At 42.9% G+C, this 144179-nt stretch overlaps 1 protein-coding gene across 1 annotated transcript; it reads right to left on the reverse strand.

Moving 5' to 3' along the window:
• Positions 1 to 922: 922 nt before the first annotated feature.
• On the reverse strand, positions 923 to 120479 carry PSD4 (pleckstrin and Sec7 domain containing 4). Its single transcript, XM_082256765.1, has 16 exons — positions 120229 to 120479; positions 58659 to 59767; positions 51890 to 51962; positions 39310 to 40363; positions 37161 to 37292; positions 32163 to 32243; positions 29662 to 29774; positions 29520 to 29578; positions 26192 to 26281; positions 22526 to 22569; positions 22224 to 22393; positions 19090 to 19160; positions 16229 to 16374; positions 5862 to 6006; positions 2478 to 2621; positions 923 to 2073 (listed from the first exon to the last, which is right to left on the reverse strand). The coding sequence occupies exons 2-16, from the start codon at positions 59616 to 59618 to the stop codon at positions 1819 to 1821; spliced, it is 3537 nt and encodes a 1178-aa protein (XP_082112891.1). The 5' UTR covers positions 59619 to 59767; positions 120229 to 120479; the 3' UTR covers positions 923 to 1818.
• Between the last annotated feature and the right edge of the window lie 23700 nt (positions 120480 to 144179).

Genomic DNA, 144179 nt, shown 5'->3' on the forward strand with positions numbered 1-144179 from the left:
TAACACTGAAGATTCACTTCAATTATCCAATAATATGCAGATGAAATAAACAATTTGTACATGACTGGATAATTAAAGTGAATCTTTGCTCATTTTTTTGTGTGAACATTCTCAACTCCTTTACTAAATCAGTTTCATTACATCAGCATGACAGCCAGGCAACTAGCACTTCCAGGAGATGTCAGTAAGGGCAGCCTCCATATTGGCTCCTTTAATAAATACTATTTACAAGTTCACAATTTTACTGTTCCAGATTAAAAAAACATGAAGCCACATTGTGGGGTTTAGCCTGAGTAGCCCATGGACATTAAGTAAAGTCCATTGCTAACTAATCATGGAACTTTACTGTGAACTCACAAAGCTTCTCTCTTTTCTACCTTTAAAGGGGTTGTAAACCCTAGTTTTTTTTATTTTTTTAAATACAACGAACAAACAAGCATACTTACCTGCTCTGTGCAATCGTTTTGCACAGAGCAGCCCTGATCCTCTTCTTCTGGGGTGCTCCGCTGGCGCCCCAGGCCCCTCTTCTTCATCAAGTGCCCCACGGAAAGCCACTTTCCCTGGGGGCACCTATGCGGGCTCGCTCCCGAGTCCCACTGCAGCATCCATTGACACAGACAGCGGGACTCGGCCTCGCCCCCCCACTCCTATGTCACTGGATTTGATTGATAGCAGTGGGAGCCAATGGCCCAATAAGGAGAGAGACATCGGCTGGAGCTGCTGCGCTCGTGCACATCACTTGATAGGATCGGGCTCAGGTAAGAAAAAGGGGGGTCTGGGGGGAGCTTCAGCACAGAAGGTTTTCAACCACTTTATTTATACAGAAGCTTTACTTTATATCAAAATGAATTTCTCGTAATTGTTAAACCTTCCTCTGAACGGCATATTTTGGCAACCAACCCGGGACATCAGTGACTTGACTTCTCAGCAAAGTTACCATTATCACTGGGCTTTGTGAGTTCCCAAAAAATTCCAAAGGGGAAGCCTTCCCTGCCAAAAATAAGAATGGAAAAAGCAATACCTGGTAATGTTTCTCCATTATAGCCATGTCCTTTCAGGTGCATGTTGTGTTACATGTCAGTATGCCAATGGATGATAAGGAATATCATATGAACAGACATGTCAGCCACTAGTTCATAATCTCCTGCGTCTTGTTTTACCAAACACTAACATGACAAAGGCCATATATTAAGACAGGAATATTTTTTACAGTGCCTTGTGTATTGTTATACGCCACTGGACATTTTGGAGGATGTGACTGAGAAAGGAACCTGGATTAAGACTTGCTATGAAGAATGTGACATCCTTCAAATACAGGTCAAAGGAAAGATACAATTTATAGACCAAGAGTCTACAGCTGCTTAAAACAGTGCAAGAGTGTCAGCTAGAGGCAAAGTTAAAAACTGCAGGATAACAGCAAGAGATGAAACCAGCTTTTAGATATATACGAAAAGCAATGTCAAACAAGAAATGCTGACCTATGTAAAATGTTGTAGCCTGCATATTCCTAAATGACACAAAGAATCACAAGATTAAGCTCATCTATACTTCATACTTTCTAAGTAACGGAGGAACACTGTTCCTTATTTTAAAACTATGAGTATAGATCAGAATCCCATAGGGTTCTGTTCATTTATTAAAGGAATTTTGAATCCCTTTAAAATAAGGAGAGACCATCCCATACAGTCCTCTGGTGGTGTCTCCCAAGTTCAACAAAAGCAACAAAAATAAGGCACCCGATGGTCCCAATTACACTGCGCCCAGGAAGTACCATGAAAAATTGCTCAGATGTTCTGTCAGGTAACAGACGTCCTCTCCTCACACAAGATTTTTGTTGCGTTTAGGGATAATCCTCCTATACGTGCGCCGCTCTGAGATGTTGCGTTTCACTTTAACCACCACGGGGGAGCTTTCCGGGTTAAGAGAAGGACTTGAGTAGGACCTCTTTAATCCAGTGGTCTCTTCCTGACCACCATCAGGTTCCGTCAGCCGAGACTCAAAAATCTGGAGATCTTCACAGCCGCTTTCCAAACGCACTGCGAGGAGCTTCACGTAAGTTTCGTACCTTAGTTTCTGGAGAGAAGAGGATGAAGTGCAACAAAATTAACTAAAGAGCGTGAAACCTCAAACTGAAATCTCATAAACTGCCCAATTAACCCAAAAGCCTGACATTTGCATGCTCTCCCTGTGCCTACGTGGGCTTCCTCCAGGTACTTCGGTTTTGTCCCACACTCCAAAGACATGCTGGTAGGTTAATTGGCTCCTGTCTACATTGGCCCTACTATGTGTATGTATGAATGTGAGTTGGGGACATTAGATTGTAAGCTCCTTGAGGACAGGGACTGATGTGAATGTACAATATACAGTATATGTAAAGATCTGTGTAAATTGACAACGCTATATAAGTACCTGTAATAAATAAAATAAAAATAAATAACTTCATAGCTATATTGTATAAAGATCTTGTCCCCCCTTACCTCATATCGTAAATACTCCTCTCGCAAATGGTAGTCCTCAGAGTCTCGACTTTTACTCTTTGGGTCTGGAAGATTCCGCTGATGCTCAGTTAGGTCATCTGTAAATCTGTCCATCAAAGACTCATGGGACTGAAGTTGCTCTTCCTATGTAGAGATTATATAATGTTACATGATTAAAGGATAGAACCAGTGCATCCCCGGAAGAAATCTTACTTTCTGATATCTGTTGAATAGTCAGACTCCCTTATTTCCTATCTTTCTTAGGGGTGATGGTGTGGTGTTTGTGTGCAATTTCCTAGTCCCTGACACCTGCTGCGGCCATTACATGGCAGATTTCTCTAAAGACAGTCATAAACTGCTCACATTTCTTCTAGTGCCTGATGAACTGGCCGAAATTCGCTCATTGGGTGGCCATGTCAGCCACCTACCGCCAGCCATCCCTCAGTTGAAGAATCGAAGGAACCATGGAAAACAGCACCTTTATCCATTCAGATGCAGTCTATTTGGTTATTTTCTAAATTTAATAACAGCAGTGGAAGATTCGTCCATCCATGCTGTAAAGCATTAGATTGTCATTGTCATCCTAGGATAGAAAGTACTTTACTGGCAGACAATAAAGGAATAAACAAGGTTAAAAAAAATTACTATGTCCACATCTGGACTGGTAACCTGACATATATTAAATGTTTGTTTTTGGGGTCAGGTCAAGTTTAAGCTCCTTTCTGGTTCCTTCCTAGTCACCATTTCTCATTTTTACCTCCAGGATTCCCCCTCTCTGTCAAGTCGACCTTGTCCCCTGTGATCATCACTTTTTGTTTAAGGCTGGGTACACACGGGCTGAAAATTTAGCCAAAAACTATCAGAAGCTGGTCAGAACACAACAGCATAGCAGGGGATATCGCCACACTAACATCATTTAGTATGGTGATTAGAGGTGCACAGAATAGAAATTTTGGTGCCGAAAGCAAAAATTCTGGATGCACTTGGCCGAAACCAAAAAGGACAGTATTAAATATATATATATATATATATATATATATATATATATATATATATATATATACATATACATATATATATATATATATATATATATATATATATATTTATATATAATTATATTATAATTGACTTTTTAATTAGTATCATGAATTTAAATGAATATTAAATGTGTCGGTTATATCAGCACCTTTAGTGCAAGAAAAGCTAAAAAAAAAAAAAATCATCTCTACAATTCTATGTATGTCTTCACACTGATTCGTTGAGCTTCCTTTGTGGTGTTAAAAATCTTGCTCGCTGCATTTTTGGTCAGAAAAAAACAAAAAAAAAAAACAATCACCAATAAAGCACCTCCACTTTGAAATGCATTGAAATTGCAGCAAGAACGCATCCGTAACGCACCGGTGTTACATTTTTGAGTCATGTGACCTATGAAAAACACACCATAAGCACAGTAAAAACACGGCAAAATTGCGTGCCTTTTCGGCGCCATTATCGGTACCTTTTTCAATATCGGCAAAATGGCAAAAACACAATTTTTACCTGATATGTTTCGGCCTGTCGAAATTTCGGTGCATCTCTAATGGCGATCTCTCTGGGTTATTTTCTTTCAGTCCGCTAGGTTGAATGAAAATCTTTATGTGTACCCAGAATAAGACTGTAAGTAACGCTGAATGGGTCTCCAATTCCTATAGTTATATGCATTTCATAACATGAAACAGCCTCTAAGGAACAGGTATTTCCCTTAAAGGATAAGTTCACCTTCGATTAAAAAAAAAAAGATTATATGCACATCTTTTTGCAGGTAAAAAATGTGCATGTATTATTTTTTTTACTCTGCAGCCTGTAAGGCATAGCACTCATGATCAGAAGATCGCAGGTGCAATGGCAAGATCCTACAGGAACTCGGTACGCACAGGCAGTTACTAAATGGCAGGAAGAATCAATGGATTAGAATGCTCCCACCAGTGTCCTTGCAGTGTATTGAGAACTACAAGCCACTGCCCACCGAGGCTGATGGTAGATGTAGTTCATTCACTCTGTGAATGCTTGACATGGCCATGTGGGCGGAGCCCTGCATGGATGCGCTTTTTTAAAATTCTGACAGCGGGTGTGGGGAGAAGGTCCCCTGCCTGCTGTCACAGGGGGGGGGGGGGGGCAGGAGACAGGAGTTGCAACATATTACATGTTTCACCCTAAATATGGGTGGAACATGTTCCAAAGGTGAACTTATCCTTTACGGTCGCATTACTTTTGTATGACTCAGCAATATTTGAATAATTAAAAAACAAAATCACACTTCAATATAGTTGAAAGCTTTTGTATGGATGTCTCATACCATTGACCATAAATAGCACCCCATAATGTTACTGTATGGGCTCACTTTGGCCTACAGAAGTTTTTTTTATTTAGCGTATGATCTCACTGAGGCTCACCAATGTAAAAAATGTTATAACCACTATACAGGTCCATAGATACACAATCCCTTCTTTATTTCCTATGTTTCAGCTTCTTTGCTCCTCCCCTGATTAAAGTCCAATTTGTAGCCATTACTAACGTTGAGCTCATTTGCCGCCACTCCCTGTTCAGTTAGCGCATCTTGGGGAGACAGTATGTCCTTTAGAGGGCTCCCAGTCAGTTTCCCTTGTTCCACCCTTCTGTCTTTTTAGCCTCATGCACACTGGCATACCTGCATTTAGCTTTTTCCTAGATCACTTTTTCCTGCATTTAGAAGTTCCTGCTTTAAAGCAGGTTTAGACCCGTTTAGTGGCATTTAAATTCTTCAGTTGCATTCAACTTCACAAAATTTACACTAAGCTGACCTTGAATGCAAATTTTTCTTGATTGTTTTAGGAAAGTTTGCTTTGTGGACATGAATGGTCCATTTTTGACACTAGTGTCTGCCTACTGTCCTTGGCTGCTAGCATGCTAGGAGGCAGGTGGTGACTACTGCAAGACAAGGTCATTGGTTTGGTGCAGGTAGCCACCTGCATCCTAACAACCACAGATAATGTGTGATAGGGGTTGTCAGCACCCTAGCAAACAAGAAAAAAAAACTGAGGGAGTAGAACAGATATGCCCCCTTCTCCGTTAATACCTAGTGATAGCACTTATCTTTTGGAAGTGCCTGGCTCCTGAATCAAGCTCTGTCAATCGCAGTATTTGGATATTTGTCTCCTTGCTAGATTGTGGTGTGCTCAGAGATTGATTAACCTGAAAGCGATCAACTCTGATCATTTCCGGGTTCAGAGCTATCAGAATCCCAGCTGAAATGCAGGGCAAACAGCAACCCTGCAAACACACATGTGAATGCAGACTGGACAAAAAGGAAAGTTGAAGACTCTAGGATATGTTTTTAAGCCATGAATATACAAAAACACTTACCAGATCAAGCTTTGTCTGGGTTGAGGGGAGAAAGGGTCGATAAAATTTCCTTTGAGAGCCCACCGCTGCTGCAAAGGGTGGTGAAGAATACATGGCTGCAATTAAATTAATCCGTAAAATCCAGGAAGTCATCTCTTCTGGTGTTCTAAGGATGAGAAATTATAGGATTATTTATCATCTGCCCCAAAAGACATGCTTCACATCTCCCCATGTTACATTTTTACACAATCACAATGCACGCATTACCACAAGACAAGTTAAGTGTGTTGTTGCGATATGGTGCCATTCGTTGTGTTGATGGCATATAAATCACAACCATAATATTACGCACATATGTATTGACTTCAAACAGCAGAGGCAGTGATTTTGTGTAAGCAAACAAAACACTATGTGGGAAATTTATGTCAACTGGAGCAGTCAGACTCCGAAGCATTTGTGCATGGGAACCAATCAGCTTCTATGTTTTATATTCAAAGCTTAACTGAACAGATTGAAGATAGAAGCTGGTTGGTTGGCATGCACAACTGCTCCAGATCCTGTCTGCTCCAGTTCCTACAAATTCCCCTCTATTTAATGTTTGACTTCACTGAGGCTCCCTAACGCCCAGCTGACAGACGTGAACTGCATCACAGTGCACTAACATGCTTTGCAATATGCTGTCAAAAAAACAGTTTTTTACCAGTGCATTGCCATGCATGCTGGTGAGTTGCCACTCACTGTGTTGCAATGCATATCCATGGGCAGGCTCTGTTGGGGTGCCATTTGTAAAGAATAATAGCACATTTAATAGACGTTACCACAAATAGATAGTGGAAATAAAAAGTGTTTGTTATGGTGTGTGGTGATCTAAACCAGAGCTTGGCAAGTGTGCTTTGAATCTAGGAGCCAGCTTAAAAAAGGAGGTTTTTTATGACTGGCAAGGCTTTGTTGTTGGTGACAGAGATGGCGAATCCTGCATTTGCCCATGCAGAGGACTTTGGCCAGGCATCATAGGCTTTGCTTGTCCAGGGCGTCGGGCGGTGGGAGTTGCTTGTGCCCGGTGCCAGTGGTGGATGGGCCAAGGGGAAGCGATTTCTGGTGGCCATGGCGACATGGGGCCTGGGATTTGTCAAGTCCTGATTTAAACAATTATTTGCAATCAATACGAACCTTCAAATCTATGGTTGATCATTCACTAGTCTATGTGTATGGCCAACATAAGCAACCTTACTTTTCTCACAACTGTCTCTCAAAATAAGTGCTGTATCAGGACTAAGGAAAGTCCCACCGACGCTAATAAGCTTATTTCTACGCCAAAGATTCAGATTCCCTAGACAAATCCAGCACTGACATGCGGAGTACCAAAGACTAAAATGCAACAACCACCCTATCTGGCTAATAAGAATTAGGATACAAAGCATAATAATGATTTATTCATAAGCATCTATGCAAAACAATTGCTAAATGCAATGTTGGCTCTCCATGAAATGTGCTGGGCAAAACCGTAGAGCAGGGAATGCATTCCACAGTTCAGTAGAGAATGTAACTCAAGAACCAGCAGGAACAAATATTTTGTTACAGATTGGTGGCCAAATTCATCTGCATGGAACTTCTATGTTTGCCTGGGATACTGGAATTTCTCCAAGAACATCATTTTTAATGGATGTATGAAAAACATTCAATGATATATTTAGTTCCACACTGGGTATGACATCAAACTTTAGGGAGCTCTTGGCTACAAAACTATTTTGCAAGATGTTTTGCTGATTACTATCTAAAAACTGGAAATTTTAAGTTCACAAGACTTGAGCAATAAATAGGGCAGCAGATAATAAGAAGCTTGTTTAGCCATACTCTCAGGGCTTTCTCTGTTCTGTTACAATCATCTCTTGGACCGAAGGGCTCAAATGTAGATAACATTTACCTTTACCAGTAGTGTTAATTTTGGCAGCAAATTTCGATTTAGTTTTAGTCTTAGGACTAAAATGGCATCTTAGTTTTAGTCCCATTTTAGACTTGTGCAAGTGTTTTAGTTTTAGTTGTATTTAGTCGACTAAATCTCCAGTACATTTTAGTCGACTAAAATCGAATGGATGTAGTTAAATTGTAATGCATTATTTAAAGCGTAACTCCACTTCCCCCCCCCCCCCAAAAAAAATAAATAAATAAAAACATTCCCGTCTGGGTGATCTATGTACAATACAAGGATTTTAACAAACTTTGTTGCAGATTCCTACCTTTTGTTATTCTGAAGAAATCATTGTTTGTTCCCCTGTGCTGAGTGGGTCTAATAGGAGTGGTTTCATAATTATCTGTCAGCTGTGGCAGCTACAGAGCTCTAATGAGGAAATCTGCTGGGCCTGCATTCCTTTAGACGTGTTCCTATTGGGAGTGTCTCACCAAAAATGACATTTTTGTTGCAGGGGATGCCAGAAATCTGCCTTGTATCTTAGGCAGACTTCTAGGAAAATTGGCGTGCCAATCACACAAGCAGGAAATGATGTTTCTGGGGTGTGGTCAGTACACATTCTGTGTACAGAACAGCTCCAGGCAGCCATATTGCATTGCGTTTTCAGAAAATTACAACAGCTGCAGATTGAAAGGGAAAGGTAATTTTTAACAACATTCAATCACAATATGATTTGTGTCGCAATTGTATGCGCTATATTGTTTTTCCTTTATTTGCTATTTTTCCCCCATGAAAGTGGAGTTACCCTTTAAGCATTTCTCTACAATTTCCAAACTCATTATATACTACTGCTGGAGTGAAAAATCGAATATGTTATTTATGGTATTAAGGTCTGAACATGCACTACAGACACAGATTGAGTTGTTATATTGAGTCTTTATTTTGTTTTGTCAATAATATTGCTTTTTTGACAAAAGGGTAACAAAAAATTTAAACAAAATACAAAAAAGAAAAAAAACTCTTTGCGTGATCGTGAAGATGCCACCATGCAGTGCACATTTACATGAACTTTAACAGTTCAAGAAACTGAACAGAACACAACAACATTTTAGCAGCTTGGCCGGGTGTCAAGAAGGGCAGCAAAGAGGCCACTATCTTCTTCCAGGAAAAACATCAGGGACAGACTAATGTTCTGCAAAGGGTAGAGGGATTGGACTGCGGATGACTGGAGTAAAGTCATGTTCTCTGATGATTCCCCTTTCTGATTGATTGGGCCATCCGGAAAAAACCTTGTCCAGAGAAGAAAAAGTTGAGCATGAGCTCACTATCGATAAAATATGGGTAAGGCGAGGTCCAAGCCACAAAGGTGGGGCCCCAGCCGTTCCAATAAAAGGGTGGGATGATAAGGAAGGTTACTAACTCGTGAGTTTGGGTTCAAAATGAACAATACATACGGTTAATTATAACATCCATTTTATTAATAAGCAGATAAAAAAAGATTAACACCATTAAAAAGTTTTAGACTGGAGACAATCCTGATCTAACACAGTACATAATGTAACCATTGTAGTCACAACCAGATAGGGATGGGTCTGACACGTTTCTCAATCTAGCTTTTTTTAAAGACCACTTTTGACATCCCAGGTGGACAAGTTACATAGAAATTTGTTTAAGGGAGGCTGTGAACTCCGGACACTGATCGCCCTACCGATGCCACAAGCAGCCCAAGAGAGCCAAATAGAGGAGGCTGTAGCACCTAGATAGACCACAAGGGCCAATTACCAGGGACCAACCACAGGAAGGGGTGTTGAATCCAGTACCCTCGGATCAGTCAATTAAGACTGATATGGAACAGGCAAAACCTTATCAAAAACATCGCCCAGTGCACCACATGGTTCCCATCTTGGTGTCCATGGATGTGCACGATTCTGGGAGGTAGAACAAGGTTCATCCGAGGGGGGAGACAGACATCAGACAGCGGCAATGTTTTTGATACGGTTTTGCCTGTTCCATATCAGTCTTAATTGACTGATCCGATGGTACTGGATTCAACACCCCTTCCTGTGGTTGGTCCCTGGTAATTGGCCCTTGTGGTCTATCTAGGTGCTACAGCCTCCTCTATTTGGCTCTCTTGGGCTGCTTGTGGCATTGGTAGGGCGATCAGTGTCCGGAGTTCACAGCCTCCCTTAAACAAATTTCTATGTAACTTGTCCACCTGGGATGTCAAAAGTGGTCTTTGAAAAAGCTAGATTGTGAAACGCGTCAGTCCCGTCCCTATCTGGTTGTGACTACAATGGTTACATTATGTACTGTGTTAGATCTGGATTGTCTCCAGTCTAAAACTTTTTAATGGTGTTAATCTTTTTTATCTGCTTATTAATAAAATGGATGTTATAATTAACCGTATGTATTGTTCATTTTGAACCCAAACTCACCGAGTTAGTAACCCTCCTTATCATCCCACCCTTTTATTGGAACGGCTGGGGCCCTCCCACCTTTGTGGCTTGGACCTCGCCTAACCCATATTTTATATGTATGCTATACCGGGATTGGAGGGTTATCTAATGAAGTGAATTATCCAACAATTATTCTTTCCTGTAACATGAGCTCACTATCATCAGTCCTGTGTCATGCCAACAGTAAAGCATCCTGAGACTATTCACGTGTGGGGTTGCTTCTCCGCCAAGTGAGTGGGCTCACTAACAATTTTGCCTAAGAACACAGCCATGAATAAAGAATGGTACAAACACATCCTCCGAGAACAACTTCTCTTCCAAGAACACATCCATCCAAGAACAGCTTGGTGATGAACAATGCCTTTCCAACATGATGGAGCACCTTGCCATAAGGCAAAAGTGATAACCAAGTAAGTGGCTTGGGGAACAAAACATGGACATTTTAGGTCCTTGACCAGAAACTCATCAGACCTTAATCCCATTGAGAACTTCTATTGAGTGTTCAATCCTCAAGTGGCGGGTGAGTGAACAAAAAAACCCCCACAAATTGCAAGAATGGGCTGCCACTGGCAGTACCATCAGTCAGGATGTGGCGCAGAAGTTGATTGACAATGACAACATGTCAGGGCGAATTGCAGAGGTCTTTTTAAAAAAGGGTCAACTCAATACTGCAAATATTTGCACAAACTTAATATCATTGTCAATAAAAGCCTTTGACACTTATGAAATGCTTGTAATTCTACTTCAGTATACCATAGTAACATCTGACAAAAAGATCTAAAAACACTAAGGGCTCTTTCACACGGGCGATCTGATCAGATCCGCCTGTCAGTTTTTTAGGCGGATCTGATCGGATCTTCCATGCAGCTCTATGGGGCAGCGGATGTCAGCGGAGACACCTCCGCTGACACCCGCTGCCATCCGGATCCGATCCTGTCCGTGAAATCTGGATGGATGGAAACCCTATTTTATCATCCGTTCAGGTATCGGATCGGATGAGAGCGGACAGGCGGTCCGCTCTCATCCGATCCCCCATAGAGAGCAGCGGGAGCTGTGACACCTCCCTCTCCACACTGCAAGCGGAGACGGAGCTGTCATCCGCCGGCTCAGCGGGGATTGGCGGATCGATCCCCGCTGAGCAGCACGGATCCGCCTACGGAGGCGGACCGTGTGAAAGAGCCCTAAAGCAGCAGACTTTGTGAAAATTTATATTGGTGTCATTTTCAAGCACAGCACCACAGACAGCATTTTGGCCACAGCTGTACATGTACAAGCACAGCACACACAGACAGCATTCTGCACAGGCACTGCCAGTCTGGCACAGCATAATAAACCAATACTTGAGGGGGGTAATGCCTATTTCTACAATAAGAATCAGTTTACAGTCAGTTTATTCCAACAGTTCTAATTCTCAGATACATTCAAAGAAAATGTGCATAGTCTACAATAATGCCATTAGTGTGTGGCTTACCACTTTTTGTCAACTTCTCTCTCCTCTTTCTCTCAGCATTCGCAATGACAATAGAGGTAAATATTATACTAAAAAGATTACTGGGGCAGGACCCCGACGTAAGACTGCCCTTTTTGACCATTACTGATCTATTTTCCTTTTTCATTAGTGTGATATTTACCTCTATTGTCAATGCTAAAAGAGAGGAGTTGATAAAAAGTGGTGGTTGTTATTGTTCCACATACTAACGGGCATTTGTAGCCTGTGCCTATTTCCTATGAATTTAATTGACAATTAAAACTGTTGTTGAACTACTGATTCTATCGCAATAAGCACAACCCACAAGTATTATGCTTCTTATGTTAGAAATAGAAATACGTACCTGGAGAATAAAACACTTCTATTTGTTTCGATTCACTTTAAGGAAAGCACTTCGTGCCAACATGACCCTTGCTCTATTACGCCGGCCTCTAGAGAGGTTACCTGTGACACTGAATACCCTCTCTGCAAGGACTTGAGAAGCTGGCATAGCAAGCAGGTCTAAAGCAAAAGGTTTTAGCCGGTAATAAATAGTGCCACTCTTTGACAGCCAAAAATCTGTTGTGGTGTCCTCCTCAACTTGGTGCAAAAGCTCTTCCTTATATTTTCTGATCTGCTGTTTGGGGAGATTCTCTGCCTGGGTCTTCTGTGGCATTTAAAAAAAAAAACAAAAAACAAAGATTGGCTGCTTAGATGTGGGTGTCGGTGCTTCTTCTACTTCCTGCGATTTTTCAATATTCTCCTGTTGCACATCATCTTCAGACAATTTGTCATGTTGTGTGTGGGGCAATGTGGATTTTCTTACGGCACACTCATCTGTTTTTTTAATCAATTCCTGAATATTCTCATCTGCCACATCAATAAGAGTTTCACAAACAGTAGGCTTGACAAAGCAAGCAGCTGCTGCAAGTGGCGAGAAGGTTTCATCAGTTGGATCTAAAAATTAAGCATAACGCTGGTTCACACTCCCTTTCATTTTCTGTGCAATTGTGGCAAGGTCTTGGTAGCTAGTGTTCTGTTTTCTCATTTCTTTCTACCAGTCACAGATGCCAACATTTCCTGTATACTTTTGTACAGCAGTGGGGATAGGAAATAAGGAGGAGCGACTCAGTCTGAGTCCGACTCGCCTCAGTGAGGCCTGGATGTGGACGGTGAGGAGGCGACATGTAATGCACAGTGCTCTGGACGGTGTGCAGACAGTGAGGAGGCCTGTAATGCTGCACAGTGTTCTGGACAGTGGTCTGAGAGGCCTGTAAGGCTGCCCTGTGCTCTGGATGCCAGTGGTCAGCGGAGGGCTGTAATGTTGCACAGTTCCGGCTGCTGGTCTCAGGTCTGACTTGTGTTGCACAGTGCTTTGGATGCCTGTGGTCAGAGGAGGCCTGTAATGCACAAAGAGTGCTCTAGACAGTGGTTACTTGGAGGGACGGCCTGTAATGCACAGTGCTCTAGATGTTGGTGGTCAGAGGAGGCCTGTAATGCTGCACAATGCTGAATGGTGGTCTCAGGTCAGGTCTGAGGGATGGCCTTTAATGCACAGCGCCCTAGATACTGGTGGTCAGAGGAGGCCTGTAATGCTGCACAGTGCTGGATGGTGGTCTCAGGTCTGAGAGATGGCCTGTAATGCACAGTGCCCTTGATGCTAAAGGTCAGAGGAGCTCTGTTGTAATGCTGCACAGTGAGGGATGGCAGTCTCCGGTCTGAAAGGATGGTGTGTAATGCACAGTGCCCTTGATGCCGGTGGTCAGAGGAGGCCTGTTGTAATGCTGCACAGTGCTGGATGGTGGTCTCAGGTCTGAGGGATGGCCTGAAATGCACAGTGCCCTGGATGCCGATGGTCAGAGGAGGCCGGTTGTAATGCTGCACAGTGCTGGATGGTGGTCTCAGGTCTGAGGGATGGCCTGAAATGCACAGTGCCCTGGATGTCAGTGGTCAGAGAGCAAGCCTGTTGTAATGCTGCACAGTGCTAGATAGTTTTCTTAAGTCTGAAGGATGGCCTGTAATGCACAGTGCCCCGGATGTCGGTGGTCAGAGAGGAGGCCTGTTGTAATGCTGCACAGTGCTGGATGGTTTTCTCAAGTTTGAAGGATGGCCTGTAATGCACAGTGCCCTGGATGTTGGTGGTCAGAGAGGAGGCCTGTTTTAATGCTACACAGTGCTGGATGGTGGTCTCAGGTCTGAAGGATGGCCTGTAATGCACAGTGCCCTGGATGCCAATGCCAGCGGTGTCAAGGATGGTCTGTAATGCACAGTGCCCTGGATGCCACTGCCAGCGGTGTGAAGGGTGGCCTGTAATGCACAGTGCCCTGGATGCCACTGCCAGTGGTGTGAAGGGTGGCCTGTAATGCACACACAGTGGTCTGGACAGATGGTGGTCTGAGAGGAGGCCTCAGGCCTGCTGTAATTTTAACTACACACTCACAGCGGGTGCACTCTGCTCTGGATGTGGGTGGTCGTCTCGTGACTGAGTCAGGACTACGGAGGCCTGGCTGTAACGCACAGTGCTGCTCTGGTCTCTTGCAGTCGTCACGGGGCACACAGTCGCTTGCTTGCTGGGAGCGGAAGCAGGCCTAGCATCGTGAAAACCAGAAGTTGGGTAAACGTCCTTGCTTTAGATTTTCGTTTTGTTTTCGTTCGTTAACGAAAACTGATTTGATTTTCATCATAGTTTTCGTCAGCGGACGAAAATGTGCTGTACTTTAAGTTTAGTTTTCATCACTGTAAAAATGGCACTAACAAAAATTTTGACAAAAACTTTTTCGCTGCTGAAATTAACACTGCTTACCAGTCGCAGTTCATGGTCATAGAGTGCTAAATCTGGTTTTCCCAAAAAAAAAAAAAATCATAGTTCGTATAACCTTAAATCTAAAAAGAAAGAAATTTTACTTTTTGGATATTACATTGTCATATTAAAATAACATTTGAGATCCTTGAGATCGTGGGGGCCAAATGCTTTCTTGCTTCCAAGTGAGCTCTAATTAGTAAAGCCCCTCTTTTCATCCCAAACGCATTGATGGGAATGGAAGAAGGGGGGCTACAGCCATCCTGCAGGTACAAGCTGATCTCTGACACAAAGTGGTAATGCAGTTTATAAGCTTTGTACGGGGGCACCAAGCGCTTTGAATCAAACAACCTCTTCTCCAACAGGAGCTTGTACTCATGATTCTTATGATCATTGTAGCAAGTCCTTTTTCACTACTATGACTGTTATTGATAATCTACACTATAGCTGTCAAGGACAAACTAGCTTCTAGCACTAGGTTTAGTGTTCAAACCCTGTTACACAACAATCTCTGATACTTCTGAGGAGGGGGGACCAAAAAGATCTAGCTGCACTCAAGTCTGCATTGTTGGCCATATGGAAGAGCCAAAGAACTTCCCTTGTAAGCTCTGCAGTGGAAAGCCAGTTAAACACACTAGGGATCGAGGGGTGCTAAATAAGGGGTGTCAAACTCAATTTCATTGTGGACCCCATCCGCGTTATAGTTGCACTTAAAGGACCAGTTGTTTCTGTAATAATATATACATTTATCTAGGGCTTTTATTCTCAAAGAATAGGTGCAGGCCCCCACCACCCCCTCCAAGCCGTATCGAATGAACAGTGGGTGTGACCAAATTGCACTAACAATGGGAGGATCTTAAAGGTGCAATGAATGCCAGGTGTGCGTTGTGTGCACAGTTCAGGAATGTGCTATGTATAGAGTGCAGTTTCAGGGGTGCCTTATGCACAGAGCGCAGTTTTCATGGGTTCACAACGTACAGAGTGCAGGATTGAGGAGTGCGCTACATACAGAGCGCAGGGCTTAGAGGTGCGCTATGCACAGTATGCAGTGTTCAGCACTCCCTCACAGTCGGTCCACATCTCACTTCCATGCTTCCTCGGCTGTAAACCCTGCACCACTCCCTTCCAACCCCCACCTCTGCACACATCTCCCTTCATAGCCCTAAACTCTCCCTCCCTCCCCAAAAGCTTCCTCCCACCTCACCTACCCGGCCCAGCTCTAGCACCTCCCGGCAGTGTAGGCAGCTCCGCCTCTCTCAGTGCAGCTTACCACGTGATGTCCCATCCCACACGGCACATGCATCTCCTTTATCCCTGCCGTGAGTGCAGGGCCAGCAAGGATTTGTGAGAGCAAACCACTCCTTGATAGCACAGAAGGCTTCCGTATTTACAAGTGACAGTAATGAGCGTAAGTGTTCCACCACGTTCCAGCTGAAAAAAAAAAGTCCAGGGTGCCTGGGCTAAATGAAATGGCCTGGTGAGCTGCATTCGGCCCACAGGCCTTCTGTTTGACAAATGTGAGCTACACCCTTAAAGATACTAGTAGGAATTAATAGGTATCTTCTAATAGCCAGACTTTTGCAGTACAACCACTCTTCCTTGCCTGTTCGAGAGCTGTGAAATGACTTTAAGCCCTCTTGGCGAGTTGTTACCTATTTAAAAAATGTGATTATTTTTAGGAAAACTGCTTGAAATATTCAGCGAACGGTGCTTCTAACAGGGATGTTAACATACAATGTGATACATATTACTCACTGAGCCTGGAAGAGAAATACCCTCCAATCAGCAGTCTGCAAACGGAAGACATTGGGTCTCTTTGTGTAGTCACTGGCTCTCTCAGCTAGAGCATGATGGATGCTGATCACCTCCTCAGGAAACTGGAAGTCGGCCCTGTACTCATCCTGCCAAAGGTTTTAAAGGATAAAGAAAAGAGTCATACGGATACAAGCTAAACTCCAGTCTAAAATAATGAAAAGAACATGGAGTACCTCAGTAAAAGATTAAAAAAAAATAGGAATTTTAACTTCTTATCTTGAAGTAGAATACAGGACATGTGACTTGTATTCATAGACCTTGGGTTATATGTTGCTACCTTCACATGACTGGAATTTTGGTAAAAACTTTGCTAAGACCATCCCTAGAGCATACCCATATAACCCCACCCACTCAGTGAAGCTCCAGTTTTTTAGCAAGCAATAGGGAGTGATCAAGATACAGAGGGGAGTGACCTGGGTCATGTACTGTACTCCAACATAAGGAATTTACAGGTAAATCAAAATTCCTATTATCTTTATCATACAGTAACAGGGCTTGTATTTATAGAAAGGTATTGCAATACCTTTTTGTTCCAATTGTATTCTAGCATTGGGATCAACCAATCGAAAAACATGTTAGGTTAACTAATTGATCCGCCCAAATGGGGTGGACCTTATGCCAGAAGCCTTGTGACCTATCATTATTATGTGTATATAAAGCTTAGCCATTTGTACCTTAAATTACCTCTGAGGAAGGGGGGGAACACCCCGAAACACTTAAGCTGTATTTAGAGGTTTACATCTCATCACGGTCTGTATCAGTGAACTACGCCCAGTGGGCTTTCTTGGTGGACTTATTATCATATTTTGTGCCCATTCTTTATCCATATTTGTGAGTCTGATGTACACACGTTTTTAAATAATAGTTTTTCTGCATTTTTTCTTTTCAGTTTCCTTTGAGGTTTCTCCGACCCTGCAGCACAGCAGGACGATGACAATACCAGCTAAGGTCAGTCTCCAGCTATCCAAGTCGCATAAATAACCCCTCAAGCGCAGGAGCATTTATTTTCTTTGTTTAACTTGTATTCATAGACCATGGGCAACAACATTGCAACATAGACCTGCCAATAGGCCCACAAGAAACACAAGGGTTTAAGGAAACCGGAACAATATCTTCAGACAACAGCTGAAGCACCTTGTAGTCGTGGCCTGAATGTTTATCTAGCAGAACTTGTAAAACGTGTGAATAGGGGACCAGGTGGTGGCCCTGCAAATTATGGATACAGAAGCTTTATGCTGAAAAGCTCAGGAAACACCAGCAGATGGGAAAGAAAGGAACCTTTTCCTTAAGTGTGTATGCCCTGGAAATAAGTTGTTTGATCCACCTGGCAGTAGTGGAACAGGAAGTCTTCTATATGGACTTCCAGGTAGAACAAGGGACTTAGTCTGGTGAAAAGAGGCTGCCAAACAGGTTTAAACAGCCCTAACCACATTGAAAAAACACAAGGCAATTTCTTTGTCATGTTTTGGGTCAGGACAAAGGGAAGGAGAGCAATGTCCTCATAGAAAATGAAGGAAGAGACCCCTTTAGGTAAAAAGGAAGGTTTCGGTCTCAAAACCACCTTGTCCTTGTGCAACCAAGAAGGCAACCTTACAGGTGGGCTCTTTCAAAGGAATGTCTCTAATCTGAAGAGCAGAGAGCACAGGAATGAGAAGTGAATGTGACATAGGAGGTTGGATTGGGGGAAGTATATAAGCAGAAAAGTCTTGATAAGGAATTGCGAGGCAAGAGGCTTTTGGAAGATGATAGGTAAGGCAGAAACCTGCCCCATAAGCATACCAGATGCTAGTCAAGACCAGACTGAAGAAAGACCAAAATACCAATGATAGAGTATTTCCTAGAATTAAGCTTTCTGTCCTCACGCTATACAAAGAAGACCTTCCATGTGTGATGGTAAATCTTGTGGAAGTTGAATTTTTCCTTGGTCTGAGTAAAGAAGGAATAACCAGAGATACCCCTGTGCTTTGGGACTTAGTAGTTTTAACAGCCATGTCATTAAAGCCAGTGACTGAGAAGCAGGATGGAACAAAGACCCTTTGCCAGCAAGTCTGGCCTGTTTAGAAGGGGCCAGGGCTCTTTTGCCAGAACTCTGAGTACTATCTTGTGCAGCATTCAAGGGGGATCTTCATCAGAGGGAAGGCATAAACCATTTGTAATTGAGTTCAAGGAATCACCAGAGCATCTATTGTGAAGACTAGCATTTGGTGAGAAGCCACAGCTTGTACCTCATAAAAAGCAGGGGAAAATCCTCCACTGCCTCCACTACAAGATCAATGTTTCTTAATTCTTTCCTTCATAACATTGTCAAGTAAAGAGGTTATGATTTTTGCTTCCTGAACAGGGTCAGAGGCAAAAGAGGATGTATAGCATTTCTAGTCTCTGGAAACCAAAGGTTCTAGATGTGCCAAATGTTTTAAAAGGATTGAGCCAGGAACCATGGTGCCAAGTATCCTAGTAAGCACTTCTTCTGCACCAAGAGGCGAACAGTAAACCACAAGCAGCATTATAGAGCTCAGTGGTATTTGTTTGACACAGTCTAATGCAACATGAACAGAGCTGTAAGACTCTAATTCATCTGACAACATTTTTCAGCTAAGTATACATCAACTGAGGGCATTCTCAACCTTTTCAATTCAAAGGAACCCTTGAAACAAATGTCAGGTCTCGGGGAACTCCTATTAAAATGTATACAATACATTAGTGTGCTTAGTAATGCACTTAGTAAGTTGTAGATATATTAATAAAAAAAAAAAAAAAACTTTGCGCCATTAACACTCAAAACTGCTTGACCTATGGTATACCTTTAAAAAGAAGAGCAGCATCCCCTTCAGCACAGTGTGGAAGGTTTTCCAGCGTCTCTTTCCCCATGGAGCTTCAGTAAAAAGAAAGAGAAGAGTTATAGCCCAGAAATGACCATAAGTCCATCAATAAAAATGGTGAGAAAATTCACAATAATTGAATGTCTACTTTGTTTTCTATGTAAACTAAAGTATGTGGAAGAATAGGAAACAAAGAACGGATGAATCACACTGGTGTGGTATATGTGTATTTAGTCTTGCACATCAGCAGTCTATATCTGATTGATGAAATGCAATTTCTCTCTTTGAAATATTTACCGTATATACTTTTGTGGAGAGACCAAAGAAGAAAACTGTCTTTAAGATGCACATCCAGGAGTCTTTTAAAAATATCAATACTGCCCACTGACACCACCAATTGTGGAAGAGAGTTCCACATCCTTATTGCCCTGACAGTGAAAAACCCCCTAAGCATCTTAAGGTTAAACTGCTCCTTCTCCAATCTCATTGTGTGGCCCCATGTTTTCTAACACTTCCTGAGACTGATTTTTTATTTTTTTTCCCACGCTGGGATCACCATTAAGGTATTTTTAAATCACTATCAAGTCCCCTCTCAAGTGTCTCTTCTATAGCGAGAACCAGTTTAGTGCTTGTAGTCGTTTCTTGTAATTGAGGTCCTTCAGTCCCCTTATTCATTTTGTTGCCCTTCTTTGGACTCTCTCCAGCACATCCCTTCTGAGAACTGGTGACCAGAACTAGATGGAACACTCCAGATGTGGCCTGACCAGAGCTTTATAAAGTGGCAGGATTATAGTTTTATCTCTGGAGTAAATCCCTTTTTATATGCATGCTAATATTCTATAGGCTTTGGTAGCCGCAGCTTGACATTGCATGCTATTGCTCAGTCTGTCTGATACTAGGACAGCCAGATCTTTCTCCATCCTGGATTCCCCCAGAGGTTCTCCCCCAAGTGAGTAGATTGCATTTATGTTTTTAGCCCCCAAATGGATTACTTTACATTTAACCTCATTTGCCATGTAGTTGCCCACCCCATCATTTTATTCAGGTCTTTCTGTAAAATTTCTATATCGTGATTTTTTTTTTTTCGTTAAAGCTTAATTGAACAAGCTGAAGTTAGAACCAGATTGGCTACCATGCACAGCTGCACCAGATTTTGCACTCTTCATTTTTAGTAAATCAACCCCATAGTTTATTAATGCCTGCACAGTACGGCTTCTCAGTACTGTTTTTAGTTTGTGATTACTGCTATAAGTAGTAAAACCGTTTGTGGCCCAAGGGGAAACCAAAAAATTCTAAAACTTCCCCATTTGCTTAGAGGTTTGGTTATTATTATGATGGTGTAAAGTGAGGGATCACTTAAGAGGTATTAGAGACCAGGTGAAAAAAAACCCAAGCAGATGTTTCTTTTTTTTTTCCACCCCAGAAAACAAAAATCAACTATATAACTTCCTCATACGATTATCATTTGGTTTCTGCTAAAAAAAGAAAAAGCAAAGCAAATTATGAACTGCAGATTTTCCCGTGCCCCAAGAGATAAGACTGCTGGACGCTGCAGTGGCCATGACTGCCAATTACAATGGGTGGTTCTGGTCTATATGTTTTACTGTGAACAAATAGACAAAATCTCTTGCGCTCGACAAAGATGTGGCGGAGGTAGGTCTCTAAATCTCCGGGTATAAGCACAGATTTTGCTGCCCTTCTCGGATCAGGGGAAACCCGATAGGAACACTGTGTAAAGAACAAAAGAGAGCACACTGACCTTGTGCATTACCCAAATTGAGTTTATTAAAATAACTTAGGAAGAAATATACTCACAAACATAAAAATGTAAAAAGCATATTGATCCACAATGGACCAAAAGTGACCAGATCCTCAGGACAGTGCCCAGCACGCCGGAGGACCTTCCAAATGTTGACACGTTTGGAGGGGAGATCTCCTATTCTTCAGAGCTCCCCTTGAAAAGCGTCAGCCATTTGGAAGGTTCTTTGGCGTACTGGACACTGTCCTGATGACCTAGTAACTTGGGGTCCATTGTGGATTGATATGCGTTTTACATTTTTATGTTTGTTAGTATATTTCTTCCAAATTTATTTGAATAAACTCCATTTGGGTAATGCACAAGGTTGGTCTGCCCTCTTTTTGTTCTTTACATATATGTTTCACTGTGCACATACACATTAGGGTAATTTGTGTGTACAGATTCCAAATGAAACCCAATTAAGTTAAACATGTGGGTTTGATTGTAACAGAGGAAGGAAATGTAATTATGTTAAGTGTAAAAATATGATAAAAGTGAGCTTTTATATAAGCAACCAACCACAATAAGGTCCGCCATACACGGTTCGAATTTCCTGCTAAACCGACCAAGATTTGAATCAATGGGCAGGCTGAATGTATCAAGTTGATAGATTAATCAGCTTGGGCACAACCAGCCTGATGAATGCGCTTCCGATTATCGCTAGCAGCTGCTAAAGCCACTAGCGATAATCATCTTCTCCCCCGCCTGCATTCTATCCCCCCTCCCCCGTGGCTGCAGGAAAGAAATTGCACCAGCCTAACTTTCAGCTTTCTAAATATACTCTGGCTGTTTTATAGTGCATGGATGTGAAAAATGAATGAAAAACCATCACATCTCCCTCTCTTAAATCCCCCCGCCACCTATTACTAAAAAAAAAAAAAAAAATGACTCTATATATCGCAAATCCAGCTGTCTTCTGACCAGTCAGATAACATCACAGGTCGTTCCTCTTCTTGTCCGGCATCGGTAGTCCTTGCTGCTACACAGAATGGCTTTCCCCAGGTGACAGGTGAGCAATGTTCTGTGAAGCAGAACTGTGAACTCCAAACATCATTCATTCAAATAAAGCAGTAAGTATGTTGGGGTAGTATTGGGGAGAAGGTAAGTATTGCACCTGCTCCCCAGCATTTCCAAAACCCATGTGTTGGGCTTTTCACAAATATAAAAAAATGGGAAGGGGGGGGGGGGGTCAAAATATAATTCAGGACGAGGATCAAAGATTGAAAAAGGTTGTTCCCTGTGAATATTCTGCAGGGGAGCCTTTCAGAAGATGAGACATGCCCCAAAGCAGGTACAAGCACAGAGGGGCTATACTCACTCTTTTTGCCATCGATATCTGCATGTACTTTGCGGCAGAGCATCCCCTGCTTGAAGACTGGGGCCTGGGGGTCTGGTGCTGGTAGGTCCACAAAAGGATTGCTTTTTTTGCGAACAGACAAAAGATTTTCTGGTTTTGCAACAAGGACATTCGCTAGTTTCTCTTCACTCCTGTTAGGAGAATGGCAAGAAGGGCATTATTATAATAAAATGTCAATTGAGGGCAAAAACAGTAAACACATTTTAAAGGAAGTATATCAGAGGGTGAAAAAAAACAAAGACAGGATGCTCAGCTTAACTTACATAGCCCATTCTAGCTTGTCTGAACGGATCGAGTGGTACAGACTCTACAAAAAAAAGGAAAGAGAATAAAGCATCATGTGACTGCCACAATGGTATACTAAAGTGGAACAGTAGCCAAATAGTTGCCGAACTACATATGGTACATATGGTACAGGTAAACATTAGTCCTATTTAAATAGGAGTATTCTCTATTTAGCCTGACTCAGAGATTACAAATCACCTGCATGCCTTTTAAAATTTTCATCTTGATTTTTTAATCTGACTGCCCTACATATCCCAGTCGTTCTTGTTATCCATCTGAACGTCACTTGGGCATTGATCACAGGGGCGTAGTAGAGTGTACACCCATGATAGGGGCGTGTTTGCCCATACAGGGATGCACAGGTGTTCTTTGCATCTTTGAGCAGCAGTCCTATTTATGTAAATTGTGACATAGGGGCTGTACAGACACAGCCACTGCTCCCAATTTGACATCCATGCGGGTACAGAGCACAGTTCTGAATTCAGACAGTGTGCGTTTGGGGCCGTGCATCCACACAACTGTCAAATTGGGAGCAGCAGATGTATCCATGTAGCCACTGCATTCCACTGACATCAATAAGACTACCTGTATGGGGATGCAAGGAACACTGGTGCATCCCCATGCAGGCAAACGCGCCCCTCGCAAGTGTGTACTCTGTAGTACGCCTGTGTGAATAAGGCCTTAAAGTAAATCAGTAGCCAGGCTAGCAACATTAAAGTATTTTAATACTAATATTATAATCTTTACAAAAAAATATTTGCAGAAAATTTGCTTTAAAACACGCTTCACTGACCTCTGTAGCTGCAAGTTCTGTGGAGTACTTCTTTCTCAAACTGAAAAGAAAGTCCATTGCTGAACAGCTTGCAGCACCTGCTGTTTGACATGCTGCCAGGCGAAGCAAGCAGGGCTGGATTTAGCCTGTCTGATGTGGGTGTGCAGTAAAAAATGTCAGGAGGGCAGAGGATGCGAGGTCAACAGTGCAGTGTATGAGTCAGTAGGGCAGTGTACAAGGGGTCAAGCAGGGCAGAGGATAAGGTCGGCAGTTTGTATGACAGTGTACAGAGGCCATTCGTTTGAAGGGCTATGCTCACTGGGTTACCAGGGCAGTGAATAGGGGTTAGCAGGACAGCAGACAAAGGTCAGCAGGGCAGTGTACAGGGGGTCAGCAGGGCAGTGTACAGGGGGTCAGCAGGGCAGTGTACAGGGGGTTAGCAGGGCAGCAAATAGGGGTCAGTAGGGCAGTGTACAGGGGGTCAGCAGGGCAGCAGACACCCCAAATCTTACAGCCGGGAAGTACAGGAGTAGTGAGGAGGTTTAGGTTGAACTGTGCTCTCTCTCTCCTGTCATAACAGCAATCCTTCATACAGCAGATGACAATGGATCGCTCTAACATCGGACTATACACTGCATAATTACCCACCCCATCTCCTCCAAGGACTGCTGTTCTCCAGGGAGATGGAAATGTGGGTAGGGGACAAGTAATCATACAGTGCATAGTCAGATGTTAGAGCAATCCAGTGTCATCTGCTGTATGAAGGATCGCTGTTGTGACAGGAGAGAGAGAGAGCATAGCCCAGCCTGAACCGCTGCCACTTTTCCTGTCCGGAGTTCACTGTTTACCTTAGTTCACTGTGCTGGCTGCTCTCCCTGTCCCTTCCCCGAGTGTGGGTATAGGGAAAGGAGCTCAGCAGGCATCAGCTCAATGTCCCAAGGGGGGCTGGCCTGGGGGAACCAGATTGAAATCTGGGGGGGGGGTGCAGCCCCACCCCTGCACCCCCTAGATCTGGCCATGAAAGGGAGATGAGCTGCAATTTCAAAGCCTCTGTTGTAAACCTAATGAGAATTATTTTAATAGTGCCTATAGCTACAAAGGTCAGTCAAATTTGTTTCAATGCTCTTTTACTGAGTGTTAAGAGTATGTAAATATGAATGTCTATTGCCTGTCTACAGGTTCAAATTAACTACTCCCAGCCCAAGCCCATTCTGGCACTCCTCTCTTACATGTAAAAATCATAATTTTTTTGCTGGAAAATTACTCAGAACCCCTAAACATTAAAAATCTATTTTTTTTTTAGCAGAAACGCTAAAACCACTTTCATGAATTCCAAAACACATATTTAACACTTAAGTTAAATATTTTTGTACAATGTGAAAGATGATGTTACGCTGAGTAAATAGATACCCAACATGTCATGTTTTAAAATTGCGCACACTGGAGGAATGGCGCCAAACTTCGGTACTTAAAAATCTCCATAGTCTACACTTTTTACAGGTTATCAGTTTAGAGTTACAGAGGGGGTCTTGCACTAGAATTATTGCTCCCGCTCTAACGTTCGCTACGATATCTCATTGTGGTTTGAACGCCGTTTACAAATGTGGGTGCGACCTACGTATGCGTTCGCATCTGCATGCGAGCACGATGAGATGGGGGGTGCTTGAATTTTTTTTTTTTAATTGTTTATTTGATTTTTATTTTTATATTTGTACACTTTTCCTTTAAATTTTTTTATTTTGATCACTTTTTTTCCTATTACAAGGAATGTGAATATCCCTTGTAATAGGTATAGGACATTACAGGTCCTCTTTTAGAGAGATATGGGATATACAAGTCTCGACATCTCTCCTCCATGCTGGAAAGCCTGAGATAAAAAACAAAAGAAAAAAAAAAACAATCTCAGGCTTTCCAAAAAAAAAAAAACAAATAAAAAAACATCAGTGTTTACATCTGCTAGCACCGGAAGTGACATCATGATGCCTGCGGCCTCTGAGGGTAATAGAGATGGCCGGGGACCATCTGGTCCACGGTCAGCTCTATGGTAAACGGCCACCGCTGGCTGATTCATTCTGCATGCATTATTACGATATCTCCAATTCAACCTAAGGATGTCATATGACATCCACCTAAGGTTAAGTGGTTAATGTGAGTCTGTGTTCCATAGTGCACTTGAGTAGTGGATAATATGACCTAAGGTTCTATCCAGAAGCACTATAAAAATTTGCTTAAAGCGGAACTCCACCCAAAAGGGGAAGTTCCCCAATCCTCTTGCACAGTTGCTACTTTTGAGGAGCAGTATCCGATTTTGACAGGCACCTGCTTCCCAGTTCTGTTCCGAGCACCGCGGTGCTCGGCAACAGAAGTTCTCCTTCCTATCTTCCCCTGTAGTCCTCTGGGACACTAACGGGTCCCAGAAGACTGCATCCACCATTCACAATGCGCAGTGACTTGGGCATGAGCAGTGGGCAACCAGCTGTGAAGCCCGCAAGCTGTAACAGCCGGGTGCCCATAGTGAAGATGCCAGAAGATGAAGACAGCTGGGCTGAGTGCATCGCTGGACCATGGGACAGGCGAGTGGCTGTTTTTTAAAAAGTCAGCAGCTACACTTTTTGTAGCTGCTGACTTTTTTGTTTTAGACAGGTGGCTGGAACTCCGCTTTAAGATGGATAAAGGTAAAATAAGTAAGGCTGAAGTGTTGCCTGTATGGCATTAAGAGTTCACTGATTGATTTTACTAAATGCATAGATGAGTTCACCAAATTTCACACACTTTGGAAAACAGATTCATAAATAACATTCTTTATTCAAAGAGTTACTATGCTGCCTTCTACTTTTATCTCATTAAGGGAAAGTCATAAACAGACACACACCTTCAGGAGCTCCCGTGGAAAATTGCCACCATCATTCATGCCTTCGAGGTTAATGATGAATTCCTGTGCTGTCATGCTCTTTCCAATGTTCTGTAAAGAATAGGTGCAGTGCATATTATCAATCCAGAGTACCAGGAAAAACTGGCCTACCCAGTGTATTTCTGTGTCACAAATGGTGTTATGAAGGCTCCCCTGCAGAGTGAGACTGTTTCCACTTATGTATCAGCTCATTAACTGCCAATGAAAGTGCTGTCATGAATGCTGAATGCTTAACTGTACCCATAACAAGTTAACTAAAAAATAATGTTTTTTAGCAAGAAACAAACATTCCACATTAATAGATAAGCCGCGAAAATGAGTATGTGCTGTAAATTGCCTTCAGCATTGTTTCAGTTTCTTCTTACAGGAGGCTGCCATTTTGCTGAAGCCCACTGCCCCTGAGTAGCTGTAAATCTTTAGGCTGACGGAAGATTAACCTCTACATTTTAGTCACAGTGCCGAAAAATAAAGCGCAATTGAGCATGTGCAAAGCAGAGTGAGAGAGTGTATTACTGTATTTTAAACAGTATAGGCACTTATTTTTAATGTTTTATATACAGTGCTGTGAAAACGAATGTGCCCCCTCCCGGATATTTTATTTTTTTTCTGTGTATTCAGATCATCAAACACATTTTATTAATTACACAAAGACAACCTGAGTAAATACAAAATGCAGTTTTTAAATGATAATTTCATTTGTTAAGGAGAAAAGCTGTACAAACCTGCCTGGCCCTATGTGAAAAAGTAATTGCCCAACCCCCCCCCCCCCTTTGCTAAATCATGAATTAATGGTGATTAACCAAGTTTTTTGGAAAACTGAGTTAAATTTCACTTGCCACACCCAGGCCTGATTACTACCAGACCTGTTGAATCAAGAAATCCCTTAAATAGAGGCAGTCTGGCAGTGAAGAACGCTAAAAGGTCTAAAAAGTAAAACATCACGCCCCGATCTAAAGGAATTCAAGAACAGATGAGAAGTAATTGACATGTATCAGTCTGAAAAGCGTTACAAAGCCATTTATAAGACTTTGGGACTCCAGCGCACCACGATGAGAGCCAATTTTCCACAAATGGAGAAAACTTGAAACAGTGGTGAACATTCCCAGGAGTGGCTGGCCTAACAAAATTACTCCAAGAGCACGACGACGACTCATCCAGGAGGTCATAAAATAACCCTGGACATCTAAAGAACTGCAGGCCTCACTTGTTCATGATTCAACAATGGAAAGACACTGGGCAAAAATGGCATCCATGGGAGAGTTCCAAGGCGAAAGCCCATGCTGACCAAAAAGGACACAAAGGCTCATCTCACATTTACCAAAAAAAAATCCTAATTATCCCCAAGACTTTTGGGCAAATATTCTGTGGACTGATGAGACAAACATGGAACTTTTTAGAAGGTGTGCGTCCCGTTACATCTGGTGTAAAACAAACACAGCTTTGCAGCTTCAGGACCTGGACGACTTTCCATAACTGATGGAACCATGAATTCTGCGCTCTACCAGAAAATCCTGAAGGATAATATCCGGCCATTAATTTGTGACCTCAAGCTGAAGTGCACTTGGGTTATGCAGCAGGACAATGATCCGAAACACACCAGCAAGTCCACCTCTAAATGGCTCAAAAAAAAAAAAAAACCACACAATTAAGGTTTTGGAGTGGTCTAGTCAAAGTTCAGACCTAAATCCGATCGAGATGCTGTGGCATGACCTTAAACAGGCCGTTCATGCTGGAAAACCCTCCAATGTGGCTGAATTAAAGCAATTCTGCAAAGAAGAGTGGTCCTAAACTTCCTTCACAGAGATGTGAAAGACTCAATGCCAGTTATCGCAAACACTTGATTGCAGGTGTTGCCGTCAAGGGTGGCACAAGCAGTTATTAGGTTTAGGGGCCAATTACTTCTTTACATAGGGGCAGGCAGGTTTGGACAGCTTTTTCCCCTAATAAATGAAATCATCATTTAAAAACTGCATTTTGTATTTACTCGGGTTATCTTTGTGCATTATTAAAATTTCTTTGATGATCTGAACCAGTTAAGTGTTACAAATATGCAAAAAATCAGGAAGGGGGCAAATACTCTTTCACAGCACTGTAGCTAAACCTGCAAAAGGGGCTGGTATGACGTGATTTAGCAGGATTTTGTAATCAGTGTTAGGTTAAAAAACGAGGGGTTTTATGTCCAAAACTTTCTCTGTGTGGATGTGACAAACATCCGCCAAATCTGGGCAAAAACTGACAAGCTTCCTCTACGATGTGTGGCTCCTATATCGTCCGTGCCATAATATGTTTTTGTTTCCGGATTGGGGTATTTCCAGAAAAAACAAAAACAAAAACAAAAAAAACATTATCGCCACTAGGTGTCCGATATAGGAGCTACATACATATATTAGAGACAGTACGGCATTTTCATCCTGATTGAGTGGATGTTTGTCATACATTATATACACAGACCCTTAAAGTACTGCTGATGCTTACTATAGCCTACTAGCAGCTTGTTATTCCCATTAAACTCTGTCTTTAACATCTCCTAATTAGAGCTGAAGGCTGCTATAAAGGCTTTAAAAAAATTGTAAAGTCCCGTAGTTTTTCACCTTAATGCATTCTATGCAATGAATTAGAGTGAAACAGATTCAGTTGGTTTGTTTTCTTGTGATTAGTCCAAGCTCATCACATGGTACAAATGCGCTGTGATTGGCCCTGTCTTTACCATGTGATCACACTGACCAATCACAGCTGGCAACACAATTGTGCACAATGAATGGCATGAAAGGAAGCCATCCATTGTTTACAACTGTCATGTAACCCTGCTGTGATTGGTCACAGTGAGCCAGTACACCGATCAGTCATCGGCTGTGTCTGGTGGACAGAGCCGGTGACAGATCGCACTGCTGCATGGCCCCGTGGCTGCGTGTGTGGGTCCTTCAGAGAGGACATCATTTGACATCCACTCAGAAGGACAAATGTCCCACCCAACCATCAATCTGCTATAGGCAGGGTGGGAAGGTGTTACGAATGTGTGACATGGAGTGAACTGGTGTATTACCTGGTATTATTATTATACAGAATTTATAGAGCGCCAACAGTTTGCGCAGCGCTTTAAGTAACCGGTAGGGTTACTTTGCTAATACAATATATTTTTCTAGTATTTGGCAGGAATAGCTACAATTATTTGACAAGGCCAAAGCAAACGTAATGAGTGCCAGTTAAATGGTTGCGCCAAAAAAAAAAGTATGTAAATCAAGTTCAGCTTAATATAAGTTCTTAAAAATAATAATAAAGTAAACCTTACCTGTCCGTGCAGGTCTGAATTAAGCAGCATGAGGGCGCACGTAAGAGTGTGAACAGAATCTGAAAGAGAACAGAAGCTCTTCAATCTCTAATGATTTCAACATTCAGCCGACACACTAAATTGGGACAGATCTGTCTCTCACCAGCAGAGCTGTAATCGTTGGGGTTGCAACTATGGAAGCGTTTGGAGAAATGGTACAGCACTCGCTCTCGTTCCTGAGTCTCCCCAGTCAATACCAGCTCTTGCATAAGAGATCTGAAATGTTACAAAGAGCAATCAAAACCAAGAAGCCCTATAGAAAGTTTGGAGACCCCTGATATAAGACATAAGTCTTTGTGCTACCACTGAATGCTGAATGCTCCCTTCTCTTTCCACAAGGATTTGTTATTCTTTCTAGAATCTAAAACCTCTTTAAAGCAGTGCTCCACCCAAAAAGGGAAGCTCCACTTGTTTGTCCCCCCCCCTCTGTTGCCACATTTGGGATCTTTCGGGGGGGGGGGTACCTGGTTTTGACAGGTACCCGCTCCCACTTCGAGCTGACTTTGGCGCAGCAAACTCAGCCGGAGGTTTGGCCCCCCTCCTGTTTCCCCTGCCACTGGGCCATTCATGCGCAGAAGGGAACTGGCTGTGAATTTTGGCTTCACTGCTGAGATGGCGGTGGCAGTACCCGAGAGCCGACTGAAAAATTGGCTCAGGTGAAGACACCGCTGGATTCGTGGACAGGTAAGTGTCCTAATATTAAAAGTCAGCAGAGTCAGTATTTGCAGCTGCTCACTTTTACATTTTTCTGAAGGAGCCTGGAGCTCAGCTTTAAGGAAAATAAGGCATAGTACTAGAGCACTGCAATGCTATAGTACCAACCAGCAGTATTTCAGATTATGTCGAATTAATTACACAAATGCATTCATTCATTTATAAACATGCAAATGAAAATGCTGTATATGGTTTACTTCTATAAATTGTACAAGAAAATCAGTTATTTAAAACATAAGGAACTATTTTTAACCACTTGCCTACCGGGCACTTTCACCCCCTTCCTATCCAGGCCAATTTTCAGCATTCAGTGCTCTCACGCTTTGAATGACAATTGCGCGGTCATGCTACACTGTACCCATATGAAATTTTTATCATTTTTTCCACACAAATAGAGCTTTCTTTTGGCGGTATTTAATTTATTACAAAAAAAAAAAAAAAGACAGAAAATCAAAAAAAAAAAAAGTTTTTCTTATTTTCTGCGAGTAAATTTTGAAAATAAATAATTTTTTCTCCTTCACTGATGTGCGCTGATGAGGCGGCACTGATAGGCTGCACTGATGGGCACCGATGAGGTGGCACTTATGGGCACTGATGAGGTACTAATATGCCGCACTGATGAGCACCGATAGGCGGCACTGATGAGCACCGATAGGCGGCACTGATGAGCACCGATAGGCGGCACTGATGAGCACTGATAGGTGGCACTGATGAGCACTGATAGGTGGCACTGCTGGGCACTGAGAGGTGGCACTGAGAGGCGGCACTGACGGGCGGCACTGATGAGCACTGATGGCCAGCATCATCAGTGCCCACACTCAGTGCCCATAGTGCTGCCAGTCAGTGCTCATCAGTGCCTAGATGAGCAGGCACTGATGGGCACTGACTGGCAGCACTATGGGCACTGATTGTGGGCACTGATGGGGGCACTGTGGGAACTTTGTGTATTTTATTTACCTTGTGTAATCAGGGCACTGGTGATCAGTGCCCTGATTACATTCCTCTGTGTCCCCGAACGGCTGATCGACTCTGCTCCTTCCTCACACTGCAGTCTCTGTGTGAGGAAGGAGCGCTGGCGATGAGAGATGATCTCATATGTTTACATATGAGATCATCTCTCATTGCATGGGCCGATCACGTGGTAAATGGCCGCTGTGATTGGCCATTTACCACGATCTGTGATTGGCTGTGTCCAAGGGACACGGCCGACACAGATTTTCCCCCGTGCACGCTCGCGGGAGCGCGCGGGGAGCCTGTCTCTGGGAGGCCGTTTAAAGACGGCCTCACGGATATTCGAGTCCGCGCTGCAGCCGTACTTCGGCTATAGCGCGGATTGGAAGAAGTTAAAAATATGACTATACAAGATGCATAAAGGGGTATAGTGACTACATGCGAAACCACTTGGTATACAATACTTTAAAAAAAAAAAGAAGTACATGCTTTAAGGAGACAAAGTCACTTTTTGCCATGAAAAGCAAAGTGACCCGTCTGCACATGACCCAAACTTTTACCCAGCTCTGCACCCTCACTGCCTCCCTGCTGCAGCATCCTCACCTATCCAAGCTCCAGTCTCAACTGATGTTGGAACTTAGAAAGGGAGGAGACAACATCATGGTACCCCCCATGACAGTGTTTGTCCCCGAGCACGTCACATGCTCCCTTTTACAAAGTAGCCCCCTATCCATTAGCAAGGGCTAGGCAAGTGGCAAGGGAGCATGGCTGGGTAATTATACATGTTTTGGGGTGAGGAGCAATTTTCAGACACAGTTACTTATATGTCTTCAGGAAAGTTGAGAAAATTGGCCTGACCCATCCAAACCACAACAGTTTTTAAGTACTCCACCATCCCTTTCTATTGGATTTTATGCTATGCTTCATTACATCACGTACCTGAGAGCTTCATCCAGGGTCTTCCCTTTAAAGTCAAAGAGAGAAAGGTACTCCTCAGCCACCATGGCACTAAAATCATTGCTACAAAAGATGTCAAGCAAAATAAATAATGAATATAAAAAAAACAATAGGCGCATTCAAGACCAAAACAGCCAAAATAGCTTCTTACACAACACATGGCAATCGACAGCAACTAAATGCAGATATATAGAATATCTGGAACTCATTCTTAAAAGAGAAGTATGGGTTATGTTTTTTTTCCAAAATCACACTTACCTAGGTGAATGCAGCATTGATCGAGAACCAATCGATCAAACACCTCTGTTTTGCCCCCCCCCCCCCCCGAAAGGGGTGGGAGTGACCAGCTCAGGCTCTCAGTGGCTCGATGAGAGGCTGAGCCAGGTGCCGGTCCAGGCCAACTTCATTGTCGCAACATTGCCCCTGCCTTGATCGGCACTGAGACGTCAGCCGACAGTGGGCTTCAACTCGCTGTCTGCTGAAAACAGATCACAGGAGTACAGAATGAACTGCACTCCTGTGATCCACAAGAGAAGTATAGCTAAACAAGCTTTGGCTGTAATTCTCCTTTAAAACCAACTAAAACTAAAAATAATAGTGTGTGGAATTGACATGTAAATGATACCTTGTCAGGCTACAATGTTGCCTGCCATAATACTAAGGTCAGCAGCCTCACTGTTCTGTACTTATTGGGAGGAGGTCCGAGATGTGCTCTCCCAGAATACAGATCTGCTCCTGAAATTAAGGTGCTGATTTTGAAAGGCATAAAGGTTGAGTATAAACGGCTGGGTATTTCCATTTGTATGATGGGCAGGAAGATCCCTTCTTGGTGTCTAGTGAATCACTGCAACACTGATATTATTATTATTATATGGGATTTATATAGAGCTAACAGTTTACACAGCGCTTTACAACTTGAGGGTAGACAGTACAAATACACTTAAAGAGGTTGTAAACCCATAAAAAATTTTTTTTTTTTCAACCTGAAAGAGAAACACATATTGAGCTAGTATGTATCGCATACTAGCTCATTATGAAATACTTACCTTAGAACGAGCCCCCGCCGTGCCGCCCACTTACCTGTATGATGGGCGGCATGTCCAGTCGCCCGTCTTCCAGGATCGCGGCATCCGACCATCTGATTGGCCGGAGTCGCGGTGACGTCACTCCCGCGCACGCGCGCGGGAGCCAACGGTCACTGCACGGGCCTCTGAAGGAACGGCACCAGTGGCCGTTCCTTTAGAGCGCATGCGTGGGAGTGACGTCACCGCTGCTCCGGCCAATCAGAGTGCATGCGCCAGTGACGTCACTGGCTGCATGTAAGGTAAATATCTCCTAAACGGTACATGTTTAGGAGATATTTACAGTACCTATAGGTAAGCCTGATCATAGGCTTACCTATAGGCAAATGTTGCAGAGGAGGGTTTACTTCCTCTTTAATACAGTAGGAATCAGAGGGCCCTGCTCGTTAGAGCTAACAATCTAAGAGGGTGGGTATATCTGCAATGGCTCTCATCAAATTCTATAAACAAGAGTGAATGATCAAGTCAACTTGGATATAAGTTCTAGCATTTTCCTCTGCGATAACAATAACCTCAAAATCCTAGTGGAGCTCATTGTCATCTCATAGAAGTCCAGAAAATGCAGATGGATGAAAAACCACGCTTGCCATGAACAGCTTTACTAGCTGTTAGCAGGTAGTTTCTGGCCTCCCATACACAAATTCAAACCATTAATGGGCAGGCTGAGTATACCAAGTTGATCCATGTTTTAACTTGGTACAACCAGCCTGCAGGATTCGCTAACAGGTAGCGCATACCGTTTAGCCATTACTAATAATCACCGTCCTTCTCCATCCCCCCCCTTGCCAGGAGAAGACAATGGCCCGGCAGGGGGAATTCCCCTGTCAGCACTGTCTATGTTGATGGGATAATCGAGCAAATTGCTTTCCTGCAACCAAATTTGCTCTGTGTGTGGCCGGCCTTAGGTTTCCATCTTTGTATGCTGTAAGAAAAACCACAGGCATGGCTTTAACCACATTTTCACAGAAACCTAATGTATGTCATTTGTAAAATATATTGTGGCTTTGTATTATGTCCCTTCTAATTCAAAGGAAGTAAAGAATTAAGAGAAATATTATACTAATGAAATTGTGCAGAGCTTAACACAGGCAGCTGTTTAGGAGCTATCAGTACTTTGTGTAGATGGTGTATACATTCAGCATCCACAATTTAAATGGCGTTCCATAGGTGACAGAAGTCAGCACACCCAATGTCCAAAATTGCTCTTTAGTTACAACTTCAGTATACAGATGATAGACAAAACATTTTGTGTTTAACAACTTAAGGACCGGAAGGTTTTACCCTCTTAGTTACCAGGCCATTTTTTGCAAAATACGGCACTTGTTACTTTAACTGACAATTGCCCGGTCATGCGACGCTGTACTAGGGCTGGGCGATTTTGCCTAAAAAAAAAATCTTCGATTTTTAAAGAAAAATTTGAGTTTCAATTCCAATTTTCGATTTTTTTTCCAATGCACTTAAAAAATGACTTCAGACATCAGATATAGTGTCAAAAGTGCAACTTTATTGCTATTTTAACTCCTCAAGAGTTAAAATGCGTAGAATCCCAAAACAATAGACTACTAGACATTATACAATAAAAGAAGACGCGGGGGCGTCGCGCTGAGCGGGGAGGGAGGAGACCACCCGAAACCAATGCTAAGGAAAAAGAGGAGGGACCTTGCCTGTCACATGGCCCCATAGAACACAGTTGAAAATGAGGCATATATGCTTTGCATTTTTTTAAATAGGTTTGTAGCGCTACCCCCTTGAGGGCTACTAGTTTTAAAAAAAGGTTCACCTTGTGTCTGCAGCCAGGCGGGTGGCATTCCAGCCCTGCAGCCAAGCAACCAGCATTTGTAACAGTCAACAGCAGTCAGAAAACAGTCAATGTAATTGTTGTTTTTATTTTTATTGGGGGATTTAAACTTTGATGGGATATGGGAAACGTCCAGGTTGCCAATAATCCATTAACTTTATACATTGAGGACCCTGTCTCTTTAGGTAATCCTTAGACTACCCAAGAGAAACCTCTCTTATGTGGCGCTGTCTCTTTAACAGTAAGTCGTCACATACACTGCATCAACTGTATTTCCACTCCTCTTCTCACCCCACAGTCTCTAAATACAGAATCTCACAGTCCTCCTAAAGCAAGGGGTGTAATCCCTCCCGGGATCTCTGGAAACTAGCTGGGCCCTGTGCCTGGCTGCTTCTTTCCCTTTGTCCGCCTATAGAGCTTTAAACTTACAGATGCCCCACTACCTCTGATCCTTGTTTCTAAGGGGAATGGTTGCTCACAGTACAGCTCACTGGGGTGCTTGCGCTTCACTAGCTTTAGGAATGCCAGCAACCAGTACTGACTGTGGCGAAGGAACACACACCTCAACCACACAGCCAGCCAGAGGCAGCACCCCCCTCCACCTGGGGGCCCCCTCCTGGCTCAGCACTCCATCTTTCCACATGACTCCCCAGCAAATGGCAGCCCCAGCAGTATTTCTGTTGTAAACAATATATATACAGCGGCGCCACCTACTAGCCACCGAACTCCCCACCGTCGCGCCTGGATGCGACGTCAGCTGCGGGGCGGGCGGTGCGTATGTACAGGCCGGGGCTGCGGCGCGCTGTGATAGGTACAGACAGTCTCCCCGGCCTGGATGTGATGTCAGCTGCGGGGCGGGCGGTGCGTCTGTACAGGCCGGGGCTGCGGCGCGCTGTGATCACAAAAAACTTGAGTTTAACAAAAAAAAACGTTTCAAACCAAAAAATCGATAAATCGATTAAATCGATTTATCGCCCAGCCCTACGCTGTACCTAAATAAAATTGATGTCTTTTTTCCCACAAATAGACAAGGTTTAGGAGTGTGTCTATGGGAATGTTTGACCATTCTTCCAGAAGCACATTTGTGAGGTCAGGCACTGATGGTGGACGAGAAGGCCTGGCTCGCAGTCTGCACCATAATTCATCCCAAAGGTGTTCTATCGGGTTGAGGTTAGGACTCTGTGCAGGCCAGTCAAGTTCCTCCACCCCAAACTCGCTCATCCATGTCTTAATGGACCTTGCATTGTGCACTGGTCTAAATTCATTTGGTGGAGGGGGATCATGGTGTGGGGTTGTTTTTCAGGGGTTGGGTTTGGCCCCTTAGTTCCAGTGAAGGGAACTCTTAGGGCGTCAGCATACCAAGACATTTTGGACAATTTCATGCTCCCAACTTCGTGGGAACAGTTTGGGGATTGCCCCTTCTGTTCCAATACGACTGCACACCAATGCACAAAGCAAGGTCCATAAAGACATGGGTGAGTGAGTTTTGGGTAGAGGAACTTGACTGGTCTGCACAGAATCCTGCCCTCAACCCGATAGAACACCTTTGGGATGAATCAGAGTGGAGACTGCTAGTATTAACCACTTGAGGTCTGTCCCACGCAGATATACTGCAGCAGGATGGCCCTCCTGCGTAAAACGACATACCTGTACGTTGGCTCGTGCTTTGCAGGGATGATAAACAAAGATTGTCCCCTCTGTACAGAGCTCTGTGTTGATTGTCAGCCTAAAGCAGAAGCAGGCAGCGACATACAGGTACGTTTCTTTGCCTGTACAGGCCACCGGTCCGGAGTACATTGTGGGTAGGCAGTCCGCAATTGGTTAAACTCCAAGAGAGGAGAAACTTCCCATATGGATGACAGTCTGCCATGCATTGCGTTTCTCAGAATGCACCATGTCCTATTACAGATGCATTTGTATTGCAGGCAAAGCAGGTCAAACGCAGCCTTTTGGACCTGACTGCATTACTTTAAATTGTGCTGCATTGGGAAGTAAAAGCCACCATTTGACATCAATGCCCGTGTACACAAGTCCTAATGCTGAGAATTATATATTAGGACAAAATGGTAGAAATGTACTCTTTGCGGACTGAATACTTACTTTTTCTGAATATAAGGGGCAACCTGAGATCTGTCAAAGCCATCCAGGTGGAAGAGCTTCACTGCCAAACACCGAGCCGCCTCCACATCCTGAGCATTGGCCACAGCTTCCACATAGGTCACCTCCTCAGAACTGCCGAGAGAAAATCAGTAACTATCTGACAGGGAGACTTAGAGCAAAATAATAACTCTTTTACTGAATAGATCTCAGTTTCCAACTTTCAGGACACCTCATGCCTTTTTATAAGCATGAAGTTCACACAGGTATTGTGCGCTTCTCACTGGACTAATATAGACGGCTTTACGATTACCTGGAAGGGCTGAAGCTTTGCCTGTAAGAACCCCCCAGGATTCCACCTTGTCAGGAGAGTTTGGACACTGAAGCAGCAGACTCAGGTGGTTATTCCTCTGCTATCTCCCTCTATCACATTGGTTCTCAACTCCTGTCCTCAGAACCCACTAACAGGCCAGATTTTAACCACTTTGCCGCTGCTCACTAGAGCTCTACTGCGGCAAAGTGGCTCTTGTAGGTCTGACGACGTAGACCTACGTCGTCAGACAATCCCCCTCCTCGGCGGCGTGCGCACCGCCGGAGGCTCGCTCCCGCTGTATTCAGTCACAGCGGGAGTCGGGCTGCTGCTCTTCCCCGATCGTCGGGGAATCGAGTCTGAAGGTCCGCCCGCTTGTGTAAACAAAGCGGGCGGATCTCCTAAGTGACAGGCAGGGTCAGATTGCAGGGTTCAGCATAGCTGAACCCTGCGATCTGTGCCTGTGTCACTCAGTCACTTCCCCCCACACGTCAGTAAGCACCAGACATACATTAACCCCTCCCTCTCCAATAAAATTAACCCCTTCCCTGCCAGTGTAATTTTTGCAGTAACAGTGCATATGTATAGCACTGATTACTGCAGTAAAGTCACTGGTACCCCTAAAAGTGTCAAAAATGTCAGTCAAGGGTCCGATCTGTCCACCGCAATGTCGCAGTCCGCAAAAAAAAAAAAAAAAAAAAATCGCAGATCGCCGCCATTACTCGTTTAAAAAAAAAAAAAACACCAAAAATGACATAAATCTTTCCCTTAGTTAGTAAACGCAATAACTTTTGCGCAAACCAATCAAAATACGCTTATTGCGATTTTTTTTACCAAAAATATGTAGCAGAAAACAAATTGGCCTAAAATGATAAACAATTTTGATTTTTACATTTTTTTTTGGGGGGGGGGGGGGGGGATTTCATATAAAAAAATGTGAAAAATATTGTTATTTTTTTAAAATTGTCGCTTTTTTTGTTTATAGCGCAAAAAGTAAAAATCGCACAGGTGATCAAATACCACCAAAATAAAGCTCTATTTATGGAAAAAAAGGACGTAAATTTCGTTTGGGTACGGCGTTGCATGACCGCGCAATTGTCAGTTAAATTCACACAGTGCCGAATCGCAAAAAGTGGCCTGGACGTAAGACGGCAAAATCCTCCGGTGGTAAAGTGGTTAAAGCTAGCCATACATGTTCAACTTTTGTTGTACAATTTTCTGTTAGATTTACCACAAACCACATAATATGAGGTCAAAGCTAAACAACACATTCACTTGTATCCAATTAGCCAGGCCTTTGTACTACATAGTTGAAGGTAAATTTCAAGAAATTTGTACAGAAAATTGTATCATGTATGGCCAGCCTAAGTATTACCTTGGGGAGAGGCAGACTAGAATACTGCAATCACTGAGCAGCAAATGACATCACCTGTGATGTATTTCAGTTATCTTGCAAACCTGGCCTGTTGGTGGGTCCTGAGGACCGGAGTTGAGAACCACTGCTGTATCAGTGGTGCTCTATGTCAGCACATGTGCATGCTAATAAGCTAAACTGCCACTTAGTCCTTACACTACTTGCATTTAAAAAATAAATGAAATGATTACTGTTGGTGGTTGTTTTATATCTGTCTGGAATTTGGGTCATCGGACCATTTAACATTTTCCATTAAGTCACAAAGCAGTATATCTATGCCTCTGATGCTACATATGAGCTACATCATAAATGTATTACTTCCTCACAGAAGATGGAGTGACAAATCCTCTTGTACATGCTTATAAACACATTGAATAATTACACTGCCATATTAGTTATATGTACTGCTCCAATGTTACATAGCTTACCCAGAAGTCTCTAAATCGGTGGACACGTCATCTAAATGCTCTATGACAATCACTGGAGTATCGTGCTGCTGTTTCGAATGTAATGCCTCACTTGCAGTCTCTGATGGTATTCCTTTGCTTCCATGCTCCTTGCCCTGACAACCCTGGCACATGGTATGTTTGCCTTCACCCTGGCATAGGTCAAGCAGGATCCCTTCTCTGGGCAGCTCCTGAAGTGCTGGAGTGCCTTCACCCTGGAATAGATCAAGTAGGATCTCTTCTTTGGACGGATCCCGAGGTGGTGGAGCCCTTTCACCCTGGCACAGGTCAAGCAGGATCTCCTCTCTGGGCAACACTTGCAGTGGTGTATTTCCTTCAACCTGGCACAGGTCAAGCAGGATCTCCTCTCTGGGCAACACTTGCCGTGGTTTATTTTCTTCAACCTGGCACAGGTCAAGCAGGATCTCCTCTCTGGGCAACACTTGCGATGGTGTATTGCCTTCAACCTGGCACAGGTCCAGCAGGATCTCCTCTCTGGGCAACACTTGCCGTGGTGTATTTTCTTCAACCTGGCACATGTCCAGCAGGATCTCCTCTCTGGGCAACACTTGCGATGGTGTATTTTCTTCAACCTGGCACGGGTCAAGCAGGATCCCTTCTCTGGGCCACTCCTGAGGTGGCAGATTGCGCACACCCTGCCATAGGTCAAGCAGAATCTCTTCTCTGCGCTCCTCCTGATGTGGTGGAGTGTCTCCACTCTTGAATTGATTATGCAGGATCTCTCCTCTGGGCCCCTCCAGAGGTGACCGAGTGCCTTTATCCTCCTTTAGGTCCAACAGAATCCCTTCTCTGGGCTCCATCAAAGGTGGTGAAATGCCTTTACCCTTGCATGGGTGAAAGAGCATCTCTTCTCTGGGCTTCTCCCTAGATGGAGAAGTGGATTCCTGGTTACAAGAAGTCGATGAAGCTGGAACTTGGTACTCAGATTCTTCATTTGGTATTAAATATTTTTTCCAGTAGCTTGAATCAGAAAACAGCAAACCTGCATCCTCCAAACGCTCTTCTTTGCAAGGAGCTACCAAATGACAAAAAGGGTCATATTAAAATGCAACTAAAGAGAATGTTCAGTACATTACTAATGGGCAAATATTCTTCTAGGTATTATTGCAGTTTTTTGCTTAAAGCCAAGCCCTGGCTATTTTTTAAAACACCCCCTGGAGGTTTCAAAAGAAAAAAAAAATAACAGATCTGGCTGCAATACTCCCCTTAAATCTGGAGCTGTCCTATAAATACCCTAATCTGGTAGCGGATTGGTTCCTTTGCAGACCTGCACAAGATTTTGCACTCCAGTTTTAGTAAATCACTCTCCATATGTCAGTAGGTAACTGGTCAGAAGACATCATACAAGCTGCAATGGCTTTAGAGGTGAAAATGTGTGGCTAGGGAAGGGGTGTCTACACAACCTGCAGTTAGACTTTAAAATGTATACTTTAGGTTTTGTATAGATTAGGAAGGGGTTAGAACCCCATCAGGGGTTTTATTGCTGTTTGTGTCTCTGCTGGGGAGATTCAACCTGTTTGTCCTGGTGATCAAGAGGGAAAATAATAAAAAATTCAAAAGTTTTCAGTTGTCATTGAATGAGGAATACACAGGGGATTGTCCAATGAGGTAAACTATTGCAGGGCCAGAATCTATGAGGGGATTTCTCCTCATTTTAGATACATTTTCACTCACTTTTGCGTGTGTCTCCAAGACAGGAAGTGAGGGAAAGAAAAAAAAAATTATATATATATATATATATATATATATATATATATATATATATATATATATATACACACATACACACTGTACAACTCTTTGAGGTTGTGAACACTCAATCCCAAGTATCTAAGACCAAAAAGTAACAGCGAGTGATATCCTTTTTCTCCAAAATAATACATCCACTACTAGAGACTCCATTTTTTTTAGGTTAAAAATAACAAACATGTTATACTTACCTCCTCTGTGCAGTTGGTTTTGCACAGATCAGCCCAGATCCTCCTCATCTCGGGTCCCTCGACAGCGCTCCTGGCCCCTCCCTCCTGTCGAGTGCCCCCACAGCAAGCAGCTTGCTATGGGGGCACCCGAGCCGAGCCACAGCAAGCAGCTTGCTATGGGGGCACCCGAGCCGAGCCACAGCAAGCAGCTTGCTATGGGGGCATCTGAGCTGAGCCACAGCTCCCTGTGTGTCCATTCAGACACAGAACCAAAGTTTGGCTCTGCCCCCTTTCTTTCCTCATTGGCTAACTGACTTTGATCGACAGCAGCGGGAGCCAGTGCTGTGTTTTAGCCAATCAGGAGGGAGAGTCCTGGATGGCTGAGGCACTGGTGCACATCACTGGATCGGGATGGTGCTCAGGGCTAGTATTAGGGGGGCCAATGAACATTAAAGGCTTTTTTTTTTTGTATGGAATGCATTAAGATAAGAACAATCTTCTGCCTTTAGAATCACTTTAATGGCCCTGTAATCTATTGTTCTTTAAATCGATTTTTACCGTATTTTCTGCTTGCTTGTAATGTCTTCCGTGAGCTTCCGAACCTCTTTTTTTCCCCCCCGATCGCCGTTTGTTTGGAACGAGTAGTGCACATTAGTTGTGGTCATGTGCACTGCTCTGTACACACTAACAATCCCATAGTCTATAGTCCATCCAGAGATGGTGACTACATTTCTACATACAGTGGGATCATGGAAAAATGAACATACCACCCTTTAACAGGAAAGAAGATCACAGCAAAAAAAAAAATAAAAAAAAATTTGGAGGAGGCAATAGAGAAACAATAAAATATTTTTTTTTTAGTTAAAAATATATACCTGAATAGAATTTTTAAATCAAAGTTTAGTTTCACTCTAAGGGAAAATTTGAAGTAACTGCTGATATGACTATAAAATGGGTGCCTATGTGTTCTTTGATCATTTTATATTATTGCTGTTTGTAGATTAACCACCTCGATAAACAAACACTCAATGACATGTCCCATAATCAGCCCCAAATAAAAGATAGGATCCCAAAAAATATTCTTCCAAATTTTTATGCACATTGTCAAGCATGCAAACAACACACATTCTTGGTGTAATGCTTTTACGGTTCAACATAAAGAATAAAAACATAAGTGAAAATACCGATGTGCAAAAAAAAACAACAGAACACACAAAGCTGTCACCGAGGATTTGCCGATTACTCTTTTTATATACTGTACTGTATATCCCCTTGCAAGAAAGTCCGGGCTGGGCTTTCCTTTTGCAGGGCTGAACTGTGTAGCAATACGAGTTTCACAAAGAAAAAAGCAGCATTTTATTTTTTATTTTAACAGTTACTGCAGCTTCCTGCGGTAAACCTCGTGAGTTTTACCGCAGTAAAACTTCATGTGACACCTTTTTCTAAGTAAAGAGCACTTTTAAAAGAATGTTTTTCATGAACTAGTAAAGACGACTGAAACCTTTACTGGATAAACTTTATATAAGTTTAAGGTCCTGCACAAATAGCGCTTCTACAAACGCCAAAATGACTTTTCTACCAGGGTACTTTTACATTTTTTTTCTTTTTCTTTTTAGAAAATTAAATAAAAAAACCTAAACAATTATATTCTTTCTGAAAGCAGAGGCCCTGCAGAAAAAAATGGTGGCAGTTGCATTTTTTTTTGGCTTGCACAATATTTGCACATATGTTTATCAAATACATATTGTCAAGGAAAAAAATGCACTGCATACCGAATACCATATAATACCCAATTTTTGGTAAAATATAAAAAATTGGGCTGCGTAGAGTATTTAAGATATCAAGCATGTTAGGCCATAGAATTGAGCAGACCTATGAAAATGTGAAAAACTATGGTATCCAAAACTGTCCATAGTCAATGCTTTAAAAGCCTTTACATTTAATTTTAAAGTTAGCCATGAATTATGACCCTAGAATTTGCAGAGATACCTTCATGCACGTTTGCAAGCAATGGTTGTGTTTGTATTCGGGTGTGCACGCGGGCCACAAGGGTGCTTTTTTTTTTTTTATTTGATTTTTATTATTTATGTTGAATCTGTTTTTATTTAATTTAAAGTAATATAAACCATAAAAAAATGAAAACATAAGAGAAACATTCCATGCTCATATAGAAACAGAATATAAAGTATACATCACAATCATAATAACAAGCCCAGTATCACAAAATTATAAGATACAGGTCTCTGAGGCATGGAAGACATTAGTATGGAAACCAAATTTTCTCTTGTTTTCTTTTCAATGAACCAGTAGTGCACAAGATATAGGACATTTAAGAATGTGACATAGAAAATGGAAATGTATAGTGGTACTAGAAATCGGCCGATTACCGGCAACACCGATATATATCGGGTGCCGATATGCACTTTCCCCGATATATCTGTATCGGCGTTTGGATTTGCCGATATTCAGGGAAAGTGCATGTACCGGAGTGATGCCTGCAGCTAGAGGCATCACCCCGATACCGGTGTCTATAGCCGACGGTCGGCTGACAACGGATGCGGCTGAGAAGCCGCTCGGCTGTCAATACAAGGAGTGGGAGGGGACAACCCCCCTTCCTGCCGCCTTCCGCGGCTCGCCCGGGTCTCCCATCCCACCGGGAGACCCGGGCTTCCTACCCCCACCACCGCCGAAGAGAAGACCCAATCAAAGCCGCATTCGGCTCTGATTGGGTCTCCATGTAAAAAACCCGGAAGTGATGTCATGACATCACTTCCGGGTACTCCGCGCCAAATTAAAAAAACTGACAGCATTCAAAACAGCCAAACTTGGCGTTCTGAATGCTTTTTAGTGCCGAGGAAGGGTTTGGGGTCTTTTAGACCCCCCAGATCCCCCCACAAGGAGTACCTAAAATAAAAAAAAATGTTTTAATGTCCGAAAATATCAGCAGATATTGGCCGATACCGATATCCGATGACTAAAATATCGGTATTGGCATTAAAAAAACGATATTGGTCGATCACTGATTTTTATTAATTATAATATACATTTTATTTATTTACTTAAAGTGATTGTAAAGTCTCATTTTTTTTTTCTATAAAAATAACAAATAGTGGTGCACCGAAATTTCGGCCTATCCCATTTCGGCCGAAAATGGGTCAACGATGCCGAAAATGAATGGCCATTAATGCCCGCAGCCTTCACTTCCCTGTCAGGCAGGTATCTCCTCTTTGTTCCTCCGCCGGGCGCTTTAGTCTGAACAGCTACACTGGTTGCTAGGATGGCCAGCCGACTGGCGTCTAGCAACCAGTGACGTCCCGAGGAGAAGACCCAGAATGCAGAGCGGAGGAGGATCTTCCTCGTCCTCCTCCGTGCCTATTCCAGAATGGCTCCACCCACCTTCTCGATTCATGTGCTCTGTGCTGTGGAAGGCTGTGCTGCGGAAGGTAATCTGGCTGCTTGTCTCTCCCCCCCCCCCCCCCGATCTATGTTATCATATCAGTGACAAGTATGCTCATTGGTGTAATTAGCTACATTTTACGATTTCCTGTTAAATAACTTTAATATCAGGGATAATGTGATTATAGAAACAGTATAGTCTTCAACATAAGTTTCCCATGGCTGCAGGACTACGAGTCCCAGCATGTTTTCTCAAGTCACTGGTGACTTGTTTTTTCTGGATATCAATGTGCCACATCTAAATTTTCAACTACTCTCTCTCTCTGACATGGAGGAGGCGGCGTGCGGGAATGTTAATCTCAAGTTTTGGGGGGGGAAAAGTCATTTTTGGTTTTCAGCCAAGGGCATCCTGAATTTTTGGTTTCTGTTTCGGCCCAGAATTTCCATTTCGGTGCATCCCTAATAACAAACATAGTATACTTACCACCTCTGTGCAGTGGATTTGCACAGAGCAGTCCAGATCCTCGGGTCCCTCTTCAGTGCTCCGGGCCCCTCCCTCCTGTTGAGTGCCCCCACAGGAGGCAGCTTGCTATGGGGACATCCTAGCTGCAGCTCCATGTGTTCATTCAGACATGGAGCTGCAGTTCGGCCTGCCCCCTTCTCTTCTCATTGGCTAAATTACTTTGATTGACCACAGCGGGAGCCAATGGCGCCGCTGCTGTGTCTCAGCCAATCAGAAGGGAGAGTTCCAGGCGGCCAAAGCACTCGTGGACATCACTGGATCAAGAGGGGTCTCAGGTAAGCATTAGAGGGGCTGCTGCACATAGAAGGCTTTTTTTTTTCTTAATGCATAGATGTTGCCATACCACAGGCATGTGCAATTTTAAAGTGTGACACGCTTGGTATCTATTTACCCGGCGTAACATCATTTTTTATATTTGATCACAAATTGGGTATATTGTGTTTTTGTTCACTAAAATTGATTAAATTGAATAAAATTTGAAAGTATTTTTTTCTCGATAGATACTGTTTGAGAGATAAAGTGGAAGCGTGAATGGAGATACAGCGATTCCCTTGCAGCAGCGAATGTTATATGAGCACACATGGGGTTTACCATCTTTAATTTACATTCACAATTGGCGGCTTTGGTGAAAGCCTTTTTTTGGTGCAGCTCGGCTCAGATCTGGAGTCACCTTTTCACATATTAATTAAGGTGGACTGTTGCACTTTTTTTTCCACACATTTTTTCCTATAGTGTATGGACTGTATTTCATTAGAAGTTTTATTGGATATTATTGTTTTTTCATTTTATAGGTGTAAAATTTTTTAGATTTATTCATTCACTGGCACAGGGGTTGAAAAGCTCTTGTAATATTTACTTTGTCACCACTGCCAAAAAAGTCTCCTCACATCGGATTACATGGAAACGTAATTATTTTTATCATGCTTGATTAGCGCTGCACTTTCCTTATAAATTCCATTGTATTTTAGGTTATTATCAAGACCTAAAGTGCTGGCTGCTGCATTATACTTATATCTAAGCACAGAGTTGTTCCCCTTTTTACACATTTTTTGAGGTTTGAAAAACCCCTGCGCAAATCTGGGGTGACAGAAAAAATTGCAACACCCACCATTTTATTCTCTAAGGCCTCTGCTTAAAAAATATAACGTTTGAGGGTTCTAAGTAATTTTTCTAGCAAACAAAAATGCAGAATTTTCCATGTAAGAGAAATGTCAGAATTGGCTTGGTTTTTTTAGAAGTGGTTACGATCTGAATAAAAGCTTTATTCATACACAGTGTCTGCATAAAAGCCGTAGCCATTACAGTAAAGGCATTGTGCTTAATTTAAAGCACATGAACAGAACTGTTTCAGGTTTAGCTTGCTTTGGCTTTAGTCACAATTTGATGCTATTTAAGGTTCTCCCAGCTACACATTCATATGTCTGTGAGTCATAGTACATTTAAACATTCCATTGCTTTGAAAAACGTTCCGTGAACCTCTATTACGAGTTATAAAAATATTCATTGTACAAAAAGAATTCGCCCCAGTATGCACATATCAGACCGGAAAAGAAAAAATCATAGTAACTAGAACCATGCTTTATCATGTGAGATAAAAAAAAAATGACTTTACGCCAATCATAAGGTCAGGAGACATGCAACACTGAGATTCTGGAGAAAACCAATGACTGGTGATTGCAGATAGACATTATTTTGACTAGAACTCCAAAAAAAAGGTATTATCTCACTTCTCTGTCTCTTACCGAACGCCGATAGGACTTTGCAAGGGTTTGGTAAATGTAAAGCAAAGAAAATTTTATCGCTTACTGAATATTTTGAGCTGTTACTGCTCACCTACTAGAACTACGTACTCTCTTACTTTTCCGTATCCTATTACCAGTTTGGCTCCAGAGCAATTTATTTTATTTTTCGCATACATGTAAAAATCCTAAATCCTAAAATTTTTGGCAATAAAATTACTTAAACCCCCAAAATATTATATATTTTCTGAAAGCAGAAGCCCTGTAGAATAAAAAGATGATAGTTGCAAATTTTTCTGTCATATAATAGGTATTTGTGCAATTGTTTATTAAAACGCAAATTTTGAGGCAAAAAAATAAATATAATAAAATGCATTTTAGTGCAAAAACACACGGTTATAATACCCTTTTTTGGTTAAAATATAAAAGATGAGGTTGCCTCGAGTAAATAGATACCAAACATTCCATGTCTTAAAATTGCGTGCACCCGTGATATTGGCAAAAGCTATGGTGCCCAAAAATCACCATAGGTGACGCTTTTTAAAGGCTTTTCCAGCTCAACAGTTTTGAGTTAACTAGCAACTTTTCTGCTAGAATTATTGTTCTCACTCTGACGTTCGCGGTGATAGGTCACATGTGTGGTGCGACCACGGTTTACATACGCGTGCATACCCTAGGCTTTTGTTTGCACTTGTGCAGGTGTGCAAGGCAACAAAGGTTATGGCAATTGTTTTTTTTTTTTTATATATATATTTTAACATAATTTTCTTTTTTCAAACTTTTTTTTTTATTTTTACTTGATTGCTATCACAAGGGGATAATTAAACCCTATGTGATAGCATTGGGCAGGTGACAGGTAGGGGTCCCCAATGTCTCCCCTGCCCTTCACACCATCTAACCAAGCACAGACTGGCTTGGTTAGATGTGTCCCCTGGCTGTACTGGTCAGGAAATGGTGCATCTGAAACCGCAGAGGGTGAGATCCCCTGGAACCACGGGATGGGAAGGCCTCATGCACACTGGAAGTTATAAAAAAAAAAAAAACGCCAGTAGCTTTGTAGTGAGTTTTTCAGCTTTTTTTTGCATTGGCGTTTTTGAGCGTTTTCTAGCGTTTTGTGGTGTTAACGTTTTTTGGCGTATGAAGCTAAAAATCATCTCTGCTATTTTAGTAACTCCCACTTTTCCACAATGCAATGCTTGCCAGACAATGCGTGCCAGAATTGCATCGCATGGGTGTTCACACCCATGCAATAAGATGGGTGCGGGGAAAAAAGGGTCCTACAACATTTTGGTGCAAATGTTGTCCCTTTTTTTCCCCACATCAAAATTGCATTGCATGGGTGTGAATATCCATGCAATGCAATTCTGTGAAGCTCACTGCATTTTGCAATCTGTTTCGGGGTGCCATTCATGGAACATTAAGCCCCAGTTCACATCAGGCAGATTTGGCATGCGATTTGACATGTCAAATCGCATGCCAAATCAGAGCCTATTGCCGGCAACGTCACTGTCCGAATTGGTGCAACCCTTACTTTGCCGCGCTGCACCGATTCCCAAAAGTAGTTCCTGCACTATTTTTGGTGACTTCAGGGAGATTTCAATAGACATCTGTGCATGAATTCGTACAGATGTCTGTCAAATCGCCACAGAAGTCGTAGTGACATGCGAGTTTAAAATCGTGTGCGTTCAGTTGAATGATTTCAAACTGGTGCCATTGACAGCAATAGGCTCCGATTTGACATGCGATTCGACATGACAAATCGCCTTCCAAAGCAGCACAATGTCAATGGGGGCTCTGTGTTCCATGAACAATACCCTGAAACAGATTGCAGAATGCCAGAATCGCATCGCATGGGTGTTCACACCCATGTAATGCGATTAGGTGTGGAGAAAAAAGGATCCTACAACATTTTGGTTCAAATGTGATACAATTTGAGCAATACAAAATGTATGGCTCAAATCGCATCGCACAGACATCACATGTGATGTGCACAGGAATGCGGTGCATTTTTGGTGCAAATAACATGCGGTTCAGCATGCACCAGTGTGAACCCAGGCTATGTTCCATGAACGACACCTCGAAACAGAACCCAGGCTTAAAAAAAGCAATGGAATAAAAAAAATGTTGCTTACTGGCGTTTTTTGGCGTTTATCGACGTTAGAGCGTTTTTACAGCTGAAAAATGCCACTCAAAACCCACTCGATTTCGGGGGTTTTTTCCAGCCAGAAAACTGCCCTACCAAAAACTGCTGATGACAGCCTGTGTGCATGGAGACGTAGGATAACATGCTGGGGAGTTTATTGGCTGCAGAAAAAAACATCTGACACCAAAAACAGCCGCTGTAATAACGTTCAGTGTGCAGGAGGCCTTAAGGTTCACTCTTTGGATGTAGGTATTACTACGCACGTCCAAAGAGTTGAACTGGTTAAACAACTATAAGATCTTCCAGGGGTTTAGTAAAAGGAAAGCAATGAATATTTTATAGCCAGTACATATTTTGGGTGTTCACTTTAAAGCTGAACTCCAGGCAAACTGCTAAATACAGAGAAATACATTTATGGGAGCCGGCCAAAAGATCTGTCTATCCAGTCCTGAGATTAACACAGCTCTGGCACCCCTTCTATCAGCAGCACCAGCACAAGTCCTCCTCTGCATCACACACTCATATTTCCTTTAATCCCTTACAGCTCTGCTCAGCTACCTGAAGCAGAGGAAATACCCAGGACTTTTGTAAGGGACTCCCTCTTATGTTAATGGATCCAGCACTGGCATATAGTTGTGGGGAAAAAAAGTGCCTCCTGAAAACTAACAGTGAACTTCCTGGATGTGAGTGTGCCTAGGCACTCGTATGCATTCAGCCCCATAGTTATATATCTGCAGTGTGGGATCTAAGGCAATGCTGCCTCTGACTGATGGACTCACAAGATTTGAAGTAAGATTGGGTGATGTCATTACTGTGCTTTCCTTGTTGGAGCCTCTAACACAGTGATCTAAAAAATGCAGCTCGGGGGCCAGATGCGGCCCTTTGCTTGCTTTTATCTGGCCCCTGGGGCACCATTTCATCCACTGATGCCAACAGTGGGGCACAATTCCTCCCAATGACACCAACAATGGGGCACAATTCCTTCAAATGACACCAACAATGGGGCACAATTCCTTCAAATGACACCAACAATGGGGCACAATTCCTCCAAATGACACCAACGATGGGGCACAATTCCTTCAAATGACACCAACAATGGGGCACAATTCCTCCAAATGACACCAACGATGGGGCACAATTCCTCCAAATGACACCAACAATGGGGCACAATTCCTTCAAATGACACCAACAATGGGGCACAATTCCTCCAAATGACACCAACGATGGGGCACAATTCCTTCAAATGACACCAACAATGGGGCACAATTCCTTCAAATGACACCAACAATGGGGCACAATTCCTCCAAATGACACCAACGATGGGGCACAATTCCTTCAAATGACACCAACAATGGGGCACAATTCCTCCAAATGACACCAACGATGGGGCACAATTCCTTCAAATGACACCAACAATGGGGCACAATTCCTTCAAATGACACCAACAATGGGGCACAATTCCTCCAAATGACACCAACAATGGGGCACAATTCCTTCAAATGACACCAACGATGGGGCACAATTCCTTCAAATGACACCAACAATGGAGCACAATTCCTTTCAATTACACCAATGATGGGTTACAATTTATCCCAATGACACCGACAATGGGGCATAATTACACCCACTGAAACAAACGATAGGGTATTATTTATTGCCACTGAGGTTGGGACCTTTTCTACTCCAAATTTCCACAGTCTGCCGCCCTAAACTGTGAAGAACAGTAAACTGGCCCCATGTTTAGAAAGTTTGGAGACCTCTTCTCTAACACAATGAACCAAAGCCCTGCTTCTACCAAGATGGCGGCCTCTACAGAGAAACACAGTGCAGAACATGGCATGGAAAGTCAGTAATCGTGAAAAATCAGCTGTAGGGAGACCACAGGCAGTAATAGTCACTAGTCCTTTACTCTATTCCTGCCTTTTTTTGTGGGAACAGCTTCCAGAGTTTAGTTCCTCTTTAAAGGCGAAATTCACCTATGGGTGTACTAAGAGTCTTCAGGATCCTGCCATTACACCCACGCTCCAGTGTAAAAATAAATAAAATTAAATAAATGCGCATTTTTTACCTGCAAAAACAGGCACTTTTATTATTTTCTTTTTATAAAAGGTGAACGTATCCTTTAAAGATAACCGGTTGTTCTGTTCTGCATTAACAAACCACAGTTTACTTAAAGCTTAACTCCACTTTTGTTGAGAAAAAAACATTCTCCTGGGTGATCTATGTACATTGCAGGGATTTGAACAAACTTTGTTGCAGATTCCTACCTTTTGTTAGTCTGAAGAAATCATTGTTTGTTCCTCTGTACTGAGTGGGTCAAATGGGAGTGGATTCATAATTATCTATCAGCTGTGCAGCTGCAGAGCACTAATGAGGAAATCTGTTGGGCCTGCATCCCTTTAGACGTGTTCCTATTGGGAGTATCCCACCAAAAATGAAATTTTTGTTGCAGGGGATGCCAGAAATCGGACTTGTATCTTAGTGCAGACTTCTGGGAAAATTGGTGAGCCAATCACACAAGCAGGAAATGATGTTTCTGGGGTGTGGTCAGTATACATTCTGTGTACAGAACAGCTCCAGGTAGCCATATTGCATTGCATTTTCAGAAAATTACAACAGCTGCAGATTGGAAAGGAAAGGTAATCTTTAAAAACATTTCATTACAATATGATTTGTGTCGCAATTGTATACGCTATATTGTTTTTTCTTTATTTGCGTTTTTTTTTATTCCCCACGAAAGTGGAGTTATCCTTTAAAGCTGTAGCATGAGTGGCCAGACATTCAATGGTAACTCAATGGTTATATGGGAATTGATACTCACGGGTGACAGGCATATCACGGACAGAGCTGATCATGGCGGATTGAGTTGGAGGTCCTTCCAGGCACAGGGGATTCTGAATAAAGAGAAAATATGAGTATTAAAATACTATAAATGTTACAAGATAAATGGAACCATCAATGGGCAAACATTGGTGTTATGCGATATCTGGATATGCACATTTATTATCTTTTCATTTTTCTGTGATCCAGAAATTCCTCTATTAAAAAAAGGTATAAATTATGATTTACATATCTTTGAAGCTGGCATGGTTTTGGTGCCAGAAGGGCTGGTCTAAGTATTTTAAAAAACGCTGATCTACTGGGATTTTCACGCACAACCATCTCTTGGGTTTACAGAGAATGGTCCAAAAAAGAGAAAATATCCAGTGAGCGCCAGTTGTGTGGATAAAAATGCCTTGTTGATGTCAGAGAACGGGCAGACTGGTTTCAGATGATAGAAAGGCAACAGTAACTCAAATAACCACTTGTTACAACCAAAGTATGCAGAATACCATCTCTGAATGCACAACACATGGAACCTTGAAGCAGATTGGCTACAGCAGAAGAAGACTACACTGGCTGCCACTCCTGTCAGCTAAGACCAGGAAACTGAGGCTACAATTCACATAGGCTCACCAACATTGGAAAAACATTGCCTGGTCTGGTGAGTCTCGATTTCAGATGTGACATTCAGATGGTAGGGTCAGAGTTTGCCATAAAAACAGGAAAGCATGGATCCATCCTGCCTTGTATCAACAGTTCAGGCTGGTGGTGGTGTAATGGTGTGGGGGGATATTTTCTTGGCAAACTTTGGGCCCCTTAGTACCAATTGAGCATTGTTTAAATTCCACGGCCTACCTGAGAATTATTGTTGACCAGGGCTTTTTTTCTCGGAGAGTAGGTGCAGGAACTCCCCCCTTCTGAGTCGCCCCTTGTCTCCACCCCTACCCACCCCAAGCATATCCATTGGCCACACCCCCTACCCACCTCCCAGTACCACATCTTTTAGAGAACACAGAACCAAGTATCATTCTGTGGTGCTAAGTCATTTGTATGGAACTGGTTAATTCTAACAAGAAAAGCAGCGAAATATATCCCCTGCAGCCAGCAACAATAGATTCCCCCACCACAGAAACAAGAGATCACCCACACAACAATGCCCCCCACTACAAAATACCACCCCAGCAACAATAGATCTACCCCAGAAAAAATAGATCACCCACACAACAACTCCCCCCACTACAAAATACCACCCCAGCAACAATAGATCCACCCCAGCAACAACAGATCCACCCCAGCAACAACAGATCCACCCCAGCAACATTAGATTCTCCAGCAGCAAGCAACAATAGACCTCTCTCTCAACAGTAGATCCCTCCTAGCAACAACTGACTCCCCATCAATATAAGATCCCTCCTAGCAACAACAGTTCCTCCTCCAGCAACGATAGACCCACATGAAAAAAATACTTCCCCACTAGTGACAATAGATCCCCCAGTGGCCATCATCAACAGACCATCCAGCACACCCCAGCACCCCTTGCACCTAAATACATTCAGTGTTTGAGGTGCCGAAACTGCGTTCCCCCTGAAAAAAAGCCCTGTTGCTGACCATGTCCGTCCCTTTATGACTGCAATGTACCCATCTTCTGATGGCTCCTTCCAGCAGGATAATGCCCCATGTCACAAAGCTCAAATCATCTCACCACTGGTTTCCTGAACAGGACAATGAGGTCACTGTACTCCAATGACCTCCACACTCACCACATCTCATCTAATAGAGCACCTTTGGGATGTGGTGAGATCACATCTTGTATGTGCAGCTGACAAATCTGCAGCAAATGCGTGATGCCATCATGTCACTATGGACCAAAATCTCTGAGGAATGTTTCCAACACCTTCTTGAATCTATGCCACGAAGAATTAGACCAGTTCTGAAGGCAAAAGGGATCTAAACCTTTACTAGCAGGGTGTACCTAAAAAAGGATTTGATTGTGTTGAGGTTTTTAACAACCAGATATAAGATACCTACATCCCAGTAGACAATGATATGATCATATGGGACTAGGGCGTCCGAAGAAAGAAGGGAAAAAGAAAAAAGAAAGAACAAAAACTACACCAAGAACTGTAGTAGCCATTTGTTCTTTCTTTTTCCCTTCTTTCTTCGGACGCCCTAGTCCTATATGATCATAGCAAGGTGTACCGAAGAAAGTGGCCGGTGGGTGTATTTTGTGAATTTAGTCCTACAGGACATTGTATACAGACATGAGTCGAAGAGAAATTTGATTCATGTGGGGTGGTCCCCTGAGTGCCACATCCCAAATTGGAATACAAGAACAATGGAGTTCCCCTTGGGGCGGGACTTTTAAGGCACTATATAATATCAAGATACACAATTTATTTGAAAACTTTATTGAAAAAGTAGATAAATACAAAAAGGAAAAATTTGTTAAAATGCTTGGCAAGTTATACAGACATAATGTACACAGTGAATTGCACCACATATGAACCGTGAATACCCGCGGTTCATATGTGGTGCAATTCACTGTGTACATTATGTTTGTATAACTTGCCAAGCATTTTAACAAATTTTTCCTTTTTGTATTTATCTACTTTTTCAATAAAGTTTTCAAATAAATTGTGTATCTTGATATTATATAGTGCCTTAAAAGTCCCGCCCCAAGGGGAACTCCATTGTTCTTGTATACAGACATGCATCAGTATACACAAGCTTACATAGGTGTCTTGCTGATCACAGCTCATTTCCGATCATTCTCAGTTTATGAAACAGAGATGATCGGGGGAGAACATGTTCTCCGCTGATCATCTCTTCACACGGGAATCTGTCATTGCCTGACACAGAAACAGCCAGGCTATGAAGCTGCGATCTCCACACTTCACTGGCGATCTGGGTCAGAATTCACACTCCCGGGTTCACCAGCCTGGAGCTTGTGAATCGGGGAGTGAAGACAGAATCGGGGGAGAACTGAGGGGTAAAAAGGAAGATTATCGACTTCCTTCTTCCTCGTTCAGACCCCCCAACACAGTAATCATGTCCCCCTGCCATATTTATGTATATATTATATACATGCATGTATATATATATATATATATATATATATATACACACACATACATGTAGATATATATTTAATATACATGTAGATATATATTTAATATATATATATATATATATATATATATATATATATATATATATATATATATATATATATATATAAAATGTATGCGTGTGTGTATTCAGTGTATATATATATATATATATATATATATATATATATATATATTTATGTAAGGGGACTATTATGTATTACCATTAGTGGGGATCAGCAGTGATAATTTATCACTGCTTATTAAAAGAGCGCCAGTGATTTTCATAGTGCGGTAATCTCGCTTTGTCTCACGAGATTACAGGCGCCCCATTCACTTGTATAGAGATCTCGGCCGTTCGCCGAGGAAACACTTCTCCTCTGATCACCCTGGGAGAACTGAAGTTCTCCACATCATAAAAAGGGTGCCAGAGGAGATAATTTTCCCCAGAGAACTGCAGAGAAAAAAAATTCACCCTTTCATAAACGTACACCATAGTGCTCTTAGACTCCTAAATGAATGCACAACACAGATCTGGTATCTGGGCTGTCACCAGGAACTTGAGAACTTGTTAGCTACTTATCTTTCAGACAATCCAAGAGAAATGTATCCTTGGCCTAAAGTTCCCTGGTCTGCCCTTGCTACCATCTCTCTGAGCTTCAGAACATAGGAAACAGCCAGTACCCCTCCCTCCTCCAATCATGGGGTAAAGCTCAGGAGATAAGCCCAATTAACTTGCAGCAGAAGCCAAGTCGTGATAATAGCCACATCGGTGAGAAAAGAGCCAGACGTAATGTCAAGTCACATGCAGATGGCAGGTGTAGCAACTTGGCATTTGCCCAAGTTATACCTTTGGGTGACCTTAATGCTTACAAAATAAACATCTCCAAATGTCACATATGTGTTTTCGCCATACTTCTCTTTTATGGTCCATTCACATTTGGCAATTTGGAATCACCAGCAGAATCGCTGGAATTCTCCCTGCGATTCCAAATCGTTGCAACGTGTGACGCACATTTGGATGCCATTCATTCCTAATGGCACCCCAAACATGGTGCGATATTACTGCGATTGTTGCACAATAGAATCATGTGGAAATCTCTGCAAAACAGGCCTTTAATGACCTCAGCTCTCTTCATGACCAGGCTATTTTTTTGCATTGTAGCACTGCACTAATTTAACAGGCAATTGTGCGGTCATGCAACGCTGTCCCCAAACAAAATTTATATCATTTTTTTTACACAAATAGAGCTTTCTGTTGGTGGTATTTGATCACCACTGGGTTTTTTTATAAATAAAAAAAAATACTGAAAATTTTGAAAAAAAAAAAAAATTTTTACTTTCTGCTTTTAAAAATATCCAAACAAAAACGTAAAAAAAAAAAAAAAAATCTAATTTCGTCATAAATTTGGGCCAAAATGTATTCTGCTACATGGCTTTGGTAAAAAAAAATCTCAATAAGTGTATACTGATTGGTCTGCGTGAAAGTTATAGCATCTACCAACTATGGAATATATACTTGAATTTTTTCTTTTTTTAATACTAGTAATGGCGGTGATCAGCGACTTGCGATAGCGTGGCGGGCAATCTGACACTAAAGCCTGGTACACAAGAACAGTTTTTTTTTTTTTCGTTCAACCCCAGCGGGCTGAACAAAAGAGCTCGGGGGGGGGGGATCCTGTACTAACAATTCCATGTGATTTTCACCCCGCTGACCTATTTTGTTCTGACAGGAGTGGTGATATTTAATCACCACTGTTTTTTTTTTTTTTTTGCTAAACAAACAAAAAAAGACCGAAAATTTTGGAAAAAAAAAAAGTTCATAGTTTGTTGTAAAATGTTGCAAACAGGTAATTTTTCTCCTTCCCTGATGTGCATTGATGAGGCTGCACTGATGGGCTGCGGTGTTGGGCACTTATAGGTGGCACTGATGGGCACCACTGATGGGCACTGATAGGTTGCAATTAGGGATGCACCGAAATGAAATTCTTGGCCGAAGCCGAATAATAATGAAATGCTTGGCCGAAGGCCGAATACCGAACGCGGTGTTTCGCATTTTTTCCATTTATTTTGCCAATTTTTAGGGGGCACGGTGATGGGCACATTTTATGTTAGGGGGCACTCTGATGGGCAAAACAAAACATTTCAATCAGCGTTGCTCTTAACATAAAATATGCCCATTAGCGTGCCCCTTAACATAAAATATGCCCATCAGAGTGCCCCTTAACATAAAATATGCTCATCAGCATGTCCCTTAGCATAAAATAAGGGGCACGCTGATGGCCACATTTTATGTCAAGGGAGCACTCTGTTGGGCACATTTTTTTTCTTTTTTTTTTTTAAGGGGCACTTTATAGGGCACTCTAATGAGCATGGCAACATATGGCAAAATATGCCAGTCTGCACACTAATGCTTGTGCAGCTACCGTATTCTCCCCCAAATGTGCTCCACATACCTGAACTGCAGCCAGGCCGGAGCCAAAAGCCGCGAACAGGGGAGCGGGGCGTGCACATAGTGTCACGCTCGCTGGACCGAGTGTGAAGGAGCGGCAGTCAGAAGCAGGGGGCGGGACGCGCGCGTGACGTCACACCCCCTACTCGCGGCCGGACAGGACACCGGCGGCGTGTGAGCAGGGAGTCGGGAGCCGCAATGAGGAAGGGGACTGAAGGACTCCTAGGTAGCGGGCTCGCGGTCCGGGCGGAAGCATCGCGCGGGCCGCCATTTAGTGACCGCCGCTGACATTGTTCGGCACAAATTTATTCGGCCTTTTTACTTATTCGGCCGAACACCGAAAGTGCTATTTTTTCTATTTTTGGCCGAATAATGTTCGCTTGCCGAACATTCGGTGCATCCCTAGTTGCAATGATAGGTGGCACTTGTAGGCATTGATGAGGAGGCACTAATGAGGCTGCACTGATGGGCACTGAGGGGTGGCACTGATAGGCAGAACTGATGGGCATTCATAGGTGGCACTGATAGACAGCACTGATAGGTGACACTGATGATGAGGCACTAATGGGCACTGATTGGCAGTACTGATAGACACTAGTAGGTGGTACTGGTAAGCACCAATTAGTAGCACTGTTGGGACTGCTGTCCCTGTAACAGGAGCCAGTTATCAGCTTTCTTCTTCTCTCCTCACGGAGAGAAAAGCCGATAACCGGCTTGTGTTTACATCCTGTGATAAGCTATCATTGGCTGACAGCTGATCACATGGTAAAGGGCTGCTGTGATTGGCCCTTTACCCCGAACTGTGATCAGCCAAGTCCAAAGGACTCAGCGATCACAGGGCATGCCACAGGGAGCGCGCCGGCAGCATGATCACAGGAGGACATCCAGACATCCATGAATTCACTCCTGGCATTTTTTGGAGTCCCCCTGGCAGAATACAAAGTCACAGCGGGGGAGATCGCTGCACCAACATTGCTTGTGTTGGTTCAGGGATTTATGGGGTGGTTTTTTTTTTCATTCAGCCTGCTTGGTTGAACTTAAAAAAAACTAGCAGTGTGTGCCAGGCTCAACAAAGCCCCGGAGAGAAGTAAAAACCCAACAGAGATTCTAATTATTCCCTGCTCTATCCAAAAACTAAATGAAACATAACGTTGGCTGGACAAACACTTTACTTTAGATTAAAGTCAGTATTCAAGTGTGTCACTTACCATATTGTCTGAAACGGGCCATCCAGTGGTCCTTGTACTAGAGAGCATAGACCTCTTCTCCTCCCACTCATCTTCATATATCTGGAGTTCCTCCAGAGATTCCTCCCGTAATATCGGATGCCATACAGCCATTCCCGTACCAAAGTATTTACTATCCGATGCATTTGGTTTTAGCAGCTGGCTTCCCTCATTCACTATACTGTCCATGGAAGTTGATTCACGTTGGCTGGTCAGTTCAGTAATGGAATTCTGTACATTATAGTCCATGTTAGGTGGCACTTTTGAGTTCTTAAATAAAGGGTTATTGCAAAACAAGCTCTCATCTTCTACTTCCAATTCGGAGTAAGCAGTATCATCGCTCTCTTGGTCCTCATCCACACACTGAGGTTCTGGATCCCTTACAAGCTCCTCAATGCAAGACTGACTTCTTTCAGGCTCCAGAGTGGAAGGTGGGCTCATCTTTAGCCCCATAGGCACGTTCATCTTAAGCCTCATTTCCCTGGTTTTCTGATTGGTCTCCGTAATATCAATCTGATCCTGGAGATCCATAACACAAAGCTGAACCTGAAGTAAACTGGCTAAGAAAACATCCTGAGCAGAGGTGGTCTTTGATGTGCTACTGACCTGGGTCCTCATATTGGTGGCTTTATGATGAAAATCAGAGACCCTCTGGACCTCGGAATAGGCACTGCTTGCATAACAGTCCTCAACATTCGTACCTGGAGTATTGACTTCCTTCTGCCCTCCCTGATCATTTTCATTTATTACAGACCTCTCAGTTCTGGATGGACCTGGGGGCAAGCAGTTCTCATTAAAAGATGGAATATGATTAAAGTGCGTTGAAGGTACAGAGGCTTCATGTCCCTGCCACGCTCTAGAAAATGTTTTATCTTCTACCTCCGAGTGAACATAATAAATAGGTAACAGGTCATCATCCACAGAGAGCTGCTGCTTTTCCATTTCACCCGTTTCATTTGTCTCGGTGCTTCTCCTGACTGGCACAGAAAACAGATGGGGATCCTAAAGATCTCTTCTCTGGAACTTCATGTTTCTAAACAGCAAGCGAGGCTGGCACGCCAGAAAGCGAACATTCTGCGTTAACATCTGCCCTGGATAGAAAGCAAACAGAACAGAAGAGTTAATGGTTAATCTAAGCATTCTAAACCTTTACATGCCAGTTCACTCCAGGAAAATAGGTGAATACCCGATACCAGGGGTATGCAAACTGTGGCCCTCCAGATGTTGCAGAACTACAAGTACCATGAGGCATAGCAAGACTCGACAGCCACAAGCATGACAACCAGAGGCAGAGACATGATTGGACTTGTAGTTTTGCAACATCTGGAGGGCCACAGTTTCAGTTTGCATATCCCTGCGCCTATACCAATAGATCAGGTGTTAATTATGTACTTAACCAGTTCTGGACCAGAAGGATTTGCCCCTTAATGACCAGGCCATTTTTTGCGATTTGGCACTGCGTTAATTTAACGGAAAAATTGAGCATTCGTGCGACACTGTACTAAAATAAAACTGATGTTATTTTTTTTACCACAAATAGAGCGTTCTTTTGGTGGTGTTTGATCACCTGTGCAATTTTTATTTTTTGCGCTATAAACAAAAAAAGAGCGACAATTCTGAAAAAAATAAAATAAATTTTTTTTCACATTCTGCTATAGAACATTCCCAATAAAAAAAAAAAAAAATTAAAAATCTAAATTTTTCATCCTCTTAGGCCAATTTGTTGTCTGCTACATATACAAAAAAAAAAAAATTGCAATAAGCATATTTTGATTGGTTTGCGCAAAAGTTATTGCGTCTACAAACTAGGGGAAAGATTTGTCATTTTTATTTTTTTTTTTTTTTTACTAGTAATGTCGGTGGTCTGCGATTTTTAGCGGGACTGCAACATTGCTGTGGACAGACCGGACCCCTAACTGACATTTTTGACACTTTTGGGGGGACCATGCAACACTGTACACAAATAAAATTTAGAGCTTTCTTTTGGTGGTATTTTATCCCCACTGGGTATATTTTTTATTATAAGCTCTAACTAGCAGGGTCCTCAGATTCCTGTATTGAATTGTACTGTAACTGTACTGTCTGCCCTCATGTTGTAAAGTGCTGTGCAAACTGTCGGCGCTATACATATTCTGTATAATAATAATGATATAAACAAAAAAAGACTGAAAAAAAAAAAAATATATATATATATATATATATATATATATATTCTACTTTGTTATTAAACATATGCAATAAAAAAAAAATATCAAACGTCTTTATAAATTTAGACCAAAAAATATTCGAAAACGTCTTTAGTAAAAAGAAAAAAAAATCCCAATAAGTGCCCCCCATAACAAGCAGTTTGCTCTGGGGGCACTCAACAAGAGGGAGGGGCCAGGAGTGGCAAAGAGGGACCCAAGAAGAGGAGGATCTGGGCTGCTCTGTGCAAAACCTCTGTACAGAGGAGGGAAATATGACAAAAAAAAAAACAAAAAACGAGACTTTAGTATCACTTTACGTAACAGAAAGCCTAGAGTTAGGTTTTAAACAAAATAATAAAGAACATGGCATCCCTGCACAATGCAATAAAATAATTTTCAGGAAAACTCTTGAAGTGAAAGTGGAAACTTGTGGTGTCCCTTACATTAGTCAGTGTGGAAGTGACCCCTTTGGTGGTTAGTGGAATATTTCCTACTTGCATTGGCGGTCAGTGTAAGTGGGAAATCAATTCACTATTGCTCACTCCTCAAGGAGTGACTAGTGGTCCCAGAAGAGAGCCCTGGTTCAGAAAGGCTGGCCTAAGGATCACATATATACACGTGATCCTGCACTTCTGCCCGCAGGGGGCATGCGCAGGCTGCTTCTGTTGTGATAATTCACCCCAGAAGCCAATCTGCGTGCCCCGGGACTAGACGTCCTCCGACACCCAGCGATCGTTAGTAAAACACAGAGAACTGAGATATTCCTATGTAATCAAGGCTTATCTCAGGTTTGACAGAGGGGAAGGGACCGATCCTGTGTCTCTACAAAGCAAGGACTAGAATTTATCCCTTCCCCTAGTGAAAGCAGCACACAAAAACACTGGCTAGGCGCACAGTTAACACTTTGAAAGCACTATAGTTATTGTCTGACATTCCGCTGCAATATAGCAGTCACGATATAAGTCGCTGATCGCCACCACTACTCGTAAAAAAAAAAAGTTCCATAAATATAGCCCATAGTTTGTAGATGCTATATTAACATTTACATAAACCAATCAATATACGCTTATTGGGATTTTTTTTTTTTACCAAAAACATGTAGCAGAATACATATTGGCCTAAATTTAGAAGAAGTTTGATTTTTGTACCATTTTTTTATTGCCTTGTTTTATAGCAGAAAGTAAAAAACATTGTTTTTTTTTTTTCAAAATTGTTGGTAATTTTTAGTTTATAGCGCAAAAAAACCCCAAAAAAAACAAAACAAAAAACAAAACAAAAAAAACCCGTAGTGGTGCTTAACCACTTAAGCCCCGGAAGATTTTACCCCCATTCCGACCAGGGGGTATTTTGCGATTCGGCACTGCGTGACTTTAACGGACAATGGCGCGGTCATGCGTCGCTGTACCTAAACGAATTTGGCGTCCTTTTTTTCCCACAAGCAGAGCTTTCTTTTGGTGGTATTTGATCACCTGTGCGATTTTTTGATCACGCGCTATAAACAAAAAAAGAGCGTCAATTTTGCAAAAATAGCAATATTTTTCAAATTTTTTTATATGAAATTCCCCCCCAAAAAAATGTAAACATCAAAATTTTTTAACATTTTCGGCCAATTTGTTTTATGCTACCTATGTTTGGTAAAAAAATCGCAAAAAGCGTATTTTGATTGGTTTGCGCAAAAGTTATCACGTTTACTAACAAAGGGAAAGATTTTTGTCATTTTTTTTTTTAATGCGTAATGGCGGCGATCTGCGATTTTTTTTGCGGTACTGCGACATTGCGGCGGACAGATCGGACCCTTGACTGACATTTTTGACACTTTTGGGGTTACCAGTGACATTTCTACAGTAATCAGTGCTATATATATGCACTGTTACTGTAAAAATACACTGGTAGTGAAGGGGTTAACTTTATTTGGGAGGGAGGGGCTGTGTGTGTCCCTAGGGGCGTGCTTTCTACTGTGATTGGCTGTGGCTTAAGCTGTAAGGACACTGATCAACGGATCTACATAGTAGATCCATGTGATCAGTGTCTTTACAGCGAGGAGAATGACAGGCAGCTTGTTTACACAAGCTGCCTGACATTCTCCCTCTCCCCCGCCGATCGCCGAGTGGCCGGCGGACATCGGGTCCGCTGGTCACACGCGCGGGGGGGTCCGTGACCACGCGGGAGCGGGGGCGCGCGCTCGCTCCCTAGACCCTCACAAGCAAGCAACGTAGCCCTACGTTAGTTTGCCTGTGAGGGGCTGACCGCCGACGTAGATAGTCGTGCGGCGGTCAGCAAGTGGTTAAATAGCGCCAAAATAAAGCTCTATTAATGGGGAATAAAATTACAAATTTTATTTGGGTACATTGTCGCACGACCGTGCAATTGTCAATTAAAGTAACACAGTGCCGTATCGCAAAAAAAATTACCTAGTCATGAAGGGGAGGGGGGGAGGGGGGTAAATCTTCTAGAGGTCAAGTGGTTTAAACACCCAACTAGACAAGAACGGTAAAAAGATAAAATACAGGATAAAAGAATGAGAGCAGAGTTATGATTTACTGTACCCATGTACATAACGGTTCCCAAACGCTCTGTAATCTAGATTTGACACATAACCTGCACTTTGTAATTACACCTATTTAGGGGTAATTTAGAAGAGAGAAGAGGACAGACACACTGTGACATAAAGAGTGACTTTACAATCCTAAACAAAGGGCTTTCATGTTACTAAGTTAGGAAAGCTCTCAAAGCCAGGATGTTGTTGTCAGAGGGTCTGCACAAAGCAAGCTGCAACTTGGCATACACCCAGGGAAGCAAAGAGTCTTATCCGGTTAGTAAGCATGTAGATGTGTACAGTTATCGGCAGTTCTTCTACATTCATGTCATGACATCTGGTCCATTGAGATATTTAATGGCTCACAACTGCTGTGTAACCGCTCTTCTGTAGGCAACAAGCTCTGACTGTGACACGAGGGGGACAAATAGAATCCTCAGCCTGAACAAAATGAACCTCAAGATATAAACCACACTTGTATAAGTTACACAAGTTCAGAATTAAGACTTGCCCAGTGTTTCTCAACTCCAGTCCTCAGGGCACACTAACAGGCCAGGTTTGCAAGAAAACTGAAATACATCCCAGGTGATATCATTTGCTACTCAGTGATTGCAGTACTCTAGTCTGCATCTCCCCAAGGTAATACTTAAATTCTGGCCTGTTAAGCCTAGTACACACGCAACGATTATCGGCCGACCGATCGTCCGTCTTTTGTCCAGAGTGGTGTTTTGTTGGTTGGAATGTGCCTAGACTGCACACGAATTTTCTCGCCCGACAAAAATCTACTTCAGAAGTGATGTCATGTGTTGGTTTGCTTTCTTTGTATTCTTTCTTCTCTGAGCATGCCCAGTCTTGCTCATAAGATTTTTCCCTGTCGAAATCTGTACTGACTGCACGAAAATCGGCCATGTTTTGACGGCGGACAAAAATTTTATAGCCTGCACACCAGATTTTTTTCGGCCGAAAAGTCGGAGTCGGTTGTCGGAAGCATCATCCTAACAAGCCGAATATCGGCAGATCGGTCGTCGGATGAAAATTCCCTGACGATTTTCGACGCGTGTGTACGGGGCTTAAGTGTGTCCTGATGACCGGAGTTGAAAAACACTGAACTAGCCTTACATGGGTTGAATTTTCTTTGAACGTCTGTACAGAAACTCTGAAAATCCGTTCACAGCATGCCAAAGTATCATCAGTGACTTTAGAACACCCTTAAAAATTTCGTCCAACCTGCCATGCCATTGGTTCAAATTTTAATATTCGATTTTGAGATGCATGGAAGTGGTGTACTTTTTATGCCGTTGACCCCCATCACATACCATATACAACTTCAATTCCATAAAAGTCGAGTTGCTGTGGAAAACCTTCATAAAAACAGAATGCTATCATAAACCCATATTTTATTCACAATAAAAAACATATCAAATGTTTAACCTAAGAAAAAATACAATTTTAAGAAATAAATAAGGCAATTTTAAAAATTGATAGCAGCAACAGGTCTCAGAAAAGTTGGGACAGGGTCAGGTTTACCACGGTGTAGCATTCCCTCTTCTTTTAGCAACACACTCTAATTGTCTGGGAACGGAGGGGATCGGTTGCTGGAGTTTTTGGAGATGAAGGTTTTCCCATTCGTGTCTGAGCATATGATGTTCTAAAACCTGGAAATATCTTTCATTGTTGATGGTGCCTTTCCAGATATATTAGCTGCCTATTCAATACGCACTAATGTACCCCAATAACATCAGAGATGTGGGCTTTTGAACTTAGCGCTAACAAGCCAGAAGGTCGCTCTATTCTTTAGTCCAGAGGATGTAGTGCTATGGTTGCCAAAAAGAATGCCAAAATTTGATTTGTCTGACCACAGAACAGTTTTCCAGTTTGCAACAGACCATTTAACCACTTGCCTTCTGTGCACTTAAACCCCCTTCCCATCCAGACCAATTTTTAGCTTTCAGCGCTCTCGCACTTTGACTGACAATTGTGCGGTCATGCAACACTGTACCCATATGAAATTTTTATCATTTTTTTCACACTCATAGAGCTTTCTTTTGGTGGTATGTAATCACCTCTGGGTTTTTTATTTTTTACAAAAAAAAAGAAAAAAGACAGAAAATTTTGAAAAAAAAAAGTTTTTCTTATTTTCTGCGAGTAAATTTTGAAAATAAATAAATTTTTCTCCTTCACTGATGTGCGCTGATGAGGCGGCACTGATGGGCACTGATAGGCTGCACTGATAGGCACTGATTAGGTGGCACTTATGGGCACTGATAGGCTGCACTGATAGGCACTGATTAGGTGGCACTTATGGGCACTGATGAGGTGGCACTTATGGGCACTGATGAGGAGGGTACTAATATGCCGCACTGATGAGCACTGATAGGCGGCACTGATGAGCACTGATAGGCGGCACTGATGAGCACTGATAGGCGGCACTGCTGGGCACTGAGAGGTGGCACTGCTGGGCACTGAGAGGTGGCACTGCTGGGCACTGAGAGGCGGCACTGACGGGCGGCACTGATAGGCGGCACTGGCGGATGGCACTGATGGGGGGGCACTGTAGACGGGCACTGTGGGCAATTTGTGTATGTGTTTTACCTCTTGTAATCAGGGCACTGGTGATCGGTGCCCTGATTACATTTCTTCTGTGTCCCCGGCGCTGTGAGGCTCCCCCTCCTTCCTCACACTGCAGGCTCCGTGTGAGGAAGGAGCGCCGGCGATGAGAGATGATCTCATATGTTTACATATGAGATCATCTCTCATTGGACGGTTCGATCACGTGGTGAATGGCCGCTGTGATTGGCCATTCACCACGATCTGTGATCGGCTGTGTCCAAGGGACACGGCCGACACAGATTTTCCCCGATGCGCGCTCTTGGGAGCGCGCGGGGAGACTGCTTCTGGGAGGCCGTTTAAAAACGGCCTCCCGAAAATTCGAGTCCGTGCTGCAGCCGTATATAGGCTATAGCGCGGACCAGAAGCAGTTAAAATAAGTTTTGGCCTAGATAAGATGGCAGCGTTTCTGGATCATGTTCAGATATGGCTTTTTCTTTGCATGATAGAGCTTTAGGCCCCTTTCACACTTGTGCGACCTAAAAGTCACACGATTTGGCTGCAAATTTTGACTTGACTTGAAGCAATGCCTGTGTAATCTTGAGGTCTATGGACCGCAAAATGCATCAAAATCAGACTAAAGTAGTGCAGGGACTACTCTGAAGTCACTGCTACTTGAGGTCGCATAGATATGAATGGTACTCATTGGAAATCATGGAGTATGACTTATGTGACTTTACAGTACCAATTCGCAGGACAAGTCGCACAAGTGTGAAAGGGGCCTTAACTTGCATTTTTGGAAGGCATAGACAGTGTTTATTGGAAGTATTCCAGAGTCCAGGCAGTGATGTCCATCACAGAATCATGCCTGTTTTTAATGCAGTTCCATCTAAGGGCCAGAAGATCACGGCATCCAGTATTGTTTTTTTTTTCCGGCCTTGTCTCTTGCGCACAGAGATTTCTCCAGATTCTCTGAATCTTTTGATATTATGTACTGTAGATGATGATATATTTAAAGTCTTTGCAATTTTAGGTTGAGGGAACCTCTGCCCACCTTTACATCTGAGACACTCTTAGGCAGGCCATACACTATACAATTTTCTTGTTCAACTTTCCTTTAGATTTACCAAAACCATGTAATATAGAGTCAGACCTAAACACTTTCAATTTGTATGCAATCAGGCAGGCCCTTGCACTACATAGTTTAAGGTAAATCTAAAGGAAATTGAATAAGAAAATTGTATAGTGTATGGCCAGCCTTACTCTCTAAAATGCTCTTTTTATACCCAATCATGTTACTGACCTGTTGCCAATTACCCTAATTAGTAGCAAAATGTTCTTCCAGCTCTTCCTTGTTAGTACCACTTACTTTTCCACTTTTTTGTTGCCCTGACACAATTTTTTTGAGACGTGTTGCTGCCATTAGTTTAAAAAATGACCCTATTTTTTCCTTAAAATGGATCATTTTCTCAGTTTAAACATTTGATATGTTTTCTACTGGGAATAAAATATGGGTTTATGTGATTTTCAAATCATTGGATTCTGTTTTTAGGTAGATTTCACACAACATCCCAACTTTTTTGGAATTGGGATTGTATAAAACCAACAAATATTTCTAACAGACAACGATAGTTCTACTTCAAAGTTAAACTTTACACATTAATAGAAGTATGATTTTTCCCAAATAGAAACCGTAATCATAGTTAGAATTTAGTTCAGGGATCTCCAAACTACGGCCCTCCAGCTGTTGGGGAACTACACGTCCCATGAGGCATTGTAAAACTCTGACATTCCCAGACATGACTAGGTATGATGGGAATTGTAGTTCCTGAACAACCGAAGGGCCATAGTTTGGAGACCCCTGATTTAGTTTATTCAGATACACAAGAAAAATGTTTCATCTGTCGCCTTTAGATTATTTGTCCTCATAAAGCTTTAGAAAATATTTCTTTAAACAAAAAATTCCAACCATGGGTTTGTGAATTTCACAGGTTTTGAGATAATTTACTATCAGCTATTTATTGGGAGAGGCCGACAATTATAAGCTTTAGGAGGATCACTGAACAGGAGGTCAGCTGCATGGGGAAATTGTCTCTCCCCACAATCACACCCTTATCTCAGTTATTTTCAGGTCCAATATCCTCCTGAAACCTTTTCATATACTCATGTTATTCATGACTGCAGTTGTTCCCGAAACTATTCTAAGATCCTGAGATGAGCTTTAGCAGTATATGCTTGGTAATCATATTAATTCCTGTGGAGCAGTTATTTGGAGCTGATAGAAATAAGCATAACAGGGCCACTTTATTGTGATATCTGCGGTCATAAAAACCTTAGATCTCACACTTACACTTAAAGCAAAAAAAAAAAGTCTTTTGCACTTAAGGGCTCTTTCACACGGTCCAACTCCGTAGGCGGATCCGTGTTGGTCAGCGGTGTTCGATCCGCGATCCCCGCTAAGCCGGCGGATGGCAGCTCCGTCTCCGCTTGCAGAGCGAAGAGGGAGGTGTCTAAGCCCCCGCTGCTCTCTATGGGGGATCGGATGAGAGCGGACCGCCTGTCCGCTCTCATCAGATCCGATCCGATTACTGAACGGATGGAAAAATAGGGTTTCCATCCGTCCAGATTTCACGCACAGGATCGGATGCGGATGGCAGCGGGTGTCAGCGGAGGTGTCTCTGCTGACATCCGCTGCCCCATAGAGCTGCATGGAGGATCCGATCAGATCCGCCTAAAAAACTGACAGGCGGATCTGATCGGATCGCTGTGTGAAAGAGCCCTAAGAGATGAAAAAATCATCCCTTTAAGGCCAAAATGCAGATGTGACGTCAGACATCGCTCCGTTCCTCCAAGGCCATAGAGCCGAATGGGGGCTATTTATCAGAATACATTCCCAGAGAACTGTGCAGGGACTAGGGGCAGTTGACTTCCATGACACTCTGGGAGATGCATCCATATATGCAGCTCAGCCAAAAATATTTCTAACCTGCTTCAAAATGGATTTGAGAGATTCAAGGTCATTATATGCACCACATCCCAAGTTCGATAAACATTTTTTTGAAAAGACACATAACGGCACTTTTTAGGTGCTCAAAGACAAAAAAAGTTTTAAACATTATGTCTACTCTAAAATCTAATTTTATTTCAAATAATCGAAGTTAAAAATCTCATATGGTTAAAACCATTATAACAAATTCATACGGTCACTGAACAGAGATTTTCCCTCAACATGTTGGTGGCTTCTTCAGGAGACTTATAAATCCTTGTACATAATATCACTATGAATCAATAGAAACAGTGTACCTTCATTGAATATGGACCTTTGACAGTCTACAAGACCAAACTAAATTAGCACAATTAGAGCAACCCCTGACCCATAAGGAAGCCAACATCTATTGCACACAGCAGTTACAGCATCTTTGTTCACTGTCAGTAGGCATTGCACATAAATGCAATATTCTAACACTTTAGAAAACCACTTTAGAGTACATTCAGAGACAATTGGTGCTACCTAGCCAAAAAATGAGCTCAAAATGGTATTGCTCAATTTATGGACCAGAGTGGCGCCCTGGGCGTCCGTATGGCCACCCACTCTGCAGAAAGTCCAATTCATCCATTAAAAACAACAAATCAACTCCCATATAATCACATCTAAAAAATCCAAGAAAAATCTATCAGAGAATCCTTACAATTAATTAATAAAGAACATCTTAATTTTTTTTTGGAAGTAATTGCAAGTTTTCTAAAAGAACAAATATTGTCAATAATATCTTGAAACAACCCCCCCCCCCCTTTCAAAAAAGTAGATGAGTAATTCCTACGTTTAGGGTTCAGCTAGTTACTGAGAAAAAAAAATGTAAAAAGGGAAAATTGTATTGATCTTGATGTTATACAGGAAATTCAAAGAAAAGGTTTGAAGCCAAGAGCTTCATTAAATCCTGGATATTTTGTAGCAGATAGATTAAATATCCATTTGATCTCTCTTTGTAAGAGTATTATGTCCACATCGCCTCCTCTTATTTTTAGGGATGTGCTCCAAGGCGAAAAATGTTATCTTGGTGACATCAAACTTGTGATATCAACTTATATGACAACTCATTGGGCTCTCAAATTTCTTACTAGAGACCAGTCTGACGTGGTCCCTAATTCTATGAAAGAATGGCCTCTTTGTTTTACCCATGTAGAACATGCCACACTCACACTCCATGCAATATACAACGCCAATGGATTGACAAGTTGCAATAAAATGTGGTTTATACATTCTGCCATTAGGCAACATAATTTGCTGTGCTTGCCATAAATATTGGCAGAAATTACATTTTCTACAGAGAGCCATGCCAGTAATCTCAGGGCATTCCTTCTTACATGGAGTGGAGTAGTGGCTGTGAACTAACTGGTCTTTTAGAGATTCTGATCTCCTAAAGGTTATTTCAGGGTAATCTTTTATGTATTTGGAGACAGAGTCATCCGCCTCCAAAAGGTACCAAAATTTGTTCATAATTTAATGAACTTGACTGTGCTGTCCAGAGTATTGAGTGATAAGTCTTACACTTTGACTTTCTTTTTGTTAAAAATTCCCTATTTTGGCCATTGGCTCACTGGTAAGCCTTTTTTAGGCATGATCTATTATATCCCCTATCCAACAAACATCTCTGTAATGCTTTGGCCTAAGCCTCATAATCCTCTTGTTTGGAGAAGTCCCGCTTCAAACAAAAGTCCTGGCTGTAGGATATACTTGACACAAGAGGTGCCAGATGTGAACTTATGGCATTAAGAATGGTGTTTACCCGATGATGGTTTCCTATAGAGAGTGGATCCCAGGCTGCCATCAACATTTACAAATGTCCAAAAAATTGATGACCTGTTGATGATATGTCATTGTAAATTTCAAATCATAATTATTGACTTTCAAAGCTTCCAAGAAGATTGTCAACTCCACCAAAGAGCCATCATCAATGAATCTTTTTTCAAAGAGGAATTTTACTTAGATGATCCTGCAGGTCATCTCTTGAAAATAAATCACATCCCCCCCCCGGTACAGGTTCACATATGATGGGGCACAATGAGTCCCCATCGCAACCCCCTGCACCTGGAGGTAGTGGGAGCGCTTGAACATGAAAACATTGTTAGAATAAATTGTAAAAGATTCAAAACAAATGGATTATATGGACCTGTCACAATGCCACGCTCAGATATGAAACCCTCCACAACTCGTACCCCTCAGTCATGGGGAATAGAGTTATAGAGGGCCTCTACATCAATTGCCACCAGCCAAGCTCCCTCCGGTATGGTAATACCATCCAAATCTCAAATCAAATCTCTGGTGTCTTGGATGTGGGAAGTAAGAGCTTTGACGTGCGGTCTCAAATAATCGTCAAATGGCTGGCAGATTCTGTCAAACAGCCTTTTCCGGACACTATTGGTCTCCCTGGTGGTTGGACTGCATTTTTGTGTATTTTTGGTAATGCATACAAGAGTGGGGGTTCTTTGAGTTTTGACATTGAGAAACTTCAAAGTTTTCTTGTCAATGATTCCTTTTAAATGTGCTTCAGTAATGAGGTGCCTATATTTATTTGTCATCCTCTCAAGGAAAACTTCCAGTACCTTCCTATACCATTCGTGATTTCTCAGCACGTCCAAAACCATTTGATCATACTGAGTGGAATCCATAACAACTATATTTCTGCCCTTGTCAGACGGTTTTATCACCAATCGCAGGTTATCTTTTAAACTTGCAATGGCTAATTTCTGAGCAGAAGTAAGGTTAGACATTAAATTCTTCCATTTTTTATTTTTGATCTTCTTGATTACTTCTTGAGTAAAGGCCAAATATTGGAATTAGCTTGAAGAAGAGGAATGGCCCTGGATTTTGGTTTATAGAGCTGTGGGGGAGGGAAACAGAAACCCCCATAGGAACCGCCCAACAAGGGGGAGCACAACCTCATCATCCTCTACCCGTAAGAGCGGTCCATCCGGGGAGTTGTCCTTTTCCCACAGCTCCATTTAATCATCAAGGGATTTTAAATCGTCCAATGTGAAGTCTTGCCATTTATTTACTAGGGGGGACTTTGAGGATTCTTAATCCTTATAATATATGACCTGATACATCAATTGACAAGCACAAAAACTGAACATCTTTAATTAGTTCAAATTCGTCAATCCTTTGGGTTGGACGAAGGTTAGTCCTGGTGACAATACTGTAATCTGTATCTGGTCATTTGTCAATGTACATGAGGAAGGATTAATTACTTTGGACTCCTGTGTTTCCAAAGTGGGACCTTTTTGAGGTCCAAAGTTGCTGGTGGTAAAAAAAAAATAGGTGCAGTGCATAGATTACCCCCACCCCCACCCCCAAAGTGTTAGTGCTTGAGTGCTTGATTGGCTTATAGATACGGTAAATGTCTGAAAAACTGCTCATGTTTTCCATCTCTGCCTGTGCGTACCACCCGTAAAGAAATTGTCACACTGTTCTAAATGGTCAAAGTGACATTTTCTATAACCACTTAAGGACCACCCCACATACATTTACTGCGGCAGGGCTGCCCTTAAATGGAAAAATCACGTACCTGAACGTCATGCCCTCTGTTGGTTCTGAGGCGTGCGCGTTGCCGGAGCTGCATTTCCACTGTGAACGGACACAACGGGAGCCAATCAGCGGGTCCAATGGCCGCTGGGACCCGCCGATCGTCTATAGGAGAGACAGAATGGCAATCTGCCTATGTCCGGGGTGTCCAAACTATGGCCCTCCAGCTGTTCAGGAAATACAATTCCCATGATGCATTGTAAATCTCTGACATTCAGAGACATAACCAGTCATGATGGGAATTGTAGTTTCTGAACAGCTGGTGGGCCATAGCTGGAAACAAGGCAGACCGCTGTTCTGTCACAAAGAGAGAGCGGACGAGCGAGCGCGAGCGCGCGCGAGAGAGAGAGAGATCTTGTGTTCCTGCTAATCAGGAACACAAGATCTCTCTATTAATTCAGTCAGTCCATCCCCCACACAGTAAGAAAGCACACCTAGGGAACACAGTTACCCCTTTGATTGCCCCTGATGTTAACCCCTTCTCTGCTAGTGTCATTTATACAGTGACCGTGCATTTTTTTTTAGCACTGATCAGGGTATTGGTGTCACTGGTCCCCAAAAAGTGTCACTTAGTGGCAGATTTGTCCACCACAATAGTCGCAGTCCCGGTAAAAATCACTGATCTCCACCATTACTAGTAAAAACAATAAAAAAAGAGTCCATAAATCTATCCCAGTTTGTAAATGCTATAAGTTTTGCGCAAACCAATCAAAATATACAGCAGAATACAAATTGGCCTAAATTGATGAAGAAATTAGATTTTTTTAAATTTTTTTATTGGATAGGTTTTATAGCCGAAAGTAAAAAATGTTTTTTTTTTTTTTTCAAAATTGTCAGTCTTTTTTGTTTATAGCGCAAAAAAATAAAAATTGCAGAGGTGATCAAATGCCACCAAAAGAAAGCTCTATTTGTGGGAAAAAAGGACATTAATTTTACTTGGATACAGCATTGCAAAACGTCGCAATTGTTAGCTAAAGTAACGCAGTGCTGTATCGCAAAAAATAGCCTGGTCATTAAGGGGGTAAACCCTTCCAGGGCTGAAGTGGTTAAAGCCCATTCCTTTACCCACATACAGTACACTCACCTCCCCATTGTCCCCCCGCCAAATATTCAGACAAACAAAAATAACGCACTATACTAATCAGTGCCCAATCACCGCTCCACATCTCTCTATAAGACCTGGTACTTCCAGGTACAGAGGAGCATGCAACCTTCTTATCTACGACAGCAAACAATTGCTAGGCCCAAGTACAGTCACATGAGCAGGGGAGTGACATCACATTCCCTGGGGTTGACACCTGGCTCGCATTCCTCCAGGCTGGCCAGTAAAAATGAAAAACTTTTTGCCAATGGTATTAACAGGAACTAGACCATAGGGGCTGGTGTTTTTTTTTTTCTCTGTAGAAAGGCCGGCAACCGTACTGCACGCCCCAGATCGCTAACAGCAATCATCTCAGTGCCAGGTGCACAAGAGGAAGTGGCAGTATGAGAGTGCTGGTATAGTAAGTACAGAGGTGGGGGGGGGACTGGGAGTGCTGGTATAGTAAGTACAGAGGAGGCAGGGGTGGGGGGGGGGGACTGGGAGTGCTTTGCTGGCACCTTGCCAAAACAGTTTTTCTTTTTTGTTTAGTTCTAGATAGCTTGGAAACAAGTTAGGGCTCATGCACATGGCCGCAAAGCATGCATAAGTAACCAGAACCAGCTAAATATCTTTCCTGGGGGTCATAGCTACTGCGAACACCCACTAATAGAAAGCAATTATCTAATATGGCTGTACGTGGGTATATGTTGCTACCTGGGCAAACACAAGCATGGGCGTACAACCCTGGCTACAGAATGTTTGCGTCCAGGTTGTACACTGTGCGCATGCAAGTACCAGCGTAGAACTGCTTCCAGTCACATAGTACTCATTTTTCATACTAACGTTGGAAACCCTACCACATCCCTGGGTCACCAACATCAGTTATCCCAGTGCCAGATACAAAGAAAGAAGGGGCAACAGGGGAGCGCTGGTTGTGTAAGTAGGGGTCGGGGTGCTTTGCAGACACTTTTTTTGTTTTGTTTAGTTGTAGATAGAGTGGAAATGAGTTAGGCCCCTGTCAGTTTTTTTGGCGGATCTGAACGGACGCCCCCTGCATCCCTATGGGGCATCGGATGTCAGCAGAGACATGCTAAAATCCGTCAAAACCAGACAGATGGAAACCCTATTTTCCATCTGTCTGGCAGATCGGATCGGATGAGAACGGACAGATGGTCCGTTCCCATCCGATTCCCCCATAGAGATGAATGGGGACCTGACAAGTGTGTCTCTACACACAGCGCGGAGACACATCTGTCATCTGCCTGCTCAACGGGGGTTCAGCAGATCAATCCCCCACTGAGAAAAATGGAGTCCGCCTAGAACCTGCAGAAAAGCTTCCCCAGGAGCCACAGCTGCCTAAGAAGGACCAGCAGTACCAGTGCATGCCCGCTAGACATATGCCGGTTTTCGGTAATTCGATATATCGCGGTATTGCATAGCCACGGTATTGTTATTGTGGCATTTTTAAAATACCGAGTTTCTCTGCTCCTGGGTCTGACTTGTGAATTGATACATTTCAGTGAGCTGGATGACTCATTCACTCACACAGCTAACGCCTAACTATAAACAAAAATTATTACATTGTATCTTTTCCTTCCCTCTGCCAGGGAGAAAGGAAGTTTAACCTCTTAAAGACTGGATCTTTTTCTGACACTTGTTGCTTGCAAGTTAAAATCAGTTTTTTTTTTGCTAGAAAAGTACTTAGAACCCCAAACATTTTATATATTTTTTTTTAGCAGAGACCCTACAGAAAAAAATGGCGATTGTTGTAATATTTTATGTCACACTGTATTTGCGCAGCAGTCTTTCAAACGCAATTAATAGACTTTAATGAATAAAAAAAAAAAAAAAACGTAACAGTAAGTTATCCCAATTTTTTTTTTTTTGTTACACAGAGAATCGTGAGAGAATCGTGATCTTTATTCCAAGCTAAAAAAATCGTGATTCTCATTTTGGCCAGAATCGTGCAGCTCTAATTATATATCACATATACACACACACGCATAGCAGCCCACATTACATTATTATATAGCCATCAAGCAGTGTCTGGCCTACCTGGTGATGACTGGTCCTGGCGCTCTGATCCGATGGCCTGGTCTTTAAAGGGGCAAATCCTTGCGATCCAGAAGTGGTTAAACCTGCAGGAGGACCGGTGTTTTTATCTATTAATGACTTTACTATTGCTTTAGGCCTGGTTCACATGTATGCTGGTTGGTGGTTCACATGTATGCGGGTTGGTGGTTCACATGTATGCGGGTTGGGGGCCCACATTTGCACAGGCATAGCAGCCCATTGATGTGAATGGGCTTGAGCTGCTATGCCTGCGTTTTCAGCTGAAAAAAGGTGCATGCAGAATTAAAAAAAATGCAGTGGCCATGAAATCCATCCTTCTTTTGCACCATGCGACTTACCTGCCGTTGCTGCACACGCAAACTGTTTTTAAATGCCGTGCCCACGTATACAAAAAATGCAGAAAGCTTGCCAGAGCAGGAACTGCAGGTTAGTCGCATGGTGCAAAAGCAGGATGGATTTCAAGGCCACTGAATTTTAAAAAAATGCTGCATGCACCTTTTTTCTGCGGAAAATGAGGGCATAGCAGCCTGTTCAAATCAATGGGCTGCTATGCCTGTGCAAATGTGGGCCGCCAACCCGCATACATGTGAACCGCCAACCCGCATACATGTGAACCACCAACCCGCATACATGTGAACCACCAACCCGCATACATGTGAACCAGGCCTAAAGCAATAGTAAAGTAATTTATAAACACCTCCTTCAGGTTTAACCAGTTCTTGACCACAAGGATTTGCCCTCTTAATGACCAGGCCATCGGATCGGAGCCGAGCGCCAGGACCAGTTATCACCAGTTAGGCCAGACACTGCTTGATGACCTATTTTAGGCCTGGTTCACAGAGTCTGAACTGACTGACTATATAATAATGTGCATAAGTGAACCAAAGCCCCTAAATTCAGCAATGAAATTCAAGTGAGGTAGAAATTTAATAATTTAAATTTAATAATAGAATACCGTGATAATACCGTATACCGTGGCAAAACCTTAATCAATTAATCGCAGCATGAAAATCTGATACCGTCACAAGCCTAATGCCCGCACACAGCCGCATCCTTCCTTTCTCTGGATGGCGGTACACACCAGCGGAGGCTCCCTGGGAAGATTTAATGCAGGTTCTCGTACTCTGCATGCTGTATGTCTCCCTTGCGGCCATGTGCATGTGCCTTCAACAGACTTCAACTTCTGAGAGGTTCTAACCATTCTAGAATTGTTGTTGCTGCCTCTGACACTTCTTCTGCTTTCAAATGACACCAGAACAGGACATGTTAAAATCTCCACAATAAGGGTGTAGACAGCAATAAAAACCTGTAAGAATTTTTGAACCTTTCCACACCCTGACTTCACCACTTCAGCTCCGGAAGGTTCACCCCCCTTCCTGACCAGACCATTTTTTTACGATACGGCACTGTATTGCTTTAACTGCCAATTGCGTGCGACACTGTACCCAAATAAAATGTATGTCCTTTTGTTCCCACAAATACAGCTTTCTATTGTTGGTATTTGATCACCTCTATGGGATAGATTTATGGATTTTTTTTTTTTTTTATTATTATTATTATTTTTACTAGTAATGTTGGCGATTAGGAATTTTTAGCTGGACTGCGACATTGCGGCGACCAAATCTGACTCTACGTAACACTTTTTGGGGACCAGTGACACCAAAACAGTGATCAGTGCTCAAAAAAATGCACTGTACTAATGACATTGGCAGGGAAGGGGTTAACATCAGGGGCGATCAAAGCGTAAGCGTTAAATGTGTTCCCTGGGAGTGCTTGCTAACTGTGGGGGGGATGGACTGACTGGAGGAAGAGAGAGATCTGTATTCCTGATTAGCAGGAACACAAGATCTCTCTCTCTCTTTGTGACAGAACAGCAGTCTGCCTTGTTTACAGGCAGACTGTTCTGTCTCTCCTACGAACAATTGGTGGGTCCCAGCAGGCCTTTGCGCACGCCTGGGGGGGAAGAAGGGGGGTGCTTTGACTGGGGGAAGACAGAGATCTGTGTTCCTGCTTAGCAGAAACACAAGATCTCCATCTTCCCCTCTGACACAATGGCGATCTGCCTTGTTTACATAGGCAGGCCGCCGTTCTGTCTGCCTTGGGAACTATTGACGGGCTGTATCCAATCACGCATGCTTCCCCCCAGACCCAGCTTTTCAAATCATGTACAGGTACGTAATTTTGTGCTTAAGGTCCACACTGCCACAGTATATTTACGTGGGATGGTCCTTAAGCAGTTAAACAAAAAAAAAAAGCACCTGAATATACCCTAATATCAGAATCTATCATACCCAGGAGAACCACACTAGACTGGGTGACGGAGGGCTTTATTCCGGCTATGTTGCATGTACATGGGGTGACACGGAAGGTGCTGACAGGGTAGAGAGCAGTGTTGGGGGTATTAATAATATTATACAAGATTTATATAGCACTAACAGTTTGCTCAGCACTGATCAACGTGAGGGCGGACAGCACAATTACAATACAATTCAATACAGGAGGAATCAGAGGGCCCTGCTCATTGGAGCTTACAATCTAGGAGGGAGGGTCAAGTGATATAAAAGGTAATAGCTGTGGGGGATGAGCTAATGGAGAAAATACAATTTTAGTTGCTAGGTGAGGGCGAAATACGCTTGAAGAGAAGGATTTTCATGGATCTCCTAAGAGTGGACAAAGTAGGAGATAGTCAGACAGATTGGGCTAGGGAGTTCCAAGGGATGGGAGAGGCTTGGGAGAAGTCCTGGAGAAAAGCATGGGAGGAGGGGACAATGGAGCTAGAGAGCAGGGTATGGAGGTGACACTGCTGTATTCCTTTACTTATAACTTGATAAAAAAAATGGCTAAACAGAAGACAAATCTTTTGGCAGAAAACAGGCCACATACTTGTAATTTCCAACTCCAGAAATTACAAACACTAACCAGCAGGCTTTGGTACATTCTCTGCTATGGGTTGTCCTAACATACAATGCAGGGCTATTGGCTCTGCACTGTACTTGATAATGTCATTGGGTGACTGTGGCCTGAAGCGTCTAAGAGAAGAAGTTTCGGGGGACCGGTCAAACAGACATAGGAAGGCTCGGAGGAGCAAGGATTACCTTATTCCTCATCCTCTAGAGTTACCAAGCAGTGTGGGAGGTGTTTTTTGCAAGTCCCAGAGTTTGGCTTCAACTGAATATTTTATTTGCCTGCAATTTATCTTTAAAAAAAAAAAAAAAAAAAAAGGCCCATTATTGTTCTTCACAAACATTACCAGTTTTAAAAAAATGTATCCGTAATTTCCCCGTAAATTCCCGACAGCTTTGAAAAATCCCCATTCAGTGAGCCACGTACAAATCAAGCTCATTACGTTGTGATGAATCCAAAATATTGAGGCGACAGCATCTACAACCATTAGTGTAAAAACCCTTATCAATATTCATAGATAAAGTACGTACCTGTCTGTAATCCTAATAAATTATACGGTAAAACTAATCCAGTTATCCCTTTATTGTGATGTATTTACGCGATAGCTACTCAAAAGTGTAGTTCCTGCACTGCATTTGCCTGATTTTAATACGTTTTGAGGTCCAAAGACATAGGCATTGCTTCAAGCCCAGTCAAAATTGCGTCAAAATCGCAGTAAAATCGCACGACTTTCAAGACGCACAAGTGTGAAAGGGGCCTTAAAGTAGTGCACGTGCAACTCTTGGAAACTCGCTGCAACCGACACTGCAGGGTACTTCTGTACCATGCGGTCTGCAACGGGCAGTCGCACTGCATTTGGGGAGTCATTAACTTAGAATTGACATCTGCTGCAGATCACAAATACAGCACCTTTTGCCCGCACTGCGTTCTGGTGGGAACTGGGCCTCTACGTTGTGCATTGCATTAAAGCAGAACTAAACCGGCAGATACTTACCTGTTCTCCAAAGGTCTGACATCCACAAGGTCACTCGCTAGCATCTTCACCCTTCTATCAGGTGCCAGTCTTGGGCTTTTCTGATTGGTAACACAGGATAACATAACTTTCACACAGGCACTGAAGTCAAGTATCCTGACACATTGGCAGTGGTACGGAAAACACAAACTGAGCTGCGCATGCACAGCTCAGGAGGAATAGCAGAGAGGACTGCGAGTCGGGAAAATAGGGGGTTAGGTAATTGCAGTAGAGACATAGCATGTCTCTACTGCAGTAAATGACCTGAATGCCTGCAAACTTTTTAAATTTATCTGCCTGAAAGGTGTTAATAAAACTCTAGAATTATACAATGCTAGCTATGCTAGTAGAGGTGTATCAGGCAAATGTGACAAGGTGCTGGGTAGTTGGATGAATTATATGTCCATGTTGTCCTATTACCTGCCTGAGTTCCTGTATATCTAACATTATTGAACTGTCTATGTCTCCATTGACATGTGTCTATGGAGATAAAATACTATGCTCCTTTAATGGCTGTGACTGCCACTTTCATGTGGAGTTCACTTACTCCTTTCAGGGGTCTGGTTACCATTGCAAAATGTCTGGAGATCCTATACTGACATGTATGATATGATGTTCAGAGCTGTACTGACCACAAAGGTGTGTTTCATCTCTCTATGCAAGGATGGAAACACACAGTTGAAAGACATACTGTACATGTGGACTATTTTACAAGCCAAACAATTTCTCTGTCCATCCACTTCAAAGATTCACACAGGACCGTTATTCTCTGCTGAACGTGGCAGTAAACTCCCTTGCTTGATTTTTGCCTACAGGTAAGCCTATAAAAAGGCTTACCTGTAGGTACAGTAATTATCTAGATATAGATATTTACTTGCAAAGCTGCCGGTGATGTCAGTGGCACATGTGCTCTGAAGGAACGGCATATCCGTGCCATTCCTTTAGAGTCCCGTGCCATAAACAGCAGTGACGTCATCATGGCTTGTCCAATCAAAGGACCAGAGCCCGCCAACCCAGGAGGACGACCAGGTGAAGATGGCAACCCTGTCAGCGGTGGAGGTCTTTGTTTTAAAGTGGTTGTAACGGCACAAGATTTATTTTACCTTCATGTGTGCCGCAGCCCCCCTAATACTTACCCGAGCCCCCTCTCAATGCATTGATGTCCACAACAGCCTTGGGAATTTGCAATCCTTAGTCCCTAGAGAGGCTCCCGCTGCTGTCAATCACAGCCAGTGAGCCAATCAGGAGACAGGGGGGGGCGTGGCCGAACTGCAGGTCCATGTGTGAATGGACACACAGAGCAGGGACTCGGCACTGGTGCCCCCATAGCAAGCTGCTTGCTCCGACAGGCGGGAGAAGCCAGGAGCGCCGGCGTGTGACCGGAGAAGAGGAGAATACAGGCTGCTCTGTGCAAAACTACTGCACAGAGCAGGTAAGTATAACATGTTTATTTTTTTAATGAAAAAAATAATGAAAGCTTTACAATCAGTTTAAGGTAAGTTTACCATAATGTGCTAGCATATTATAACATAAGGAAAATCCTTTTTATTGAAGCTTCATATGACAAGTGGTTTACAGATGTAGCAGAGGACAAAAAGGTAGGTGCATTTTGCGTAAACGTTAGCGCTTAGCGCTTAGTCATTACCTATTGGAACTAGTCACCACAATCACCTATATACGCCTGCGTGGGTTTCCTTCGGGTACTTCGGTTTTCTCCCACACTCCAAAGACATGCTGGTAGGTTAATTGGCTCCTGTCTAAGTTAGCCCTGGTATGTGTATGTATGAATGTAAGTTAGGGACCTTAGATTGTAAGCTCCTTGAGGGCAGGGACTGATGTGAATGTACAATGTATATGTAAAGCGCTGCGTAAGAGCCCATTTACATTAGAGCGACTTGTCAGCCTGACAAGTCGCGGTATGTCGCGGTCCATTGATTAGCACAGGAACGGTTCTAATAGGAGCGACACAAGTCGCTCCGACTTAGAAAAAGGGTCCTGTACTACTTTGGGGCGACCTCGGAGTGACTTGCATAGACTTCCATTATGTGAAGTCTCTGCAAGTCCCGCCGAAGTCGCGGTGCACGAGACTTTACAGGTCGCCCCCCAAAGTCGTGTCGCGCTAGTCTGAATGGGCTCTAAATGGAAGGCGCTATACAAATACCTGAAATAAATAAATATACTGCTCTAGCGTGTCATAATTAGGTTACAGGTGAACTAACAAATTAAAAACAGTACTCAGCTGGTACCACAAAGAAAACCCGTCTGCAGTACACGGCACATACACTCAAATCTTGTGTAAAGAGTTTGCTCCAGATCCACTGCCAGAAAGAATAGCATATTAGAACTTAAAAAGAAAAATGGCGGTTTACTACCGCTTTCAGTCAAGTTCTGGGCCTTGTCCATCCCACAGCCTTTATAATTAGATAGTGATAGGATTTTAATTCAATTAACACACAAGAAGTGCATGCTGTATAATGAAAGCGGTCAGCCATTTGCTATCCCCATAGGAGTCACCTCTCTAGCTCCCTTTGCACCAACGATGGATGTCAGATACAGTTGCCATACATTTATTTCCTCATACTGTTCAGTGTGGTTTGTCTGCGGCCTCCAGGCCATGTTTGTGGGGAGTTCCCTGGGCCTGTCACGGCAGACTCATTTCTCACTATTTTACAGAGATATTGCTGCAACGTGTGGAATATCAACACTTATTACGCAGCTCCATCAAATTCAGCGCTGGAGGGGCCTACAAGCTGAAAATACTTGTGACACCATGTTTTTCCACAGTGTGACTAACCGGCGAAGACCGTCGCTGTGACACGCGTGCAAATATAGAGAAATTATCAACTGAATCTACCACAAGAAGAAACACGTATATGCTTGTATCCATAGGCTTTGTGTCAGGTGACCACACTGACTATGTCTGATAGAAAACACAACAAAGAAAACTTAGGAATAAGTCTATGCTGGATCAAAAGGAAAACTATTCACGAAAATATAAAGGGACAGAGTAAGAGTGACATAAATTGCAGCCTTGCTAGTAAGCAGATCTTATAGTGTCATATTTCAGGCCCTGGAGGAAGACACAGAATGTGTGTTGACAGCAACAAGGGCTCATTGACACTAGTTGCAGACAAATGGACTTTTAAACACAATACACACGGCTATACAAAAAAAAAAAAAAAAAAGTGTTTTTCAATGTGCCTAGTGTGTACACCAATGTGCCTAGTGTGTACACCAATGTGCCTAGTGTGTACACCAATGTGCCTAGTGTGGTGCTGTCATGTGCATTAAAAAAACACACTGAAACACACACAAACATACATGAACGCACCAAAAACACAAAGTAAATGCAACTCAGTAAATAAAAAAATAAAGACTAAAAAAATGCACTGCTACACAAAAGTGAATGTAAACGCACATGAAGAACTGCACACTGAACATGGAGAATGCAGAACAGCCTAAGGACTCTATCACAGGTAGCCAGGAGAAGGTAAAAGCAGGTTTTTGCTGCTGACCTGAATGCTAGCATTACATCCTAACAGGGCTGTACACATGCTACAGCCACGATGCTGTCCTTTCCAGCTGTGACATTTTCCACTTAGCATTGCCTGTCAAACTGCAGTTGTAGCACAGTTCCCCAGAGTAAAATTGCCACCATTTGGCAGTTAAAAAAAAAAGTGAAAAGGAGCAAAAAAACAAAAAAACAAAAAACAAAACAAAAAAAAAACCCAGTAGCAGGTAGTGCCTCTTAATTCCTGTCAACTGCTGCTCTACTGCCCTCTGAAAAGTGATCCACCTAAGTGTCAGAAAAACAAGTGCAGGTTCATACCTAGTAATCCAATGCAGTTATAACACCAGAATTACGACAGAGTCATAGACTGGTTATCAGGAAAAAGACTTTAAAAATATTCAATTACCAATGTAACAGCTTGTTAGAGATTAACATTTGTGTCTGCTGTTTCCCTTTAACGTCACTGCGCATATGTCTACATTAGGAACGTTTATCATTCAAGCTGAAAATCCAATTGAACTCTCAGTTTAAATCAGCTAAACCCATTCCAGATACATTGAAACAAAAAGGTTTACAAAGCATTATATTTCCTTCCCTTTTTTAAAGCAGCCACAGCCTGAGCAGAAAAGCCTGTGTCCTGGCAGCATGTTGCAGAGTGGTACCCTTGGTATTTGTGTGGAAGCAGTGGTCTCTGTGCAGAGGCCTGTATGCGGGCAGAGGGCACGCTCAGGCTGTAGCTGTTTTGGAAAGAAAATTAACTTTAACCACTTTCACCCCCTCCCTGCCCAGGCCAATTTTTAGTGCTACCCACATTGAATGACAATTGTGCAGTCATGCAACACTGTACCCATATGAAATTTATATTTATTTTGAGACAGATAGAGCTTTCTTTTGGTGATATTAATCACCACTGGGTTGTTTATTTATTTGCTAAACAAACAAAAATAGGTCTAAGGCTTCGTTCACATCTAGGCGTTTTGGGGCGTTTTTCTGCTCTAGGATCAGCTCTCAAAACGCCCAACAAGACAAATCCTATACATTTCAATGGCCCCTGTTCACATCTGAGCGTTTTGACGCTGTATACAAAACGCCCAACGCTCAAAAAAGTACATGAGCTTCTTTTTGGGCAGATTACAGGCGTTTTCCATTGATCTCTATTCAATCTAAAAACGCCTGCACAAAAATCGCGGTAAAAATCACGGTAAAATCGCGGTAAAAAACGCCGCAAAAATCGCGGTAAAATCGCGGTAAAAAACGCGCGAAAAACGCTACGCTCAGGTGTGAATGTAGCCTTACAGAAGTCATTTTTCTTCTTCACTGATGTGTGCTGATCAGTGTTAATTTCGTCGACTAAAACCGACTAAAACGTTTTCGTCGACTAACACAATTCAGATGACTAAAATACGACTAAAACTAAAATGGCATTTTAGTCAAAAGACTATAACTAAAACTAAATCGAAATTTGCTGCCAAAAATTAACACTGGTGCATGCTCAAAGCATAAATAATAACATATTAGATTTTTCACTCCAGGACCAGCAGTAGTATATAATGAGTTTGGAAATTGTAGAGAAATGCTTAAATAATGCATTACAAATTACAATTGAACTACACCCATTTGATTATAGATGACTAAAATGAGTTTTAGTTGACTAAAATGTAGGGCATTTTAGTCGACTAAAATATACTGGAGTTTTAGTCGACTAAATACGACTAAAACTAAAACACTTGCAGAAGACTAAAATGGGACTAAAACTAAATGCCATTTTAGTCCTAAGACTAAGACTAAAACTAAATTGAAATTTGCTGCCAAAATTAACACTGGTGCTGATGAGGCTGCACTGATAGGCTGCATTGATGGGTACTAATGAGGCTGCACTGATAGGCTGCATTGATGGGTACTAATGAGGCTGCACTGATTGGCTGCATTGATGGGTACTAATGAGGCTGCACTGATTGGCTGCATTGATGGGTACTAATGAGGCTGCACTGATAGGCTGCATTGATGGGGACTACTAGGTGGCACTAAAGAGGAGGCACTGACGAGCACTAATAGGCTGCATTGATAGGTGGCACTGATAATAAGGCCACTGATTGTCAGTGCTCTATTTACCAGTGTAAATGATGTGCTGGCAGGCTTGCCAGTTAACGCCTTTCCTCCCAGAGACACAGTGTGGGAGGAATGACTGTCGATAACCGTCAAGTCTGTTTACATGTGATCAGCTGTGATTGGACACAGATGATCACATGGTATAGGGCCACTGTGATTGTCCCTTTACCGCAATCTGTGATCATCTGTGTCTGAAAGGGCGCAGAGGTCACAGAGTGCACTAGATGCATGCCCCAGGGGGCAGGGTTCTGGGAGGATGTCCATGGATGCCCTCCCATAATTGGACGACCACGCTGCAGCTGTCTTTTGGCTATATTATGGTAGAGAAGTTAAGATATTGCACGAGGCTCCATGTTACTGCTCCAGTGCTGTCACCGGCTCTAGTACCGCTCCCTCACTTCCTGCTTTACCAGGAGAAACTGAAGGCTGTGCAGCCATTGGCTCTTGTTGCTGTCAGTCAAACACCTGTGAGGAGGGAGGAGTTGTGGCTTACTGGTACTGTGTGTGTCTATGGACTAAGAGAAATGTGGGGGCTGATGATCTCTTCCTAAAGGCTGATTGACTCCAGCAGGCGTATATTAAGGGGTGCAAAAAGAAAATCGATTCTTTTGCTTTGCCCTACAAGGGTGGCAGAGGATCAGCAGGACTTCTCGGCACACAGAATTTGCAGAATGAGAAGTCAGCTGTGGCAAACTCCATGGTTTTCCCAGGAAAGGTCTGCTTCCAGCACAGTTGCAGGGTTTGCTGGATGGCATTCCTACCTCACTGATTAGCTTCATTTATTTCCTGGAATTGCCCTTTAAAAAGCTTAGAACAACTTTTTTTTTTACTGAGCTACAATACAACCCATTAATTGTAATGTAAAGCGAGCGCAATGCATTCTTCAGTAAAAAAGAAAATTAAAAATCTGCATTTTTTGTCAGTAATTTACGCCTCATACACGCAAATGTGTGCAACTGACCATTTACATATTCTGAAGAACAAGAACGCGAGTCTAAGTTATCGCGCATTTGCGCGAGAATACGTTCTGCGCATTTGCGTGAAAATGCACGATCGCATATGCGCATAAATACGCGCAAATACATAAAAAAAAATTCTCATAAAGTAGATGCTCAAACAGGAGTAAGTTTAAGTGCAAGAGGCCTAAGGCTACATTCACATCGAGGCGTTGATATTTTTAAGGGCCTTTTTTCAAGCGTTTTACAGGTGTTTTTAGGTTGACAAGTGACCAATGAAAAGAATAAAAACGCCTGTTATCTGCCAAAAAAATTGAATTTTTGTAAAATCTTACCGTAAAATTCCTTTCTCCGAGTCCTCCGACAGTCGCCGCCACCTCTAAGTCATCACTATTGGGTATTGACTTCCGCTCCGCAGGAGTAGCTACTCCTGCGGAGCGGAAGTCAATACCCAATAGTGATGACTTAGAGGTGGCGGCGACTGTCGGAGGACGTAAGAGAAAGAAGCTCATGCCCTTTTTTGAGCGATGGGAGTTTTGCTTAAGGCGACAGAACACTCAAATGTGAACAGGGATTATTGAAATGAATTGGATTTGTCTTGTATTTAGAACTGAGGCTTAGAGCAGAAAATCGCCTAGATGTGAACGGAGCCTAAGGCCCCTTTCACACAAGGGAGTCCATCGGCAGACTCAGTTTTTCTCAGCGAGGGATCGATCCCCGCGCTGAGCAGACGGATGGCAGCTCTGTCTTCGTGCTGTGTGCGGAGACAGAGCTGTCAGGTCCCCGCTGTTCTCTATGGGGGAATCGGATGAGAACGGACCATCTGTCCTTTCTCATCCGATCCCATCTGATCCGATCCACCGGACGGATGGAAAATAGGGCTTCCATCCGTCCAGATTTGATGGGTCGGATCGGAAGTCAGAGGACATGTCTCCGCTGACATCAGATACCCCATAGAGATGCATGGGGCATCCGTTCAGATCTGCCTGAAAAATGGACAGACAGATATGAACGGTCCGCTAGATGTGAATGGGGCCTAAAGGAAAAAAAAAAACTAACAACTTTGCAGTAAACAAATATAAGTTAATGTGGCAAGAGAAAACTTGTAATAAATGACCTTTTAATGAGTAGAATGCATACTGTAGCAGAAGCAGCTAGTTACAATGTAACATTAAGCAATGTCCAGTGTCCTACAGAGGGGAAAAAAGCTTAGTAGATACAAACTTTCCTTTGAACCTCTACAGCCTTCTGCAGTTGAAACTTTGATACAGCTAAAAACTACACAAACACTCAAAAAAAAAAAAAAAAAATTCTAATTGTATAAAGTGCACTGTATATAGTACATTGCAAAAAAAAAAAAAAAAAGACAGCTGCACTATACAACGGTTTACAAGTGCTTTTTTTTTTTATAGTGTTTAGTGGTTGTAAACCCTTAGGGCTCTTTCACACGAGCGATCCGATCAGATCCACCTGTCAGTTTTTTAGGCGGATCTGATCGGATCCTCCATGCAGCTCTATGGGGCAGCGGATGTCAGCGGAGACACCTCCGCTGACACCCGCTGCCATCCGCATCCGATCCTGCCCGTGAAATCTGGACGGATGGAAACCCTATTTTTCCATCCGTTCAGGGATTGGATCGGATGAGAGCGGACAGGCGGTCCGCTCTCATCCGATCCCCCATAGAGAGCAGCGGTAGCTTTGACACCTCCCTCTCCGCTCTGCAAGCGGAGACGGAGCTGTCACCCGCCGGCTCAGCGGGGATCGGGCGGATCGATCCCAGCTGAGCAGCACGGATCCGCCTACGGAGGCGGACCGTGTGAAAGAGCCCTTAGGCTCGGTTCACACTAGTGCAGGCCATGCGTCCCGCGTTTGCTCGGGCGCGGCAGGCTATTCATTTGAATGGGCTGCTGTGCTGCGTGAAACGCACAAAAAAGGTGTATGCAGCTTTTTAAAAACATGGTTGTGGTTCCTGCATTCGCGATCTCGCTGCAGGCTAAAATGTGTGGGGGTGTCATTCAGACTGAATGGCAGCCCTGTGCGTCTTGCAAGAGCTGTGCGATTCGGCTGCAGGTGGTTGCGGGTATTGGTGCGATTCCAGAACCCACAATGCATGGCCCGCACTAGTGTGAACTAAGCCTAACATATACCCAGTGAAGTGACTGGGCTAAGGTGATACACAGAGACTAAACAAATCCTCCTACATAAGTTGTACCTGTTTATCTGCGATCTTCTCTAAATCCGTCAAGAATGTATAAGAGCCGGTCGACACTACTCCGACTTGTCAGGCGACTTGGTCGCCTGACAAGTAGCGTTCCATGCTGTGCAATGGAACCATTCTAATCAGAGCAACTCAAGTCGCTCCGACTTAGAAAAAGGTTCCTGCACTACTTTTGGCGAAGTTGGAGCGACTTGCATTGACTTCTATTATGAGAAGTCATTTGCAAGCCACAATGAAGTCGTGCTGCACGGCGACTGAGTCGTGGTATTATGAACCGGGTCTAAGGCTTGTCTGAGCTGTCAGAAAAAAGGGGGTGATTAGTTGAAGTTACACTCTGAAGATCTCAGGGAAGAGAGCCCTCAAATCTGATTGGAGGAAAGGGACACACACCCCTTCACACAGCACACTGGAACAAAGCTGAAGCTGCCAATCAGCTGGAGCTCCCTCCCCTGTCACCTTTTTTCTCTTGGTGTCAGGAAAACTTTTCAGAAGTGATTCATGCTGATAGCAGAGGAGCAAAGCAGCAGACAGAACTGGCACTTCCTCATTGAGACAAGCAAGCACTATAGAGGGATATGCTTTGTTCATATTTCATGTCTGAGGTTTACAACCACCTAAAATTTTCGTTACTTCCATGGTATCTTGCTCTGGAGACAAATATTGTTCTCCAGCACCTGCACAAGGTGAACAGACCTTTTCTTGTTGTTTTTACAGTGTTCATTATGACCGGCTCTCATGGCGAACAGATGACTAGACAACATATGGATTGGTCCCTGAGTGGCGCAGTGTGATCAGAGCTGCCTAGTGACAGCTCAGTCATGGTGAAGAAGGTGGGAGAATGCTTGAAAGCATACAGAAAGCTGTACACGATATGTAAGCAAAATGTTCTCGTGCACAGCATTTCTGATATCATAGAAACCCCCAAATGGATGAGGGAGAAGTGGTTCAATCACCTGCTTCTACAATAGGTAGTGTACACAAGACAAACACTATATTGTCAAAAGTATTGGGACACCTGCCTTTACATGCACATAAACTTTAATGGCATCCCAGTCTTAGTCTCTAGGGTTCAATATTGAGTTTGCCCACCCTTTGCAGCTATAACAGCTTTGACTCTTCTTTGAAGGTGGTTCACAAGGTTTAGGAGTGTGACTATGGGAATGTCTGACCATTCTTCCAGAAGCACATTTGTGAGGTCAGGCACTGATGTTTCGACGAGAAGCCCTGGCTTGCAGTCTGCACTCTAATTCATCCCAAAGGTGCTCTATCAGGTTGAGGTTAGGACTTTGTGCAGGTCAGTCAAGTTCCTCCACCCCAAACTCGCTCATCCATGTCTTTATGGACCTTCGTTTGTGCACTGGTCCAAATCATTTGGTGGAGGGGGGATTATGGTATGGGGTTATTTTCAAGGGTTGGGTTGGCCCCTTAGTTCCAGTGAAGGGAAATCTTAAGGCGTCAGGATACCAAGACATTTTGGCCGATTTCATGCTCCCAACATGTGGGAACAGTTTGGGGATGACCCCTTCCTGTTCCAACATGACTGCGCACCAGTGCACAAAGTAAGGTCAATAAAGACATCAATGAGCAAGTTTGGGGTGGAGGAACTTGACTGGCCTACAGAGTCCTGACCTCGACACAACAGAACACCTTTGGGATGAATTAGAGCGGAGACTGTGAGCCAGGCCTTTTTCGTCCAACATCAGTGCCTGACTCCACAAATGTGCTTCTAGAACAATAGTCAAACATTCCCATAGACACACTCCTAAACCTTGTGGACAGCCTTCCCAGAAGAGTTGAAGCTGTTATAGCTGTAAAGGGTGGGCCAACTCAATATTGAACCCTACGGACTAAGGCTCCTTTCACACGGTCCGCTCCATCGGCGGACTCCGTGCTGCTCAGTGGGGGATCGATACACTGATACCCGCTGAGCAGGCAGGTGACAGCTCCCTCTCTGCTCTGTGTGAAGAGAGGGAGGTGTCAGAGCCCTGCTGTTCTCTATGGGGAATCGGATGAGAACGGACCGCCTGTCCGCTCTCATTCAATCCGATCCCCTGTACGGATGGAAAATAGGATGCCAGCGGGTGTCAGCGTGCCCCATAGGGATGCATGGAGTATCCGATCAGATCCGCCTAAAAAACGGACAGGTAGATTCTGATCGGATCGTTCGTGAGAAAGGACCCAAAGACTGGGATGCCAATAAAGTTCATGTGCATGTACAGGCAGGCGTCCCAATACTTTTGACAATATAGTGTATATATAAAGCCACCTGTGGATGCCGTTTTGGGTTAGTATGATCGGCGACAATTCGCAAATCCCTCCGACTGAGCTACTAAAATTCTAGAGTTAGTGATTCCTTACAAAAATAGCTGTGATTTCTGCAGAAAAAATTCTGTAAATAAATAAACGCGTTCATCTGACACGGCCTTATTAATAACAAACCGAAGTAAAAACATAAATAATTTAATAATGGGACAATAAAAAAAAAAAAGTCACATCTGTAAATTTCACAGGAAAGATACAGAAAATGGTTAAAAAGGTGAGAGAAGCCTGTCCCACCCTGTCTACTCTTCACAGTCTGACAGGAAAACCTCAGCTTAGATCATCCTGTAAACTTCAACAATATCACCGTGACATGCAAATCCATCCACTTCAATGCAGACACAAAGCACAGGTGTCTACCATTGTCATCTGATGGCTCGGATACTTTACACTTCAGTCACTTCAAAAGAGCTGCTAGAGAGCCGTCTATCTTCAGCCCATCCAAGGCTGACATGTCACTTGTACTGGTGGATGATGTTGGGTTGGAGCTCTCCCTTTATTCTGATCTCCGGGGCTCCAGTACAGAGAATTGCCTCTAAATATCCCCCAGTAACAGCCAATACAAAAAGACAAGCGACAATGGCTTCCTCTTCTTCCCTGCATCGGGGTAACCCAGCAATAAGTAATAATAAAGCTATCCATACACAGCTAGAACCTTAAAGCGGAGTTCCGGGCACAAAAAAGATTTTTTTTTTTTGTGCCCCTCCGCTAGGTATGCCGCACCTGAAAAGGAATTGGATAGTTATTTTTTTTTTTTTTTGTTTACTCACCTTTTTATTGACGATCGTAAATACTCACCTATGACAGCTTCCTCCTCCAGCGCCGCGGCTCACCCCGTCACTTCCTGCCTCGCGATGATTCCTGGGAGCTAAACGTCATAGCTCCCAGGAATCAATGCACCGCACCGGCCCCACTCGTCATTTCCGGGCGACGCCGCATTCCCCTGCTAAACAGCTTCTGGGCATGCCCAGAAGCTGTTTAGGAATGCGGCGCCGCGCCGGAAGTGACGAGAGGGGCCGGTGCAGTGCATTCTGGGACACGAAGACGCGGAAGAAGACAGAGAAGAGGACCGCGCCGGCTTCAGCTGCCCACAACCGAGATGGAAACGCTGTGGAAGAAAATTTCTAAGTAAGTATTTCTTCTAAAAGGTAAGTGCGAACCGGGACAGATCAGAGGCTAGCCATTGTGGAATGTGCTAGCCCTGACTGTCCCGGGGGTATGTTCAACAAAAAAACGTTTCTCTGCCCGGAACTCCGCTTTAATGCTCAGACCACAGGATGAAGAAGAGAAAACCGATTCCTCTTTTCATGCTCAATGGTACAATGGAGGATTCTCCATTCTCCATCTCGGCTTATTGTATTCAGGCAGCTGCAACACTCATGGCGGTCTAAATATCCAAACAGTGACTGCATCTGCATTGGAATGCAGTCAATTTTTGGCCAATAACTTTCCATCCAGCTCAGTAAATTTTTAAATCGACTTTTGAGGAACTTGCAGGGACACCCATGGCTCATATTTCGGCTAATACAGATTGATTAGAAGTTCAAGCCGTGTATGGCCAGCTTTAATTTGCAAAAGTAAATTCCAGTGCGAGGACCTTGACATCAGTATCTTTCAATGCAGGAAGGCTGACATTCAGTGCATAGGATACCAGACCATATAAGTTTGGTATGCAAAAAATTCCTACGGAGGTTGTAACCCTAAAAAAATAAAAAGAAGAGATCCTGTTCCTTTAAGGCAGGTTAAACAGCATTTTCTTGTGCTGTCTAATCTGTCCCTTTCTGTGCTGTAAAAAATCTGGTTGATCCTGCCTCCCCCTATGTAAACTGACCACGGTAATCATGGCTGCTGATCCATGATACCATGGTCAGTTTTTACATGTCTCTGTCATTCCGCAGTCTCTTCTCTCTCTCCCCTAGCTCCCTGCCCGCCCCTCCCCATCTGCCTCTATTAGGCCTCATGCACATTGGAAGTTATCATAACATCAGTAGAAAGCTGTAGTTGGAGTTTTTCAGCTTTTTTGCAGTAGCATTATTTAGTGTTTTTCAGCGTTTTTTTTTTTTTTTTAGCAAAACTGTATTCACACAAAAGCCTATGGCTCAAAAACATTAAATGGTGAATAGCCGCGTTTTTCAGCGTTTTTTTGTAGCGTTTTTAAGCTTTTATCAGAGTTAGAGCATTTTTACAGCTGAAAAACGCCTCTTAAGACCCACTAGTTCTGGGGGTTTTTACAGTCAGAAAACGGCCCTGCCAAGAACTGCTGATAACAGTTTATGTGTGCATGGAGGATAACATGCTGGGGAGTTCACTGGCTGCAGAAAAAAACGTCGGATGCCAAAAACAGCCGCTGTAAAAATGTCCAGTGTGCCTGAGGCCTTAGTAGCTGGAATTAAAGTCAGAGTAGGATTACTGCCAACCCCTAAATGTTTGTTTAAAATAATGCCGCTAAATACCTTCTTTCACATCGCCTCTGTGCGGTCACGTAACCTCCTGCTGCTCTTCTTCCCCGATCTAAGGGCTACAGTGGGAGGGGCTGCGCGGAAAACACGGTGGTCATGTGACCTCCTGGCTGACGTCAGAAGGGGATTTCAGCCCCTCCCGCTATAGCCCTTAGATAGGGGAGGTGAGCGGGGAAAGGTCACGTGACCACACAGAGGTGATCTAAAATATGGCATTTATCTGCATCATTTTAAACAAACATTTACACTGTGTAGTATACCTTGGCAGTAATCCTACTCTGACTTTACAACCACTTTAGGTTTACAGTCATGAAAGTTAGTTAGGTTGAGGTTACAGTAAAGTTAAGCTTACCATAGATGGATTGAAATTCAGCGGTTTCAGCTGGGATTGGCCGAATTTCTATCTATGTGTAGCCACTCCCACTTGACAACAGTCGCTCTAACGAACCGGTTGGTTGGAATTCTTTTCTCGATCAGCAGCTGCAGGGGAGAGTCTCTGCTATGAGAATACAATGGGGTTGATTTACTAAAACTGGAGAGTGCAAAATTGGGTGCAGCTTAGCATGGTAGCCAATCAGCTTCCAGGTTTTTCAAAGCTTAACTGAACAAGCTGAAGTTAGAAGCTGATTGGCTACCATGCACAGCTGCACCAGATTTTGTACTCTCCAGTTTTAGTAAATTAGCCCCACAATCTCAGCAAGGGAGAATTGCTCTCTCCACCTCAACTGTGTGAATGGAGGAATCTGTTAATTATTTTCATAAAATATCCTGACCTGGAATTCCTCTCTAAACTGCTAGAATCTATTCAGAGCAGAAATATCAACTTTACCTAGACATGGCATTTGTAATAAACCTATTCCAATCCTGGGTAACTCTAACCAAGCAGAGCAACAACCATCAGATGTAGGCAGACACAACCAGAGACATAGGCAGCTGAAATCATGTGAAGTCTCAACTTTTCCTATACCAAGCCTACACCAATCAGCCATACCATTATGATCACCCACTATAGCATTAAGTAGGACCCCCACCCCCTTTGCCGCTAAAACCGCCTTGACCCGTTGAGGCATGGACTTGAAAGTAACATCCATATGAATGGCAGGACCCCCAAGGTTTCCCAGCTTACCATTGGCCAAAGCATCAATCTGCCTTTGCCGCCTCGCCTTCTTCCCATACTGTATTCTTTTGCAATCTCTTCTCCAAGTAAGTGACAAACATGCACCCGGCCATCTACCTTCTTCCACTACTCTGTGATCCAGTTCCCATGCCCACATGCCCATTGTAGGCACTTTTGGCTGTGGGCATGGGTCAGCAAGGGCACCCTGACCAGTCTGGAGCTACGGAGCCCCGTACACAACAAAGTACGATGCCCTGTGTATTCTGACACCTATGGGAACACGCACTAACTTTTCAACAATCTGAGCTACAGTAGCTTTAATTTTATTGGACGGGATAGTCTTATCTCCTCTTATTTTCTGGCGTTTTTTCACGTTTTATACAGCATTTTTGTTTATTAGCCAATAGAGAAAACTATTATCTGTTATCCTTTGCTGCTAGATTTTTCAGCTTTTTCATCAGCTTTTATTTCTTTTTTTAGGATTATTAATCATTTATTATTTTTTTTTTGTTAGGGTAAGGGGTTAGAGTTAAGGTTAGGTTAGGAGTTAATATTCTATTTATTGTCTTATTATTTATTTATTTTTGTTAAGGTGTTACTACTACTAAATGAAAAAAATGTACAATAAATATACAAATAATTAAAAATAATCATAAATACAATACTATGTAATAATAAATTAAGCCCTAACCTTAACCCTTAAAAAAAAAAACCCTAATAAAATATTCATATTTATTTTTTGTTCGGGTTTGAGTGTTTATTTTTATTATTATTAATATTTTATTTAAAATATTTTTTTAAGGTTAAGCGTTAATCATTATTTATTAATACATATTAGTTTAATATTTATGATGATTTTTAGTTATTTTTATATTTATTTTACATTTATTTATACATCTATTATTACTATTTTTTTGTTTTACATTTTTTCATTTGAGTAAAAAAACACACAAATCAAAACGTGCAAAAGCACACAAAAACAGGGAAAATTGCAAGTTTCCATTTATATCTATGGGAATAAAAAAACACAAATCTGCCCAATTTAAGCTGCAACTTTTACAGGATGTGGCGATATTTGCATATGCATTCAGCCACCCATATCCCTGGATCAGCTCATTAAGGGATTTCAGAGTAATCTCTGCTTAGGTGTTTTTCTTTTTTGAAGAGCTCAGTTTAACCACTTCTGGACCGGTAGGATTTGCCCCCTTAATGACCAAGCCATTTTTTGCGATTCGGCACTGCGTTACTTTAACTAAAATCTGCGCGGTCGTGCGACGCTGTACCCAAAAAAAATTGAGGTCTTTCCCCCCCCCCCCCACAAACAGGGCTTTCTTTTGGTGGTATTTGATCCCCTCTGCGGTTTTTTGATTATTCGCAAAAAAAAAGTGACAATTTTGAAAAAAAAAAAAAAAAAGGAGCGACAATTTTGAAAAAAAAAAAAAAAGCAGTATTTTTCACTTTCTGCTATATTACATTCCCAATAAAAAAAAATTTAAAAAACACATTTTTTCATAATTGCATTTTGTAATTGTAAATTGTTTGCCACATATTTTTGGTAAAAAAAAAACCCAGTATGCGCAGGAGAGCCAGCTTGTCGCAGTCGTAAGTGGTTAAAGTGATTGTAAACCTCAGACATGAAATGTGAACAAAGCATATCCCTCTATAGCAGTGTTTCCCAACTCCTGTCCTCAGGACCCACTAACAGGCCAGGTTTGCAGGATACATTACAGGTGATATAATTTGCTGCTCAGTGATTGCAGTATTCCAGTCTGCATCTCCCCAAGGTAATACTTAAAATCTGGCCTGTTAGTGGGTCCTGAGGACAGGAATTGAGACAAACTGCAATATAGTGTGTACGTGTCTCAATAAGAAGTACTACAGTGAATTATTGCCTGCTGTTCCATTCCTCTGCTATAAGCATGAATCACTTCTGACAAGTTTTCCTGACTCCAAGAGAAAAAAGGTGACAGGGGAGGGAGCTATAGCTCTTGGACAATCTCAGCTCTGTTCCTGTGTGCTGTATGAAGGGGATGTGCCCCTTCCTTCCAATCAGCTCTCAGAGCTCTCCTCACTGAGCTCTGCAGATTGTAACTTAAGCTCTCCACCCCCTTTTTTCTGACATCTCAGACAAGCTTTCTAAATTTAGCACTTTGAACAGATGTAGAGAAGAGAAGTCTGTAGATAAACAGGTACACCTTATAGAGGAAGATTTGTTTCAGCTCTGTATCACCTGGGGACTTTAAGGTGCTCTGGTTTGTTAAAAGCTTATATAAAAGACAACAAAAAGATGTATGGAAATCAGAGGGCGTAACACTCAAACAAATAAGACTCTCCTCGCCACTCAGCTATGTAAACAAATCCCCAAACTTGCGTAATAATTGCATCAGATAGCTCGCACCTCAGAGCGGTCTGTTCTGTTTTACACTGAGGTTGGGTAAACCTTCCCTGGCAAACTATTCATAGACATCGCTGGATAGGTGTCTCCTAGTTCATGCAGGATTCCTCTAGCCTTGTTACCAGAAAGCCAGATCAAGGGTTACAAGCACAAAGCTAGAGGGAGACAGGAGCAGGAGCCTGATATTGCACCTGCGATCTACTGATCCTGGGTGCAATGCTCTGAAGACTCCAGTAAAAAAAAAAACAAGATGTTTTTTTACCTTCAAAAATATGTGCATTTATATATATATATATATATATATATATATATATATATATATATATATATATATATATATTTTTTTTTTTTTTTTTTTAAAAGTAAACATCCTTTTAGGCCCCTTTCACATTAAGGTGGAATCCGTCCAAAGGGGATCAGGGGATCTGCCTGCTGGGAATCTCACCACTGATCCTTGCTGAGCAGGCAGATGACAGGTCTGTGTCTGCTCCGCTATGCTAAGCAGACATGGATACAGACCGTTGCTCTCTATGGGGCAGTCGGATAGAAATGGACTGCAAGTCGGATGGGATCATGTGCTGGCGGGTGACAGGGGACACGTGTCCACTGACATCCGCCACCCCATAGAGAACAATGGAGGGTCTGACCTGATCGGTCTGCTGGTGTGAAAGGGGCCTAAGAATTGTGTAAGGTTCCGAAAGACACTGTATTCCGACATTTCAGTGCAATTCTTCAATTTTCTAATCTATCAAAATCTTTCAGAGATTTTCAACCAAATCGAATTTTAAAGAAATTTGTTTAGATTGAAAATTTGCTGTCATCACCGACCTGGCACCATATGAATCCTGTAGAAGAATTTCTTGGAGTTGAACCATCATGGCAGCGGGTAGTTTAGATCTTCAGGGCTCGTTCACAGCAGTGGGCTGCGATATGCAACCACACTCACCATCTTATACATGCAATACAAAGCAGTGTACATGTGGCTTCTATTCTCACAAAGGGGAAGCAGAATACAAAGTTTTGCCTGGTTGATTGTTCGGTCCTTTGATGCTAAATACCGGGGTTATGGCAGCAGATAGCTGCCATAACCCCGGTATTTTTTAAAACGGCAGGCGATCGGCTTTCAGATAAGGGTGGACCCAGCAGCAAATTCGCAGCAGGATTGCCCTTACGGTGTGGCAGAAGAGGTGCCCTCCCGCCCCTTCCTGGTCCTTTTCCCCGCTTACTGGACCTGCCGGCAGCAGGGAAAATTATGCGGTCCCAGATCCTCTTAGACAGGAAGTTGAGTGAGGGCAAGATGGCCCTCACTTGACTCTATGGCCTTGGAGGACCGGCGCGACGTCAAACGTCATTGCCTAGCAACCGGCTTAAAGAGCCAATTTTCCTTAACCACTTTTTCTTTATTTTTTAGTGTACTTTTTGACCCCAGTTCTCACAATAAAGAGGTCCTTAAATTTTTAAGCACCAAAGTTTGTTGCCATTCCGCGAGCCTGCGCAATTTTGAATCTATTTACTTAGCGTAACATTATCTTTCACAGTATGGAAAAAATTGGGCTAAATTGACTCTTATTTCTTAATTTAAAAAAAAATTTATTTTTTTTTCCTAAAAAAAAATTGCGTATGGAAGGCTGCTGCGCAAATACGGTATGATAAAAAATATTGAAATGATCTCCATTTTATTCTCTAGGGTCTCTGCTAAAAAAAAATATATAATGTTTGGGGGTTCTAAGTAGTTTTCTAGCAAAAAAACTTATTTTAGCTTGTAAACACCAAGTGTCACAAATAGGCTTGGTCTTAGAGACAGTTCACATAGGAGCGACCCGACTTGCCGGGGCGACCTGTGAACCGCGACCTCGGAGCGGTATGCACAGACTTCATATCATTGAAGTCAATGCAGGTCTCTCCAGGTCGCCCCAAAGTAGTACAGGACCCTTTTTCTAAGTCGGAGCGACTTGTGTCGCTCCTATTAGAACGGGTCCTGTGCTAATCTATGGCAGGCGACCCACGGCGACTTGTCAGGTGACCAGGTCGCCTGACAAGTCGCCCCAGTGTGAACCGGCTCTAAAAGTGGTTAAAGGAACATGTTCAGATGCAAATTTGCTGTCATTACTAAATTGTTTGTGATGGTATATACTCACATACATGTGCAAAACATACAGACGTAGCACATTTTTGTAACTGCCACTTACTGCCTATGGCCAAAATGATAAAATACACATCACAGTATACACCAGGACAAACAAACACTTTGCCCTTGTTTTTCATTGAACATTATTTCACCCTTTTATGCTCCTGACTTCCAGCCTATACCATGCTTGCACAATGTGTGTGGAAACAGCCACTAAAGCAAGCACATGGGTCAAATTTTGAACAAATTTTCTTTGAAAAACAGAAATTTCATGCATTTTGTGATTCGATGGTGCCACCGCTGATTTCAAAATTCAACCAACACAGCCAATTTCACCTCATGCGTTGCTACAGAAAATAATTTTAGTGGCCGGGAATTTTCTTTTCTTGCGTTCATGTACATTTCTTTTTTTAATTATATTTCTCGCATGATTCTACCATCATTGATTAGAAAATCATTTTTTTTTCAAAAATTTTGAAAAAACATGCCGATCACTCAAATTTGATTGCCACACGAAAAATCTGGCCCTTGCTGTGGCCCACTAATGGTGTGAGATTCAAACGAAAATTCATAATTATGATTTTGGAAAGAAAATTTGTTCGGAAATTCAACCCATGTATGGCCGGCTTTAGTCTCCATCAGAAGCCCACGTATCAGAGTGACAATGCAATTGGAAGACAGGGACAGAGCGTTGTCACCCTAAAACAAAAAGTGCCTGAACATGCCATTCATAATGTGATCCTCAGGTATCATCTGAATGAAAGCTGCAGATTTAAAATGTTAAAGTAATAATAAAGTCTCTTTTTTTATAATAAACCTGTTATACTTACCTTCTCTGTACAAGGGTTTTGTACAAAGCAGCCCAGATCCTCCTCTTCTTGGGTCCTCCGCCGACGCTCCTGCCCCCCTCCCCCAGAAAGCAGCTGTGTTTCCGTTCCCCCTTTCACTTCTCATTGGCTCACTGACTTTGATTGACAGCCAATAGCGTCCGCTGCTGTCTTAGCCAATGAGGGAGCGTCCCTGGACAGCTTAGGCTCTCATGCAGCATCAATGGATCAAGATGGGGTTCAGGTAAGTATTTAGGGAGCTGAGGGGGGTGCTGAACACAAGGTTTTTTTTACCCTAATTCACAGAATGCATCAAGATAAAAAAAAACTTCTGCCTTTAGAACCACTTTAAAGTAGAAGTATAGGCAAAACCTTTTTTCCATTCTTGTAGTAAGGGAGGGTTATAGCCCCTGTAAGGTTTATTTGTGCCATCTTTGTCTCATTGGGGAGATTTCCCTTCACTTCCTGTCCCACAGCCAAAACAGGAAGTGAGAGGAAATCCCTGCAAATTAAGGGAATTCCTTGGGGACCCCCAGAATCAGTGTCCACATTGGAAGTTTTCCCCTATATTACTTTTCTAGGGACAACCTGAAATGTGAGATTTTCTTTTTTGTTCACTTTCAATGATAATGGTAAACAAGACAAATAAAGAGGGTGAATCTCCTTAACAGGAGCACAGACAGCAATAAAAACTGACAGAGGTTCTAATCCCTCTGCACTCTATCCAAAATCAAAGTTTTGTCTCTAGTTAAACTTTAAAAGCCAACTCCAGGAAAAGTAAAAATGCTCCTATGCAGTGGGTCTGCGCCCATACTGCAAAGGGTTAAAGCGGTAGTATCCCGCTTTTTGACACTTTCACCTACAGGTAAGCCTATAATAAGGCTTACTTGTAGGTACAAATAATATCTCCTAAACCGGCATGGTTTAGGAGATATTTACAGTGCATGCAGCCGCTCGCGCGAGGGGCGCATGCGCTCTGAAGGTCCGGGGGGACCTTCAATTATGTTTGCCGGAGCTTGCGGGAGTGACGTCATTGCGGCTCCGGCCAATCATTGTGCCGGAGCCGTCTCTTCCGGCCAATCAGCGCGCCGGAGCCGCCGAACCCGGAAGAGACGGCGAGGGATCATGGCAGCGCCTGCAGCGATGTCCGGGGGTCCGTGTCGGGGCTTCGTTTTAAGGTAAGTTACACATAATGGGCTAGTATGCGATGCATACTAGCTCATTATGCCTTTGTCTTGCATGTTTTTTTTTTTATAGGGTTTACAACCGCTTTAAATGCATGCTGCAGCCTAGTTGTCGGGAGAAGCACTTTTACTTACCTGGACCTCTGATTCCCCGGCACTAAGAACTCCAACAGTGGACTGGCCCTTGACGTCCACACATCCAATGCAGGTTCATGGTCCCTGTATCAGTCTTGATGACTTCAGAGGACCTTAAACCTCCAGAGAATAGGGGAGAAGAGGCTGCAGACCCTGGCCTGGCAGCAAGGAGGATTAGGTAAGTAAAAGAACTTCATCCGGTCACCTAGACATAACCGAGCAGTTAACCCTTGCAGTGCAGTTTTGTACACATCAGCCACCCAACAGTGAAAATTAAGGCATCAGCCGCTATGATCAGATCATAGGATGAGACTACAGAAGTATGTGATGAAAGCTTCTGAACAATAACATTACTATGGAAGAAACTTAACATAAAAAAATCAGATGCACACGCACATGTTGATGCTATTGGTAGCTTTACCGTCTGTATGAGAAATAGCAGCTTCACCACTTTCATGTGACTGCCATGAACACGCAGATATTTCCTGAGATAGAGAGCGGCACCTTCAGTGGTAGAACATTGCACTCCCTGCGCCCATCACAAGAACTAGAATAAACCTATAAAGCAGTGGCCAGTATGAGGGGTGAAGTAAAGCTTACCGCAGGACACGTCACATCTCGCAGCAAAGTGGTCACCAGTCAACCCAGCACAGCCCATTACACCACATACTGGAAACACAAGAGCCTGACGGGTCTGTCCCACACTTCCTGTCCTCAGGCAATGTGCAGGCGGCGGAGGAGCAGCAGATCAGAATTGTGACAGTCACCTCTTACATCTGCAGCACCACACGAGCCGCAGTGACGGGAAACAGGATGAGGTCTGTGGCTTCGGGGACAAGGCTTCTATGTTGGTAGAGCCATGGAAGACATTTCTTCCCGATTTCACAAGTGAAGATGACCTCTGGGGAGAAGAAATAGAGGAACGACTCCTGATCACTGGATGAACTGTCAAACTTTTATCTTTCTGTCAGTCAGCAATATAGCTGGCGTCAGGCTGCCAGGAAATCAGATCACCTCTAGGGGAAATGCATCACATCTCAGTACACGTGATAGCATCAGGTACAGGAAATCTGTGTAATGATACAGAGAGCACGGCTGACATTACACTTCCACCCTCAATGCAATGCAACTCGTCAAAGTACTTCTAGATGCTGGTCAAGGGAGCCGAGTCGTCCAAAGCAACAAACGAGACCCCAGCTTTTACTCTTCTCCAGAAAATGAAAGAACAGTTAATAACATACTATAAGCAAGAAACATTTTCTGCCTCCATCATAGAAGAGAATGCATAATAAAAATGACAGTCCTTTTGCAGTTGCATCCCAACTATGAATGGACACTGGAAGATGTAACTCAGGGGTGCTCAACCTTTTGACAAGCAAGGGCCACCTCAGTGATTTGTTAACGGTCGGGGCCATAATGAAATGGCTCAGAATTTAGATTTTTTAATTTTGAATAGCATAATGAACATTTTCCCACCTGTCCCGCTGGAGGGGGAGGAGGAGAAGCCGTCTTTCAGCGGTTGCAGGAGGAAAATGGAGAGGATCGGTTCTTGTATATGCCGCACCCTATGCCCATCTTTTCCAAGTGTAAAACAGAATGTGACAGGGAGGTCGCACAGGCTCCTTGGAAGCAAGGGGTTGGTGGTCACCATTACAACTCCTGACGCTACACCAGTGGTTAGGTGGGTGTTGGTGGTAAAATCACATCTCAAGTATGGCGTTTTACTGCTTTCTAAACTGCAAATGTAAACGAGTCCGTACTGTCCTGAGCCTCCTATAAGGCTGCTTTCACACTGATACGCTGCAATTTATCCGCACTGCGGGTGCAACGCAGTGCATCTGCGGCTTTCCTGTGGGTTAGCTGCACTTTGCCAAGTTTTAGTATTCAATAGTTTTTTATTGAGTTTAAACAAAACAGTACAAGAATAAAACGTAAAATAGAAAATATAGAAAATATAAAAATAAAAAAAGGAAAAGGGGGTGGCATACAGAAAAGTACCACGCATCAGAACAGTGCATATCAAAGCATGACTCAGTACAGTATTGGCAACTAGGAAGTCAATTACAAAAAGGTAAACAGCAAATGTAACAAGTCCCAAGACTGAGTCCCCTCAAAAGGAGGTACATCAAGAGTCCAGAGGACTCACATAGCCCATTAACAGACCGGCCAGCAGGGGGCTCCGTCCCATCCCAGACACCCCGAATGGGCACAAACTGTGTCCACGAAAGGGCGAAGCCCCCCCAGCCCCCCTTCCCCAGAAGAGGAAACCAGTGGGCTCCCACCAATGGCCAAATAATAGATAACAACCCAGACCCATAGCAGGAAACCCAAAGCAGAGCTCTGAAGTCAGAGCTAACCTCGCCTCTCCTTCAGCCAGACCCCCAAAAGAGCAGATAAACGAAAAAGAAAAAGGACCAAAGAAAGGAAAAGGAGAATAGTCCACACCACTATGGGCAGAGAAAGAGAAAGAGAAAGAACAAGGAAAGCACTTTGCCAAGTTTTAGTAGAAGTCTATGGCTCAGTGTAGCTAACATGCTGGAAAGCCACAGGTGCACTGCGTTGTATGAAAGCAGCCTAATAGCTGTTAACCCTTTTATAGGGGCTAATATGCCCATGCAAAAGTGCAGAGTACGTGTTGTTTAATACACTGATCTTTGTTTCCTCTTCCAGCTTATGCTGTTATTGCTCTCTGTCTCCAGGCTGCTAGCAAGGTCCCAGGTGAAGAATACTTGGTATCACTCCACGTAGGACAGGAGCCACCGCTACAGAGGAAGCATCACTTATGTGGCTCCTGTTTCCTCCACTGCCAGCGCCAAGCTTTATGCACAGTGATGCTCTGGGATGGAGGCTCGGCAACCGATTGAATGTGACTGATCCCAGAGCATCAGAGTGCATCGGGCCTGAACCGGCAGAGGAGGAAGCAGGCAGCCTCAGAGAGAGCAGAAGCCGCATAAACCAATGCTTTCTCTGTAGTGGCGGATCCTATCCTAGGCTGCATGCCCCTCCCTGGTTTGAGGGCACATAAGAGGGCCCTGAGGGCAACATCAGAGGGCTCTGAGGGCCACATGTAACCGTGGGACACAGGTTAAGCACCCCTGATGTAACCCGAAAACCCACCACAGTTCATCAGCTGTCCTAAAAGTAACCATCAATCAATTTTCTAAAATTTTAATTGATTTCCTGTTGCTGGCAGACATAGCAGGAAGATGCAAAAGGCCCAAAAACAATCAGGATAGTAGTGAGGAAACCGAAGAGCTGGATATGCTTGGATGTACATTGTTGTGAAGACTTGGAGGAGCAGAGTTTGGTGAACAGAACATATCAGGAATTGCTAGACCCAGCCACAAGAACTCTAAAGAGCAAAGCTTGGCAGACGGAACACAGCAGCGAAGGCCTGGGGGAGCACAGTCCATAACAGAGTGTGCCTTGAGTGGTGGTGCCCAGCTAGTGCCAGCGTCTATGAGCGACAGGTAAAATATCAGAAATAATGCCAGAGGCCAAGACAAAAATAAGCAAAGCAGCTACACATTAATGATGTGCAAAAGATCAAGCTTTTATCCCAGCAATAAGCACAGACGTAGCCCCCATCTAGAAACCACTCACTCTCATGTGGTTCATCGCATTGGGTTTAGTTGTAGAGGTTTAGCTGTCAGGTGTAACAGACTGAGTTTACCAGTGCCAGCAACAACTGGAGAAGCGTACCAGGAACTATGACAGGAGCGAAAGGCAGAGCAAACCAGGAATGGTGCCAGTGTCCATGAACGATAGGTAGAGCAGATCAGGAATAATGCCAATAAAAACCAAATTAGGCAAAGCAGCTACACAACAATGATGTACAAAAGATGAAGGTTTTATCCCAGTAATAAATACAGACGTTGTCCCTGTCTAGAGAGCACTCACTCGAATGTGGTTCATCGCATTGGGTTTGGCTGTAGAGGTCTAACTGCCAGGTGCAACAGACTGAATGTACCAGGGACAGTGCCAGCAGCCAGGAACAATTGGAGGAACGTACTGGGAAATATGCCAGAAGCAAAAGGCAGAGCATGCCAGGAATGGTGCCAGAGGCCAGGAGGGACTGGAAGAGTATACCAGGTACTATGCCAGTGGCCAGAAGTGAAAGATGGTAGTGTACTGCCAGGAGAAATTAGTTATGTATGCATTAAAACACTAAATGTATATTAACTACAACTAGTATAACTACATAAATTGTCTTCATCTTAGATTCTTGAAAACCCCTTTACAGGTCTAAAGCGGACGATACACTATCCGTTTTTTTTTTTTTTTTGCTCATCCAGTGAGTCTCTTTTGTGGATGAAGGAATCCCCCTCTTTCCCACTTGGAAATTGTTCTGACAGCAGCTCCCTCTTAGGTCAGAATACACTGATCAGCGTCTGCAGTCAATTGGCTGTAGCTGCTGATCGGGAAAAGTTCTCCAACTTGTCTATTTGACAGAAATGCTGTTGGTTCAGTGTATGGCTGGCACTAGTATGCGGTCTACTACAGTTTCACTGGGCAATCACAGCACGGCAGCAGGGAGGTGACCAAGCTGTATTGCCTAACTGCAGTAGACAAATCGGTTAATCAACCTAGCTTTGCTGTCTAATAAAGTTATGTACAGAACAGAAGTACAATTTTTGGGCAAACAAATCCTCGTGTAGACCTGTATTCCAATTAAGTGTTTAACCGTTTACCTGGACTTCAACTGTAAACATGTTCCAGAAAGCACCTGCCGAAATAAGAACACTCTCAGGGAAATCGGCATAACTTGCATATTAAACTATTACATTTGTGAAGATTTATAAATACTGCTGCACTGCCTAACTAAGAACTAATTCAATGAAGGAAATATTTACACTGTTTTTGTCTCAGATACTGACAAATGTTCCAATGGGCTAAAATGATCTGTAGAAGTGTCATTTAGAGGAGAAGGGTATTTTTGTGTACAGAAACTTCCCTATAAACGTCTGGTCTGCAGAGGCTTGCTCATAATGTTCCACCACTGAAGTAATTCTAATGCATTACATAGTAAATCCAATCTACCCTGATGTTAACAGTTTGATTGACATATCCTGTTACAAGATATCAATGCGCCATTAAAGCGGAGTTCCACCCTGGGAAAGTTTTTTTTAATAAAAATACCCCCGGGACAGTCAGGGCTAGTGCATTCCACAATGGATAGCCTCTGATCTGTCCCGGGTTGCACTTACCTTTTAGAAGAAATACTTACCTTGAAAATGTATTGTCCAGTGCTGCCATCTCAGGAGTGGGCAGCTTGAAGCCAGCGCGATCCTCTTCTGTGTCCTCTTCCGTCTTCTTCGGTCCCACGATGCACTGCACCTGCCCCGCCGTCACTTCCGGTGCACATGCGTCATCCCTGCACAGCTTCTGGGCATGCCCAGAAGCTGTTTAGCAAGGTATGACGGCGCCTGCACCAGAACTGACGTCGGGGCCGGTGCAGGCACATTGATTCCTGGGAGCGATGACGTTCAGCTCCCAGGAATCATTGCAGAGCCAGGAAGTGACGAATCGCCGTGGCCGCCGAGGGGAGGAAGAGGAAGTAAGGTAAGTATATTTTCTTCTAAACAAGGTAAGTAAAAAAAATTGCAATTATCCATTTGTTTTTCAGGTGACCCGGAGCAAGAAGATGGAGGTAAGTATAATTTTAGGGTGGAACTCCGCTTTAAAGACTTTACAGTCTGGCCTAAACTATTTTGATGGAATAATGGAAAGAAGTTCTGCAATAATACTTCTGTGAACAGTACAGTCCAATGAATAAATAAAGCCATTCATACACCAAGAGGCTAATCTACTGGAGGCCTTCTGAGCAGTAGGTAGCCTGACCTGTGACAGATTTGGCTATTCATGGTGGGTAAATCTGTAACATTTTGGAGGTAGAGATAGAGGCCTATACAGTCAAGCTTGCCATAGAATAGAATTTCAGCTGATTTCTACTGAATCGGTTAAAATTTTGGTTCAACAAACTTCAAATGAAAAAAACCAAGAAGCCGCCTGGAAAATGGTCAGCAGAACACTGACTGTCTCCTATCAGATTGAGACTGGGTTCACACTTAAAGCGGTAGTATACTCAAAAAAAAAACCCGCAAGACAAAGGCATAATGAGCTAATATGCATCGCATACTAGCTCATTATGAAATACTTGTGTATTTCACTTATGTGGTAGAGGAAATGATCCCTCGGCGTCTCTTCTGGGTTCAGCGGCTCAGGCACAGAGTGGCCGGAGCCACGATGATGTCACGCATGCGCACGGGGTTTTAACTTTCCGGCAGCTTCCCGGCAAGGAACTCAGAAGGTCTGCCAGACCTTCAGAGCGCATGCGCCGCGCTAGCGTCAGTGGCTGCATGCAGTGCAAATATCTCCTAAACCGTGCAGGTTTAGGAGATATTAATTGTACCTACAGGTAAACCTTATTATAGGCTTACCTGTAGGTATAAGTCACAAAAATCGGTATACTACCACTTTAATACAGATGCGGCTCACAGCAGGGGTCCGGTGCATCTCTATTCCCCATTTCAGGGACGAATCAGGCCCGAATTGTTGCCTGAATTCAAACCTGAAACGGAGTCAAAGACACACAAGACCCTTGTGGATTCCGCTCTGCAGCCGCCATGGAGATATGTTAACCGGCTCCATTGAGAGCCGAGCACACTCTCCTGTCATGCGAATTGGATGCAAGGAAACCACCATCCAATTTGCACTAGTGTGAACCCAGCCTAAGTCACTGTTTAGGTATTCAGACAGCCGAGGGTGTTGGGACTGCCTGAATACAATAATTGGTAGCAGAGATTCCTCCATCTACGCCATTTAGCATAGAGGTTGCACAGGCAGATACTTATCCATCATGTCATACCATCCGAGAGGCGTAAGATTGGCTCCAAATGTATTCTGCAGCAGGACAACCCCAAACATACAGCTAATGTCATTAGGAACTGTACTCAGTGTAAGGGCTCTTTCACACGGTCCGCCTCCGTAGGGGGATCCGTGTTGCTCAGCGGGGATCGATCCGCGATCCCCGCTGAGCCGGCGGATGACAGCTCCGTCTCCGCTTGCAGAGCGGAGAGGGAAGTGTCTCAGCCCCCGCTGCCCTCTATGGGGGATCGGATGAGAGCGGACCGCCTGTCCGCTCTCATCAGATCTGATCCGCTCCGATTACTGAACGGATGGAAAAATAGGGTTTCCATCCGTCCAGATTTCACGGACAGGATCGGATGCGGATGGCAGCGGGTGTCAGCGGAGGTGTCTCCGCTGACACCCGCTGCCCCATAGAGCTGCATGGAGGATCCGATCAGATCCGCCTAAAAAACTGACAGGCGGATCTGATCGCCCGTGTGAAAGAGCCCTAAAGAAGAACAAGGTGTCCTGGAAGTTATGGTTTGGCCCCCACAGAGCTCTGATCTCAACATCATTGAGTCTGTTTGGAATTACACGAAGAGACAGAAGGATTTGAGGCAGCCTATATTCATAGAAGATCTGCAATTAGTTCTGGAACATACCACCTGCCAACTAGTCCCTTCAAAAACTGTGTCAATGTGTACCTAGAAGAACTGATGCTGTTTTGAAGGCAAAGGGTGGTCACACCAAGGTGTCCATTTATGAAACTGTGAAATTTTTTCACCGTTCACTTCTCGGCAGTTCTCCGGGGAAAATTATCACCTCTGGCACAATTTTTATGAAGCGATGAACTTCAGTTCTCACAGGGTGAACAGAGGAGTACTTTTTCCTCGGAGAACGGCCGAGATCTGTATAGAAGTGAATGGGCCGCCTGTAATCACGTGGGATAAAGAGAGATTACAGTACGAGAAACCGTTTAAAAAGCAGTGATAGATTATCACTGCTGAGTACATGTGGGCTCGATCCCAACTAATGTTAATAAAATAATTAGCCCCCCTACATAAATTTACAAATATACTGCATACACACACACACACATACATAATATATTATATATATATATATATATATATATATATATATATATATATATATATATATATATATATACACACACACACACATATATATATATATATATATATATATATATATATATATATATATATATACACACATAAATATGGCAGGGGGACATGATTACTGTGTTGGGGGGTCTGAACGAGGAAGCAGGAAGTCGATAATCTTCCTCCTTCCCCCTCAGTTCTCCCCCGATTCACCACCTCCAGGCTGGTGAATCCGGGAGTGTGAATTCTGACAAAGATCGCCAGTGAAGTGCGGAGATCGCAGCTTCATGACCTGGCCATTTCTGTATCTGTCAATGACAGATTCTCCATATGTTTCATAAACCAATAAAGATCGGAAATGAGCTGCGATCAGCAGGATCACTGCTCATCTCGGTTTCATAAAAGGACACCCAAATCTTGATTTGATTTGGATTTCTCTTCTGTTCATTTTGTTAATTAACAAATATAAAACTATTAACACTTCTATTTTGGAAAGCATATATAATATATACAGTATTTTTTCACACCTGCCTAAAACCTTTGCATAGTATTGTACCTCTATCTCTTCCATTGAGATGCTTACATCATAACTCGAAAGGTAAAAAGCAGGTTCTTCTACTATAAACTTCCTATCAGATGCAGACTCACCTCAACTTGGGTGGGTATTTCCTTCGACTAAGAAAAAGCATACATGAAAAAGAAAAGTGGTAGGCAAATGAATATACTTCTGCAATCCGATAGTATTAGATAAGAAAAAAAATTTATTTTTTTTACTAAATACGAAAAAAAGCTACCAATTATAATACACCCAAACCATCTACTGTATGTGCTCAAAACCCAACACCAAAGACAACACCACAGTGTATAAAATACTAAAAAAAAAAAAAAAAACAGCTCTGTAACCTAGGCAGCCAGTTTATTATTTCATAAACAGCCATACCAATATATTACAAAAAATAATATAATGTAAAGCATCCAATATTATTTCTCCGACATGCTGTATTATAGGTATAGTCTCCTATATGACTCGAATAGGGGGAACAGATCTACTAAAAGGGCTCTTGGCAGTTCCAAGTGAACTTAATAGTCCATTTAAAGATAATTTAAACATGCTTTGTGCAGAAATTTACCATTATTCCAACACCTTTTGGAAATTATATCATGATATTCTCCCCACCTATTTGATCTTTCTTATTGCGGGGATACAAAAGCATATCAAAAATTTTTAATAAATTGGTCACTGTATATCTCCAAGTGTCCAATTTTTTAAAAATCTTTAATAAGGCCTGGTTCACCCCTATGCATTTTTTAGTGCATTTTGAGTTTTGCAGAAACATACAACAGTCCATTTAACATGGTTTCCTATGGGTCACGTTCACATCTGTGCATTGTATGAAAAAGGCCAGGCACTTTTTTTCTGGTTTTTGGTTCCTAAAGTGGGGTACACACTATAAGAAAAATCGGGTGAACGATTGTCCGATTTTCCTCATTGTTTCACAGCAAATCGTAACCGATGAACGAAAATTCATACAAACAATTCTCATACGACAAAGGCTTTTTTTTTTTTGTTTATTGTTTCTGACCATGCGCAGTCTTTCTTTTCTGATTTTTCTTGTGCAAAAATCGTACAAAAACGGTATGCATTAAACGAAAATCGTTCGTTTTTTTCCCCCTACGAGAAAATTTTTGGAGTATGTCCCTTCGAGGAATTTTCGTACGAAAATTCTGAATCGTCTGTAGAAAGTTCTGTACACACTATACGAATATTGTACGAAAATTCTTTGGACGAAAATGTTCGCCCGATTTTCTTATAGTGTGTACGAGCCTTTGGACTTCAATGGATCAAAACTGTGTATTGAAAAATGCAGAATGCACCTGGGATATGCAACCTGCATAGGTGAAAAACAGACCTCAATACCACCTTTGTACAACTGTACATTAAAAGCACATTTTTACTTATGTTTGTACTTAGATGTCTCCACCCCAGACTGAAGCCCAATTTCTGGCCATTCCATTGGGGGAGCCATAGCCATCACCATAGTCACCTCCTCCTCACTGAGATTTCTATTGTAAACAGTCCTGCAGCTCTGATTATTAATTCCCAAATGTAAAAGTGAGTTTTACAACTTCAGTGTCAGTGCTGCAGAGCTGTGTAATAGATCCGCTGGTGCAGTTTAGGTTTACTAGCAGCTGCAGATCTATCACACAGCCCCACCAGCACTGACTGTTCCTTTATAAATTTAATAGCAAACAATCAATTAGAACTAGCGAGGCTGTGTGATAGATCTGTGACTACTAGTAAACAAATTGCACCACACATCTCACTGATCTTTAGCTTGTTAGAAAATGTAACTAATCTCCCCCCCCCGGCGTACTGGATGTTGGCGCTCGTCTCCAGCATGCACCTGCAGCAGAGATGAGCGCTGTCAATCAACCCTCATTATATATTTGTCTCGTTGTTAGCGGCGAACTGTCCAACCACACTGCTCAGAAAACGCAGAACGGATTGCTAAGAACAGACAAAATGCTACAGGACATTGGTCCCCTGGGAGATTTATTAGATATTCAAAAAAATGAAGTGATATTTGCTCTTTAAATCCCCCTGTAACAGGACTGAATCATCTTTCCTGTTACATGAATACAAAACATGAATATCATTCACTGTAAGCAGGTCAGTTACCGCTTTTCTCAATTTGACTGTGGGTTGTTGCAACAGTCATGTGTCCACTGATCGGTCCATTTACTTTAATCAGACATCATGAGACCCATGTAACAGCAGCTCCACCCCATATAGCATGCTGTGTGGTTGCAATTAGCTCAATATTCCGTTTAAGGGTGTAACCAACATACTCTGTCCAAAATCCTACAATCCATGACTTTAACCACCTAAGGACCAGGCCTATTTCTGACACTAAAAAAAAAAATCTGTATTTTTTACTAGCAAATGACTTTCAAAACATTATATATATTTTTTTAGCAAAGACTCTGGAGAATAAAATGGCGTTTGTTGCAATATTTTTTGTCACGCTGCATTTGCGCAGCGTTCTTTTAAACACAATTTTTGGGGAAAAAATGAATTTCACTGCATTTAAAAAAAAAAAACAAACAGTAAAGTTAGCCCAATTTTTTTCTATAAAGTGAAAGATAATGTTACGCCGAGTAAATAGATACCCAACATGTCACGCTTCAAAATTGCGCACGCTCGTGGAATGGAAACAAACATTGGTACCTAAAAATCTCCATCTATTTAAAAAATGTCTACAGGTTACCAGTTTAGTGTTACAGAGGATATCTAGGACTAGTATTATTGTTCTCCCTCTAACGATCGCGGTGATACCTATGATACCTTAAATATGTGGGCGTGACTTGCATATGTGTTCGCTTCTGCGCGCGAGCTCAGAGGGACGGGGTGCTTTAATTTTTTTTTTTTTTTTATTATTATTTTACCTTTTATTTTTTAATTTTTACACTGTCCCCCTTTAAAAAAAAAATGTTGATCACTTTTATTCCTATTACAAGGAATGTAAACATCCCTTGTAATAGAAACAGGCAGGACAGGTCCTCTCTAATGTGAGATCTGGGGTAAAAAAAAAAAAAAAAAACCTCACATCTACACAGCAAAAAAAAAAAAAAAAAAGTAATTTTTTTTCATCATGAGAAAAAATGGGCCCTTTAAGGCTGTTGGGAGGAAGCGATGTATGATGTCACTCCGGTCCTCCAAGGCCATAGAGTCGATTGGGGGCCAGCTTGCCCTCACTCGACTTCCTGTCTAGGATGCCATCAGACCAAATCGCTTTCCCCGCTACCGACGGCTCCAGGTAAGCAGAAAAACGAAAGGGAACTTGCACCGTTTAGGAGATATTTACTGTAAACTGCGCAGATGACATCATTGGCGCATGCGCTCTGAAGGAACGGCCACCCTTGCCGTTCCTTCAGAGCCCTGTGCCGTGGTCGGCGCCTCCCACGCCCATGCGCCCACAAGTCACACAGCCAGAGGCCACCGGACCCGGAAGGAAGACAGGTGAAGTTGGATGCGGCCTCCAGCGAGGAGACAAGGGCTTCATTTGCAGGTAAGGGTCACATAATGTGCTAGTATGTGATGCATACTAGCACATTATGCCTTTACTTTGCAGGTAAGAAAAAAAAAAAAGCAGAGTTTACTTCCTCTTTAAGACAGACACCGAAATAATCTCCACCCATAACAGAATTCAATTATTTTACTTCTTGCAAAAATACAGAGCATGACATCCCCCAGAATATTGATCAATACAAGCAGATCGGTCACCACATACCTTGTTATGGTTATGGGACTTTGCCGTAATAATAGAATATATATATCCACTCATCAGTCCTTTTTTTATTCTATTGGACGTCACAGGATCCATATAAGTGGGTGTGCTTCCCTTCTACAGTCTTCTGTATCCTTATTTATTTCACTTTCTTTGAACAACAGGAAAAGAGATGAGGGCTCTATTTAAATCAACAACAGCATCATAAGTGGCCTACACGCACCTTCTGCAACTATTTCTTAATACTCTTTTGTAACTTCCTTCTGCGTTTTTACAAGTGAACTCATGTGTAACGCAATTCTACACTCGCTGTGGGAAATTATTCAGTTCAGCTATGTTATCTTTATTAGATATGATCTATTCAAACTTTGTATATCAACTCAACTTAAAGTGGAATACCAGTCTAGATCTAACTAAGCTTAAAACTGCTCTTACCCCCCTTCTAAATGATATTCTAGATATCCTTTAGCACAAGGGTCTCCATTCTAAGCAAAGGGTCAGTTTACGGTCCATCAGGCTTTAGGGGGGCCGGTGGGAGTAGAAAATGCCCATGAATTGGTTTTATTGGGAGAAATAGTGCTTCACTGTTGATATTGTGAAGGAATGTGATGAACACTTGTGAATTAAGCAAAATGTCTATTTTTCTATGTCTGTTTTTCTGTACATGTACATATCTTTTTCCTGTCTTCCTTAACCACTTGCCGACCGCCGCACGACTATTTACTGCGGCGGTCAGCCCCTCACAGGCAGAGTGACGTAGATCTACATCGCTAGCCTGTGAGGGTCTAGGGAGCGAGCGCGCGCCGCCGGAGGCGCGCTCCCGAGTGGTCACGGAAACCCCCCCCGCGCGTGTGACCAGCGGACCGGATGTCCGCCGGTCACTTGGCGAACGTCGGGGGAGAGGGAGAAAGGCAGGCGGCTAATGTAAACAAGCCACCTGTCATTCTCCCCGGTGTATGAATGATGATCATATGGTTCTACTATGTAGAACCGTTGATCACTGTTCATACATCTCAAGCCACAGCCAATCACAGTTAGAATCACGCCCCTAGGGACACACATAGCCCCTCCCTCTCAAAAAAGTTAACCCCTTCACTGCCAGTGTAATTTTACAGTAACAGTGCATATCTATAGCACTGATTAGTGTAGAAATGTCACTGGTAACCCCAAAAGTGTCAAAAATGTCAGTCAAGGGTCCGATCTGTCCGCCGCAATGTCGCAGTACCGCAAAAAAAAAAAAAAAAAAAAACGCAGATCGCCGCCATTACGCGTTAAAAAAAAAAAAACAAAAATGACAAAAATCTTTCCCTTTGTTAGTAAACGCGATAACTTTTGCGCAAACCAATCAAAATACTCTTTTTGCGATTTTTTTTACCAAACATATGTAGCATAAAACAAATTGGCCGAAAATGTTAAAAAATTTTGATTTTTACATTTTTTTTGGGGAATTTCATATAAAAAAAATGTGAAAAATATTGCTATTTTTGCAAAATTGACACTTTTTTTTGTTTATAGCGCATGATCAAAAAAATCTCACAGGTGATCAAATACCACCAAAAGAAAGCTCTGTTTGTGGGAAAAAAAGGACGTCAAATTAGTTTGAGTACAGCGTCGCACGACCGCGCAATTGTCCGTTGAAGTCACGCAGTGCCGAATCGCAAAATACCCCCTGGTCAGGAAGGGGGTAAAATCTTCCGGGGCTTAAGTGGTTAAACAAAATAGCCGTTACTAGATACCCCCCACCACCGACAATGGAATGTGAGAAGAAAGATGGAGCCTTGGCACAGTGCCTTCAAGAGAAGATAACATTCATAAACTGGAAGGGGACTACCTTATAATGGACATGACTAATCAGAAAGTTGCAAATAATCAGTATTATGCTAATATTATGCTTATGACGTACTAACATATGACACCGCCTACTAACTATATAATATACTGTCCATTAGGAAAAAACAGGAAGTATCATTTACCTGAACATGTGTGTCAGTCTGTGATATCCTCATGCATGCACTCTAATTACCTATTTAATTAGACCCAGTAGCAGAAATCCATTTTGAACCTGATTGAGGTTCGCAAACCATTACAATATCAATGGGAAGAATAGTTCCCCCATTGATGATGTCAGTAGGGAGAATGGTGCCCCATCACTGGTGTCAGTTGGTGGAATAGTGCCCCAAGGGCTACACAAAGACAGGCAAAGGGCCACATCTGGCCCCCGTGCCTGCAGTTTGGAGACCACTGCTGTAGAAAGAAGATGCTTAAACTTACAGTGCATCCGGAAAGTATTCACAGCGCTTCACTTTTTCCACATTTTCTTATGTTAAAGCCTTATTAAAAAAATGGATTAAATTAATTATTTTCCCTCAAAATTCTACAAACAATACCCCATAATGACAGCGTGAAAGAAGCGTGCAAATGTATTAAAATAAACCACATGTACATAAGTATTCACAGCCTTTGCCATGACACTCAAAATTGAGCTCAGGTGCATCCTGTTTCCACGGTTATCCCTGAGATGTTTCTACAAATTGATTGGAGTCCACCTGTGGAAAAGTCAGTTGATTGGACATGATTTGAAAAAGGGATACATCTGTCTATATAAAGGTCCCACAGTTACAGTACATGTCAGATCACAAACCAAGCCATGAAGTCCAAGGAATTGCCTCTAGACCAGGGTTTCTCAACCAGGGTTCCTCCTGAGGTTGCTAGGGGTTCCTTGAGAAATGGGCAGTTTCTGCCTCTCCGATAGGTTCACAAGGACACCATTGTTCCTTTTAGCTATCTGTAAGGGGGTAATTCTTCCCAATGATGACAAGAGTAAGGAGCATTCTTCCCACTGACTGTCACACTGTGTCAGGAGTTGTAGATTTTTAATTTTTAGCAGGGGTTCCCTGAGACCAGAAATTTATTTCAAGGGTTCCTCTGTGTTAAAAAGGTTGAGAAAGGCTGTTCTAGACCTTCAAAACAGGATTGTATTGAGGCACAGTTCTGGGGAAGGGTACACAAAAATATCTGCAGCATTGAAGGTCCGTATGAGCACAGTGGCCTCCATCATCCATAAATGGAAGAAGTTTGGAAACCACCAGGACTCTTCCTAGAGCATGGACCCGGCAAAACTTAGAGAAGGGCCTTAATCAGGAAGGTGACCAAGAACCCGAAGAGTTTGAGCATTTTTCTGTGGAGAGAGGAGAACCTTCCAGAAGAACAACTATCTCTGCAGCACTCTAGGAATCAGGCCTGTATGGTAGAGTGGCCATAAGGAAGCCACTCCTAAGTAAAAGGCACACGATAGCCCGTATGGAGTTTGCCAAAAGCACCTGAAGGACTCTCAGACCATGAGAAACAAAGATGTCTGGTCTGATGAAACAATGATTGAACTCTTTGGCTTGAATGACAAGCGTCATGTCTGAAGGAAACCAAGGACCGCTCATCACTTAAACAATACCATCCCTATAGTGAAGCATGGTGGTGGCAGCATCATGCTGTGGGGATGTTTTTCAGCGGTAGGAACAGGGAAACTATTTAGGATCGAGGGAAAGATAAATGGAGCAATGTACAGACCTTGAGGAAAACCTGTTCCAGAGCGCTCTGGACCTCAGACTGGGGCGAAGGTTCATCCTCCAGCAGGACAATGACCCTAAGCACACAGCCAGGATAACAAAGGAGTGGCTATGGGACAACTTTGTGAATGTCCTTGAGTGGCCCAGCCAGAGCCCAGACTTGAACCCGATTTGAGATCAGAAAATGGCTGTGCACTGACGCTCCCTATCCAACCTGATGGAGCTTGTGAGGTTCTGCAAAGAAGAATGGGAGAAACTGCCCAAAAATAGGTGTGCCAAGCTTGTAGCATCATACTCAAAAAGATTTGAGGCTGTAATTGGTGCCAAAAGTGCTTCAAGAAAGTATTTAGAAAAGGATGTGAATACTTATGCACATGGGATTTTTTACATTTTTTTATTTTTAATAAATTTGCAAAGAATTCAAACACACTTATTTCACGTTGTCATTAATGAGTATTGTTAGTAGAATTTTGGGGAAAATAATTAATTTAATCCATTTTGGAATAAGGCTGTAACATAACAAAATGTGGAAAAAGTGAAGCGCTGTGAATACTTTCCAGATGCCCTGTACCCATTCTCAGGGGGCTCCGGTCAGTCACATGATCGTCTTCCAGCGGCTGCTTCAGGGAGAGGAGGGACAGCTGACAACGGATGTTTCATAATAAGCCTATGAGTGAAATCACCACACAGGTATTACAGCTATTGACTGCAATCTCTCCTAAACCCTAATGCCACCGCTGGGGAGATCAAGTGATCGGAACCAGAATGCCCTGAGAATAGGTATAAGCATCTTTCTTCTATATGGGGTAGATCGAATAGCAGTTATAAGGGGCTTGGGAGCAGTTTTAGGCTTAGTTAGACAAAGACTGGAATTCCACTTTAAAGAGGTTGTAAACCGAAAAAACATTTTTTTTTTCTTTCCATCCTGAAAGAGAAAGACATAATGAGCTAGTATGCATCGCATAGTAGCTCATTATGAAATACTTACCTTAGAACGAGCCCCCGCCGTGCCGCTCGCTTACCTCTATGACGGGCGACATGTCCAGTCGTCCGTCTTCCGGGATCGCGGTATCCGACCATCTGATTGGCCGGAGCCATGGTGACGTCATTCCCGCGCACGCGCACGGGAGCCGACGGTCACGGCACGGGGCTCTGAAGGAACGGCACAAGCGGCCGTTCCTTCAGAGCGCATGCGCCAGTGACGTCACTGGCTGAATGTAAGGTAAATATCTCTTAAACGATACATGTTTAGGAGATATTTACAGTACCTATAGGTAAGCCTTATTATAGGCTTACCTATAGGTAAAAGTGTCAAAGGGTCAAACAGGAGAACTTCTGTTGTACGATAGCCTAGCGAACGACAATTGTGTAATCAGTACAGTATGCGTTTGCTAAAAATCGTTTGACAAAGACCGCGCATGATCAGAAACACTAAAATAACACGGAGAAAGCCTTGCTGCCATTGTTTTTGTTTTGCACCATCTGATACGTAGCTACGCATCCAGGAAGCTTTTCCAGAATCGTACGAAAAAAATCCTACGTTTATATGCATTGTTGAATTCGATATTAGTATCATGCAACAAAATGCGAACGATAATTAGTCTGATTATCTAAACGTGTGTACGAGGCATAAGTGTCCCTATAAAAGACTACCTTATCCACAGGGTGACAACACTACTGCACAATTTCACTGCAGAGAAAATAGCATTGTTATTCTGTTGAAAGGAAGAGGAAAATGAAGGGATCCACAGATAACAAATCATATTACAGAGGGAGTGCCGTGTTATTGCTAGTGACAAACTGATGGAAGGAGAGAGCAGAGAAAAGTGGGGTACACACTATAGGAAAATCGGGCGAACGATCGTCCGATTTTCCTCGTCATTTCACAGAAATCAGAACTGGTGAACGAAAAATTGTATAAAAATTCTCATATGTATAGGTTTTTTTTTTTAAGTTATTTGTTTCTAATCATACACAGTCTTTCTTTTCTGATTTTTATCGTACAAAAATCGTACAAACACCGTACACATCAAACGAAAATCGTTTGTTCTGTTCCCGTAAGAGAAACATTTTGCAGTTTGTCCCTTTGGGAATTTTCATACAAAAAGTCAGAATCGGCTATCGAAAGTTGTGTACAATCTGTTTGAAAATCGTACGAACGTTCCTCGGACTAAAATGTTCACCAAATTGTCTTATAGTGTGCACAAGCCATTAGAGAGAGATGAGCCTGGTCTGCTTTTCCTTTCACTGTCCAGTCATAGGTTGGGGCAGTGACAAAACCTCAAAATGTAACTTTACTACAGCAGATAAAAATCAGATCTATTACCCGGGCAATGCAGGGCTGTGCTGTGTGGCAGAGCTATACAAATCCCAGAACTGGATGAACAGAAACACAAATCCTTTGCTAAGTAAAATCCCTTATCCATTTCATCTGTGTGTTTAGCAGCTTTCTTGGAGTTCAACTGTAAGCTAGTGCATGAGATCCTGAGATTATGATTTCTGCCTGCTTATGGTGACTGTATCCGTATTAGTGCACTACTGCAACAACGCAACGGTGCGCTGTCTGTGATACTTTTATTATATGCATTAGGAGTTACATTGTCAGGTTGGGCTTTCTGGGTCTACCCCCTTCTTCTGGGAACCAGGACCTTAAGCCTCGTACACACGCAACGATTATCGGCCGACCGATCGGCCATCTTTTGTCCAGTGTTGTTGTGTTGGTTGAAATGTGCTCTAGACTGCACACGAATTTTCTCGGCCAACAACAACCAACTTCAGAAGTGATGTCATGTGCTGGTTTACTTTCCGTGTGTTTTTTCTTCTCTGAGCATGCCCAGTCTTGCTCATCAGATTTTTGTCTGCCGAAATCTGTACTGACTGACGGAAAATCGGCCGTTGTGTTGACGGTCAACAAAAATTTTATAGCCTGCACACCAGATTTTTTTTCGGCCGAAAAGTTGGAGTCGGAAGCATCATACTAACAAGCCGAAAATCGGCCGATCGGACGTTGGCCGAAAATTCCCGGCCAATAATCGTTGCGTGTGTACGAGGCATTAGTAGAAGGGTTAGGCCTACAAGGCGTGTCCTAAAAATTTATCTGTTAGTGCAAATAATGAAAATATGGCAGACAATCCTAAGCTGATTGGCGTCCAACTTCGCCGCCATCACTGAAGATGTAAAAGCTTTTTAGAAGCTACCATGCTTTTCATCACCAAACATGACTTCTAACTTGGTTTACACTATGGTAACATGCAATTAACTCAACTACAAGAGTCCGTCAAGCCATGGCTGTAATAATGCATTCATTTCACTTTTCAAAAAGGATCAACATTTTTTTACAGCAATGCAGCAAATCCATCCTTTCATCCTGACTCAGACAAAGCTCTTAGCACACCCCTGGACCTGACTCATATTTTACTGACAAGAATGTCAGTATCCTCCTACCTTGGTTCAGCCATCTTCTGACTTCTTCAGAATTCCGAGTCATACTATCCCACTGCTAGACTGATCAGCTGAATCACAGGTGACGAGAGGCTGTAGGTCCTTTAAGGCTCTGCTCCGGTTCTGCCTTCTGGGCAGGAAACTAGCAGACAGACTGCTGTTCTTGGCAAGCTCCTGCCCCGTCCCAGCACAATGTTTTCACTATGAAAGGGGAAGTGGCATTTCTCTCAATTACTTTTCAAAGGAATAATAAGAGGCTTATGCCGGCAGCTAAAGGGCACACATGTAGAGATTGAAGTCACAGCCATTAAAGAACAAGGCGAGCCACCACTGAAGGAAAAAACAATCCTGTTTTTATGAAACTAGAAAAATGTGGATTTGTTTAAAATGAATAAAGTCAATGGTTCCATCATGCTGGTCTTCAAAGCAGACTCTGGCTTGCATGACTGGGGGGAGCGCTCACACAGTTTAAAGAAAATCTTAATTAAAACTTGCTTCAAACTCCAGATTACCAGAAAGGACAAACCTATAGAGGTTTACCATTTTCTTTTCTACAATTCAAAAAAACTTGATGGGACTGTAGTGGTATACTCCTAGACACGCTGCCCTTCCGAAATCGGTGTGTCACATAATAAAAAAAGTCAGGACAGGGCTGCTGCCCTTCTGATACACACTAACCATTTTTTTTTTATTTTTTTTCATTAAAAGTAGGCAAAAAAAAAAAAAAAACTGAAGAGCTCAGGAGGAGATCCTTTTCAAACAATCTGATGTTAGTACAGCGATCCTTCCCACTAAGCTACTGTGTTCTGCACTATAAGCCATTGGCAAACCTTTTTCGGTCATGCCCCTCAGACAGAAGCTAGACGCTCCCCTGGCTTATGTCAGACCGGCTACTGTACACACGAGCCGAATGTTGGCTGATTTCTATTAAACCGGCCAATACCACCAGATATTCAGCCCATGTGTATGGGCCTTTACACTGGTGGTCAATGGGAGAAGTATCCCGTTACACTGATGGTCATCGGGGCGAGTGTCCCATTACAATGATGGTCATCGGGACAAGTGTCCCATTACAATGATGGTCATCAGGGCGAGTGTCCCATTACAATAATGGTCATCGGGACAAGTGTCCCATTACAATGATGGTCATCGGGACAAGTGTCCCATTACAATGATGGTCATCGGACAAGTGTCCCATTACAATGATGGTCATCGGGACAAGTGTCCCATTACAATGATGGTCATCGGGACAAGTGTCCCATTACAATGATGGTCATCGGGACAAGTGTCCCATTACAATGATGGTCATCGGGACAAGTGTCCCATTACAATGATGGTCATCGGGACAAGTGTCCCATTACAATGATGGTCATCGGGACAAGTGTCCCATTACAATGATGGTCATCGGGACAAGTGTCCCATTACAATGATGGTCTTCGGGACAAGTGTCCCATTACAATGATAGTCATCGGGACAAGTGTCCCATTACAATGATGGTCATCGGGACAAGTGTCCCATTACAATGATAGTCATCGGGACAAGTGTCCCATTAAAATGATGGTCATCGGGACAAGTGTCCCATTACACTGATGGTCATCGGGACAAGTGTCCCATTACACTGATGGTCATCGGGACAAGTGTCCCATTACACTGATGGTCATCGGGACAAGTGTCCCATTACAATGATGGTCATCGGGACAAGTGTCCCACTACAATGGTGAACAGTGGGGGAAATGTACCCTTACACTGGAGATCAACAGTGAGCTGTTAAATTGCATGATGTATAGCTATCTGTGATTCATGACAACGGTTTGATCAACACTGCTAATAGGTTCTAAAAGTAAAAAAATATAAATTAAAGTGGTTGTAAACCCTCACATATACCCAATGAAGTGAATAGCCTCAGGTGATACACAGAGATTAAATAAATCCTCCTACATAAGTTTTAGTTTTTGTATATCTGCAGTCTTTCCCTTTCCTACACTCTTTGGAAAGTGCAGATCGTGTTAAATATCTTCTTCATCTTTCAGCAGTACATAGGGGTGGGTGGGGATACTGGACTTATACTGTGTGAGAGCTGATTGGAGGAAAGGGACACACCCCTTCAACATAGGCAGAGGAACAAAGGAACATGCAGAGCTGTATTCTAAATAGACAAGCGCCCTGCTTATCTTCCTCTAAACACCCTCCCTGACAAATTTCTAGCTCATGTTATCTCATGCCAGAGAGCTTGTCAAAAGTGACTGGTGCTGATAACCAGAGAGAAACAACACTTAGAGCTTTGGAGAAAGACAAGAAAACACTACAGATACATGTATATGTGCTTAGGTCAAGAATGGGGTTTACAACCACTTTAACTTAAGGTCTCATACACACTGGACGTTTTGCCATCTCTCCTGGATGCCTTTCCTCCTACAAGTAACGTTTTGGCAGAAAAACACCCAACGCTTCTAAAAGTGTGTAACGTGTTTAGGCGAGTCAAGCACTTATAGGTTAATTAATTTAATTGGCCAGAATAATATATTCTGGCCACTGAAATTAAATTAACTCTCAAATGCTAAATGCACCTAGCATTAACGAACGCTTACATGAGTCAAGCATGTTTTTTTATGTCAAAATGCCGTTGCTCCTGGATGCGTTGCCAGCAGGGTTTTTTTTTTCTGCCTCCAACGCCCCTACCTTTAAGCTCCTCTAAAACGCCAAAGTCAATAGGCACATAGGCTAATATGAAGGGGCGTTTAGAGGCAGAAAAAAACCCGCCAGATGCCCTTAACAGCCACGTTGAAAACATCCAGTGTGCATTAGGCCTAGAAAAAAAAATGAAAAAGTTGGCATGCCTCTTGAGTTTTTGTAACATTCTGGAAATGATCCAATGCTGTGACACTTCATATTCTTAAATCGGATATGGTTATCAGTCCTCCTCATCCTACGTCTTCCAATCACACATCGTGCACAGCTCTATCAGAGTTTCCAGCCAACAAGGAAAACCAATGCAAGATCAAAATTAGATGGACAATTACAAGGTGAAGTGTTACTAAACACGGGAGCATGCATTCACTATATCTGTTCTCCCACAGTACATGGAAATGCAATTATTTTAGTAAATATAAAATGCTAAATACCTTTTCTCATTAGCAGTTAAGTGGGGTACACACTATAGGAAAATCGGACGAACGACCGTCCGATTTTCCTCATTCGAAACTGATGAATGAAAATTTGTACGAAAATTCAGGTACAACAAAGACTTTTTTGTAATTAACTGCGCAGTCTTTTTCCAATTTTTCTTGTACAAAAATGGTAAACATTAAAAGGAAAATCATTCGTTCTGTTCCCGTACGAGAACAATTTTGGAGATTGTCCCTTAGGGAATTTTCGTCCGAAAAGTCGGAATTGGCTGTCGAAAGTTGTCTAAACACTATGCAAAACCCGTACGAAAGTTCTTTGGACGAAAATTCTTGCCGTGTTTCTGATAGTGTGTATCAGCCATTCGAGGAGTCTTGTGACTTCTACCAGTGTCCAGCCAAGCACTGGTAAAAGCTCGTAGGAGGAGTTTTCTGACTGCTATAAGGCTACAGGACCCCTGACCCTCTGTCCGGACGGTGCTGATTGGCCCTGTGCTGATCACATGCACTCTCCCAAGAAAAAAAAAAACCTCTAGCAATACACACCAAACTGAGCATGTGCAGCCTGACTCCGTAGACTCTGTGTTATCAGGAAATTATCAGGGGTCAGTGGAAGGGGGGGGGGGGGATCAAAGAAGACAAGATCAAACAGCCTTTTTACATAATGTGGAGGATTAACCCCTTAGGTTCCACAGTGAGTATAACAAGCATACTTTACTGCATACACAGACTGATTTTACTGTTGTGGGTTTAGTAACACTTTAAGTGGGGAGGGGGTCTGACAAGAGCCAAAAGCACGAACCTAAGAACCTAAAATATGAAGACTGAAGGACACCACTATAGATGCAAGCTGCCAATCCAGCTCAGGCTTTGCATTTCCCACAGCAGCTGGGCACAGCTCTATACAGTCACGCCTTTGTTCACAGGCAGGGCAGTAATTATGGTGGGATCTTGTCCAGAAAATCAGACCCAGCGCTGCTTCCAGACCCCAGCACATAATTCACATCTCAGTATCTTCTGGCCAGGATGAACAAACAGGAATGGAATTGCCAGGACTGTGGCCGGCCAAACACGGGGACCTGCTGAAAGTCACAAACCAATAACCTTGCAGCTGAAATTAGCAAGAGGAACAAGAATGCTGCTTTTATAGAGCTTTAAACTCATAAATTATTCATGGCTACCATCTTCTTCTTTATCTGTTTATGTACTGCATACCTGCTGTATGAAGACCTGACAAATGCACTAAAGTAGCCTTGTGGGGAAGGAAAAAGAGTACCAGAAGGGCTAAGATACATGTACTGGGGAAAAGACTTCTCCAGCTTCCTTCAGTACTGACCACATATCTGACGACTCTGCCGAAGAAGGGGACCAACTAACCCGAATCTGACCAACCACTCCAGCAGAGATCACACAACCAAGTGCTTATGGATTCAGACAAGTTGCCAGTACTAAAGAAAGCCTGCTAAAAATGCTGCAGATTAGGATTTGAGCAGAAATCTCACTTCACCTCCAGAAGATTTACCCCCCTTAATGACCAGGCTATTTTTTGCGATACAGAACTGTGTTACTTAAACAAACAAATGCACGGTCGTACAACGCTGTACCCAAAAAAAGTTTAGGTAATTTTTCCCCCACAAATAGTGCTTTCTTTTGGTGTTATTTAATTGCCACTGCATTTTTTATTTTCTTGTGCTATAAATAAAAAAACCCCAACAATTTTGAAAAACAAAAAAAAAAAACATTTTTTACTTTCTGCTATAAAACATATCCAATAAAAAAAAATGTAAAAAATAAAATTTCTTCATAAATTTAGGCCAATATGTATTCTGCTACATGTTTTTAGTAAAAAAATCCCAATAAACATATATTGATTGGTTTGGTTTACACAAACGTTATAGTGTCTACAAACTATGGGATATATTTAGGGAATTTTTATTGATTTATTTATTTTTATACTAGCAATGGCAGTGATTAGTGACTTCTAGTGGGACTACTATACTGTGGCGGTCAATTGGACACTAACTGACACTTTGTGGGAACCACTGACAATAATACAGTAATCAGTGCTAAAAATATGCACTGACACTGTACCATTGACACATCTAGGGCAATCAAAATGTTAACACAATTACTCGCCAATGACACCAACGATGAGGCACAAATCCTCCCACTGACACCAACAATGGGGGGCTCAATTCCTTCCACTGACACCAAAAATGGGGGGGCTCAATTCCTCCCACTGACACCAACGATGGGGCTCAATTCCTCCCACTGACACAAACAATGGGGTACAATTCCTCCCACTGACACCAACGATGGGAAACAATTCCATCCACTGACACCAACAATGGGGCACAATTTCTCCAAATGACACAAACGATGGGGCATAATTATTCCCAATGGCGCCAACAATAGGGCATTGTTTTTCTACTACCAGTGGCCACAGTTCAGCCCCCATAAAGTTTGAAGGGCAGTAAACTGGCCCTTCGTTTGGAAAGTTTGGAGACCCCTGCTCTAGAATGACACAAAATTAATGAAAATAGAATGAGACCTAGAATGGCACAAAAGTACTCCTCTCTTCCTAATGACATCAACCATAGGGCACAATTCCTCCCACTGACACCAACAATGGGGCACAATTCCTCCCAATGACACCAATGATGGAGCACAATTCCTCCTAATGCCATCAACGATGGGGCACAATTCCTCCCACTGACACAAAATTTTAGTGCACAATTCCTCCTAATGACATCAATGATGGAAAACAATTCTTCCCACTGACACCAACAACGGGGCACAATTTATCCAAATGACACAAACGATGGGGCATAATTATTCCCAATGGCGCCAACAATAGGGCATTGTTTTTTTTCCCCACTGACATCTGCATTTCTACTACCAGGGGCCACAGTTCAGCCCCCATAAAGTTTGAAGGGCAGTAAACTGGCCCTTCGTTTGGAAAGTTTGGAGACCCCTGCTCTAGAATGACACAAAATTAATGAAAATAGAATGAGACCTAGAATGGCACAAAAGTACTCCTCTCTTTCTGTTCCATTGGCACAACCACGCTAAGTATGCAGAAGTGATGCAATTGTTTGGAATTTTAAAACTTTTTTTTTTTTAAACTTAATGCTTTTACTGTTTTTTCTTTCCTTGTTGAGCATTCCCCGACAGCTGATAGAAGTCCAAAGACCACTGGGACCAGTGAGATATTCCAAGATTACAACCTTGGGGGCCAGGACTATGGTTGCAGCACTATATAAATTATTCAGTTGTTCACAATATACATTTATTTACCATATATACTCCAGTATAAGCCGATCCGAATATAAGCCGAGGTCCCTAATTTAACCACAAAAAAATGGGAAAAATTATTGGACTCGAGTATAAGCCTAGGGTGGGAAATGCAGCAGCTACTGGACCCAACTGGACCACCACGAGACCCAAAACAGGGGCTGCGGGCATGGTACAGGAGAATGCAGGGCTGCAGGCACGGTACAGGAGAATGCAGGGCTGCGGGCACGGTACAGGAGAATGCCGGGCTGTGGGCATGGTACAGGAGAATGCCGGGCTGTGGGCATGGTACAGGAGAATGCCGGGCTGTGGGCATGGTACAGGAGAATGCCGGGCTGTGGGCATGTTACAAGAGAATGCAGGGCTGTGGGCATTGTACAGGAGAATGCAGGGCTGTGGGCATTGTACAGGAGAATGCAGGGCTGTGGGCATGGTACAGGAGAGTGCAGGGCTGTGGGCATGGTACAGGAGAGTGCAGGGCTGTGGGCATGGTACAGGAGAATGCAGGGCTGCGGGCATGGTACAGGAGAATGCAGGGCTGCGGGCATGGTACAGAAGAATGCAGGGCTGCGGGCATGGTACAGGAGAATGAAGGGCTGTGGGCACTGTACAGGAGAATGCAGGGCTGCGGGCATGGTACAGGAGATGCAGGGGCTGCAGGCATGGTACAGAAGAGTGCAGGGCTGTGGGCATGGTACAGGAGAATGCAGGGCTGCGGGCATGGTACAGGAGAATGCAGGGCTGCGGGCACGGTACAGGAGAATGCAGGGCTGTGGGCATTGTACAGGAGAATGCAGGGCTGCGGGCATAGTACAAGAGAATTTGGGGCTGCGGGCATAGTACAAGAGGATTTGGGGCTGCGGGCATACTACAGGAGATGCAGTGCAGCGGGCATGGTACAGGTTGTATTTTATTTGGATACAGCGTCGCACGACCGCGCAATTGTCCGTTAAAATAACGCAGTGCCGAATCGCAAAAAATGGCCTGGTCATTAAGGGGGCAAATCCTTCCGGTCCAGAAGTGGTTAAACCGTAATAGGTTAGGTATCTCTTTACCCGGCGTGACATCATCTTTCACAATACACAAAAAAATCGGGCTAACTTTACTGTTTAGTTTTTTAAAATTCAGTGAAGTGTATTTTTTTCATAAATTGCAACGACCACCATTTTATTCTTCAGCGTCTTTGCTAGAAAAAAACAAAAAAAATGTTATATATATATATATATATATATATATATATATATATATATATATATATATATATATATAATGTTTGGGGGCTCGAAGTAATTTTCCAGCAAAATTGCGATGGCAACTGGGGGTGTCGTTAACTTTTAATTGACACCCCCTGTGTATCGCATATGGAAGTGTGAACTAGCAGAGGTGCAGATGCGATGCAGGATCATGCATATTCGCAGCGTTCCCGCATCGCACAAATGTGAACCGGCACTGAAGTGGTTAAAGCTTGTAGAAGGATTTTTGATTCTCGTCTGGCTGTCCTGCAGGACCCCTGACCTTCTGTCTGTACAGTGCTGATTGGCCCTGTGCTGATCACATGCACCCTCCCAAAAAAAAAAAAAAAAAACACTCTCTAGCAGTACACACCAAACTGAGCATGTGCAGAGTGCCAAGGCTCTGTACTATCAGGAGATAGATTGAGGACAGTAAAAAAAAAGGCAAGGATCAGATAAGACAGAATCAAACAGCCTTTTTACACAATGCAGAGTATTAACCCCTTAGGTTCTACAGTGAGTATAACAAGCATGCTTATACAGACTGATTTTACTGTTGTGGGTTTGGTAACACTTTAAATTATATTGGAGAAATAAGATGGGTTGTTTTCCCAGTGCAGATTTTTAATTTAGAAGCACAGAAAACATGTGCTCTTCCCCCAATGAAAAGAGCTGTCAGAATGATTCCTTGTTAGCAGAGCGATGTGTCACCTTCCCATACACGCTGTGCACAGCCCCAGCTTCCTGCCACACTCATGTGCTGCGTTTCCTGTTGGTGTGACAGTTGTTGTAGATCAGGAAAGTGTTTTATATTCTCTGACCATGTTCTACTTTCAGACAGTACTATGACCTGTCATTGCTGTGCTTTATAAACACTTGGGGGACCGTGGTGACCAGAACTCCTTTGCACCTAAGCTTTTTTCTGATATTTGTTGCTTACAAGTTATAATCAGTATTTTTTGCTAGAAAATGACTTAGAACCCCCAAACATTATATATATATATATATATATATATATATATATATATATATATATATATATATATATATATATATATATATATATATATACTCTAGCAGAGACTCTAGAGAATAAAATGGCGATCATTGCAATATTTTATATCACATGGTATTTGCGCAGCGGTCTTTCAAATGCAATTTTTTGGGAAGAAATTCAATTTCATGAATCAAAAAAAAAAAACAAAACAGTAAAGTTAGCCCAATATTTTTGTATAATATGAAAGATGATGTTACGCCAAGATACCCAACATGTCATGCTATAAAACTGCACGCACTTGTGGAATAGCGACAAACTACGGAACTTTCCATAGGCGACGTTGTAAAAACATTTTTTACCAGTTTAGAGTTACAGAAGAGGTCTTGTGCTAAAATTATTGCCCTCACTCTGACGATCGCAGCGATATGTCACGTGTGGTTTGAACACTGTTTTCATATGCGGGCGCGACTTGCTTATGTGTCCGCTTCTGCGCACAAGCAAGGAGTAACGTGGCGCTTTAAATTTTTTTTTTTCTTGATTATTTGTTTTTATTTTTACACTTAGCTTTTAAAAAAATTATTTTTTAAGCACTTTTATTGTTGTCACAAGGAATGTAAACATCCCTTGTGAGAGTAATAGGCAGTGACAGGTACTCTTTATGGAGGGATCTGGGGTCTAAAAGACCCCAAACCTCTCCTCTGCACAAAAGCATTCAAAACGCCAAGTTTGGCTGTTTTTGAATGCTTTAATTTTTTTTTTTTTTTTTTTTTTTTTAAATCTGGCGCCTTTATGGCTCCAGTACCCGGAAGTGATGTCATGACATCGCTTCCGGGTTTTTACATCGGAGACCCAATCAGAGCAGAATCCGGCTTTGTTCGGGACTCCAACCAGCCGGCAGATGCAGGCATCACCCTGGAACAACCCCTTAAAGCCGAGGCCGCATATTTGCGTTCTGTAGGCACAAAGGGGAATCGCATTATATCCTTTGCTTCATTACTCAGTAGAACTTGTTCACACGAGAAAAATTGCGCAGATGTGTGTTAGAAATCTTTTATAATGACATAGAAGTGTCTCTAAGCCCTGGTTCAAAGTCGTGCTACTCAATGCAACTTCAAAGCCGACTATTCAGTGTGATTTCATTAAGGCTTGCTGACATTTTGTGTGACTTCATTTAACAGATGTCCAATGCAAGTTGCAATGAAGTCACACACAAAAGTAAAACGGTTCCATTGGTGCAAATGGGTGCGATTTGTCATGCGACTTTAAACTGTCAAGTCACACTGGTGTGAACCAGGGTTCAATTGGTATTGTAACATATCTATGTCAATGCAACAGCACTCCTAGCTGAAACAGCTATTACATTACAGTTAAAGGGTAACTCCACTTTAAGCCCACGTTGACACTGAGGGTGGGTTTCAAACCCACATTTCAGTGTGAGTTCCGGCGCAATTTGAAAGACATCTGTGCAGATTTATGCACAAATATCTATAAAAATCGCACCCCCCTCCCTGAAGTTGCCAAAAGTAGTGCAGGAACTACTTTTGAGAATCGGTGCGGCGCCGCAAAGTCTGCGTCGCACCAATTTGGATGTTGCAGACAATAGGCTCTGATTTGGCATTCAATTTGACATGTCAAATCAGCCCAATGTGAACAGGGGCTAATGGAAAAAAAATATAGCAAAAAATAATAATAATAATATAGCATATACAATTGCTACACAAGCCATATTGTAATTAAATGCTACTATAAATTACCTTTTCTTATCAATCTGCAGCCACTAGAGCTGCACGATTATTCGTTAAAAAATTGTGATTTAACCCCCCCCCTAACGATTTTAATCCGGCATTTCCACAATTTACGTAAAACAAGGGCAGAGCCGTTCTCAGCTCAGAGCTGTCAAAAAAAAGGCAGCCAGCAAAGATGAAGAGAAACGTTGTATCATTTGGTTCTTTTAGATCAGACATGTCCAACCTGCCGCCCGGGGGCCTCATGCGGCCCGGAACTACAGGCAATGCGGCCCACTGCTCCCTGACAATTTTTTTTTTTTTGCTGGGGAGGAAGGAAGTTGGGTCGGGGGCACAGCCACAGCAGGTTCCAACTAACTGTAGGCAGAGGATGCCTCGGAAGGGTTCATCCTCTAGTTGTGTTAAATTAGTGCAGGGTGGGGGGGGGGGGGGCGTGGCAAAGCGGGAAGGGCGCAGCGGCAGTTTATTGCTTATATACCTTAACAATAGTATATATTTTATTTGCGGCCCGAGAAAATTTCTCTACACTCAATGTGGCCCAGAGAAGCCAAAAGGTTGGACACCCATGGTTTAGATCAAAGGTATGAACTTTGGTCTTCAAATGAAATCAGTTTAACCACTTATGGCTCGTTTCCACTGAGCGGTATGGTACGGTTCGGTACGGTACGCTATTTTTGCCGTTTCCATTATGAATGGTACCCTAATTCCGAACCGTACCGTACCACTTTTTTGGTACCCTTTCGTTGGGGTACCAAGCACATTAGTACCGTACCAACAGGGTGGAGCTACACTCTGCAGAACTTTGATTGGTTGACAGAGAATCGTCGATCACAGCTTTCCTGCTACACCACGCCTATCATGAAAGGGTACTATTGGCAGTGGAAACGCAAGGTGTACCCTTCCGAGCCATACCGTACCAAACCGTACCGTACCACTCAGTGGAAATGAGGCATTAAAGACTAAGGCTGGCCATACATGTTCAACTTTTGTTGTACAATTTTCTGGTAGATCTACCACAAACCACATAATGTGAGGTCAAAGCTAAACAACACATTCACTTGTATCTAATTAGGCAGGCCTTCGTACTACATACTTGAAGGTAAATCTCAAGAAAATTGGACAGAAAATTGGACAGAAAATTGGATCATGTATGGCCAGCCTTAGGCCCCTTTCACAAGGGCTTTCAAATCAGGTCCGTCTGTCAGTTTTCAGGCGGACCTGATCACATGCTCTGTACACCCCTATGGAGCGGCGGATGTCAGCAGTGACATGTCCGCTGACACCCGCTGCTATCCAACCCAATCCTGTCTGTGAAATCCAGACAGATGGAATCCCTATTTTCCATCTGTCTGGAATCAGGGCGGATGAAAACGGACAGGTGGTCCATTATCATCCAATCTCCAGTAGAGGATAGCGGGGATCTGACTGATCTGTCTCTGCAAAGTAAGCAGGGACGGACCTGTCAACCACCAGCTCAGCGGGGATCAGGGGTCCGCCGGGCGGAAAGCCCGTGTGAAAGGACCCTCATTCAATGACAAAAGACAGCGAGCAACTGCGATGTACAACAATCCACAGTGACCAGATTTCCGTTTCTCTGAAATCAGATCATCTAAAAGTTGAATTCTGGTTTGTTGCCAATTTTCTCTAATTAGCTTTTTGACCTTTGTGACTACGGTGTATGTTTTCTCTCATCAATGTACCTACTTAATATCGTTTCCACATTACATCTCTGCACAATATAAACTGTTTATCGAAACACCAATGGGAGCAACTTTTCTACATGCCCTATATTTTCCAGCATGCCCTATATTTTCCAGCATGCCCTATATTTTCCAGCATGCCCTATATTTTCCAGCCAGCGCTATATTTTCCAGCATGCCCTATATTTTCCAGCATGCCCTATATTTTCCAGCCAGCGCTATATTTTCCAGCATGCCCTATATTTTCCAGCATGCCCTATATTTTCCAGCCAGCGCTATATTTTCCAGCATGCCCTATATTTTCCAGCATGCCCTATATTTTCCAGCATGCCCTATATTTTCCAGCATGCCCTATATTTTCCAGCATGCCCTATATTTTCCAGCATGCCCTATATTTTCCAGCATGCCCTATATTTTCCAGCCAGCGCTATATTTTCCAGCATGCCCTATATTTTCCAGCATGCCCTATATTTTCCAGCCAGCGCTATATTTTCCAGCATGCCCTATATTTTCCAGCATGCCCTATATTTTCCAGCCAGCGCTATATTTTCCAGCATGCCCTATATTTTCCAGCATGCCCTATATTTTCCAGCATGCCCTATATTTTCCAGCATGCCCTATATTTTCCAGCATGCCCTATATTTTCCAGCATGCCCTATATTTTCCAGCATGCGCTATATACTACTGGCCTGCTGTTCACTTACAAATCTAATGGCTGGAATACACGGGCCGAATATCGCCCGATCATTCGACCACTGAATTATGAAAAAGTGTTCCTTGGTCAAAAACGTTGCCAACATACACAGGCCGAATATCGCCCGACCGTTTGACCGCCGACCATCGAAACAGTGCATGCGTGATGATGTTCTACAGATTTTAAATGAACGACCTTAACACCAACGTATAGAATATCATTCGTTCGCAAACGAGACGACAGAATTTTTCGGTTTTTTCAAACGGGATTTTTCGTTCACAATATCGATATCGGTCACTGATGGCTGGGCATTAACGAGTAGAATATCGGCCGATCCTTCGCTTAATGGAAATTTTCGGCCGATTTTCTTATCGTGTATTCCAGCCATAAGTGTATGCTAGAAACAGATAGATCCTTCATTACCCCTAAGCAGTCCAATAAAATAAACCCTTAACCTGAATCCTAATGGTGCCCATACACTAGACAGAAAATCGTTCCAAAATCTGTCATGTGGACAGTTCGTTTTTCATCCAGTTAATAGGTACAAATCGTGGTTGTGACAGTTTTGAGCCAAAAAAAAAAAAAAAAATCGAATGAAAATTTTTGAAAACTTCTGTTGAACGGCCGATAAATTGAACAGTCAATGTGTGTTTCTCGCCTGATTAAAATTGAGCTGCTGGTACTTTGCATGTGACCCAGAAGCCAAAAACGAATAACAAACTGATTCATTGATGTCCACTGAATGATTTACCATTTGAAATTCAGTCATTACATGATGGTAATTACTTTTGCTCTCACGACCGTGTGGTCATTTTTCGAAAACGTGTTTGAATGATTTGTCGACTGGTGTATAGCCAGCATAACAACGCATCTAAATTCATCATTTTTTTCTTTTGTTTTAGATATAATAGGGATGGGTTAAAACTGCTGCCAGATTAATTTTTTCTTATCTGTGTACCATTGGGGAAACTTCTCTTCGCTTGCGGTCTCAGAGATGCATCATGCAGTAGGAGAAAATCTCCCTTAGCCCCCATTCACACCGGTGCGGCTTTGAAATCGCGCTACTTCTGCATGATTTTAAAGCCGCACGTCATTGCAGCTTGCAACTTCATTTAACAGAAGTCTATGCAAGTCATAATGAAATCAGTAAAAACTAATGAAGGAACCATTTTCATAATCACTGCGACATGAGTCGTGACGATATGAAGGATTCCATTGTGGGAAATGCGGTGCAAAGTGTTGTGCAATTTGGAGCTGTCAAATCACGTGATAAGTCGCACCGGTGTTAATGGGGGAGGTGCCCCCTTTAGAAGATTTCTCCTTACCTCCTGTTGTGGGAACAACTCTTAAAAATTTAGAATCTCCCCTTATTTTCCTTATCAGTGACCATGGTCTTTACTCACTCACACTTTTTGTCCTTGCTGAAAGTCAAGGAAAATGTGCCCAATAAGGACACAGATGGCAAACAAAAAACCTGACGCAGGCACCAAGTCATCCCTGCTTTATCAAAAATGAAAAGTTGGGCCTAAAAGGAGAAGTATGGAAATCCAAAAAATAAATAAAAAACATCTATACTCCTGATGCTGCAGCTGTCCCTCATTGACTCTAAGCTTAAGAACTGAGCGATCACTTGACTGCTGATCACTCAGTTCTCACCGCTCTCTGCTCCTTCAATGTTCCCTGGGGCCCCCAGCTGTGGAGGGGTGGGAGCAGCTGGCTCAGGCTCTCAGTGGCGTACTGAGAGGTTGAGCCACTTGCTGATCAGGCATCTGGGTGCATCCCGACATTATGGTCGGGATCTTTCCAGACTCTTGAGCAGCTTTGGGACTGAGCTGTTGGCCGATTCTGGGTCACAGGAGAGCGAAGGAGCGAAGATAAGTGCATTCCTGTGACCCAGAAAAGAAATATGGCCAAAAAAGCTTTGGCCGCACTTCTCTTTTAAATTACAGCAGGTTATTATTGTGTATAAAGCTTATGCAAGAGTTGACTTCCAAATCCGAATCTGCGCAGTAACATCTTTCCCACTCAGTGCCAAATTCTAAATTCCCTGCTTGAGTTCATTGGCATGCTTCCAGTTCCCCATCAGACACTGTCATTTTGTTATCCAATCAAAAGCTGGGGACAGAATCAAGTCCGATTTAGCATACAGTAGAGATGGACTTAGAGTGATTGTAAACCTCAGGCATGGAATTTTAACAAAGCATTTTCTTCTGTAGTGTGTACTTGTCTCTATCCAGAGCATTCAGGGCCCTTTCACACTGAGGCATTTGAAAACTGGCTATAAAACGCTGAGCGCTTTTACGTCACTTTTTAGGCACTTTTCAGGCGTTAGTGTGCTTTTTTTAAGGAACATTGACTGATTTTTCATTTTATCAGGATTCATTGACATTGAACTTGTTTAGCACTCTAAACATGCTCCAAAGATGCTGCCTGCAGGATTCTTTTCACCGCTCCCCCCCCCCCCCCCCCGAGCCAGCGAATCTCCCCAGTGTGAAAGCATTTATTGATTGTACTAGGAATAGGTTTTCATGAGTTTTTGAGGCCCCCCTTTTTTTTTTAAGCACTTGAAAAGCACCTCAGTGTGAAAGAGCTCTAAGTGTCATTTCTGTCTACTGCTTCGTTCCTCTGCTATCAGCAGGAGTCACTTCTGACAAGTTTTCCTGACACTCCAAAAAACAATAAGGTGAAACACCTTTCTCCTGCGCTTGGAATCCGAGCCTCCCGACCACACTCCTCCCGGGACTCTCAGATGGCTAAGGTCTTGCTGCCCATAACGGACTGGGGTAGTCCACCGGTACTAGAAGCAAGAAAACAAAGAAAGGGCGCACCGACCTAGCGCATTATCCTCAATACAAGGGTTTATTAATGTAACATTAAAAATGGCTACTCACAGACATAGATGTAAATATAGCATATCGAGCTCATTTGCCCAAATGTCCGGATAAGTCCAAATAATCGTCCATAACCGATGAGATGACGGCTGACACCAGAGGTGGCTCTGAGGAAGAGGCTAAGCCTCGAAACGCGTCAGCCGTCATCTCATCGGTTATGGACGATTATTTGGACTTATCCGGACATTTGGTCAAATGAGCTCGATATGCTATATTTACATCTATGTCTGTGAGTAGCCATTTTTAATGTTACATTAATAAAGCCTTGTATTGAGGATAATGCGCTAGGTCGGTGCGCCCTTTCTTTGTTTTCTTGCTTCAAGTTTTCCTGACACCCAAGAGAAAAATAGTGACAGGGGAGGGAGCTCCAGCTGATTGACAGCCTTTTCCTGAGTGTTGTGTGAAGGATGGGGGGTGTCCCTTCTCTCCAATCAGCTCTCAGATCTCTCCTCACTGAGCTCTGCAGAGTGTAACTTCAGCTCTCCACCCTCTTTTTTATAAGCTCTTGGAGGAGCTTCTAAATTCAGCACTTTGAACTGATGTAGAGAAGAGAAGACTGCAGATAAACAGATATAAATTACGTAGGAAGATTTCTTTTATCTCTGTATCACCTGAGGATAGCCCCTTCACTACATGTGAGGGTTTACAACCACTTTAACACATAAATGGTTTAAACTTTAGGCCCAGGGTCAGGAAGATGGCGCTACACTGAAGAAACACCTAAGGGCTCACTCACACCATGTTCACTGAGCTTTATTGATCTGCATAGATCAACACAGCTTCAGCACAAGAGCACATAGAAAACAATTGTCTTCTATGTACCCCATTACCAAAATGACTGTGTTAAGTAGGGTTGCAATGTGCTGCACATTAATGCAGTTGCATTTTTACACAACGTGACGCACCTTGCTGCACATAGTTCTATAAATTGTCATTTATAGTTCTAGAATTGTCATTCTGTGACACTTCAATAAAGTTGAAAAAAATAATAAAAAAATAGTAAACAATGTGATGAGTTGTGACAACGCACTGCCCTTTACTGCCTCTATACAACATACACCGGCTCGCATGTGTTTTCAGCGTGGCCTGGTGTGAACAAGCACTAGCCGTACAATGCAATGCAATACAATGGTAAACCCCATCCACACTAATCACATGCTGCAATTATTAAATGGTGATTATGTTGTCAAAGGTGAATTACAGGGAGCAATTTACCTTTCCCAAAAATGTGTATACCTGTCCATCCAGTCCTGAGATTTACAAATCCAGGTCACCGTCCTGACCTTTCTCTACAGCAATTAGAGTACACCTGTCATGAGATAACTATGCAGGCTCCCATTGCTGACCTTTCCCTCTCAGAGTATTAGTGCTCTGCCATGTCAATGCTTTGGCTTCAACAAGTCCTGAACCAAGAGTAGACATAAATGATTCTGTCAAATGTTTTACCATTCAATACAATTATGTAATAACTATATAAGACACCAATTGCTGATCATGCTCATTCTGCATCTACCTGAACAGTATGGAGGTCAGGCACAGACAGGCAACCCTGCCCTGTTTTATGTATGTTGACAGCCCATTCCAAATGAATAGACATACACCAGCCAAAAACAAGACAAAAATACAAAGCCCATTAAAATCTAAAATAAAACCAAATTTTGCTGTAAAATTCAATACAAACTTTCCCCACAGTACTTGTGTTTGGCCACTAGGTGCCCTCAGTCTGATAACCAGCATCATCCTCTGAGTCCCAATTGTCCTGGACCCGCCGCACCAGTCTGTTACTGGACAGTGAAAGAAGAAGCAGCTCAGTGATGAGTTCATCTTGCGGTTACTCTGCTCTCTCTCCTTTTAATCCGCAAGCTTTTGGTCAGCATATGAATTGATTGGCTTCTTGTTCTGCTTCTTCCGCTTACTCTCCAACCCTGCTGTACATAGACTGCAAAAAGGTGACACCAGGTCTAATGTAGGTACTTACACTGCTTGTATAGATTTACTGATGTATTAATTCCCCCCTCCCCTTTTCCTTTCTTTTTTCCTCCCCTCTCTCATATTCTTTTTCCTCTCCTCTCTCCATCATTTTACCCCTAATACGGCTATTCGGTGTGGCTCACATTTAAAGCGGAGTTCCACCCAAAAGTGGAACTTCCACTCATCAGCTTCCTCCCCCCCTCCGGTGCCACATTTGGCACCTTTCAGGGGGGAGGGGGAAACGGGTACCGTTTTTGACAAGTATCCTTCCCCAGTTCTGGGAGATAGCGCTGCGGGGCTGTCCCTCAGAAGTTCAGCCCCCTCCTCCTTCCCCCGCTGCCGAGCCAATTAGAATGCGCAGCGTGCTTCCTGCATGCGCAATAGGGAGCCGGCTGCGAAGCTGAAAGGCTTCACTGTCGGTTTCCCTTAGAACAAATGGCAGCAGCAGCATCCAGCAACCGATTAAAAAATCGGCTGGGGTGCTGACATCGCAGGCTCCCTGGACAGGTCAGTGCCTATATATTAAAAGTCAGCAGCTACAGTGATTGTAACTGCTGACTTTTCATTTTCTTTCCCCAGCTGGAACACCTCTTTATAGAGCTGCAATACAAATTTCAGTGAATATTCTGAATACCCAAATCACTGGCTTTACCCATGCGACAGTGTGAATGTCTTCTCTAGGGGTTTGAAGACCTTCCCCATGGGCTTCCCAGGATACCTGTTGCCAACCTTGACTTTATAGCAACACAGGTGATTTTTCATTTTAAATTCATTTTATTTTCACCTTCAATTATCATACAACCTTATAGTTAATATACAAATATGATCATAATTTATATGACATTCACCCTTTTTGTGAATTGCCACAATGAATAGATTCCCGAAATCTTCAGCAGTAAGTGTTTTAGGTCATTAAATACTGTAAAAGTGTATAAAATAAAAATGTTTTTTGATATATCTTATATGTAAAATGCTTTCTCATATATTATTACAGTATGTATTAGGATCTGTGGCCCTGACGAAGCAGGTCAGCCCACGAAACACGTTGGCTATAGGATGGATCCCGAGTCCAGGATAGCAGTACCCTGGACAAACAAGTTTGGTATCTTGTTCTTGTATGTTGAATGAACACCCTTTTTAAAGACATTGTATAATCTGTCGGATAAAGTTATGTGAAAATCTCTTTCAAACCAATTTGTCAATTATTAATTGAACCCAAGGAGGTACATGTAAAATCCCAACACACTTTGCGATGTATAAATGAAAACAGTTACACTGATTTGTGTCTTTTATACAGGCCTAGAGTACAGCTTTAGGCAATACAGCTAGGTCACCTTCCTACTCTCCTTCCCCATCCTGCGACTAGGCAGTGAAGCAGCAGAAGACTGAAGAACTCCTCTCTCTGCTCACTTTTCTACCTCCTGTCAGCATGTTCCTCTCCTTACACATGCATGTATCTCACCAGTGTGACTGGTGCAATCCCTCCATCCCCCTATCTGAGCTCCTCCATATAGACGATTAGAAGAGGCTGATATCAAATCGAAATTCCATATGCATTAAAGTGGAATTAAATTAAAAAGACTGAAAAAAAAAAGCATACATTTACAGCACCATCTGATGATCTGGATGACAAAGGTGATGCGATCACAGCCTGGCCAATCAAGTGGCTGGAAAGTTCCAAGCATGACGGAAGACCAGGAGAAGATGGAAGCGACTGCGACAGCTGAGAGCGCCAACACTGCAGCACCGAAGGGGATCGCTTGCCAGGTAAATCGATCATAATGTTCGAATATGCAATGCATATTAAAACGCTTTATGGCGGTTTAAGTTACCAAGCAGAAAAATGTGATTAACTTAGAATGGCAATCCAGTATAAAAGATTACAATAGCAGGCAATGTATCCACACTGCAACACAACACGATCCACATGCCATGCCCACTGCGTAAAAAAAAAAAAAAAAAGTCATGCCCATTTTTCCATGTTAAAGTGGTTGTATACACATATACCCAGTGAGGTAACTGGCTTTAGGGGATATCCAGAAATAAAAATTCATCCTACATAAGTTGTACTTTTATCTCTACAGCCATTCAAAGTCAATTATTTATAAAGCTTGTCTGAGTTGTCAGATAACAGGAGGCGATTTCACCCTGCAGAACTCAGTGAGGGTCCATTCACACAGGCTTTCTGCCTGGCAGGCTCTGTTTTGCTCAGCGGGGATCGATCCGCCGATCCCCGCTGAGCAGGAAGAGGACAGGTCTGTCTCCGCTCATTGTGCTGAGATGGACCTGTCAGATCCCCGCTCTCCTCTATAGGAGATCGGATGAAAATGGACCGCCTGTCTGTTTTCATCCGAACCAATCTGATCCTCCAGACGGATGGAAAATAGGGTTTCAATCTGTCTGGATTCCATGGACAGGATCGGATCAGATAGCAGCGGATGTCCACCACTGACATCCGCTGCTCCATAGGGGGTGCATGAAGCATCCGATCAGGTCCGTCTGAAAAACTGGCGGTGCACACTTGTGCCCAATACCTGGAATTGCGAGATCATGTATATATACGTGATCCCGCGCAGTAAGACTGCTACAGGGCGGTCGGCGAGTGGTAAAATGTATTTGTCATTTTGCAAGTGATTCTCTTTAACCACTTGCCGACCGCCCACAGTATTTTTACTGCGGCAGTTAACCCCTCCTGGGCAAAGCGACGTAGTACTACATCGCTCGCCCAGGAGATGGCAGGGGGCAAGCGCGCGCCGCCGGAGGCGCGCTCCCGCCCCCGCTCGTTCATGGCCATCCCCGCGTGTGTGACCGGCGGCTCCGATGTCCGCCAGCCACTCGCAATCTCTCACTGGAGAGGGAGAAAGGCAGGCGGCTGATGTAAACAAATCCGCCTGTCATTCTCCCTGGTGTAACTGCAGAGATCATATGATCCTGCTATGTAGGATCGTATGTCTCTGTGGATACATCACAAGCCACGCCCCCTAACAGTTAGAATCACGCCCCTAGGGACACCCTTAACCCCTTGATCACTAATAAAGTTAACACCTTCCCTGCCAGTGTCATTTTTACAGTAACAGTGCATATGTATAGCACTGATTACTGTAGTAATGTCACTGGTGCCCCAAAAGTGTCAAAAAAAAAAAAAGTGTCAGGGGTCCGATCTGTCCGCCGCAATGTCGCAGTCCCGCTAAAAAAAAAAAACATCACAGATCGCCGCCATTACTAGTTAAAAAAAACAAAACAATAAAAATGACAAATCTTTCCCTTTGTTAGTAAACGCAATAACTTTTGCGCAAACCAATCAAAATACGCTTATTGCGATTTTTTACCAAAAATATGTAGCAGAAAACAAATTAGCCTAAAATGTTAAAAAATTTAGATTTTTACATTTTTTGGGGGGAATTTCATATAAAAAAAATGTGAAAAATATTATTTTTTCAAAATTAAAGCACTTTTTTTGTTTATAGCGCAAAAAATAAAAATCGCAAAATCGCAAATACCACCAAAAGAAAGCTCTGTTCGTGGGGAAAAAAATATGTCAATTTCATTTGGGTACAGTGTCATACGACCGCGCAATTGTCCGTTAAAATCATGCAGTGCCAAATCGCAAAATAGGCCCTGGTCTTTGAGCAGGAAAATCCTCCGGGGCTTAAGTGGTTAAAAAGAGTTCTGCAAACAGCTGACTTTGCACAACGTGACCTTGAAATCCTGGCCATAAGCCTTGCGACGTTTGGAATAGGCGCTCTCAGGGTGAGACGCTGTCATTTTCCAGGTATGTGCACAAGGCGTGCTGCTGACACTTTTACCTTTGCAGCTCTTCCCACAAATGACAGGCTTCACCGGCTCGGCACACACCACTCATTGTATTTGTGTGCAATCTTGTGACAACTGTTTGTATTTCGCTGCCTGCATATCACAATACACCACTCAACCTTGTCTGACATTGCTCTAACAATGCTCTATGGATTTTTCTGCTCTGGAATGTAAACAGAATTGTTCTGCAGCTGTTCTTATCTATGTGAAAGTTCTGAAGTCATCACTTTGCTGCTAAACCTGCTGACGAGCCCTGTGCCTGCTGTCACACTGCTAAAACTAAAGCCTCGCACACACTGCTAAGTTTTTTTTCTCCTTCAACCCAGCGTGCTGAATGAAGAAAAAAAAACAAAAAACTGACAGCTTAGGTCCGAGCCGCTGTACTAACAATCCAATGTTAGTACAGTGATCTCCCTCGCTGCCCCCCCCCCCCCCCAGAACACTCTGGTCAGCGCTCTCTGTCATTGGCTGAGAGCACTGAGCGGGAGTCGGTCGGCAGACCTTTTTCGGTCATGCCCCTTCAACACAAGACGGCTAAACGCCCATGTGTACAGACCCTGGCGGTCTGATTATGTCAGAATTTTTGTGCTAAAAGCGGTATATTGTTTTGCATGGAAATATGTTTTATTTTTTAGGCCTGTAATTTAGGACTAACCCACTTAAATGTCCAAACAAGAGTCCAGTAGACATCCAGGGTATGAGAATGTTAGAAACACAAAATCACAAATTATGTGATCTGCCAGATGACGTTGTGGTGACAAAACGCGTAGGGCGGGTCTTGCTACATCATACGTCACTTCCAGTAGCAGTGGTTCCAGACCGTGGAACACGGAAGCGCTTAGGCGACCGGACCCTGCACGCTGACGGTGAACTTCCCCAAATGTGAGTGGATGTGTTTATGGTTCTACTTATCTAAGCAATACTACGCAATGGGAGATTTTTTATGCTTTTATTACAAGCTCAATATACGCCAGTGGGGAGACAGAGTTTGGAACCCCTGGTGGGAAACCAGGACTGAAGTGCTTTTCGATCCACAGGCAGTCCGTGCGGTAAGTGCTTTACCTAGTGGGGGGCCACGGGTATTAGCACCAGCACGCCTTAGCCTATGAGCACATATCTCCCACAGTATCACTGGTATATTAACACCTGAAAGCCCAAATAAATTCTTTCACTTCAGGGCAGTCTCAGCACCGTTTTATTACATTGAAGCACTTATTATTATTTTCAGTCACTTATATACCATTAACAGGCATCACCATTTTTGGTTTTTCTCAGTACGCGGGTACTTTATTACACATGATATGGTCCCCTGGCTCCATTAGGACCATATCGAATTGCACTCAATTCCCAGCACGGTTCAACGCACTGTGCACTTTACAAGATTCAACACAACTATATTGGTTTTATATGATTTTAGGTCAGTTGATTTTGCACAGCTTATTTTGCACAGCACATGGTTTTACGGTTTTTATCCTTGTATATTGTGGTAGCGCCGGTGTACCAACATATCTGTACCCCTTTTTATTCACATACTACCTCAGTGGTAGGTTGGTGGCAGCTCTTAACCACACAAAAAAACCCTCAAATTCCATAGCGCAGGTATTATTCACCCCCTTTTTTTACTTTATTAGGTACGCCTGTTTAATTGCTTAGTAACTCAAATTGCTAATCATCCAATCACATGGCAGCAACTCAATGCATTTAGGCATCTAGACATGGTGAACATGACTTGCTGAAGTTCAAACCAAGCATCAGAATGGGGAAGAAAGATGATTTAGCCTTGGTTTACACTGAGGCCAGCTTAAAATTTCAAACATTTTAAGTCAGACTCTGGGGGCGATTTCACAGACATCTGTGTGGGTACCTCAAAGTAGCCAAAAGTAGTGCAGAAACTACTTTTGGAAATCAGTGCAGCGCCGCACCGATTTGGATGGTGCCATTGCCGGCATTTGGCTCCGATTTGGCATGTCAAATCACATGTCAAAACAGACCAATGTGAATGGGGGCTTAAAGAGGAAGTAAACCCTCCTCTGACACTTTTACCTATAGGTGATCCTATGATAAGGCTTACCTATAGGTACTGTAAATATCTCCTAAACATGTACTGTTTAGGAGATATTTACCTTACATGCAGCCAGTGACGTCACTGGCACATGCGCTCTGAAGGAACGGCCGCTGGTGCCGTTTCTTCAGAGCCCCGTGCCGTGACTGTCGGCTCCCGCGCGCGTGCGAGGGAGTGACGTCACTGCGGCTCCGGCCAATCGGATGGCAGGATGCCGCAATCCCGGAAGACGGGCGACTGGACATGTCGCCCGTCATACAGGTGAGCGGGCGGCACGGCGGGGGCTCGTTCTAAGGTAAGTATTTCATAATGAGCTAGTATGCGATGCATACTAGCTCATTACGTGTTTCTCTTACAGGTTTCAAAAAAAAAAAAAAGTAATATGGGTTTACAACCTCTTTAAGTGACTTTGAACGCGCCATGGTTGTTGGTG

This window comes from Pelophylax lessonae (assembly GCF_965119305.1).
Source record: "Pelophylax lessonae genome assembly, chromosome: 4".
Classification (NCBI taxonomy): Eukaryota; Metazoa; Chordata; class Amphibia; order Anura; family Ranidae; genus Pelophylax; species Pelophylax lessonae.

Excerpts from the sequence above, each read along its gene's own strand:
- PSD4 (XM_082256765.1), bottom strand. The coding sequence starts at position 59,618 with ATGGAAAAGCAGCAGCTCTCTGTGGATGATGACCTGTTACCTATTTAT. Across the intron at positions 19,161-22,223 it reads AGATATCGATGGCAAAAAGA|CTCCATGGGGAAAGAGACGC; the intron begins GTGAGTATAGCC and ends TTTTTACTGAAG. Across the intron at positions 2,074-2,477 it reads AGGAGTATTTACGATATGAG|AAACTAAGGTACGAAACTTA; the intron begins GTAAGGGGGGAC and ends TCTTCTCTCCAG.